This window comes from Nesoenas mayeri (assembly GCF_963082525.1).
Source record: "Nesoenas mayeri genome assembly, chromosome: 5".
In the NCBI taxonomy this organism is placed as follows: domain Eukaryota; kingdom Metazoa; phylum Chordata; class Aves; order Columbiformes; family Columbidae; genus Nesoenas; species Nesoenas mayeri.
The window spans coordinates 68,407,256-68,524,741 of NC_137548.1; the positions used below are offsets into that span (position 1 = coordinate 68,407,256).

The window sequence follows — 117,486 nt, forward strand, 5'->3', positions numbered from 1 at the left end:
GATTGTATTCTTGCCACTGTGTCCAGAAGACAGCACTAACTAGGCTGCTGAGCCTGGCTCACGCTACTGAGAGAGTATGGAGCAGGTCACTGTCCTCCCTGCTGTGTTGTGGGGTTGGTTTTTTCCTCACCTGTGTCAGCCCCTGAGCCTTCTTTCAGAGCTGTGGCTTTTCAAGGCATAGCAGGAGCTGAGGGTTTTTCACAGCAGAGCTGAAGAGCTGTGCCTGTGTGGGGAGAACAGGTATTAAAGTCTTTCCTCAGTCTGGACCAGGAACAGAGGGGTTAATGTGCCAGAAGGCCCTACACAGAGCTTAAAATAACCACGATCAGGATGATTTGGCTTTAAAAACCATCTGGGGTTTGATTCAGTGCTCATTAAAATTCATAGTAGCCTTATGATTGGCTTCTGGAAGAATTAAGCAGGGTGTTACACTTTATAATGAGCACTTTGGGCCTTGTCCAAGAAGGTACATAAGTGTATACAGTAATGTTAAAAATGAATTTATTTCCTATAACATCCGGTTTAGAATAAGAATCTGTCTAGCACTTGTGGAAGTCAGTGCAAAAACTCTTTGCAAGGAGTTTGGGTTGGATCAGAGGAACAGATGTTCCAGCTGACTCTGGGAAGAAGCCTCTCTGGGCAAGTCATCTTGGAGCGGTTCATGCTACAGCAAGCTGTCCAGTTTACGTACGCACATAATTAATCTGCAGAAATCAGAGCTCCTGAGTATGCAGTGAAAGGTGTGGAAAATCAGATTGGAAACCTAGATGCTGGATGGAATAATTGGGTCATAAAATGAAAAATGCATGCTGTGTTTATTTCATTAGAAACCTAAATGTATGCATATCACAAGTAGTGTAGATCTTGTACTACCTCATCAACCACGGGTGATGTTAGTAGGCAAGATGCTCTTGTTTGTGACTGCCACCGAGGAAACGCCCTGCTTTTTACACTTTCCTATAAAACAGGCGCTCCTTGGTGTTAAAGGCAAAGAAAATACTAATTCTACTGCTTGCTCTCAAATCAGGAGTTTGGGCTTTCATGTTCTCTTCCAAGTTCTAAATGTGTTCTCCTTAAGCTTCTGTAAAGTAGCAGCCTGAGTGGCATAAAGCTGAGCCGATCACTTATTTAAAGAACATTGCCATTTATTTCTGTGTCATTTAAAGGCAAGTTTTTAAAAGAGCATCTTAGATCTCTGGGTCACCTAAATTACATGAAGATTTCTCATTTGTGGTCTGTGATCACCTTCATAATGGTTTGTGGCTGTTCTTAGGCTGAGATTGCTATTTGTTGAAAGAAGGAAATGACAGAATTTTCCGGATAACTACCCACGTATTTCTGTAGGGAACCTGTGCTGAAGCACTTGGGCACAACTGTTAGCCAGGCTTTCGGTTTTCATCCAAGTTCTGCAGAACAAGAAAATGCTCGTTTCGAGTCCTAACAAGCGTTTGTTTTTAAAGGTCGCATGCAGAAATGAACTAAGTTAATACTACTTAAAAACTTGAACGCGTTTCTCTGAATTCATTTATTTATAGAATTCATTTGGTGCTCCAGAGAGCGCATGAGCACAAAATGTGTTTTTGAATTAGTAGTTTGATGAATGATGATTAAATAGATGGTTAACAGAATTTTTTCTCTTATTTTTATGATGCCGTCTTTAGAATCTCTAGATCTGCAGAACAGGAGACATACCATTTTATTTACAGCTTAAACGGCAATGTTTTATGTTGCTCCTTCTTTATTTATTATTAGTATTATTATTCAGAATCTGGATATTTCCTTCAATTATATGGATATGTATATGTATGAGTGGATTGGTTTCTGGTGTTATCTTGAAGAGGCTTCTGGTGGCTTCACTTGTCAGAGCAGCCCGCAGGACCCGGCCTGTTCAGAGGAGGGCGTTTGTGGTGCCTGCAGCCGGCCGCAGGCAGGTCCGTGTGCCCGGCCAGGCTGTTTGTGTGTGGTCGCTTTGGACTCCATTCATCACAGGGTAGACTTTTGGTATAAAAATATTGTTACAGTACCAGAAACAGCTGGCATGTTTCAACCCTTTGTAAGACACATTGCTTGACTGTGTGCACCCTTAAGCTTCTTATTATGGAACCTGACAGCATTAATAGTTGCACAAATGTTTTGGGTAGTTTTGACTATTTTTTTTAATGAAGATTGGCGGTTGGAAGCGTTATCGTGTGCCCAGCAGCTTGTGTTCTGCTGAAACAGCATGCCCAGACCAACCAGCATCTTATTCTCTCTTATGCGAGTATTTAGGCTATCATAAACTGCAGCCGGGATGAAGACTAGAGGAGAGAGCTGAGGGCGAAGAAAGTAAAACGCTTCTCTAACTACTGGCAGAAAAGACCAAAAACAACTCTTAGGGGAGGTAGCAATTACCAACTTTTTCCTCTGTTGTGGTGGTTAGTACACAAGACAAGGATGTCACAGCCAACGTATTTTTCTGCACCCTATAAATAACTAAGTGGTGATTATAACCATTAATCCAACCTGTGGACTGCAGTGCGCTCACAGCTCGTGCAGCCAGGGAGTGGAGGGCACAGCATGCTGACATGCCTGTTGCAGTGGCAAAACAAGAAGGCCCAGTTCCTGCATTGCAGGTCACTGGCTTCAGAGTTGTGGCGGTGTGACTGTTTGTGGGGCTGAGCTGTGTGCCAGGCTGCTCAAACTGCCTGAGTTTAAAAAGAAATGTTCAGAATAACAAACCAAACAGATTTAACCCTTTCCCTCCTATTTCCAGTAAACCCAAAAGCTTTTCAGTGCCAGTAGCTGTATTGATTATCTGCAGGAATGAGCTGCCGTACAGAAGTATGGTGAGAGGAAAGTAATTCCTCAGTCCAGCAACTGGAGGAGGCTGAGATAAATTCTGCATTGCAATGGGGATTCCTCTCAACCCCTGTTCAACTCAAACAGTTGCGCTCTGGCTCTACCAGCCTCCCCACAAAATAAGCTACCCATACAGCGCCGCAGTACAAAACACCCTCCTGCACTTGCCGTGGGGCAGCTGCTGCTGGGAGGGTGACAGTGACGTTGCCACCCGTTCCCTGACACAGGGCTCGGAGCGCAGCTCTCTGGGGCATGTTGCCTGCCCTGGCTGCTGACGGCTGCGCACTCTGCGGGGCAGCTGTTGCCTCCACATGGCAGCCAGCGGGATGGAGCCTCCTGGGCTGCACGGAGCCACGTGGCTGGATTCTGACAAGCTTCAGCTCTAGCTCTCAAATTATTCTGGGTTCTTGAGAGCTGGGTTTGAGTGTACCCAGAGGTAGAGAGCGCCCAGTAACAGCAAAAGGCGTTAGGCTATTGCTACTGTTATTTTAGCCACTAGGAATTCTCTGAATTCTGGTTAATACTTTTGCAATAGCTGACTGACCTAGTTATTCTGAACAGAAGCTGTGGTCTGTATTCCTCTTATGTCAGCCAGGGATTTCAATCTGCATTTCTATAGAATCTTTAAGGATTGCAGCATGCTTGAAAAAACAACAGATTAAGCCGCCTCTGTTCTGTGGGAGTTAAGCATTGTCACAGTCATTTTACCAGAGTGCAGAATGACTTTCCCAAAGTGAGCTGGCAGAGATGTGCGAGAGGCAGGGGACACGGGCCTGCTGCTGCAGTGCTGCCGTTGCAGGGCTCATCGGCCTGGCTTCTGTGGGAAGCAGCAGATACACCTTTGGTAGAGGGTGGCATAGACTTGTCTGGTGGAGTAGGACGTTACTTCTGTTATAACCTAGCAAGTCTGTGAATTTTTGTGAGTGAAAGATCTGGAAGAAGTGCGAGATGGCTGTGATCCCAGCTGTATTGATATTATCTGCAGGGAATGTCTACGAAGCCACAGGAATTTAACCAGTAGCAAAATAGCGTGTGCTGTATTCAGGTGATCCTCTTGAGCTTTAGTTTCAACTTCTCATCAGAGTGGGAGTTAAGATTTTTAAAGAGAGTCTGCTGGTTTCTTACTCTGTTTAAGCTTAATCTGCTTTCTTGCCTATGTTCTCAACTCTCGCTGCTCCAGCTGGGTGTTCGGTGTGGCAGTTTGCCGGTTCCCTTGCTGGCGATGCGTTGCTCCACCATTGGGGTTCCTGGTCCAGGACAGCCTGGCTGTGATTCTGCCCTGGTGCTGGCGAGAGCCTGGAGCAGCACAAATCTTGTTCAGTTGTACAGCTCTGCTGCATTTGTGGTTTGGTTTGAGTTGGGCCAAAAAAAGCCAGGAGGGTAACCCTAACACTAGAGCAAGCAACCCCAGTAGTGCTCTCTTGAAATTCTCTGCCCCCCTGTGAATGAGATAGCCTTGGGGAAAGGTAGTGAAGTGTAAGCACTTATTCAAAGTGAAACTGCCTCAGGATTGCTGCCTCCTTATCTCCAGTGCTGCCTAATGTCATGTGTTGATTATGAGACTTGCAGACTTGATTCCTATCTCGTGCTTCCTCCCTCCAGTTGATGCTGATGCTTTGTGAATTTGCAACACACCCTTTCTCCTAGTGACCCTTTTGTCCCAGCTGTGTATTTTTTCACTTCCCTGGCCAGCCTACTCTGGATTTCAAGAGCCATGAAAGAAGAGGGACCACACTTGGTTGGCAGTGCCTTTGTGCCTCCCAGCAAATCCTGAGCTCAGAGGAGCCTGCTAGAAGGTGTAGCTCTGAACCACAGCCTAGTTCTGTGGGTAGAACAGGCCTAGTTCTTACTGGGATTTCCTGAATGCATCAGATTTGGTGTGTCTTGGTATTAGGCTTTGCCTGGAAGCCTTGTTGAAGCAGGATAAATTTTTCTTAGCAGCTTTCCCATGTCCCACAAGCTCCAAACAGGTGGCCAGGTATATTTCTCCTGGCTGAGGTAGAAGAAAGCTGTTGTGTAAGGTAGAGTTGGCTTTGGTGTCTCTAACTTTTTGTTGTTGTTGTTTTTAAGATTAGAAGTGTGTGGTGTTGCCTGTTGGCATAGTAAAATGTTGAAAAGTTTTTCTTATCTCACAAAATTCTGCTCCAGTAGAGATGAAACGGGTTTAAATGGAATCTCTTGCAGCAACAGTGCAGGATGTGAGGTACTGGCACTTTCCTGAAGCAGTGACATGGATGGGCAGGGTGAGAAAAAAGGACAGATCAGCAATTTTGATCTGAAATGTGCTACACTTTGTGTCTGGGGAGGGACGTGAAGGACGGAATGGCCCTTGCTGTGTGGCTAACTGAGGCAGCCTGCGACGCGAGCCGCTGCTCAGGGTACGGGCAGCACTTGCCGGTTCCGGCTGCCGTGGTGGAGACAGACAGGACCTGAATGAGCAGCACGGAGCAGAGCAGCCGTAGGAGGAGTGGGGTGTGGATGCATGTGTTTATAGAAATGTCTAATTATTTATATTATCTTGTGCAATTCTCTAGCTAAGAAGGGAGCAGTGGGCAGAGAAGGAGCAGGGAAATGTTTAATAAAGGGACAGTTGCTAAAGGGGGAAATTAGAGATGCATCATTTTTACTGGGAAATTTTTCTTCAAAGTGTGTAGGACTGATGGGACCAAACTTGTGAACAGAAAGACTGGAAAGTGTCCGAATTATTCATTAAGATTGTAGGCAGCAGAAGTTCACACCAATTCAAAGCTGCCTTGGTTTCATCTAAGCATGTTTCTTGACAAGTAAAATCAGGCTCTTCCATTTATAAAGAACTTGTCTTGTTCTAAAGGACTGTCTTAGCATGTAAGCCCATAAAATATAATACTTATGCAAATCTGAAGCCAGTTCCAAGCCTGGGTGACTCCTTGTGGAATATAAATGATGTTTCTTTCTGACGCTCCCAAAGCTATCATTGTGTAGACGGCTCCTCACTGACTAACACATCAGCAAAGCACAGATGCAAGAGCTGGCAGTGCCATTTGCACTCGCTGTTGCATTTCCTCCACACCTAGCAGGACTATGTTCTGTTTCCTCATCTCCGATCCTCCGCTGTGCCACTTCTGCCTCGCAAGCTCCAGTCTTTTGGAGAAAGAATGCTGTCCCGTTGTCCTAATTGTAATTTGTTATTTACTACTATTAAAATGAACTTTTCTTTTTTTGATTACATCTGCGTATGGGGCCTGTCCTGTGGGAGGACACAAGCTAATCCCCAGACAGAAAGGGACCTGGCTCACTGTATTTCCTATACCTGAGGGACGCTGCCATCAGGTAACAGGCAGGAAATCTCCGTTGCTTTGGCAGGCTCTGGCAGGCAAGGACCTGCAGCGTGATGTGGAAGCAGTGACTGCGCTTTTGGGGAAGCAGCTTCCACAACTTAGTTAGCAGGTCTGGAAATGGGGATTATGAACCTTAGACCATCAGCTACAATGCCAGGATTTCCTTTACATTCTCTGTACAAACCTCATTTCTGTTCCTTCTCCATAATATTGCTGCAGATCTTGTGCATCTCAACTAGATCTGTGACTCTGTTGTACAAAAATACTGCAGCGTAGTTAGGTGGGATGAATAGGTAGGAAGGAAAATGGGAATAGGGGAATGTTGCTAAAAGGTCACCAGGCCGGCCTACTTCTGCTGGACAAGCCAATCCCAGCAGAAATGATGACAGCCTAATGACTATTTGTAGCATGTCATTTATTTATTTTAAGGGCAGTTCAACAAAACCAAGGTTAAAAAAACAATAAAAAGAATCATGGTGGTGGACTTTTAAGGCTTTTATCTCTGCTCTTTGGACTCAGAGTATCTTAAGGTTAAGCCAACATTGTTGGTGGTTTGGAGAGACCAAGAATCCTCCTTATCTGGAGTGGAGAAAGGGCAGCTGATGGGTTTGCTGACATGAACTCTGACCTGTCCTGGGCTGTAATCCTCAGAGTCTCCTCTAGTGATGGTTCCTTCCCGTATGGTGGAGCTGGTGTCCCGCTGAACACACGGCACTTGTGGAAACATCTATTTCCAGGAGCCAGGAAACCCTGAGGCATGGCACAGGGAGCGCAGCAGGATGCCAGGGTGATAGCAGACTGCAGACCTCGCAGCCCTGACTCATGCCCAGCGACAGGGGAAAAGTCAAAGCGCCAGGTCAGGTGCTGCTCATCTGCAATGCAAATAAATTGGCAAATGATTCTATAGCCAGCCATATAGCCAGCAATTAAAGCTTTCCTGACAGGAACGACTAGGAATTGGTGGCAGATCCTGAAATCTGCAGCCAGGCGACACAGGCGGAGATGTTGGAATTTGTTAGAAACTGCAGCAGCTCTAGGCCCTGAGGCTGTGGAGCCAAGAGAGAAGAGCTAACAAGCAAGTCAGAGCTTTAATAGGTCAGCGGTGAAGTGGGGGGGTGAAAAGGGTGGGGGGGAATGGGAGGTGATCTCCCCAAGGTTTCTGCCTGCAACCCAGCTAACCTCGGTGCCCAGGTGTGACTCTGAGCTCTTTCTCTCATCCCCTCTAGGCAGCAAAAGGAGAAGACAAGATTGTCCCAAGAGGTTCTGCTGTCGGTGTGTGTCATTGTCCTTGGAAGAGGAATTTGAGGCTTCTCTGCGCTGAGTGCTTCTGTGTCCCATCTGCTACCACACCCTGAAATCAAACTCGGCAGTTTAGGTGAACCAGGCACTGTACAAACATGTCAGACTTGCCTCCACCCCTTTTGCTTCTCCCGCTTTCTTCAGCCGTCTTTCTCTCTGAAGTTTATCGGCGTGTCAGTGGATTCCGGTGGCAGAGCATTCCCACGTCACCTCTGGTGACGGCACAATGAGGAGTCGAGGGTAAGCTCCTTCCCATAGATTTGGGGATCAACATTGACTTGCTCGCTTGCTTTAAACCACTAACAACACTGTCTTAATGGCTGCTGTTTTGTGCATTTGGCGATTTGTTTTCTCAGTGTACAGAGGATTGGGTTTGTCAGTTTAAACTAACGTCTTCACTCCCCAGTGGCTGTGCTGCCACAGCTTAACCCCTTCCCTTCGGAGCTAAGCCTTGCCACTGCCAAGAATTAGTGTAATGATCATGCATATGTTGGCAGTGCCAGCCTAGGGCAAAGAGGGGAATGGTTCAGAGGGTCATACAGTTTTTTCTCTCAAGGGATGGTTTTGGAAGGGAAGAAAAACCAGGAGCTGGATTCTCTTGGGAAGGAATTTACTTCATCTTTGCTCCTATAGCCCAGCAACACTGTCCTCCAATCGGCTTTGCTGCATGACAGTGGGAGAGTTTCCCTCCAGACCCTTCTTTCTCCTTTCACTTGGAATTGTCCTCTACCGGCATTGTTGCAGCAGGGTTGCCAGTAAGATCTTGTGTTTTTTTGCTTTCCAATGTCTTTTGGGTGGGCCAGTGTATGGGTCTGTGGTACCTGGGGTCTAGCAATTTAGCCTGTTGACACTCAAAATGATGGGGAATGTGGAGAGGAAAATGCGTTGTTGAATCTTGCAGGGTGATGCTCTTGAAACACTGGGGTGAAGAAAGGGTTAAAAATAACTCTGGATGATGCTTGAGAAAGCAGACAGCATGTCAGGAACATGCATGCTCATTGCGTTTACGCGAGACATTGCAACATCTCCTTTTAAGTCTCTTGTATCTGCAAGGACCCTTGCCATATCTTAGGAGGAGGTCTGACTGACTCACCAGTTAAAGCCCCTTGTGTCTCTGTTCCTGACCTGGCTGCTGTGCTGGCCAGGATCCTCTCAGCACACCTACTGAAGCCACGCTGTAGTACTCGTGTGTACGGATGTGTGAGTGTATTCTGGCTATACGAAAGCTGGCTAATCTCCTCCTATTTAAGTTACAATCTACAATTCTATTGGGTGTTTGTACTTAATTATTTTTGTCAAGGTGGTAACCAACATATACAGCCAGGCATTTACAGCTACAGAAAACAGTCCTGTCCATTAATGTTTGCTGATGCGTTTGCTTTCTTCTTTGCCAGGTCGTTAATGCTTTAATGTGTCTGGGGACAGAGTACTGAAAAAAACAGAAGAGAAGTTTGTGGCTGGTGAGTGCGAGTTCTCGGGTGAGGCTGGGGATGTACATGCAGTAAGAGAGATTTGCTGAGTCTTCCTCTGCTTTTCTGAGTTTTGTGACTGGGTAAAACCTGAGTCAGCTGTGCCCCTGCACAGCTGCTGGGGAAAGAAATGCTGTTGCAGGGCACTCTCTCGAGCCCTGTCCCACTGAGGAGTCTCATTTTTGACTGTGTGATGAAGCTGTGTATTGATTTTCATATTCCACTCTGCCTTGGTATGTGCATCCTGTGTGCTAGGTGTGAGCAATGGTTTATGGAAAGAGCTATAAGCAAATAGTTTGCTGGATTAGTGACTGTGCTTCCAGATGGACAGGGGTTATTTCTGTCCGGATAGGTGTGAGTATGTACGTACCTGGAAAGAATATCCTGGGTCCTGCTGCCGAGGCTTGCAGAACTGAGGAACACAACTCGTGCTTGGTTGTGAAATGGTTTTCATTCCCAAGGAGAAGCTCTATAAAAGTCTGGCTGTCCTACCTCCCATCAGAAAAAAAGAGCACCTTTTAACCTACTTCTCTAGTGTGCTTGGGGAAGTTCGCAAGCAGAAAAAAGAGCTAAATACTTCGTGCAAATTACTTAAAAGAGCTTGCAGTAGCCTACTCCAACTGCAAGTAAAAATTTGGCCAGGTTCTGAGTTCTGCATTGCACATCATGTTTTCCTGAGGGTACCAACAGAGGTGCCACGCTGCAGTTTCATCACATTCAAAGCTGCACATCGGTTCTGTACATGCACAGACACAAGCTCTGAAGTCGGCAGGAGCAGCTGAAGGGTAACCAGCGCGTTGGGCTGCATGGCACCGAGAGCCAGACACAGCACAGCAAACTTTCCCGTCTTGCCAGGGGAGCATCTGGACAGGGGGACTAGTTTCCTTGTCTGTTGTACTCACCCTGCTCCTGCACCAGTCCCATTGGCTTTGCAGTTCTCATTGGACAGACTCAGAGCAATGGAGGACAGAATCAGGACTTGGCTGATACAGGTCTCGTTTTTAAGGAACGTCTCAGGATGGTTTCTAAAGTTGCAGGATTACCATATGGCTTGAGGGCTAATGCACTGAGACTTGGTCATTAGTGATGTTGTTTTGAGACTTGATCTTCTGTTTATCTGGCATACGAGAGCAATGTGAATGTAGGGTGACAATAGACTAAAAGTTGAGATCCATTTCCCTCAAAAAACTCTCAGGAAATTACATTCACCCTAGGGCTGAGCCATTTTAACTTGTAGGAATTAGTAATTGGATTATTTTGTAATTAATTGATGAACAGAGGGTAGCTGTAGACAATAACAGTTATTTGTCTTTATTTGTGTTATGAGCGCACCTCAGGTTTTAACGTATGGAGTGCTGTGTGACCACTCCTAGTCATGATGTGTTTTTCCTTTCCAAACAGAACAGAAAAACTAATACTCTCTCGGAGAAGCCTTGGCTGCTGTGATGTAAAGTTCCGTACTGGCGTTGGCAGTAGCGAGCAGGAAGGCGGTCAGTCGGCAGGCTGTGGGCTTTGAGCTAACCTGTCTCTGCCACGTTTTGGGGCACACCACCTGGGCTGCAGTCTTCCCAACAGTCATCTCAAGGGGGTATAACCCAAGTGAACTGCCTTGAGGCTGCTGACAGCTATTAAATAGGTATGTACCTCACTTTGGGAGAACATGAAGATCATAAATAGGGACTAAGATTGTTTAGTGTTGTTTGGGAGGTAGTTTCACTCTTCCATCCCTATACTTGGATGATCTGGGGAGGCACTGTGGTGGCTCTGGCAGCCCTTCGCCATGCTGCTGCAGCGAGGATTGTGATCCGGGACGTGTGTGATCGCCGGTACCTCTGCTGGGCCAGGTCTGCTTGCGAGCAATTGGCCATGCTCATCGAGTGCACGGCTCTTCCTTGGCTCCTGCTCGGTGCTTCCCAGCAGTGAAGTCTGTATTCTGCACATTTGCAGCGCAGAGCTACAGCTTCCCTCTCGTAACCCAGAGTGCCAGAGGCAGCTGGATCTGTGACCCATGACGTGGCACAGAGGAGCTCGGAGAGGTTACCGTGCAGACAGAGCCGTGGGACGTGGCACTCGGTGTTTCGAAGAGCTGTGCTTGGAGGAGCGTGTTTCCCAGATGCAGCCGAGCGCCTTGGCTCCTTCGTGTGTCATGTGAGCTGGCGTGCCAGATGTGGCCCCTTCACTTGTCCCAACATAACCCCTTATCTGATATGTTAGCTGTTGCTATTCACATGAATTTTTTGAGGCAGAACCTTAAACGTTCTTAATCTAAGCTCAGTAGCATTTTTGTGCTCATTTGGAATGGGTCTGTCACACAAGGCAGTGGAGAGTGAAGCCCTGTATCCTGCCCTGTCTTGAAACTCTTTGGTATTCTGGGTTAACAGCAAAATACAGACTCCTGTTTTTAACCCTGATGCATCCTTCATGGCAAAATAATGCCAGTAAACCCATTTGAAACAATGTGGTTACTCTTTGGCAGTAAAGTGTGCATGTGTACAGCAGGTGTCAAAGGGATGCAGTGCTGTGTGGTTTTGTGTATCCAGAACAGTGGACAGTCCCACTGAGTATTTTAAAGGCTGGGAAAAAGGGTCATAGTTGGTACAGTCCTTATGTCTTTGCCTTTTGACTTGCAGCATGCATCTCACTGGCTTGGGGGGAAAAGCATGCGATGAGTTGCAGCTTTCCCTTGGTGCTGTGTGGTATTTGCTGCCTGTAATTCTCTCACAAACCTAACACAGATGGGAAAAGGCTAATCTTATAATGAAGGCATTGGATTGCAGCTGAGATTTGGGTGTGATTTCTGTCTGTGCAGCTGTTTCTGTCATGGCGTCCAGACCTACATGCTGGTGTCAAGATCAAACCTGTGGTCAGAGCTTGTCTTGGCTCCCACTGGGGCTGTGCACCCATGTTTTCTCTCCATGGAAGCCAGGGTGTGTTTGGCCTGAATCTGGTCTTGATGTGAAGTTAAAAAGCAGACAGGAGACATACCTGGAAGCTCTTTTAGGTTTGCTAATCTAGACATAGCTGGGAAGAAACGGAGCTAGTAATTTTTTTGTCTCGTCTGCAAATGAGGTTAATAATTCTTTTTCCTTAGCTTTTGTCTCTTTAGATGAACCCCATGGAGGGTGGGGCCTGACTTCAGAGACTGGCACTATGGGACAGTGACTTTAGTTGGGCTTTTTAGGGGACTGTAAATAAACTGGAAAACTTGACTACTTGTCAAGGGAAGAAGCCCATTAGCATTTGGGACATGCCTGTACTGCTGTCAGAAAGTTCAAGAGGTCTTTTCTTTGCAAGTGCTTTTGTATGTCCCAGAATGAATTTGGTCTAGTACAACTAAAACACACCTAAAAGTATGTTACTGCGTAGCATCCAAAACAAGCTCAGCACATAGGCGTTCACTGCGTTTCAGGTTTGAGTCCTAATTTATGAACCAGGAAACGGAGCAAGGGAACATGAGGCCGCACCAGAGCCTTTAGAACCCTGCTCAGCGGAGCCAGGGCTAGGACTGTCAAGCAGTTGTGTTCTTTTTCCCATTTGTCAAAAATAAATCCACAGATATAACAAATATGTCCCTCCCTGAGTTTATTTCTAATGTAATGTTAATCTGTGCACATGTGTATGTTGGGGCAGGATTTAGAGCATTCCAGCAGTTTGTGCTGCTACTTCACTCCATGTAGCTTTGCTATTGGGTGCTGGCGGGGGAGAGAGGAGTGGAAGGAAGAGACTTGAACTAGGGGAAGTGATAGCACAGCAGGCAAACATTCACTCTTCCCTTAGTGGGAGAAAAGTACCTGAAACCAGAATTGCAGATGAATGTGGAAGGAGTCATGGTGGTAATGCTCTGTGCTCTTAGATCCCATTTCAGGTTTCAGACCATTTTGCTTTTCTTTCCCCCCTTCCCTCACCCTTTGTTGTCGTTTCTCACTGTGTGAAGTCACATTTAGATTTGTAAGCTCCTCAGGGAAGTAACCTGTCATTTTTCTTTGTCTGCAAAATGCTCTGAACCTTTATGGCTTGTTATAAATAACCATCATGTCAGAAACCTCAGGAGGGCAAACGTTAGGATTCTAGAAGGTATGGGATGCAGTAAAATGCCATGTGTGCATATTCACATGTGCATATGCATGAACACATGCATCTATGGATACAACGTACGTCTAGAATGGCCTATTTAACTCGTGCTGCAGTTGAGATGTATTATATGACAGTGACCAGCATAGCAGAGTATGGAAATATGTATTTCCTTTTAACTGGTGACATCTCTGGGATCTTCTTCATCTTCCTCCTCCAAACTCAATCTGCATATTGCAGTTCCTCAGGTCCTGTAGGAAGAGTTCTCCTCCCTCCCCTCGCCTTGCAGCTGGCCAGAGTAGCCTGGGTGTGAGCTGAGGGAGAGCTTAGAAATGCTGGGGATGGCTTTCCTGAGCGTTATCTCTTGTCCAGGAGGAGGAATGTACCAACTGCGGCCAGCTCTGCGATAGCAGCGCAAGGAGCACGGAGGAGCCAGTTCGGCTGCTGCAGCAAGGAGGGGGAGGGAGAGCTTATTTTTAACTGGAAACTAGACAAGTGCGGCTGAAGTAGCTCTGTGCTGTCTTGCTATCACCAAGAGTACGTGTGAGTGAGCAAGCGTGCGAGCAGTTCCGTACAGGGCATGTGTAGTACTGGTGTGGGTAGCTGTGTGTGCACAGGGTGAGGCAAGGCAGCTGAAACGCCAGTGGGTGCTCGCTGCTTTGTCTGAGCGCTTGAACTCTTGTCGTGTAGCGAGCAATTCCTGATAACCTTTATCTACTGCTTTTTTCAGTGGGTGGATGCTTTTGTGCGTGCTGCTCCTCGCCTCTCTCCCAGCCATTCCTCCTTCCCTTCCCAACTCTGGTCCCCTTTCTCACCCTTCATCTTTCCACCCCTTCCTCTCCCGCAGCCTGACCCTTCTCTCTTCTTGCCCCTCCTTCCCAGCCGATCCCTCCCCCTCTCTGAGCTGCTGGCTGGGGGATTTGTTCTCATGCTCACTGGCAGATGTGACAGCTTTTGGAACTGTATCATCTAGGAACAGCTATATCTGGAGTTGAAAAACCTAACGTGGTTTCCCAGGCAGCAGGAATGGATCGCTGAGAGAATTTCCATCTCCGACTGCTTTTGTCTTGTGGTAGTGAATTTTCTTATTTGTGTTTGTGACATTTCTTATAGCACAGTTGTCAGCAATGAATGAAAGACTGAAGTCTAGTAGATTATTATAAAATCAGTGTCACAGTATTTGTATTATATTCAGGAGATGCTGTCTGCGTTTAAATACAGGTTTGGCTTGATTTACAAAATTTTATATGCGTAAAATGTTTTTATGAATTTCTTACTGAATTAGAAAAGGCCTGTTTTATGTATTTTATTTAAACGTTCTTTAGCTGGCTATTGGAAATACAAGTAAGTAGCTCTTGCATGAAAACCAGAAAGTGAAACGAGACTGGTTGAATACAGACATTCTCAATGAAACGCAAAACCTACACAGATTATTACAATCCACTGGATTTCAAATAACTATTTTTAGTGTATGAATTTCATTTGATCTTGATGCCGTGTGCCTTTAAACCACCTGTCTGATAGGGCAACGTCTTTATAATCGGAGATTGATGCTGACCATATAAAGCAAATGTCATTGGATACCCAGGGGTGCGTTGTGTTTGGAGTTGATGACATTTTGTTGTTTTAAGATGTCTGTAATAAGGCAATAAGGCAGGCGCAGGCCATGGCAGCTAGGCGCGATCACATTGACTGTGAACTTGGTAGTTGCCTCTTTGTGGCTTGAGGAAGCATGCCTGTGTGTGTAGGATCTAAGTGTGCTCCAGGTGTTGATTGACAGGCATGGTGATTTAATGTAAATATACAGATGTGCTGTTTATGCTGATGCAAACTGATGTGCTGGCATAGAACTACTGTTCTATTTGAAACCAAAATATCACCCAGACTTTACAAATTTGCATTTTGAAGTAGTTTAGCTAGAATCCTTCTCTTTATGGGGACATGACTGAAATATTTAGAAAACAGTTGATACTACAAGTGCTAATGTTTGTGGTGCCTGTGACACCACATTTTACAGAACCCCTTGCCACCTGAAGCAGGTAAAGAGAAAACTTAAAAGACGCTTTGTGCTGTGCCCTGAATATTTTCTTATTATGATGAGGAGTAGAATAGAGAATCGGAACAGGAGACAGAAAGGTGCTAGTTAAAATAGCGACATGGCTGTGTCTGGAAATGCCCCTGTTCTGGTGGGCCAAGCAGCTGTCACAACTGATGTGTAGTCAATGATTCCGAACTGAAGCACTTGATATAAACTACAGATACACTCTTTGCTTCCCTTGGAGGCTGTGAAAGCTTCTCTCTAGCACCAGCTGTTGGTTTGAACAGCACTAGCACCATGAGCTATTAGCATATCTTTCCTTTCTAGGACTGTCTGCACTTCTTTTTTTCCCTTAAAGAATTGCCCTATGACTTTAATCTTGATTATTAGTTAATATGCAGCACCTAAGGGGCCTTAGAGATGAATCACTGTGTGTGAGTAGCTGCAATACAGACCTGCAGCACAGATGCTCTTCCCATAAACTCTCCATTAAGATGTATTTGAGTTTTCATTGGAACACATTCTAAGCAATGATTATTTTGACTGCAGAACCTCTCCTAGGCAAAGCAGTTGCTTCCAGCCTCTTTTATAAGTGGTGTTTTAGTTGCCTAACCTTTTGCTTGCTTTATTAGCTGGGAGGTACCTTCAATAGGCTTCTGGACACAATATTGCGATAGGCATTGGCAGTGTGTGAAGCCTGTATTTCAGCAAGGGTTGCATGACTGGAGGGGTTAGGTGGTGCGAAGGTCCTTCTGTGACATACAAACGCTTTCCATCCCAGTGACTACAGGATCACGGTCACCACATTTTAAGCAAGCGTGTATGCATTTTCAGGACCTCTGTCTAGCACTGGGAAGCAAAGTCGTCATTTACCTGGTGTCTGCATTTTGATCCCTGAAAGAGTTCTAAGTGGAACAATGTGGGAAAAGTTTGACTGTGAGGGACAAAAAGCGTGAGGTGTGCTGGTGTTCGAGACTAGTGTCCTCTGTGTTCACGTCTGCACCACAACACGTTATCTCTCTATGTGTTCTGTGTCTTTGACCCTTGCAAATATTTATTCAGCACAAAAAGTTGGAAGCTGAGGTCCTGTTATGGGGAAGAGCGATCGAGGAAGATGCAGCCTTCATCACTTGAAGTGACGCTAGTGAGAGACAACCGGTACTATTAAAACTGTCAGTGGGAAGGGAAGAGCATATCATTTTTTTTTTCTATTGGTGGATGTAAATACCTGTACAGTGTTGGTTTGGTTGGTTGGTGGTGCTGGTGTGTGTTGTGGTTTTTTGTGTTTTGTCTTCCCCCTGCCCCCAGCTAGAGTTTTATTGCTGAACTACCTAAAAAGTTTTGACACTGGGTCTGAGCTTTGTCTCATCTCTCTTATGGCTCTTGCTGCTCAGTTCATCCCGTGCATTGACAGAAAGCATCTTGGAGATGAGATGATGAGCTCTGGAGCACACCAGTTCCATTGCATCCACATAATGGATCTGTGTGGATCTGCTCATTAGATGTGTTTCTTCATCAGCAAATAGGAAAATGTAACTTAAAATATTTGTAACTTCAGAGCCATCAAACCACTCAGTAGAATCATAGAACAACTCAGGAGAGAAGAGACCTTGAGATCTCTCCTGTCTTTTGTGAAGAGGCTGTGTCCATCTATTGCAGTCCTCCAGTTATTCAAGCTTTCCCACCTTTGACTGCGTGAGGAGCTCCAGTTCTTCCTTTTTCTTTGTATCTTCCCAGTTTCAAAAAGGTCTAAAACTTTTGTCTTTTTATCTATCTACATCTCTTTTTTTGGGGGGGCTATAAAGTCTAAATTGAGATTTTGAACATCTCTTTTGTTTGGGTATATTTAAGTGTTAGCTAGTTTTGGCTTGTTGCAACCGTGATGGCTGTTCACACAAACTGTCTCTCTCAGCCCCCAAGGGAAAAGAATCTTGGTTTTTAATTTTAGCTTCTTCAGCCACCTGCTGACAGTTTGATTTCCACCTTGCTTGCTCTTTCCACCTTTCCTTGCTCTCTCCCAAGCCACTAGAAAAAGCGAGATCCAAAATCAGTCTTGGGTAGCTCTCCCTTTGGCAACAACTCTGTCATCTTTAAATGGGAATGAAATGTTCGTTACTTACTTGGAGTAAGCAGTGAGAAGGCAGCCTGCGCCCTGTTCGTAACCAGCCTTCATTGCAGGCTTGCAGTGGAATCAGTGCTGTCTCGCTGGCTGGACTCCAAAGCCATTTAACCTGAGTACAAGCCTGTAAAATATAAATATGTATCTCATCTATATTTAAAATGTTTATGTTGAGCAATACGAATTTGTAGAAATAAAGGATATCAAGTGGTAGGAGCTCAGCTACAGATGTAGCAGGTGTCCTTTGGTCTGCTGAAACAGGAGCGCTGTGTCCCTAGAAATCCCAGCTCAGCCACCCACCTGCTCAGTGATCTTGAGCAAGTCATTGCTCTCGTTCCCTCCGTTTCCCCATCTGCAAAAAGCAGATGATTAACTCTGTTGTTAAAGTGCTTGTCACTGGAGAATGTTCTTAATACAATGTAATTAAATAGTATAATTGAGATGTGATATTACTGATGGTGCGTATCAGACGTAGACATGCAAGAGCACTGACAACATTGCCTTCTCTGATTCAGGCACCATGTTCCGCAAGAAGAAGAAGAAACGCCCGGAGATCTCGGCTCCACAGAACTTTGAGCACCGTGTCCACACTTCGTTTGATCCAAAAGAGGGCAAGTTTGTTGGCCTGCCACCTCAATGGCAGAACATTCTAGACACGCTGAGGCGCCCCAAGCCGGTGGTAGATCCTTCAAGGATCACGAGGATGCAACTCCAGCCCATGAAGGTAAGAGAGGAAGACTGCTCCTTGCTGTTCCTTGGGGGGCCCCCAAGGTGAGACAATGTTTCCATTGCCCCATATGTATTGAAGTGGGGCCAAGGGTGGGATCCGCAAGGAATTCTGGGAGCAGCAGGGTCTCGGTTTTTGTAACACCATCTTTTTGTTGTGGTGATAGTATCTTCATCAGCAATAAGGACAGTAGTATCCTTCACTGTTCCAATAACCAGCTGGCTGCCTGTCACTGAAAGCTCCGGTGGCAGCTGACAGAGCCTAGGATGTGTTGAGCCCTTGTGCAGGGAAGCAGAGAGGAGAATTTGTGGAGGGACCTGTTTTAGCAAGTTTGTCATTCTTGTGGGTGAGCAAATTTGGCTGGTAATTAAGTTGACAGGAAAGGCTGAGTGGGAGCGAGCGGGGTAGCACTCCCTTGCGGTTATGGATGGCTGAGTGACACAGGGAGCAGGACTAAACGAGGGCTTTTACAGCAGCAGTTTAAGAGAAAGTGGGACATAGTAAACAGGGAACAGCCTTAAAACAATTCCTTCAGTAAGGAGAAACAAGTTCCTGATGTTTGTAGGTGGGTGTGTTTAGATGGATGGATGGATGTTGATAACAGCATCTGGGGACTGTGTGCTCCTCAGTGACTGCAGAGACCTGCAGTGTGAAGAGGCAGATCCACGCTGAGCTCTTGGAGAAGGCAATGAGGGATGGTGACAGAACTGTTGTGTTTAAATTCTTTCTAGGGGCCTAAAAACTGAAAGGTAAATTGTAAGGTAGAGATGTTACTATTATACCTGGATTTTAGGAGGGACATAAAAGAAAATAGTTGTCTGTCTTGATGAATATGTTCAGCTTTTGTGTACAGATGCTTAAAACATGGGGACTAAATGGGACTACATTTTCATATAATGCAAGTATTAATGCAAAATGAAACCTGCACTTTAAAAGGTACATCAGGATCTTTGAGTAGAACGCTGATTTAGAAAGGAAGAACTTGCTCAGGAAGAACAAGTAAAAGAAAAAGGGAGGAGGTGTCTTCTATTTTATGGTGTCCTGAATGTGCTTTGCAGTCCAAAATATAGTAGGAGATAGGACCACAATCCAGAGAAGAGAGAAAAAGTGTAATAAAAGACCAACTTGGTTAGATCGGGAACTCTCTAATGAGCTTAAGCTGCAGGAGGATTGCTCAGAAGGGTGGAAAATGGGTCAAGTTATAAAGGGCAAATAGAAAAGAAATGTATGTAGGGATAAAACTGGAAGAGCAAGGCACAAAAAGAGATGTTGTTCTCAAAGAACACAAAGGGCACCAAGGAGACATCATCAGTACACCGAGGAGTAGAAGGATGAAGCAAAGAATTTGTTGGCTTCTCATTGTGGAAGGAAGTTAATAACAGATGACACTGAGAATTCTGAAGTGTTTAATGACTCTTCCTCAGTCTTCATTGAAAAGGTTAACTGTGATCAGTGGGCTAACACAATTAACCCAAGCATGAAGAGATAAGAATGCGGGCTAGAATAAGAACAGAACATGAACAGAAATGAGACTTCTTAGATAAGTTACATATTTTCAAGTCAGCTGGGCCTAATGAAATTCAAGGAATTGCGGATCAGTCAGACTAATTTCAATTCCCAGAAAGAGACTGGAACAAATAAGCAACTAATCTATTTGCGAGCACTTCCTAGGAGATAGCAGGGTAATAGGCAGCAGCCAGCATGGGTTTATCACAAACAAATCACGTCAGGCAACCCGACTTCTATCAATCCCAGGGTATCCCACTATGGCTCAGGGCAAACCGAGAGCTCTGGCCTCCGTCTGACCGCAGGCAGGCGCTGGGCACTGCGCCTGCGCCGTTCCTAGAGCCAACTGAGCAAGTTCGCAAGTTTTAGGAAAAGTATACTTAAAACAAGAACTTGGGTGTGGCTGTTGCGATACAATGTGAGCAGGAGGAGACCGTGGAGGGATCCTGCCAAGCACTCTGTGACGTGGGTGTGCGGGTTACAGCCGTCCCTGCTCAGCCTCGCTGGGGAACTGGTGCGTTCCTGAGGTGTGCTGGGACGTGTGACGTTTCTAATGGATGGGGTACAATGGACAGAAGGCTCTTCCCACCCCACTGACAGATATCAAAGACTGAGTTTCTGACCATTTACTTTTGGTATCTTTTTCCCCTATTGAGTTGGGTACAAAACTGATGGGGCCAGTTTGAGGCATTAGTGTCCTCAGCGGGTTGTTAATTAATACTGGCCAGCGGCCGGGGCTGTGGGGGAAGGTGCGTTTATGTGGGGGGGAGCTGTTTTGCTACAATAGGACCAAGAGCAGAATTTCCTGCTGCAAGTGATGATGTGTATGCAATGATAGGAGCCAGATTGTCCTTTCTTCACCTTGTTTGACAAAATCTTTCTTTTCTATCTTTCATACTTGGACACTGAGCAAACTGGGTGCTTGTTTTGTGTGCTGTGGTGGCATTCTGGCATACTGGAGCTGCTGTTTCGCACCAGCTAAATATTAGGCTTAGTGTAATTAAAATTCAGCATCTTTGGAAGATCCCTGGAGTTCCGCTAGCAAACAGGAGATTGCCGTCACTCCAGGGAAGGATTTTCCCCAGACAGAGATTCATGGAACTCTAGGAGTGATCCTGTGCTGTGAATTTCTGTGAAGAAATGCGACATTTTGGTTCCCGGCACTGAAAAAGCTTCTGTAAGAGCACTACAGAATACACAGCTTCGAGTGTCCTGCGTGTATAGTGCTGTTGCTCTTTTGGATGGGAGCCTTGTTCTTCCTTGTTTGCTTACAAGGCAGTTGGGAGCTGTTGTGACCCTTTGTTCATCGTTTTTAATTATAATAGCTTGGCAGAACAGAGGAGGGATGCAGTGTTGGAACAGTGTGGTCTTCACTGGTCAGAATTAAGATGCATTAGCAAAAATTGTAGAGAATCAGACTAAGGGAGGCTGATTAGAACACAATTGAAAGGGGTGCAGGGGAGAGATGAACCTTGACTTGGAATAGAAAGGTGATTTTTCCAGGTAGAGCTTGGGGCATGCTGCAACTACTGAGAAATGATACTTTCAGGAGCTTGTTGAGCCTAAGTTGGTGGTGTGGTGGAGCACAACTTGAGCACAAGAGAGTCAGGAGTGCTGAAAGCATCCCAGTTTTGCTAGAATGTCCTTCAGAATGTGAGTGCAGCAGAAGTCACTGTTCTGCCTGAAAGCACTGCTGCCTCCGCCAGAAGGATGGAACCCAGTGATTCCTTTTTTTTTGTCTTCAGTGAAGGACAATTAAAAAAAAGACAGAAATAAACATTTATCTTTTTTCCTAACTTTTCTCAGTAATCTTTGGCTAGACAAAGTCTAACCTTTGCAAGATAAACTGAGCCTTCATTTTTACAACTCCAACTTTTCCCCCCCTTCCTTTTGTTTGGCAGACGGTGGTGAGGGGCAGCACCATGGAAGTGGAAGGCTACATCTCCGGGATACTCAACGACATCCAGAAGCTTTCTGCCATCAGTTCCAACACTCTGAGGGGAAGGAGCCCCACTAGCAGGAGGAGAGCTCAGTCCCTGGGGCTCCTGGGGGAAGACAGACCCCCAGATATGTATCTCCAGAGCCCTGAAGCAGACTGGGCAGACAAATATGGAAACTACCTCAATTGCAACGGTGGGACCAAAGTGACCCGGAGGCAAACAATGTGGCCAGATTATAAACCCCGCTTGGAAGGACAGTCTCATCCCAACGGGATGGTAACGAAAGCACAATCCCTCGGGCCGTCAGAGTTCCAGGACGCTGATGGTAGCTGCCTCCAGCGTGTCTCTGGTTTGCAGCACATGCCAACTCTACCAGCGGATAGTGAGAAGACGGGATTAAAGAGCTCGGAAGAGTGCTGGCCTCAGCCTTGTCTCGCACGACAAGCAAACTCCAGGCCCTCAGGGGAGGGCAGCCCTAGCTCCAAATCAAGGGAAAACAGCTTGAAGAGGAAGCTGTTACGCAGCATGTTCCCTTCATCCAGCAGCTCAAACAAGTCAGGCCCTTCCCTGCAGATAAAGGTATAATTTATTCAGTATTTTTGTGAGTGCAGTGTTGACTTTGCAGTTCCAGAGGTTACTTACACAGCTGAACAAATTTAATTGCAAACATCATGCAACCATCTGTTATTATATGATTAATGCTGGAATCAAAATAGTCCTGGAAGGGGGATTGCGTACTCCGCCTAAGCTTCACAGAATGCACTGCTAGGCGGAGCTCAAAATGGCAGCCAGATCTACATGAGAAAGGCTTGTTAGAGGAGCTGTGCCTGCAGGAGTGCAGCTGGGAAGGAGGTAGGGGCCTTACTCGGTTTTGCCCTTCTATAGTAGTAGAGGCACAACTGACACTCCTTTCTCCAGCAAGAGTGTCTTTGCCAGGCCTCGGCGCTTTTGCAGAGAGGACAGTGGTTACCAGTCAAATGGTCCGTGTGCATGGATGTGCTTGAACTGGAGCTGCTTGAGACAGAGGAGTTGGAAAGACCTGGAGGTTATCCAGCCCATCTCTGCCATCGATGGCAGCTGTTTGTCTGAGCTGCTCTTAACGGTCTCCGATGAGTCAAAGCTTTGACTCCCTTACGAATGGAGATGATGATGTGTAGCTGTGATGTGTAAGAAACACACAATTGCAGATGAACTGCACAGGGGATATAATGGGCTGAGAACAGGGAGGCTGGGGACCTTGACAGGCTCCTGTAGTCACCATGGGAAGGTCGGGTGCTCTTTCAGCCTAATGTGAGGGCAGGAGTGGGAGAACCAGTGACATCTCCCAATGTCCAGAGACTGAAAACATGGAGAGAGAGGGGCTGCCAAATTACAGAAGCAGGAAATAATCCTTAAGCACGGCTAGACAAACATGTGTGAGCTTGCGTGCATCTTGTGTGCCCTTTTGCATGCTCTAGGTTATATAAGACTTTTTTTTTTTTTTCTTTCTCTTGAGACAAAACAAGAGTTGGGAAATAAATACTTGGTTGTCGTGAGCGTGTCTCTGCGGGAATGCAGGGGTGGAGCTGGTATATGAGGAGGAAGTGAGTTCTGACAGGCAGTTTGTGTTTGTGCCCTCCTGCACCCAGTGCCAGGAGCTGCTAAATCATCATTTCAGAGCTGCTGTGTGTCAAAATGAACTGTATGCGTGTAAGGCTTATGCAGATTTTACTGTTGACAAAAAATCTTTATTAAACTCTATACAATTACTTTCTGTCTGAGACAGAGAAAATGAGTGCTTTTTAAACATTTCTCTCTTGGCAGTTTTCAATTCCCATACTCATATTATTAACTTTATTAATAATGTGTCTGAATTGTGAGAGAGAAAATACTTGTTGCTTTGAAGTTTTTATTTTGCCCTATAACATAAATGATTGACTTGCTCTTTCTGAAGTTGCTACTTTGTTGGATCCACTATTGTTTTACATATAGCCAAGTATATAATGTATTTGATACCTAACCTGCTAGATGATGATGAATTTGAATTAGTCAGCTTCTCCTGGGTGAGTATTAGTACGCCAAGATTTATCCTTTTTGGGAGACCTATGTGTGGTGCGAGCATGGGAATTATGTATCCTGCAGCCACGTTGCCGCAGGCTGTGATCTTCCTGCATATCCTAAACCAAACTGGGTTGGGCTGCTTGGTACTTGAGTGGGAGGTCTCCAAAAGCCTCGAGTGTTTTGGGAAAGAGCAACTGCTAATTCAGATTGATCGTAGGTCAGTGTGGAGCCAGTCTGGAGGCTGGTGGCTCTGTGCAGCTGGGGTCTTGGCACAGCTGGCCCAGTCCAGGCTGCTTTTCCCCAAACAGAATGCGAATTCTGCATCTGACTGACAGGAAAGCTCCGCAGGTACCAGCGCAGAGTGCAGGGAGAGTTTTCAGTAGGCAGAGTGTAATTACCCAAAGGGAATTAGGCCAAGACATCAAAATGATTTATAGCTTTGGCATGAATCCTCTTTCCTTTTATATATAGGAAGATCAGAGGCACAGAGGGATAAAGGATTTTCAAATTCTCTGCAACACAGGTTGCCCCTGAGTTTTGGTGGCAAGGCTGGAATGCTTTTTAGCAGCTGTTTTTTTTTTCTGTGGGTTTTGGTGTTTGTAGAGTTTGTTGTTGTTGTTGTTGTTTTGAATTATTTTTAAAGCATGTGCTTTAAAAGGTCCTTTTTAAACTGCCTCCATTTGGGGGTCCTTAAAGCACAGCAGCCATCCTGTAACTGATTCTTGAAAATGTGCAGCCACGCCGCTTCTCCTCGTCATGCAGCACACGTCGGGCATAACGTGTAACTCCAGTCTGCTACAAAATGTACTAGACCAGAGTGGCATAACACGCAACTGATTCCCAGCACTTCTTTCTTCTTGTTAATCTAACCATCGCTTTTCCTTTCTTCCACTTTCACGTTTGTTCTTCCTGCAGCCGACTGCTTTCTTCAGGCCACAGCAGTGGGGTTCACCGTGCAGTCCTGCAGCCAAAGCCCAGTCTCTTCCACCAGACCAACCTGCATCCGATTTCCCCAGGATAATCTCAGAAGCTGAGACCCCCCAGAAGTCCCCAACAGTGGAGAAGGCGGCTGCAGTGCCACCGGGCAGGCCCTCACCCGCAGGGTCGCCCAGGAACCACCAGACTCAGACTAGTTCTAGCAACCTTCACCTTCCCCAGGACTCCTCTGTGAAAGGGCAGCTGGCCAGCGAGGACCCCGTGGTTGTGACCCATGAGCAGTTCAAAGCTGCCCTCAGGATGGTGGTGGATCAGGGGGATCCCCGGACATTGCTGGAGAATTATGTAAAGATTGGCGAAGGGTCCACAGGTATTGTCTGTATTGCTCGAGAGAAGCACTCGGGGCGGCAGGTGGCAGTGAAAATGATGGATCTGAGAAAGCAGCAGCGCCGGGAGCTCCTTTTTAATGAGGTGAGTAGAATGACAAGAGGTGGAGATCTGCTGTCCACTGAAAAGCTGTGGTAAAAATAAGGGAAGAGGAGGAGATGTTCCTTTTAATAGAATTCTGCTAGTACTAAGAAGAAAAATGCCTGGGGGGATGGAGGCTATTGCGTTGTGCTCACAGGGTTGTGCGTACTTGCTTTGTTGGATAAAATTGTCATTAGTGATTTTGTAGGGGTTGATTGTCCACTATGTTTTTACAGGTGGTGATAATGAGGGACTATCAACATGTCAATGTGGTGGAGATGTACAAGAGCTATCTGGTGGGAGAGGAGCTCTGGGTGCTGATGGAGTTCCTGCAGGGAGGAGCCCTCACAGACATCGTGTCTCAAATCAGGTACGAAGCAAAATCCAAAACGTTGATGCTTGTGTGCCCACCTGGCGGGCAGGAGCAATAGAGTGGAGATTTTGGGGAGGAATAGGTTCCCTCTGAGATCTTGTGACTGCAGTGCCCTGAAACTATTAGGTTTTATAACTATCATAAATTGGAAGCATGTGACAATACTTCCGATGTAGAAGTGAACTAATTTATAGTACTGATCCCTTTAGATACTCACTCTTCATCTGCTTGATGACCTTCCCTGTAAAACGCAGTACTCATGAAAAGTATTGTTTGCTGTATCTGTTGTATTCTGGCCAGGAAGCTCATTGAACAAGTATTAAAGAGCAGAAATAGTTTTCAGTGGTACAACCTTAGAGAGGTTGAATTTGTGGCTCATTCCTCCGAAGGAGCGCAGCAGAGCCTTGAGATCTGGACTCCTTCCCAAACTTCATTGCCTAAAGATAGCAACTATTGGACACTCTCCTAAATTTGTTTTCTTATCCACACCGCTTCATGTTCGCTAATGCCCAAAATGTTCTTGTAGGGCAAAGCGCTTATTCTGCAATGGCCTCTGGAGTCCCGCTCACAAGGTGTTCTGGTGACGCAGTTGTGCCCATCGTGTTGTACCCCTGACCCTGGGCCCCTTCTCCTGCCCAGCAGTCCTGCGAGGCTGGTGGCTGGTGCAGGGACCGCCAGTGAACCAACAAAGTCTGTAGGATGAGCTTTCCTTTTTTGAAGATTCAGAATTTTAATTGGATTACAATTAGGTAGTATTGCTAACACTAATTGTATTTACTTTTAAAAATTGCAATGTGATTTTAATTCACTTAAGTGCTTTGACTAGCCTTACTGATCCGTGGTGGATTTGAGGCACGTATCTCGCTCCGTTGGGTTCTCTGTTTTGCAAGCACGTCTGTGATGTGTTTGGGAGGCATAAAAGAGCACATTGTCCTTTGTAGCTTCTACAGCCCCTCATGTAAGGAGTTTCTTGGAGACACGTGGACAGGCAGGCCCTCTCGGCCCAGCTCAGGGGCACGTCCTGGGGCTGAGAACCCAGATTTCACTGCAACTCATGGATCTGCTCCTGGACAGGAGAAAGACCATTTAGTCTTACAGAGTGCTGAGTTACAGCGTTGCAGAGCCAGTGAAACTCTTGTAGGTCTTAGCTGGTGCTAGAACCAATGGAACTACAGATAAATCTCCTCAGAATACTTTTTTTTATGAAAGGTCTGTGTAGTTTAAATCCACCAGTGAGACTGACTGAGTTCTATGGTGGGACCTCAACCTAGGTTCGAGTTATTTTACAAAGCCTTCCTTTGAACTAATGGGTGCTTGTTTTCCCATGTAGTGGAAACAGGATCTGTTATAACATTTATCAAAAGTCAGCTGTGAGCCCTTATCAGATTTTCGCAGGAAGGAAAATACCCTCGTTCCACTCATGAAACATTTGCTGAAGGTGATAACTGATTTGCATCTCCAGGAGTGAGCTGATCCTCTAGTAATCTGTTTTAGACTGTGAAATCACTTGACTGAAGCCAAATTCCATGGGTGACAAGCTGAAAGCATAGCTCTCGGTAGAGCGCAGGGGTGGATCAGCTGTTCTTACAGCTCAGGCACTCTGCAATGGAAAGCACTGTTTCTGAATAGGTCAGGTTCTGTATCAGAGAAGTTCCTCTCCTGTTAGAGGTTAAATCAGCGGCAAAAGGAGCCCTCTGCTACCATTCAGATAGATATTCATGGCACGGTGCTGCCACAACATGTGGAGTCCTGGTCAGGTGCTCGGTTTGGTAGAGCGAGATATGGAAAGCCAAACAAGCAGTGGAAGGATAAATTTCTCAGCTGATGGTGCAACCTCCTTCATGAACATGTAGGAATTGCTCGTGTGCATTTAGAAGGTGCTGGTGCTCTCTTCCAAGCACGCTCTGCTCTTCAGTCTCACTTGCAGACCTGGGTTTGAGGAGATGTCATTTCCATGTTTCCAGCTGAGAGTGGTTTGAAACAACTGCTCGAGACAGGCTGAGAATCAAAAGTGCTCTAATTGGGCACTCGAGCTATTCTTTGAAATACTTAACTTCTCGCATTGCTCAGTATAAATGTGCAGAGAACACTGCTGCTGTCCCCAGTTACAGGAAACAGTTTGCATTTCTGCTGTTTTCACTTATACTTGACCATGAAGGATCTTGTGTTGGTGTTCCAAACAGAAAGAGCTTTTAACGGGAAGTTTCTTGGTGTTCCTGTTCAGCCAGTTGAAAGAGAGAGTGGTAAAATTCAGCAGTGTCTTCCCTCCTTTCTAACCTGTGCTACCTTTAGTTACATGTAAAACTATGGTGTCTAGCTGCATGAAACCTGTAGAGGATCCCTATGTTCCTTATCAAAGTACATATTTAGACACTTTCTGGATAAAGTTACACAATATGCCCTGTGCACAATAGCTTTACTGTATTTGCTTTTAAAAAAAGCTGTCTCAACAGTTCCTGTGGCACCTTGGCATGAAGAAGCACTCTTGTCTATCAGAATTGGCTTGAAACAGCATCTTGCAGAATGAATGTAGATTCAAGATTTAAAATGCAATTTCCCTGTATTAGACTTATGAAAACTTAAAATTGCTACCTATCAAAAGAAAAATATTTTCAACAGTAAAAGACAGTCATAGAAGAACAGTAAAAATTAACTAGTGATGGTTATAGGGAACCAAAATATGTATCTGCAGTTCAACACCAGAATTGCACTGTGCCTTTAAAGCAGACCTGTGAGTGAGCACCGTCCACTGCGCTTAAACTGCCGTGTCTTTAATTTCAGGCTAAATGAAGAGCAAATTGCAACAGTGTGTGAGTCAGTGCTGCAGGCTCTGTCCTATCTTCACTCTCAGGGGGTCATTCACCGGGACATTAAGAGCGACTCCATTCTGTTGACACTGGATGGAAGGGTACGCTTCTGAGACAAATTGTTTGCTGTCGTCTGCTGCTGCAGACTTATTCTGTCTCCTTATTTTCTTTCTGTTCACAATCTCATTTGTACCTCGTCCCCTTACTCCCTTTGTCTTCACCTTTGGTGTTTCCCTCCATGTTGTTTACAAATTATTTTTAAGGTTGGTTGCTTTTTTCTTTGTACAGGTCAAACTCTCAGATTTTGGCTTCTGTGCTCAGATCAGTAAAGATGTACCTAAAAGAAAGTCCCTAGTAGGTACGCCCTACTGGATGGCTCCGGAAGTTATTGCAAGGATACCGTACACCACCGAGGTAAGGACCCACTTCCCTAATATCAGAGAAGGTAGCAAATAATATTCTAATGTGTTCCAGGAAAATAACTACTGGCTAAGGCCTATTTAAAATATAAATGCAACTATGACTACAGATTTGATTGTGATTATATTAATACTTCCTAAACCAGTAGAAGACCAGGTTATTCTGCTTTCCGAGAGCAAGGTGTAAACTTAATCTATTCTTACAGCTGAAGCTTGGCATAGGCTTGGATCTGCTGTGGAGCAGACAGATGTTAGCAAGGAGCGGCCTGTGACATGATACGGATCAGTAAATCAGTCAGTGCCATGGAGGGAGGGGAAGAGAGGAGGGAAGGCACAGATGGGAGCTCTGAAATTAGGGGCAGGTGGCAGCAGACTGATTAGTTTTGTTTACCAACCAACCAGGTATAGCACAAGCAGTTACTTGCAGACCTTCGCATGTTGCAACACCGGTGTGGCTCAGCCCTAGGTGCAAAGCTGTCTTTGGAAAACTGCCGGATGGGTCCAATAGCACCCAGTGGGTTAATGTTTTACTGTCTCGGTAATGTTTGTCATGGGTGGGCTGTTGCAGTCTGTGTGAAAGCAGCAGAGCGAGGACCTGTTGCTCTGAACTGTGTGTATTGATGTGGTTGTTGGCTCCCACAGGTGGACATCTGGTCTCTGGGGATCATGGTGATAGAGATGGTGGATGGAGAACCGCCCTATTTTAGTGATTCTCCAGTCCAGGCAATGAAGAGGCTCCGTGACAGCCCTCCTCCCAAACTGAAAAACTTCCACAGGGTGAGCATATCGTCAAACACTCATAAACCTGGTGGTTATGCTGGGGAAACATCCATGTCAGCCGTTCCCAGTAAAGCTGGCTGGGACAGGGATCTTCCCAGGCCAGGTTTCCTGGGGAGCTCTTGGCCCTGGTGCCTCAGTGGCTGTGAGCTGCTGCCAACGGCTACTGCTGGGTTTGGGAAATAGCCCTCAAGATGTAGGGTCGCTGGGGCACACACCTGATAAAGCACATCACAGCTGCTTCAGGTGCACTCAACCGCCAGTATCTTGCTGATGTCGATAGAGTAGCTCATCTTTAGGGAAGTTTCTCGGAGGATCTTTGCTCTTGAGAGTTTCCAGCTTCACGGCTTTCAGGTCTGCAAAGACTGTGTCATGTTTGGAGCAGGAGTGCTCAGTACAGACAGTAGCTTCTGGAGACAATGCAGCTGCTTTGAAGATGAACTCGGCTTCATGGTTTCCTGTGACAAAGTAGCAGTGACATAAGAAATACTGTGATTATCTTTTAGTCCCCACTTAGAGCAGTCCTCCTTTCATTTCAGCCCAAGCCTCTGAGATCAAACAGTTCCTGAGTTATCCAGACTTTCCAATTAATCAGAATATCTGCAGCTGCTAAAGCTGAATTATTTAACAGAGTAGGCTGCTGAACTAACAGCATACACTCCAACATCAACAGCTGCTCTTTCCTCTTTGCCTTCACAACACTAATTAAAACGTCAATGGCACATCCTGGATCCAGTGCTTTTACTCGTGAGGTGGTGTAAAGCAAATTCTGCTCTGGACCGCACAGCTTGCTTGGTGAGACAACCCTGCCTGGTTTTCCCAGGCTGTGAAAGCCAGAGCTATTTATGGTCTTCTCTGCTTTGTACTGGGAAGCAAACCAGTTTCCAGCAGACCTCTAGATTGCAGAGCTCAGCACCAGCTCGGATCCAGTGCTCCATTCCAGCGACAATTAATAGTTTGCTGGGGTCACTTACTGGAGTGTGGGCTGCGCCAGGTTAAACAGACAGCGTCCGGGATCATCTCTGCTGTTTTTCTAAAGCACGATGAGGTTTATTGACCCAGAGTGATAAAGGCTGGATCTTGGCACTCGTACATAGCTGTCTTGTGCCTTCTTCCTTCAGCAATGACAGCGAAGGCATTCAGAGCATTCATGAAATAAGCAGTAGCTTGGTGCGAACAGTATTTTGTGATCTGCTTCTAAGTTAACCAGAGCTGGGAAAATGCCCCCAATCTAAAATGGATGTAATTAGCAGCGTTAAAATAAATAAATATATGCCAAGTTAATTTTTTATTCAGTTTTAACGATGCAGAGGATTACCACCAGCAAGAGATGTGCGGGGTCATTAAGTGCTTCTTGGGTCTGACTTCTCAACAGGCTTTTACGTATCCTTTAAAGGACAAACCTGCTGGGGACATTTAACTTTCCAGTATGCTGTTCTGCAGCTTCTCCATCTTCTTGTACTTGGCAGCATCAGGTTTCCAGACTCCCAAAACCCTTTGGGAATACTATTGAACTACTTTTTCCACAGTCTGTGGCCAGGAAAAAAATAAATTGATCAACCCTTCCCACCCAAGTGATGTTCCTTGGGTGGCAGGAATTCTCTTGAATTTTTGAGCTGTAATGCAGAAAAGATTAAATAACAAAACAGGAAGCAACATCGACTTAGATGGAAGGGCATGGCAGGCAGTCTTGTCTGAATTTGCTGTGCCCCACTAAAAAGAAAAGCACCTGTGTGTCAATGAATGTTGTGTTGTGACAGAAAGTTTTTACCCTGGCATAAGAAGCATGCTCTTGTGTTCCGTTTCTGTGCAAAAGCAGGGCTGCAGACTTGAAATGTGCAGGATCCCTTGTAACCAAACCTACGGCGGCAGCTGTTGTCGCATGCAGTGTTGCCTGGTTCCTTTGCAGGGTTGACTTGGTTGGTTGCTTTTTCACAGACCTCCCCGGTTCTGAGGGACTTCTTGGAAAGGATGTTGACTCGGGATCCGCTAGAAAGAGCAACGGCACAAGAACTTCTGGATCACCCCTTTTTGCTTCAGACAGGACTTCCAGAGTGCCTGGTCCCCCTTATCCAGCAATACAGGAAGCGTACATCCACCTGCTGATTTTACATGAGGGGAAATGCTAGGAAAAAATAATGTTTATTAAAAACAATATAATCATGAGACAAGGCAGTCTCATCCTGTGAATGGTGCTTGGAAATTGTCAGCAATCTTCTTAGAGGATGAATATGAATACTGTCCTTGCAGTCTCAGCCTTTGTGGCTTCTCTTTGCTGAAGACAATCAACATGTACTAGATCCAAATAAGAGCGAGTATGTCTCAAGAACAATGAGGTGTTTCATGACTTGCGGATCACTTCTTCTGAAAATGGCATTTTAAAGCAGAGTCTGAAGTTGTGTATCTGAATGTCTGCAGGTTCCTGCAAACCTTGGCTGCTGACTACTGAACTGGAACTGTATTTCCCAATTAGAAATGTGATCTTTGTTTCATTAGTCATACACTGGAGTCTTGAGCTGACTCAAATGTACATTTTGGGGCACAGACCCTTTTAAACTCTCAAATGATGCACAAAGACTTAACAATTTTTTCCTCTGAGACTTTTTCACAGATGATCTTTATTTCCTTCAGTTCAACATGGACCTAAAAAACTGCCTATATTTTCCCAGGGAGCAGATGTGATATGTATATATTTGTTTCTAAATGGCTTTCTTGCATCAACGTGCTTCTCTTTTGCTGAGGAATATGTACGGTTTAGTGGTCAATCTTGAATCCATTTCACGATCTTGAACTTTTGGAGGGGGAACCCTTGGATAAACGCCTCAAAACGGACTCTGGGAAGACACATCTTGTTGCCACCAGGATCTTACAGTTGAAACTTTGCAACATGCAACATCTCCCTTGCTGGCTGGAGCAGAGAGTCTGCGAGAGCTTGTTCCTGTATTCAGTTTCCAGGCACCTTTCTTTCCAAGTCCTTTCTCCCAGGAGAGGCTGAGAAATGCTGCCCTGAGACAGTTGTTGGGTGGCGCTTTAGAGATGCTCTGGGATGCTGAATGAAAAGGTTTCAGCTGTCCTGCACATCCCAGGAGAGGTTTTTGTGTTCGTGTGAAGCGGTTTGTTGAGCCTCCATCCCCACTACTTGTTGCTGCAGGATGTGGGGAGAAGATACACTTTTGATGTTTGTTTTGTTATTGGTATTCCCTTCCCCACCATCCCTTTGATACATTCCAGAGGTTCCTGGTTGTTTGAGCAGCTCTTTCAGTTATTTTAAATTGATTTAGATATTTTGTATGATACACTTTTTGATCAGTGAGATAGTCAAGGTAATTGGACTCTAGGTCAGGATGTAACATTGTACAGTGCTGGTGTGTATTGTTGTGAGGTCTCAAGAATTTAATCTTACATGTAAAACTGGGATCCTATTTTGAAACTTCAGATAGAAATTTATTGGAATTTAAGTTATTCTTGGGACAGTCCTACTGTCTCTGAAACTAAACTCATAGTTGCATTTTTTCAGAAGATGTGAATAATCTCTATCCTCTGCTATTTACTCAGTTACAGATCCTGCTTCAAAAGTGAAGCCACAGTTGATTACTTGAAGTAATTTGGGATGGAATGAATCTGCACTGCTGCCAGCCACCCAGATGGTGGGCACCCAGTGTGCGGGCGTGTGGGTGGGCTCTGCAGAGCAGGGTGAGACGAGCACCCCACGGGTGGTTCATCTCCGTTCTCTCGCTGATTGCCCTCTGACACCGCTCACCGCGGCCAGCGCGGGGATCGCCCGCACTGGGTGTCCAAGCGTGGGGCTGCTGAGGCTGGTTGAAATGAATTCATTTAGCTCCTCCTTAGCTGCACTGGAAAACTTTTGATGTAAAAAGTTTCTGTATTCCAGATTTATTGCTTTTTTTTTTTTTTTTTAAATGCGAAAGAGCAGGGCTTTGAAAAGATTTATAAATTGAAACAAAAGATCCTGCTCATCTGTAGCTGTGAATCCTTTGCACTTGTGTTTTAAATTAAAGTAGATCCTGATTTATTCATAATCCTCTTGCAGTGCTGAGATGCTTTAAAATGTCTGTTTCTTGGCGACAGAGGTAACAGGTTTAACATTTAACATCCTTTTATACTTTGGCCCAAGTGTGACTAAACACAGTGAGGGAAGGTCCTTGAAAGATTGCATTGAAGTATCTTACGAAATTTAAAAAACTCGTTACTCTATTTGTAAAGAATGCAGAAAGTATCCATCTTCCTGTCCAATACAGAATGAAATAGCTGATTCTTGTGTTTCTCTCTTTACAGTTTGTGCATGGCATATCACCAATTAGCTGCTCCATTATGTAGATGAGTATGGAATGAAATGTAAATCCTAAGGTAAACCCAGATTTGTTGGGAGACTGAAGCTCTGTCTCCAGGGCCAGGAGCTCCTCCCCAGGAAGGGGCAGCCAGGCTGCAGAACTGTAAGCAGAGCAGGTTTGTAATTTGCATTCGCGAGGGAGATTTTGTGTATGCTGAGTGATACCTGGGTACGTAACAAATTGTAACCTCTTCTCTGAAGAGCTCCTCGCCTACTCCCTGGGTAATTATGCTTTGAGATGTTGTTTTCTCTGAATATCTTTCTGTTTATGCTTTCAACAAGGTTACACTTATGTCTCAGGGTTTTTTCTTGTTTTGTGTCATGTTTCACCTGAATCCTTCCCTTTCATTTTTCCTTCCTGCCAGCATTGCTGGTATGGAGTCTCTTCCTGCTGCCACAGCCCTGGCAACCAGCATGCAGCAGGCCTTTGAAGATGCCAAGTTGAGTTTATGTGAACAATTTGCTGAATCAAACAGGGAGCCTGTGACTGCTGTCATCTCCCAGTTGCACTTGTTTATATGTAATGGCGCCTGTCCTCCTCAGACAGGGCTCTGCATTATCAAATGCAGTAGCGTATTGTCCCATTTATTTCAGAATGGGACAAACCTTTCTCTGGAGGCCCCTGTCTTTTAATCAGTGGTTACAGAAGGACCTTAGATCAAATGAGGCTCACGACTTTAAAGATTGTTCAGTCTAGTGAGGAATCCTACGCTTCCCCCTGTAGCCTGGAAAGCGTTTTGCTGTGCCCTTGGTCCTGGTCTATAAACGGAGATAATAATAAGTAGTGAATCTTGAGTGTGTGGGGCAGGGAGAGTGGCTTTAAAATACAGGAGCTGCTGTGCAGCACTTCCTTCTGGAGCAGAAACGGTCACGTCAGCACCAGATCTGTATTACCGAGGTAGAAGATAATTTTGGATCATTTAGTACAAAGTGAGGCTGAATGGTGGCTCTCAGCTGGGTGTGGTTTGTGGGAATGCCTAGAGAAGCTTGTGCTCCGCAGAGTGGTTACAAAATACTTGAATACAAAGTTTCTTTTAGTTGCAGGAAAGGGATCAGGGAGAACTACCTGGACACACTGTCCAGTCTGCAGTTAAAAATGAGGCACTGTAGCTGTGCAGACTGGAAGGAAATGCGTTACTGTTGCTTACAGGGGAGGAGAGGATGGTCAGAAGTGTGTGTGGAGCTGCAAGGAAACATCAAAGGCTTCTGGATCCCTGACTGCCCAGGGAATGGTGACAGGAATAAAGCCACAGCAACCAGCTTGGAGCATTTTCTGGCTATTTGCTGCTCAGGGTTTGGTTGACAGCATCATATTCCCAGGCATCTGTATCTATTCACAGCAAACTGATTTGCTTCAGCAATGACCTTCAGGCTCTTCCTGGTGTCTGTGAAGTGCTCTGAAAAACACCGGTGCTGAATTCTCATGAGGGCAGCTGCCTGCAAGGGCTTGGCCGAGAGAGGGGTTGGACTGCTGTGTATTTGTTAGTAATGCTCCTGTTTTCGAGTCCCTGAGCTTATCCTTCAGGTGCGATGTCTTGTATTTGTATCTCTTGGAGTGGTTCGAGTCCTCCTTTGCTTAGGGATCCTCATTATTTATTTTTTTAAGAATATAGTACAAAGTTTGGGTTCATTAAAATAAGTATTTAGGGTAGGAGAATGTAGTGGTAGAGAATGACATTCAGAATATGCCACATAAAAGATGAAAATGTGAGAAAAAAAAAATCTAAGATTATGCCTAGATCTACTGCTGTTTAGTGTCTGACCAGGCACTATTATCATCTTAATCACCATTGAATTTGGTTTCTGTAAGTAACAGACTCATTAGTGACCTATGTGATCCAAGTGCTGTGTGTTCTGTGGTCGGCGAGTATCCCCGGTGAAGTGCGAGCACAGGCAGGGCTCCCACAGCTAGTGCTGCAAATCAGAAAGTGGCGTTTCTCCCGAGTATGTCAGTAACCAGGTGATGTGACTGAGCCGCTGTGCGGCTGGAGGGCTGGAGACTACTCTATAAACCAACAAAGGTGATCCAACTTTTTAAGAAATGCAACATTTTATTTCTTTTTAGAAAATAAATAAGTCAGAAATGTACAATACATAATTCCAGTATGATGTGAACACCACAAGGGAAGTACGGTGTCTTCTTGGGTGTCAGACCAGGCTTGGAAGATCTCGTCTCTCATACCTACTTGAGCTGTTTCGGTTGTTCGACTGTCTTTATTTTTCTTTAATAGCAGCACTTCACACTGTGTTTGTCAATGCAGTTTCCGGGTGTAACTGTTCTCGTGTCCCAACCACTGCATGCTGTAGGTTGGCTGTGACTGAGCTCACTTTTTCAGAGAAGACAGAAACCCGAAGAACAAGCAGAGGGGTGAGTGGGGACTTTGGGGTCTCTCTGCTGGGTGGCACAGCTCTGGGGCAGCAGCGAGACATTGCTCCCGACAGGAACATGTCATCTCCTCTAGTACTGTCTCAAATTAAGGGCAAAGGTTTTCATAACAAGAGGATGGAAGAAGCTCCTTTTTCAGACCATAGTCTAACTGTTTTTTCTTCTATGTCTGGGTTTAAAGACACTTGACCCTCTGGGGATCTCTAAGGTAGCGGTAAAAGGGGCTCGAATGGCCAAATAAATACATGGAGGGTTTTGGCAGCATGGGGTTCTCTGGGCTGCAGGTGCTCAGACTTGCAGCAGTCACAGATCTGCTCAATTGCGGGTTGAGGTTTGGGGGCCCCATACCCCCCATTTCTCTTCAGCAGTGTTGGGGGGGGGGGTGTTGTTTGGGTTTTTGTTGTTTCCTTGAACAATTTGGCAAATTTGACCCACAGTAATTTATCTCTAGGATGAGCACTTGTAATGAAACAGTTGCAGTTCCCATTTTATTTTGTGTCCCTAAGTGTATCTTCTCCTTTAATTACATCTGGCATTTGCAGGTGTGTGACTGGAGAGGGTTGACTTTTTTGGGGGAGGGTGATGAGGGTCAGTTCCTCCCCCTCTGCTTGTGACATCTGGTGACCAGAAGCCCCAGTTTCCCAGGGTCCCGGTGACTGGTGCCAGTGTACTTTGGCAGGCTGAACTCCAGCTCTTGGGCTAATGTTATGTCAGCCATGATACAAGGAAGGGCAGGACGTGGCTGCTCTGTACTGAATTATTGCTATTTCCTGCTTTTTTAGGAGCCATAAGCAAGGTCTGTCTTAGAAGGTGCTAGGAAAAGAGCTGGACCATATGTTTCCAGTTCCTTCCTCCTGGATGAGCGAGCACTTGCTGTGTCAAAGCTGTTCAGTGCATGAGGTCAGAAAACAGGTGAGAGTATGTGTGGAGGCAGGGGATAGCAATGTAAGTTCTGTATTCACAAAATAAGGCTTTGCTGGCCTAGCAAGTGGAAGGGTAAAGACGGGGAAGAGGAACTGACCCTTTTTCTGTTGCAAGACAAGGCCAGCATGCTGGGAACCTGCCCTGTGAGTGTCTTCTGCTTTAGGTTTTGTGTAAGTGAAGACAGAGCAGCAAGTCTGCAGCAGGGCTGATAGAGGCCGAGCACCATTTGCTGTTCAAAGTCACAGGGCTGGGCAATTTCTGCTAGCGTGGGGCAGTGGAAGGAGACTGATGTGTTATGTCACCAAGTGGGGGGCTGCTCTTGGTTACAGATGCACGTGCTTCCTGAAGAAAGGGGAAGGGACGAAGGCTTTGAGGTAAGATGTGTCTGTGTTCCTGCAAACAGCAGTAGCATGTGTTCCTCCCCACAAGGTCCTCAGGAATATTTGGATATTTGGGGAGTGTGGTTTTCCCAGCAGCAAGGAACAGATTCTAGAGCTCACTGCTGAGCCCGCTGTTCTCATTAGATGGGATGGCAGCTTAGAAAAGCAGCTCCAGAGAACTGCTTACTGCTACCTGAATGGATAATTCCACGTGGTTTCTTATGAGCCATATTCAGCTTTGTGTATGAGGGAATCTTATGGGCAATATAACTGGCTGGTTCTTTATTTGTGCAACAAAATTATTTTCAAACTGTTTAGATATTTTAATTGTTGTCATCTAAGGCCATAATATGGAACTAATTTAGCTGTATGAAAAAAAGTGTTGGTGAAGCTCTAAAAATGTTAAACTGCTGTAGAAGAGAACTCTGCAAGTGTTTCTGTGGGAGCTGGAACAAATGATGAGGCTCTTACACTCATCATATGCCTTGTAATTGCCCAGGGAGCCTGCTCAAGGCTGGCAGGTCTTAGGGAGATGTGGATCCAGATCTGAGAACTTGCCCGAGGGCCTCTCAGAGTCAAAGGTAGAATCAGGAGTGAGAATCAGCCCCTGGGAATAAGAGGAGGTCAGAAAGAAAAGCTGTGATGCTGGTAATGCACATTTCCACAGAAGGAAATGCTGGTTTGTGTTGTGTGGATACCAATGTACTGAAAACTGTCCTCATCGGACTCTGGGGGGGTGGAACACACCACTTAAAACAGCCAACACAGGTGGTGCAAGGCAGTGGTGCAGTGACAAAACGGGTCTGGGGTTCTACCAAACTGACCTTTCCCCCTGGGAGCAGAGGCTGTGTCTGCCTTAGCAGGTAGTGTTGCCAGAAAAAATGGCACTTTAGAAAACAACAGTTTTTGCTGAGCACCTGCCACCCACACTGCCCTGCACTTCGGGAGGTCTATTCTGGGATGGCTCTCAGCTGCCTGGAGCGCACTGGGGTGACTGGAGAGGGTCTGGTAAATTCTGTTTGAAGCGATTGTGCTCTGATGTGAAGAGCTGTGTGTGACAAATGTATATGACAGACTTATTTACTTAATCTAAAAACTGAGGTCTGAATCCAGACTAAAATATGAATGTAGATGCTGCTGTGAATGCCAAGGCCAACTTGTCTTGAGGCGCAGGCTGTTGTGCTGCTGGAACACCGAGGGCCGAGGCTGTGGAAGGAGAGCGCGCAGCCCTCGGAAGGGCGAGGCCGTCAGCCCACGTCTGCTGTCAAGGATAATAAAGTAGTAAATTCCTGAAGGACTGCAGGAGTTCCCCGGAGTGGAAAGGGACTGTAGTAGTTTGTCAAGCCGGTCTTTAACTTCACACTCTACCTCCATAAACCTTCTTGAAGTGGAAATGCAAGGGAAGCATCTCTCAAAGTTTGCTTTCTTCAATCTCAACAGCTGTTTCGGCTCCTGGGGGCTCAGGCCAGGCTATCGTAAGCATTGATGCCTCTGCCACTGGCATCTTCCCTTCCAGTTGTTGTGCAGAGCCTTTTTCTCCCTCTAGAACGCTCTGAACTGCTTCCCCGTGTGTCTCCGTCTCTCCAGCACAGCCCGCTCGCACACAGTTCTTCACCATCTCCTGCACCTCTGCGTTCAGACTCTGCAGTTTCTCCTCATATTCTGCCAGCGCCTCCTGCAGGAGCTGCAAACAGAGACCTCGCATCATTCTCCAAACAGCGACGTCAGGCCAAGAATGGGATAAAAACCAGCTCTGAGAGAGACCAGCATGGTGACACGTCAGCTCTGCACAACCGCGGCCTCAACCCCCCGAGGAAGGACTTGTCTCCACCCCCACGCGCCTCTGTGCTTGCCTGACAATGGCAGCGGGGACAGTCTGTGAACGATGTTGTGCTGATTTACACTATGTCTGATGGTGCTTTTGCATCACACTGTGCATGAGAGGGGTTGGATGGGGGTGTTCAGTCCTCATTGTGCTCAGGAGGGGTGTCTGGGGTGTGTGGAGGGTGGTGCAGCGTTAATTACTGACCAATCCCCTCTGAGATTAGGGATTTACGGTACTGAGTAACAGCCCTGACCCTGAGCGCTGTCTGTGCTTTACCTGACTTTCCTTCTCCTTGATGGCTCTCAGATTCTCTGCCTGCTTCTCTTCCAGTTTCTGCTGGTACCTGGCTGTCTTTTCTGTCACCTTCAAAGAGAACAAATTGAAAAACCCCACATTTATGTTTATATAAACAAATGGTTTAGCCCTCCCGAGCCCAGAGGAGCAAGAGCCAGGGCTGGGCAGCCTCTCGGGCCCAGCTGGTCCTGCTGCCCCAGGATAATGGTGTCGAGTGGGAACCCCTGAGCTCCAGGTAAGGCCTGAGTGTGTGTGAACACAGACACATAGACACAGACAGACACATGGACACAAACAGACATATGGACATAGACACACGTGCACAGTCGCACAAAGACGCACACAGGTAGACAGAGATGTACACACACACAGAGACACAGGCACACAGACACCCAGATAAGGACATACATGCACAAAGACACAGACACATACACAGCCAGACATACAGACACAGACAGAAAAATGGACACACATAGATGGACAGACAAAGACTCAGAGAGGGACAGACATATGGACAAACAGAGACAAAGACAGACAAACAGACACAAAGAGAGACAAATGGACACACAGACAGACATATGCACAGACACACAGACAAATGGACACAGGACAGACAGAGGGAGAGACAGAAAAAAGGACACACCTATGGATGCAAAGACAGAGGGACAAATGAACACACAAATAGACACAGAACAAACAGACATAGACAGACAAATAGACACACAAACCGACATGGACATAGGACAGACGGACACAAAGACAGACAGAAATAGACAAACTGACACACCAATGGACACAGGACAAACGGACACCTGGACAGACAGACACAATGACAGACAAACACAGAAAAAGACACGGACAGACAAACTGACTAACCAATGGACACAGGACAGACATATGGACAGACAGACACAGGGACAGACGGACAGACAAATGGACACACAGACAGACAAAACAGACACAGGACAGACTTACGGACATAAAGACAGATGGAAAAAGGGCACACAAACCAACACACAGACATACTGACAGACAAAAGGACACACATACGGATAGACAGACAAAATAGACAGAGAGAAAAACAGACACACAGACAAACAGACATACAAATGGAGACAGGAGAGACATACCGACAGACAAATGGACAGACAAACGGACATACGGACACAAAGACAGACATACGGACACAAAGACAGACACACAGACAAACGGACAGACAGACATAGGAAACACAGACAGACAAACGGACAGACAAACAGACAAAATGGACAGACAGACAAACGGACATAGGGACAGACAAATGCACACAGGCACAGACATATGGACAGACACAAATGGACAGACAGATAAATGGACACACAGACTAACAGACAAAATGGACAGACAAATGGACACACAGACAAACGGACACAGGGACAGACAAATGCACACACAGACAGACATACGGACAGACAGACACAAATGGACAGACAGACAAACGGACACACAGACAGACATACAGACAAGGACAGACAAACGGACACACAGACAGACACACAGACAAAATGGACAAACAGACATACGGACAGACAAACGGACAGATATATGGATACAAGGACTGACACATGGACAAACAGACAGACGCAGGACAGACAAACGGACACATGGACAGACAAAAGGACAGATAAACGGACACACAGACATACGGACACAAGGACAGACAAACGGACACACAGACAGACAAACGGACACAAGGACAGACAAACGGACACACAGACGGACACAAGTACAGACATACGGACACAAGGACAGACAGATACACGGAGAGACAAATGGACGCAAGACAAGCGAACGGACACAAGGACAGACATACGGACAGACTGACAAAATGGACAGAAAGACAAACAGACAGATAAACGGACACACAGACAGACACACGGACACACAGACAAAATGGACAGACAGACAAATGGACAGACAGACAAATGGACACACAGCCAGACAAACGGACACATGGACAGACATACGGACAGACAAACGGACACACAGACAAACGGACACACGGACAGACAGACACAGAGACAAAATGGACAGACAGACAAACGTACACAGGACAGACATAGGGACACAAGGACAGACAGACACATGGAGAGACAAATGGACGCAAGACAGACAAACGGACACAAGGACAGACATACGGACAGAAAAATGGACAGACAGACAAACGGACAGACGGACACACGGACAGACAAACAGACAAAATGCACAGACAGAAAAACGGACACACGGACAGACAAATGGACACAAGGACACACAGACAAAATGGACAGACAGACAAACGGACACACAGCCAGACAAACGGACACATGGACAGACATACGGACACAGATACGGACACAAGGATGGACACACGGACAGACAAACGGACACACGGAGAGACAGACACAGAGACAAAATGGACAGACAGACAAACGTACACACAGACAGACATACAGACAGAAGGACAGACAAACGGACACACAGACAGACAAATGGACATAGGACAGACACACAGAGAGACAAATGAACACAAGACACACAAACGGACACAAGGACAGACATACAGACTGCGAGACAAAATGGACAGACGGACAAACGGACACATGGACAGACAGACACACAGACAAAATGGACAGACAGACATACGGACACACAGACAGACATACGGACACAAGGACAGACAAACAGAGAGACAAACGGACACACAGACAGAGAAATGGACACAGGACAGACATACGGACACAAGGACAGACAGACACACGGAGAGACAAACGGACACACGGACAGACATATGGACACGCGGACAGACAAACGGACACACGGACAGACAGACACACAGACAAAATGCACAGACAGAAAAACGGACACACAGACAGACAAACGGACACAAGGATAGACAAAAGGACAGACAGACAAACGGACACATAGACAAACAGACACATGGACAGACACACGGACAGACAAATGGACGCAAGACAAACAAACGGACACCAGGACAGACATATGGACAGACAGACAAATGGACACACACACGGACAGACAGACAGACAAAATGGACAGACAGAAAAACGGACATACAGACGGACACACGGACAGACAGACAAACGGACACAAGGACAGACAAACGGACACACAGACAGACATAGGGACAGCAGGACAGACAAACAGACAGATAAAATGGTCAGACAGACACACGGACAGACATACGGACACATGGACAGACAAACGGACACACGCACAGACAAATGGAAACACAGACGGACACGCGGACACAGGGACAGACAAACTGACACACGGACAGACATACGGACAGAGAGACAAAATGGACAGACAGACAAACGGACACACGGACAGACAGACACACAGACAAAATGGACAAACAGACACACAGACAAACATACGGCACAAGGACAGACAAACGGACACACAGACAGACAAACGGACACACAGACAGACATAGGGACACAAGGACAGACAGACAAAATGGGCAGACAGACGGACACACAGACAGACATACGGACACAAGGACAGACAAACGGACAGACAAAAAGGACAGACAGACGGACACATGGACAGACATACGGACACACAGACAGACATACGGACACAAGGACAGACAGAGAGACAAACGGACACACAGACAGACAAATGGACACAAGACAGACAAAGGGACACACGGACAGACAAAGGGACACACGGACAGACAGACACACAGACAAAATGCACAGAGAGACAAAAAGGACACACAGACAGACAAATGGACACAAGGACAGACAAACGGACACACAGACAGACATACGGACACAAGGACAGACATACGGACACACGGAGAGACAAAAGGACAGACAGACAAACGGACACACAGACAGACAAACGGACACAGGACAGACATACGGACACAAGGACAGACAGACACACGGAGAGACAAATGGACGCAAGACAGACAAACGGACACAAGGACAGACATAAGGACAGACAGAATGGACAGACAGACAAACGGACACACAGACAAACGGACACATACGGACACACGGACAGACAAACGGACACATGGACAGACAAACGTACACACGGACAGACATACAGACACACGGACAGACATACGGGCACACGGACAGACAGACACACAGACAAAATGGACAGACAGACAAACAGACACACAGACAGACAAACGGACACACGGACAGACAGACACACAGACAAAATTGACAGACGGACAAACGGACACACAGACAAACATACGGCACAAGGACAGACAAACGGACACACAGACAGACATACGGACACACGGACAGACAAACGGACAGAGAGACAAACAGACACGCAGACAAACGGACACTCAGACATACGGACACAAGAACAGACAGACAGACAAAATGGACAGACAGACAAACGGACACACGGACAGACATACGGACACATGGACATACAAACGGACACACGCACAGACAAACGGACACACAGACAGACATACGGACACAAGGACAGACAAACGGACACACGGACAGACAGACAAACAGACAAAATGGACAGACAGACAAACGGACACAAGGACAGACAAACGGACACACAAGGACAGACAGACGGACAGACAGACAAACAGACAAAATGGACAGACAGACAAACGGACATACAGACGGACACATGGACAGACAAACTGACACAAGGACAGACATACAGACACATGGACAGACAAACGGACAGACAGACAAACGGACACACAGACAGACAGACGGACAAAATGGACAGACAGACAAACGGACACACAGACAGACATACGGACAGAAGGACAGACAAACGGACACGCAGACAGACAAACGGACACACAGACAGACATAGGGACACAAGGACAGACAGACAGACAAAATGGGCAGGCATACGGACACATGGACAGACAGACACACAGACAAAATGCACACAGAGAAAAAATGACACACAGACAGACAAACGGACACAAGGACAGACATACGGACACAAGGACAGACACACGGACAGACAAACGGACATACAGACAGACAAACGGACACAGGACAGACATACGGACACAAGGACAGACAGACACACAGAGAGACAAATAGACGCAAGACAGAAAAACGGACACAAGGACAGACATACGGACAGACAGATAAAATGGACAGACAGACAAACGGACACACAGACAGACAAACGGACACATACGGACACACGGACAGACAAACGGACACAAGGACAGACATACAGACACATGGACAGACATACGGACACAGGGACAGACAGACAAAAGGACACATAGACAAACGGACACACGTACAGACAGACACACAGACAAAATGGACAGAGAGACAAACGGACACAAGGACAGACAAACGGACACACGGACAGACATATGGACACATGGACAGACAAACGGACAGAGAGACAAACGGACACGCAGACACAAACGGACACAAGGACAGACAAACAGACAAAATGGACAGACAGACAAACGGACACAAGGACAGACAAACGGACACACGGACAGACATACGGAGAAAATGGACAGACAGACAAACGGACATACAGACGGACACATGGACAGACAAACGGACACATGGACAGACAAACGGACACAAGGACAGACATACAGACACACGGATGGACAGACACACAGACAAAATGGACAGACAGACAAACGCACACACAGACAGACATACGGACACAAGGACAGACAAACGGACACACAGACAGACAAACGGACACATGGACAGACAGACAAACGGACACACAGACAGACATACGGACAGAAGGACAGACAAACGGGCACGCAGACAGACAAACGGACACACAGACAGACATAGGGACACAAGGACAGACAAACAGACAAAATGGGCAGACAGATGGACACACGGACAGACAAACGGACACACGGACAGACATATGGACGGACAGACATACGGACAGACAGACAAACGGACACACAGACAGACGGACAGACAGACACACAGATAAAATGGACAGACAGACAAACGGATGGACAGACATACGTACAGACAGACAGACAAAATGGACAGACAGACAAACGGACACACAGACAGACGGACAGACAGACACACAGACAAAATGGACAGACAGACAAACGGACACACAGACAGACATACGGCACAAGGACAGACAAACGGACACACAGACAGACATAGGGACACAAGGACAGACAGATAAAATGGGCAGACAGACGGACACACAGACAGATATACGGACACACGCACAGACAAACGGACACACGGACAGACATACGGGGACACGGACAGACAAACGGACAGAGAGACAAACAGACACACAGACAAACGGACACTCAGACAGACATACGGACACAAGGACAGACAAACAGACAGACAAAATGGACAGACAGACAAACGGACACATGGACAGACATACGGACACACGGACAGACAAACGGACACACGGACAGACAGACAAATGGACATACAGACGGACACATGGACAGACAAACGGACACATGGACAGGCAAACGGACACAAGGACAGACATACAGACACACGGACAGACAAATGGACAGAAAGAAACACAGACAAAATGGACAGACAGACAAACGGACACACAGACAGACATACGGACAGAAGGACAGACAAACGGACACGCAGACAGACAAACGGACACACAGACAGACATAGGGACACAAGGACAGACAGACAGACAAAATGGGCAGACAGATGGACACACGGACAGACATACGGACACACAGACACACAGACAAAATGCACAGAGAGACAAACGGACACACGGACAGACAAACAGACAAAATGGACAGACACACATACGGCACAAGGACAGACGAACGGACACACGGACAGATATACGGACACAAGGACGGACACACGGACAGACAGACGGACACATGGACAGACAAACAGACAAAATGGACAGACAGACAAACGGACATACAGACGGACACATGGACAGACAAACGGATACACGGACAGACAAACGGACACAAGGACAGACATACACACGGACAAACAGACACACAGACAAAATGGACAGACAGACAAACGCACACACAGACAGACATACGGACACAAGGACAGACAAACGGACACACAGACAGACAAACGGACACACGGACAGACAGACACACAGACAAAATGGACAGACACACAAACGGACACACAGACAGAAATACGGACACAACGACAGACAAACGGACACACGGACAGACAGACACACAGACAAAATGGACAGACACACAAACGGACACACAGACAGACATACGGACAGAAGGACAGACAAACGGACACGCAGACAGACAAACGGACACACAGACAGACATAGGGACACAAGGACAGACAGACAGACAAAATGGGCAGACAGACGGACACACGGACAGAGAAACGGACACACGGACAGACATACGGACACACGGACAGACATACGGACAGACAGACAAACGGACACATAGACAAACGGACACAGGACAGACATACGGACACAAGGACAGACAGACACACGGAGAGACAAATGGACGCAAGACAGACAAACGGACACATGGACAGACATACGGACAGACAGATAAAATAGACAGACAAACGGACACACATACGGACACACGGACAGACAGACAAACAGACAAAATGGACAGACAGACGTACGGACACACGGAAAGACAAACGAATACACGGACAGACAGACAAAGAGACAAAATGGACAGACAGACAAACGGACACATGGACAGACAAACGTACACACGGACAGACAAACGGACACACGGACAGACATACGGACACACGGACAGACAGACACACAGACAAAATGGACAGACAAGACAAACGGACAAACGGACAGACAAACGGACACATGGACAGACAGACACACAGACAAAATGGACAGACAGACAAACGGACACACAGACAGACATACGGACACAAGGACAGACAAACGGACACAGGACAGACATACGGACACAAGGACAGACAAACGGACACACGGACAGACATATGGACAGAGAGACAAACGGACACAGACAGACAAATGGAAACAGGACAGACATACGGACACAAGGACAGACAGACACACGGAGAGACAAATGGACACAAGAGAGAGAAACGGACAGACAAACGGACATACGGACAGACAGACACACAGACAAAATGCACAGACAGACAAACGCACACACAGACAGACATACGGACACAAGGACACGGACACGCAGACAGACAAACGGACACTCAGACAGACGTAGGGACACAAGGACAGACAAACAGACACACAAAATGGACAGACAGACAAACGGACACACGGACAGACATACAGACACATGTACAGACAAACGGACACAAGCACAGACAAACGGAAACACGCACAGACAAACGGAAACACAGACAGACATACGGACACAAGGACAGACAAACGGACACAGGACAGACATACGGACACAAGGACAGACAAACGGACACACGGACAGATATATGGACAGAGAGACAAAATGGACAGACAGACAAACGGACACACGGACAGACAGACACACAGACAAAATGGACAGACAGACATACGGACACACAGACAGACATACGGACAGAAGGACAGACAAACGGACACGCAGACAGACAAACGGACACACAGACAGACATAGGGACACAAGGACAGACAGACAGACAAAATGGGCAGACAGACGGACACACGGACAGAGAAACGGACAGACATACGGACACACGGACAGACAAAAGGACAGACAGACAAACGGACACATAGACAAACGGACACAGGACAGACATACGGACACAAGGACAGACAGACACACGGAGAGACAAATGGACGCAAGACAGACAAACGGACACATGGACAGACATACGGACAGACAGATAAAATAGACAGACAAACGGACACACATACGGACACACGGACAGACAGACAAACAGACAAAATGGACAGACAGACGTACGGACACACGGACAGACAAACGGATACACGGATAGACAGACAAAGAGACAAAATGGACAGACAGACAAACGGACACATGGACAGACAAACGTACACACGGACAGACAAACGGACACAAGGACAGACATACAGACACACGGACAGACATACGGACACACGGACAGACATACGGACACACGGACAGACAGACACACAGACAAAATGGACAGACAAGACAAACGGACAAACGGACACACGGACAGACAGACACACAGACAAAATGGACAGACAGACAAACGGACACACAGACAGACATACGGACACAAGGACAGACAAACGGACACAGGACAGACATACGGACACAAGGACAGACAAACGGACACACGGACAGACATACGGACACACGGACAGACATATGGACAGAGAGACAAACGGACACAGACAGACAAATGGAAACAGGACAGACATACGGACACAAGGACAGACAGACACACGGAGAGACAAATGGACACAAGAGAGAGAAACGGACAGACAAACGGACATACGGACACACGGACAGACAGACACACAGACAAAATGCACAGACAGACAAACGCACACACAGACAGACATACGGACACAAGGACACGGACACGCAGACAGACAAACGGACACTCAGACAGACGTAGGGACACAAGGACAGACAAACAGACACACAAAATGGACAGACAGACAAACGGACACACGGACAGACATACAGACACATGTACAGACAAACGGACACAAGCACAGACAAATGGAAACACGCACAGACAAACGGAAACACAGACAGACATACGGATACAAGGACAGACAAACGGACACAGGACAGACATACGGACACAAGGACAGACAAACGGACACACGGACAGATATATGGACAGAGAGACAAAATGGACAGACAGACACACAGACAAAATGGACAGACAGACATACGGACACACAGACAGCCACAAGGACACAGGACAGACGTACGGAAACAAGGACAGATAGAGACAGGGACAGACGAATGTACACAAGACAGACAAATGGACACAAGGACAGACATACGGACAGACAGATAAAATGGACAGACAGACAAACCGACACACAGACAGACAAATGGACACATACGGACACACGGACAGACAAACGGACACACGGACAGACAGACAAAATGTACAGACAGACAAACGGACACATGGACAGAAAAACGTACACACGGACAGACAAACGGACACAAGGACAGACATACGGACACACGGATAGACATACGGACACACGGACAGACAGACATACAGACAAAATGGACAGATAGACAAACGGACACACGGACAGACATATGGACAGAGAGACAAAATGGACAGACAGACAAACGGACACACGGACAGACAGACACACAGACAAAATGGACAGACAGACAAACGGACACACAGACAGACATACAGACACAAGGACAGACAAACAGACAGACAAAAAGGACAGACAGACATACGGACACATGGACAGACATATGGACACACGCACAGACAAACGGACACACAGACAGACATACGGACACAAGGACAGACAAACAGAGAGACAAACGGACACACAGACAGACAAATGGACACAAGACAGAGAAACGGACACACGGACAGACAGACACACAGACAAAATGCACAGAGAGACAAAAGGACACACAGACAGACAAACGGACACAAGGACAGACAAACGGACACACAGACAGACATACGGACACAAGGACAGACAAAAGGACAGACAGACAAACGGACACACAGACAGACAAACAGACACAGGACAGACATACGGACACAAGGACAGACAGACACACAGAGAGACAAATGGACGCAAGACAGACAAATGGACACAAGGACAGACATACGGACAGACAGATAAAATGGACAGACAGACAAACGGACACACAGACAGACAAACGGACACATACGGACACACAGACAGACAATCAGACACACGGACAGACAGACAAACAGACAAAATGGACAGACAGACAAACGGACACACGGACAGACAAACGGACACACGGACAGACAGACAAAGAGACAAAATGGAAAGACAGACAAACGGACACACAGACAGACATACGGACCCACGGACAGACAAACGGACACACAGACAGACAAACGGACAGAGAGACAAACGGACACGCAGACAGACAAACGGACACTCAGACAGACATATGGACACAAGGACAGACAAACAGACAGACAAAATGGACAGACAGACAAACGGACACACGGACAGACATACGGACACACGGACAGACAAACGGACAGAGAGAGAAATGGACACGCAGACAGACAAGCGGACACTCAGACAGACATACGGACACAAGGACAGACAAACAGACAGACAAAATGGACAGACAGACAAACGGACACATGGACAGACATATGGACACATGGACAGACAAATGGACAGAGAGACAAACGGACACGCAGACAGACAAACGGACACTCAGACAGACATACGGACACAAGGACAGACAAACAGACAGACAAAATGGACAGACAGACAAATGGACACAAGGACAGACATACGGACACATGGACAGACAAACGGACACACGCACAGATAAACGGACACACAGACAGACATATGGACACAAGGACAGACAAACGGACACAGGACAGACATACGGACACAAGGACAGACAGACACACGGAGAAACAAATGGACGCAAGACAGACAAACGGACGCTCGGACAGACAAAGGGACACAGGACAGACATACGGACACAAGGACAGCAGACACACAGAGAGACAAATGGTCAAAAGACAGACAAACGGACACAAGGACAGACATACAGACACAGGAACAGACAGACACACGAACAATGCACAGACAGACAAACGGACACACAGACAGACATATGGACACACGGACAGACAGACACACGAACAAAATGGTCAGACAGATAAACAGACACACAGACAGACATACGGACACAGGGACAGACAAAAGGACACACGGACAGACAGACAAAGAGACAAAATGGACAGACAGACATACGGACACACAGACAGACAAAAGGACACAGGACAGACGTATGGAAACAAGGACAGATAGAGACAGGGACAGACAAATGTACACAAGACAGACAAACGGACACAAGGACAGACATACGGACAGAGAGACAAAATGGACAGACAGACAAACGGACACACAGACAGACATACGGACACACAGACAGACAAACGGATACACGGACGGACAAAATGGACAGACAGACATACGGTCAGACAAATGGACAAAAGACAGACAAACGGACACAAGGACAGACATACGGACAGACAGACAGACAAAATGGACAGACAGACAAACGGACACACATCCGGACACACAGACAGACAAACGGACACACAGACGGACACACGGACAGACAAACGGACACATGGACAGACAGACAGACAGATAAAATGGACAGACAGACAAACGGACAGACGGACAGACAAATGGACACAAGGACAGACACACGGACACAAGGACAGACAGACACATAGACAAAATGGACAGACAGACAAACAGACACACAGACAGACATACGGACACACAAACAGACACAAGACAGACAAACGGACACACAGACAGACATATGGGCACACAGAACGACAAATGGACACACGGACAGACAAACGGACACACAGACAAACGGACACACGGACAGACAGACACACAGACAGAAGGGACAGACAGACATACGGACCCACGGACAGACAAAGGGACACACGGACAGACAAACGGACACAGGACAGACGTACGGACACAAGGACAGACAGAGACACGGACAGACAAATGGACACAAGACAGACAAACGGACACAAGGACAGACATACGGACAGACAGACAGACAAAATGGACAGACAGACAAACGGACACACGGACAGACAAACAAACATACAAACAGACAAACGGAGACACATACGGACACACGGACAGACAGACAAACAGACAAAATGGACAGACAGACAAACGGACACACAGACAGATAAACGGACACACGGACAGACAAACGGACACGCAAACATACAGACACACGGAAAGACAAACGGACACATGGACAGACAAACGGACACACAGACAGACAAACGGACACACCGACAGACAAACGGACATACAGACACACAGAGAGACAAACGGACACACAGACAGGAAAAACGATACAGGGACAGACAAACAGACACACGGACAGATATATGGACACAAGGAAAGACACACGGACACACAGACACACATACGGACACACAGAATGACAAACGGACACACGGACAGACAAACGGACATACGGACAGACATACGGGCACAAGGACAGACAGACTCACGGACATACAAATGGACACAAGACAGACAGACACAAGGACAGACATACGGACACACGAACTGACAAACGGACACACGAACTGACAAACGGACACACAGACAAACGGACAAAATGGACAGACAGACAAACGGACACAGAGACAAACATACGGACACTCCGAAAGACAAACGGACACACAGACAGACAAACGGAAACAGAGACAGACAAATGGACACACAGACAGACAAATGGAGACACAGACAAACGGACACACAGACAAACGGACACACGGACAGACAAACGGATACACGGACAGACAGAGAAACGGACACAGAGACAGACAAACGGACACATGGACAGACATACGGACACACAGACAGAGAAACGGACACACGGACAGATATACGGACACAAGGACAGACACACGGACACACAGACAGACAATCGGACACACAGACAGACATACGGACACACGGACAGACAAACGGACACACGGACAGAGAAACGGACACACAGACAGACAGACACACAGACAAAATGGACAGACAGAGAAACGGACACACAGACAGACATACAGACACACGGACAGACAAACGGACACACGGACAGATAGACACACAATCAATGGACAGACAGACAAATGGACACACAGACAGACATATGGACACAGGGACAGACAAACGGACACACCGACAGATATATGGACACAAGGACAGACACACGGACACATGGACAGACAGACGGACACACAGAACGACAAACGGACATACAGACAGACATACGGAGACAGGGACGGACAGACATACGGACAGACCAATGTACACAAGACAAACGGACACAAGGACAGACATACGGACACACGGACAGACAAACGGACACATAGACAGACAAACAGACACACGGAAAGAAAAACGGAGACACAGACAGTCAAATGGACACAGGGACAGACAGACACACAGACAAAATGGACAGACAGACAGACACACACACAGAGACCTACGGCCACACAGACAGACATGCAGATACACGGACAGACAAACGGACACACGGACAGACATACAGAGAGACAGACACACAGACAAAATGGAGAGACAGACAAACGGACACACAGACATACGGAGACACGGAAAGATAAACGGACACACGGACAGACAAACGGACAGAGAGACAAATGGACACACAGACAGACAAACGGATACACGGACAGACAAATAGACACGTGGACAGACAAACGGACACACAAATGGACATGGGACAGACATAGTTACAGACAGACAAATGGACACAAAGACAGATAAACGGAGACACAAATGGACACAGGACAGACATAGGGACAGACAGAAAGATACAAGGACAGACATACGGACACAGAGACAAACGGACACAGGCACAGACAAATGGACACTTGGAAAGACATTTGTACATAAGGACAGACAAATGGACACACCGACAAAACGGACACACAAACGGACACAGGACAGACACATGGACAGACATATGGACAGACAGACAAGCGGACACAAAGATAGACAAACGGATGGACAGACAGACAAACGGACGGACAGACAGACGTACTGACACATGCACAAATGGACAGACAGACAGACAAACGGACACATGGACAGACAAACGGACACACAAATGGACATAGGACAGACATACGGACAGACAAATGGACACATGCACAAGTGGACACACAGACAAGCGGACACAGGGACAGACAGACACAGAGACAGACAAATAGACACATGGACAGATAAACAGACATAAGGACAGACTTACGGACACACAAACCGACAGACAGATAAACGGATGGACAGATAGACAAACGGACACACAGACAGACATACGGACAGACAGACACAGAGACAGACAAATGGACATACAGACAAACGGACTCAGAAATGGACACAGCACAGACATACTGACAGACAGACAGACACAAAGACAGACAAACGGACACATGCACAAATGGACAGTCAGACAAACGGACACATGGACAGACAAATGGACACACAGAGAGACATACAGACACACAAACGGACAGACAGACAAATGGATACAAAGAGAGACAAACGGACACACAGACAGACAAACGGACATATGGACACACGGACAGACAATCGGACACACGGACAGACAAACAGACACACGGACAGACAAACAGACGCAAAGGTAGGCGAATGGACACACGGGCAAACAGACGGACAAATGGACACAGAGGCTAAAGGACACAAAGACAAACAGACACATGGACAAATGGACACATGGACAGACAGACAGACAGACATGGTCACAGGACAGACAAACAGATGGACAGACATATAAACGGAAACAGACACACGGACAGACAAACTGACAGACAAACGTACACACAGGCAGATGAACGTACACAAGGACAGACAAACGGATATAGAAAGACAAACGGACAAACAGACAAATGGACACATGGAGAGACAGACAGACACAGACAAATGGACACATGGACAAAAGGGACACACAAATGGACACAGGACAAACATCTGGACAGACAGACAAATGGACACACAGATAAACAGACACAAAGACAGATATACTGACACATGCACAGATGGACACACAGACACACAGACCCACAGATAGACAAATGGACACACAAATGAACACATAAATGAACACAGGACAGACATACGAACCCACGGACAGACAAATGGACACAGGACAGACATACGAACAGACAGACAAATGGACACATGGACAGCAATATGGACACAAAGACAAATGGACACAGACAGATGGATATAGACAGACAAACGGACACACAGACAAATGGACACAAAGACAAACGGACACACAGACAGACTAATAGACACAGGCAAACGGACACACAAAGACAGAGACATATGGATGGACAGACAGACAAATGGATACAAACAGATGCAGAGACATATGGACACACATGCAGACAAATGGACACATAGACAAGATATGGACAGACAGACGTGTGGACACACAGGCAGAAGCATTCAGACAGACACACATGCATAAACAGACAGACATATGGACACACAAACGCACACAGAGAGACAGACAGAAAAATGGACACGCAGATAGATGCACAGACACAGGCAGACATATGGACACACACACACACATGCGACCACACACACAGACATATGCACATAGACACATAGATACACAGACACACAGAGTCCTGCGCAGACGGACAGATGTGCGCACACAGAGACAGACACACATAGATACATGCGTGGACACACACAGACTGACATACGGACACACACACAGACACACGCACAGACAGACAAGTGGATACACAAATACACACAGACGCACAGACATACAGACGTGCACACACACACACAGGCAGAAGGGCACAGACACACACACGCGTACACAGACATGCACACAGATACAGACAGACGCACACACACAGATGGACACACACTCACCCAGACACACGCATACAGACAGACATGCACACACACAAACAGACACAGACACACATGAACAGACAGACACCCAGAGCTGCACACAGAGAGACATGGACAGACACATGCATGCAGGCACACACACAAAGACAGACATAAGGACACACGTAGACAACACACGCAGAAACTTTCACACACAGACACACACACACAGATGCAGACACAGGCGCACATGAACACAGACAAGCTGATGCATGCACAGACAGACATATGGACACACACATGGATATGCACGCAGGCACGTGCACAGGCGCAGACACACACACGTACATGCAGACACACAGACGGATGTACACACACAGACACAAAGAGACATGCACGCACAGACACACACTCTCGTACAGAGACATGCACAGACATGCACACACAGACACGTGCGCACACACGGAAACACACAGACACATGCATACAGGGACAGATGTATACAAAAGCGCACACACAGACATGGACACACACACAGACACACATGCAAACAGATGCACACAAAGAGACATACACACAGACACATGCACAGAGAGATGCGCACACTGACACACGCGCACACACAGATGAGCAGGTGCATGCAGACACACACACAGACTGCACAGACACGCACACCCTGACACACAGAGATGTGCACACGTAGACACACACACACGCTCACACAGGCACAGACCCACACAAGCACAGATGCTCACATATAGACACATACAGACACGCAGACAGAGACACATGCACACACAGACAGGCCTGCACAGAGACACACAGACAGACACACAAGCACAGATACACACAAGGCCACACACGTACAGATGCACAGGCATATGCACACGGGCACACACGTGCACACACAGTCACAGAGGTGGACAGACAGATACACACACACACACACACACAGAGACACAAGCAGAGACCCTTGGCCTGGCTGAATGACACAGCTGGAGCCCTTGGTGTGGCAGCACTTTAATGGATTTCCATGCCTGGGAGAACTGGCTCTGTGCGAGGTGCTGATGGGAACGCAACACCCTCGCGCTGCAGCGCCCGGCGCTGCTGGGGCAGCCTGTCGCAGGAGAACTTACCCGTTTGATTGTTTGCACCACCTCCTGAATGTGAGAGTTATTGATCTCTTTCTTCAACCTTTAAATAAAGGAAATGTATAAAAACCTGTAATACTTCTGTTATCTTTACATAAAACCTGTGGAACAATAGCAATGAAGTGCTGTACAGCACAACAGACAGCCAGGTGTGTGATATTCTCACTGCCTCCTCCCACACTGAGAGGTTGCTGTAATTTTAGGAAAGGCAAATAAACCACCATTCAAATTTGACTGAGACACAGGCCAAAGAATTACATGCAAAGTTCTACTTTTTCAGCTTAACAGACCGCAAAAGAACCTTGCTATGAGTGGGGAGCAAAGGAGGGAGCGTCCCCTGTTCTGTACCAACGTGTGAAGCTGTTACCCCGATTCACATGCTGCAGTAGGTGAATGCACAGCTCAGTACCAGAGTATCAGATTTAGAACAAGTGGGAAAGCTGCAGCCGTTACCTGAGTGAACACACCTCTGAGATGAGGCTGGGAAGACCTGCCGTTGATTCTAGGGGGAGATACATACGCACCAAAGCAGATTTGGAAGCACACCTGGGCTTCAACTGAAGTGACTGGAAGGTGCATCATCATGTCAGCAAGAACCTTCCGTGTCACCTTCCAGAGCCAAAGGGATGTGTGCCTGGGAGGCTTGTCCTCAACCTACAATTTCTCCACCTGCCATGGCCCCCCCTGCATTTTCCTGGGAGCTCCTGCGGCATTTCTAAGGCTCTGCTCCTCTCGGGCCAGTCAGAGGCTGGTAAGTGAAACCAAGTGCCTCACACAAAAGTACAAAGCTGCTGGAGAAAGCGCTGGAAGCCACTGTCAGCAGTGATGGCAGGAATGACACTATCGCTGCAGCTCGGGAGATGTGGGCAGCCCGCGCACACCTGTCTGGCTGCTCAAAAGGTTTCCCTGGAGCAGGACAGGGTGGGACAGCTGCCAATGACCAAGCCCAGGACCATCTACCCCAGTACCTCTCCTGAGCAGCCTTGTCACTCGTGTTCCTCAGCATGGTTTGGATCCGCTCCACTCGCTTTGCCTCCAGCCTCTTCTTGATGTCTTTAATATTGCTGTGGAGAGAAACAAGCATTGTGAGAGACAGGCCTGGCTACAAAGCCCTGAGAGCGAGGCAGCCCCTTGCATTTGCTCTCTGGAGCGCTCTGCTGCCCAGAAAAGCCATGCTGGAGACTGTGCAGCAGAAAGCCCGGAGTCTTAACAATAGTCCAGTCCTGCAACTTTTTTTTGTGGGGGGGAGTCATAACAAAGGGCCAGTAGACAATACATGTAATCAGGTATGTAATCAGGTTGCACTGTATACCTGCACTGGGTTCTGCTGGAGCACGAGATTGGCTGAAAGTACTTACACTGCTACATTAGAAAAAGAAAAAAAGGAAAAAAAAAAAGGAAAAGAAAAGAACGAACTACATGTTCATATTGCAAAGCTAAAAAGAAAACCCGAAGCAAGCACACAAACTATGGAACGTGACTTAAAAGCAAAACCCATAAACACTTAAAAGGCATGTCATCAAGCAGCAGGAAAGATGGACAGAACAAAGCCCAGAAAAAGCTGAGATGTGTGCCCCTGACTGAGGCACGTGTGGCCACCACAGCCACAAACTGCAGCTCGGAGAGCGTGCCCAGACAGTCAGGGGCTGTCAGGGCATGAGAAGCCGCTGACGCGCCACCAGTCCCGCCTCTGTCCCCTGGAGTTTAGCTCCACTTTTGGCCTTCATAGCTCCTGCCCTGAGAGGAGAACCCAGTTTATACCCTGTGTGACACAAGCGTCCTGAGAACTGCACTGGCTGCCCCACCTTTCTTCTCTTATGACAAACAATGAGCCATCACTTCCCCGTTCTTCTCCATCCCATTCATGATTTTACGTGCTTCTGTCACATCCCCCTCAGTCATCTGTTCTCCGAGATGAGTCCTATTTACTTTCTTTTCCTGCAGAAATGACTCCTCCCTGCTGCCTGTCCTTGCCGCCCCCGTCTCGCTCTTTCAAAGCGTTCTGTTCAAGATGGCACACTGACAAAGCGACCGCACTGCGGAGACAGATCTGATGGCATAATGCTGACTTGGAACCTCCTTTTTTCCATACAATTCCAGAAAACTCTATTTGCCACTTTGGCTGCTGCAGAGCAGCGAACAAGGAGCTGTTTCCCAGAAGGACCCGCAGCAGTGGCAGGTCTCCTTCCTGAGTGACAACAGCTCAGCCCTGTGTACAGTTGAGCTATGGTTAGTTTTCTTGCATCCGCATTATTTTGTATTTATCCATACTGAATTTTCCTGCCATTTTATTGCCCCTTGCTCAAGATCTTTAAATCGTTCTGGAGCTCCTCACGGGCAGCTGGAGATGTGACTGTACTAAACAGCAACGTGTTGTTCACAAACCGTTACCAAGCTACTCAACGTGTTTTTCTTAGTCTTGTCTAAGTCAGTCTCTCAGCTGAACAGCTGAGAGAAACAGAAAATCTCTCTTGATGGAGGACACGGAAAGAGGAAGTTTTGCCCGACTTAGCAACTAAAGGCTGAGAGAGGATTTAACAGGAAGGAGGAATGAGCGAGGATTTTAGCTTCAGGACAATGTTACTGCAGGAACAAACAGATAAATGCCTGGTTGGCAACGGGTGAATTGATTCTGCCAGTTTATTTAACTACTGGAGCCAAGATGCTCAATTTACTTACAAGACCGAGCCAATCAGTCCCTGGAGGGGATGATGTGATGTACTGACTACAGCAGATGGAAATGACACCCAGTGACCAGCAGCCTTATTTCTGATCTTTCTGAATCAGTCAGGACTCCTTACAGCAGCCTGAACGCCACTGCCCGAGCTGGTGCCACGTGGCAGGAACACTGCTCTAGAGATCACACCACTGCCCCTGTGTAAGACCCCGGGTCACATCCCTGTGCCTCAATTTCTCACCAAAGTAAAAGAAACGCTTCCCTTCCCCTGTGTTCACTTGCTCTCTGTAGTACTGTGCTTTGACACCTAGCAGAAGATGCTATCCCAGATGAGAGCTAGGCATTTGGACTTTGTTATTCAAACGCTGAGCTTACCTTTCCGACGACTCCTTCAGCGCCTTCAGCTCAGCTGTCTGCTTCTCTCTGGCCAGCTCTGTTATCTTGGTAACTTGCTGTTCAGGGCATGAAAACAAGAACAAAACCAAACCAAGATGAGACACAGCGTGCCACCCATATCTAATTACCGCCAGATTCAGCCTCATCCCTCCCTGTGCTGAATGCCAGGGCCAGCTAATCCCCGAGGTTTTGTGCAAACCCTGCACTACAGCGCCAAGTTCGGATGGGCACAGATTGCACCGTGCAGGCGGACTGACTCCCCCACGGCTGCACAGTCACATCACACACCTCCGGGTTATCTTTATGGATATGGGCTATGTGCTGCACAGTGAGAGCTTGGGTTTTGGTCTCCTTTTTGTAGCCTCGCTCACTAATTCCCACAGTCTTTGACAGAGTTGTGAGACAAGGATGTTTTATTCCTTTGGCTTCTCTCTCTGGTGATAGGCATGATTTCCGGGCAAAGCTAGTTCTCAAGCAGCAGGTTATTTTCCCCTCAGGGTTTGTACAGGTCAGAGCAGCCAGTCTTGTAGACAGCTTGCAAGGTGCCTGTCAAGGCAAAACGCACCAGCGAAACTAAGACTTAAGACACATGATGCAAACTCCTTTGGAAAATAATGATAGGAAAAGGCCCCCAAGCCCTGGAACCACCCTGCTTTCACTGCAACAGACGGTATATACTGTATTGTCACCACCACCTTGTGGACCGCGCTGTGTCTCCAGGCATCACTGTGTCTACTGCTGGCGTTTGCACAGGGTGGGGAGTCTGAGGTGTGGGAACACTGAGGCACGGGTGGGACTCACTGGCAACACGCTGTGTGGACACTTGCTTTGACTTGTGCTAAGTCAAACAGCAAAACACTTGCCCAGTGTCAAGAGGAATGAGCTCCAGCCCTGCTGTGGGTGCCACGGGCTGGTCCCGGGGGCCCTGTCCCTCACAGGCTCTCACGTGTTGGCACAGACATGGCACTGGCGAACACCCAGGGGGTCAGCGGGGCTATTCTTTTCCCACATGTCAAATTACAGACCTATAAAAATATTTCTGCTGGACTTTTATAGCTTCTAACAAATAAGCATCACTGTCTACATTCTCAATTATCTTGCATGGACCTGACAATTGCTCTGAGGGCTGTTTTCCATCCTGGGGCCGCATTTCCAAGCTAACGTTTTAGTGAAGAACTTGTTTTTTGGGGCTGTCCTTGCAGGGACTCTCCCAGGCTACATCCTGTGCTGACATTTGCGGTCCTTACCTCTGTGGCGTGCTGCTCTTTCTTCCTTCGAATCCCATCATGGTGCTCCTCCCCCAGGTGGATGAGGTCCATCTCCAGCCTCTCTCTCAGTTCCCAAACTCGGCTATCGATGCTTTCTGCCATGTCTACACGATTTGCACATGTACCAATGTCACCTGTTGTCACACTCCTGCAGAGCAGATAGAGCAGCTGATGCTGATACCATCCTGACCTTCCTGGCCGCCTAACCCAGGGCGATGTGGCTGCCTGCACCACTCGGTGCTTCCTTCCGAGCAGCTTTGGCTTGGGGAAGTGACTCACAGGCAGACCCTGTGCTGCACTTACCTCTTCTTCTGGGTTTTCCTAGTGGGTATCATCCTTTTCTTGCCTCCATAGCAGACGGGCTCCAAAAAGAGTACAGAGTATTTCTGCAGCAGCTCCTCCCTCCGTTTACTTCCCTTCCGCTCTAGCTCCCTCAGTTCCTTCTCCTGCTTCTTCAGCAGCTTCAGAAAGAGCTTCATCTGCTGCAGTTCCGCGAGGCTGGCTGTCTCAGGCTCTAAAATGCAAAATAAAGAGAGGTCATTTTCTCTCACCCAGCATTTCCCAACTGCTGTGATGCTTTTTGGGGTCAGACAGGTTTTTTCTGCACTTTTCCTCCCTCTTTTCAGCATTACGTGCAGCTCAGTTCACCATCTGGAGGGACGTGGCATGGTGATGGCCAGAAGAACTGCTGCCTTTTGGTATTTTGGCAGAGCAACACAGTGGTGGTGACGGGCCAGTCTGTCTGGCTCGTGCCTTGCACTCTTTTCCACAATTCTAAGTACCCCAAACACAGCATAATTGTTAAGCTGCTTGGCAGCTCTAACTATGAGGGAAAAAAAGCTCTGTTATTTCATTACTGGCTTTTTTCGCAAAACTAAATTGTAAGGACAAGTGCTTTCACCCCTTCCAGTTTTAATGCCTGGCATTTCTTCAGTTGTGTGGAATAAATGAAAGGGGTTTTGAGGCAGATGAAAATGAGAGGGGAAGGATGCCTGTGAACTGTTGGAGAACTTGATATCTGGCAGTAGCAAGTCAGGTGTTATCTGTGGCAAAAAGGACACAGGGAGTTCTCTTCTCAGGGGAAGTAACTATTTTCCTTGGGCTTGGAATGTGTAAAAACGAACAGAACTTGTGGGTGTGTCTGCAACACAATGCTGTGCAGGGCCAGTCCCTTCCCAAAGGCTCGGATTGAGAAAATTAAGCCTCACAGCTATTAATAAATGCAAATCTCTCAGTCAGCAAGCCCAGACTCTCAAGCCAGAGCCCTTTACACCTCCACAGTTTGTGATGCCTCTTTCCAGTGTACATCTTGAAAGTACCCACAGCCGGTGGGCTCAGAGAGCCAAAGCTGATGCAGTCTGAAGCTCTTCTGACTCACCGGTGCAGATGACAGTGGCCCAGCTTGTGCAAGGCGTACACCATGGAAACTTCAAGCCTCTTTTCTCCCCGAGACCTGCTGTGAGCTCTGTCCCAGCCACAGACCACAGCAGTGGTCAAAATGGGCAAGTGGTGCCACAGGCAGGAAAACCAGGTCCCCGAGCCCTAAGGTTCTTGGGGTTTGTCTTTAGTGCAGGCTCCAACATGCACGCTTGGGTCAGGTCGTTTTTAATTGGCAAACCAGGCTTCATCTCTATCCCAGCCAGGAACAGGGCAGAGAGGGAATAATGCAGGATGACTGGCAGGGCCTCAGCCCACGTGAACAGCACGAGCAGTTACCTGCAATCTGTGTCATTTCTGTCACGGTTTCATCCTTGGTGAAAGCTGCTGCTCCTGAAACCACAAAAGAAGTTCCTGTTTATGTTCTATCCTGGATCTTCAGATTAAAAACAGACAGTGGAGAGCTCATCAAGATTATGAAGGATGTTGGTGTGAATACAAAGGAGTTAATTAAGATGCTGAGATCCTTAAGTGCTTTGATTTCTATTAGAGCAAATCTACAACTTTTTTTTCAACTCATCTGACTGGCCAGAGTTAAGTAGGTTTTGCCCTTGTTACGTTAATGGGTCTCCATATAACCTAGCAGTCAAAACACAGGACCGTGCTTCACTCCCGCTCTTGCAGAATGCCAGATGCGGCATCTGTTCACTCTGAACTTGCAATGCATCTTATGAAGAGTCTGGTGTTCATCTCAGGTGATGAATAAAACCACTAATCTTTTAAAGCTTCTAGGTATTATACAACTGGAGACAGGTGCAAGTGCAGCTTCAAGAGATCGAGAGTTTTCAGGGGGATCTAAACATATTTAAAATGTCATAAATCAACAGTAATTTGCAGAAAGAGACCCTTGAAAGGAACAACAAAGAGATGTAGGGCAGTGAGATACAGGATAAAACCAAGCCAGATCTTAAAACCTTTATCTCACAAACATCCAGAATTTTCATGTCTTTGCTCGAAATCAATACCCAATCTCTAGTTTCACACTTCAGATGAGAGGCTACATCTCCACCACAGGCCACTTCTTCCCTGGACAGTGGTTCCCTCTTCACTCAGAGATCTCGCAGGGAACCCTGTGCTGACCCTGGAGAGCTGAGGTTCCTGCCTGAGCCCCAGCGAACAGCAGGGCAGCCAGCAAACTGCAGGGCTGCCCGACACCCCCGCCCTGCCTTGGAGGGGACAGACCACATTCAGACCAGCTGGATCAGCTGTTTCCTGGGGTTCTCAGGAGACATCTGAGACTACTCTTCTGCTGTGGAGTACAAGCACTATGCACCTCACACTTACGCCAGCCCGGGAATCAGGGGATAGCTACAAGTTTTGCCATTAATGACAAGCACAAGAATTTAAGTTGGTGACTTGGCCTGAGAGGTTCTGACCCAATTACCAAGGATCATCACCCCCAGCACTGTCTCACCCCGCAGCTTTACCTGCAGGCCCATTTGAAAGAGGAGTGCTGAATTTTCCAGTGGAGTCTGGCATCCCATTCGTCTCAGCAGGTGGGAAGTTCCTCTGTGTGCCAGGCCTCTAAAAAAGAGATCAGAAATAAATCAAAATTCTATTATTTCAGGCTGAATCCACACAGCATGTTTTAGAAACAATGCCAGAACCCGGGAAAGTTTACCTCCACCGAGCCATCTTTTAGCTTAACTGATCTCTTGTCTTGCAGACTGAAGAACTTAATGGGGTTGGAGAGAGCAATAGTCAGATCTGGAAACAAAGAGAAGGTCTTTGCTCAGATTATCAAATAACTCGTTGTACTCTGATTTTCCTCGCCTCCTGGTTTCCTTTCTGGCTTAGGACATGAAATTGTGGAGAAGGGATATTTTGTATTTTGCACTTGTAACAAGCTTCTCCCTGACAGCACAAAGCAAGGGGACTGTCTCCACCCCAGTCCCACTCTGAAGTGGGGCCCCTCTATGAAGCTGAAAAGAACATACTGCTCCCAAAAGCCCAAGCCAGGTTAAGACTTTCCTAACCTGCAAAGCTCCTGGACAAAGCCAGGGCTCCCACCACGGGCATCCTAACGCGTACTACCTGCCCAGGCATCAGGAACGTAGTCCTTTATCTCCAGGTACACGAACAGGGAAGGCATGGTGAGCGGCATGTTGCTTTCACTGCGGAGACAAATGTGGTGGTAGCCTGGAAACAGAGAGTAGAAGAGGATAAGCTGAGAGAATCTCTGTCCCTCCTTGTGTGCGTGCCCCAACACTAAAACAAAGTCTCTCTTTACGGAAGAGCATGGTGAATGTATTATGGAATTAAGCCAAGGCTATAACAGGATGAATTTGAAGGCTCCACTGCCTACAGGAAAGGAGATTAAGTTGCAAAATATGCAGATGTTCTTATCTTCTTTACAGCTTTCAATGGACAGGTCCCAAGGGCACAAAAGCCAAAGGAATTTCCACAGCATTTACCTGAGTGCAGTGCGATCACGGGAATGACGCGATGACCAATGAACTTCCCTCCTTCCTCCCAAGCTGCAATTTTGAGAGACGCCAACTCGGGCATCATGATCTAAGGAAAAAACAGAGTAAGGCACCCATGTCCTCACCTCTAACTCCTCACAGCATATTGGCATCACTAAGGAGAGCTTTACTCTCTCCTCCTTCCACCAGAACAATGCCATCTCTCCGTGGAAGCCACTGCCTCTTTCTGCATCTTGTCATTTAAGGCCACAGCTTATGACAGACGTAACTAAATTCACAAAAACGCCACAAAACAGGCTTCTCAGAGGAGAGACTGCACAGGATCATAGGAGGGCAGTTTACCTAAAGAAAAAATGGGGCAACAAACCCTCCAAACCACAACCTCTGTGAAGCAATTCACCAGGGTGGGGAATGAACCTGGAAGGATAATTTAGCATGCATGGTAACTTGGCCTCAAGGGCTCTTGTCTCTCTCCTCCCCCATTTTCTTCTGCCATGAAATGAATTAAGAATTATTCTGCCAGGACTGAAGCCTGAAAAATGTCTTCTTAAATGAGGATAATATTTATCTACCACATCCCAAGTACGCTGAAAATATCTGCTGCTTCACAGTGCGCTTGACAGAGATGAATTTTGTAACATGTATTTTGTAACTCACTGCAGAAAGGCCGAACATCACTATCACTGACTTAACTTCCCCGTACCCTGCAGCTGGATTAGTGACCACTGAATTCTTGTGGACAAACAGGGCAGTTTTCCCTCTTCCAGCACAACTGAAAACCTCCCACCGGTCCCACTACTTCTCCAGTTTGTCTGCTTCTCATTGAGAGTTTAACCACAGACATTCGGTTCCTTTCTGCTTCCTGATGCTTGAAGTTTTCAAAGCTGATTAGTCAATTCAGTCTGAAGTGCATCACAAATGGGAGACTTTTGATCCCTGTTGTTTCCAGAAATGTTCCCAGCTATCCCTTGTCTGTTCAGGGAAATAGTGATGGAGAGTTGTTTTGGATGTTGTTTGGATATTATCTGAGGTGCCTGGTGTGTCTACAGCCACACTGAGATCTCCAGAAGGGAGTCCCTTTGTTGTCCTGACCTCTCAAGAGGCAGTGCTTGTGGCCAACAGGATCTTTAAGGTTCCCCTGTTTGAATTACTACCAAATGTTATTACCTTTTCAAAAACAAAAGCCTCCTCCTTCCATACAGGGTTAATGGAATTGGCAGTGGAGGTCAGTTTGGTTCTGTATTTGCGTTTTGTGTCCCTTGGCAACCCAAACAGCTCTACTTCCACGTATGTCTTCACACTGCGGTCTGAGAGGAACTGACCAGAGAGTATCTACAAACAAGCAGAAACATAACTAGCAACTGCTGAAAAGAACGAAACAGAAGAACCCCCCAGGCCTTCACCCCAAAGTCATTCTCGCACCCCAAACATCTTTTCTGCTGCAGCTTCCAATCCACAATAGGCTTTTCTTTTACCTTTACCCAGGTTTCTTGCCTCAGCACTTCCTCCAACCTCCTCCCTCCCCATCACCACAGCCTTGGCTTCTTCCGTGTGGCAGATGCTAATTTTCCATTTTCATGCGATTATGATTAATTTAAAATAGCGAAAAGCCTGGGAGTTGCCATGGTAACACTCTCCCCCAGGACTCTCCGGGTTCGTTTGCCGCTAAGAACCCTACTGGTTAATGAATAGCAGGAACATAGATGCCAGTTCTAGCCGCGGTGCCAGGAACGGGCTGTGAGGGGAGGACCGGCACCGCGCTGGTACTTGCCGTGACAGACAGGGTACTCGCCACCACCACATCAATGCGGTCCACAGAGAAGGGGTCAAACTGCTTGTCTGGACGGCGCATGAATTCATGCTTGAGCAGGTAGCCACACTGGCCGTTGAACTCAAAGAGAGCCATGTTCTGCTGCATGGGGACGTCTGCCATACAGAGGAACACAATGAGACAGGTTGCTGTGGGACCTCATTGGGTGGCTCGCGTGCTGCGGGTGAGCTGAAAGATGCTGTTCTTTTACAGCGCCTGCCAGCCAGAGGCTCGCAAAACCATTCCAAAAACTAATTAAGCCTCTCAGCACCCTACAGGGAAAAATATTACAGCAGCTGTTGTAAGAAAGGTAAGTGGTTTACTTATGATTGCGCCATAAGTCTTGGGTAGAACTAAATTAAAACCTCCTTTAAGAAGTACCCGCTATTTTGAGGTGTGAAGTAAATAGTTGTCTGAATCCTTCCACTCCTTCTCCATTTCTTTTTGGGCCTCCTCTGAGTCCACCTTCTCCCCTGCCACTTCTCTTGAGAACACTGTCTTGGGGTTTCTGCACCCATCTGACATTCTCTTCATAACCCTCATCTCTCACTCCCTTTCAAAGTTGCTTCTTTTTTCCCCTCTCCTACTGACCCTACAGCTAGTCTCCTACACTCTCTATACGTAAGACACCCCTCTGAGGAAGGAAAAGGGGTAAAGAATAACATTTTCTGGAGGCTTTTCTCTACTTCTCATGCTGGTTATGGAGCAAGAAGGCCCTTCTTCCCTGTTCAGATCAAAATACTGGAAAATAAGAGCAATGACAGGCCAGTCCCGGAACCAGATGGAGCCCTGCCTGCTGCCTTGCAGAACAGGACACAACTCAGGGGGAGCAGGAGCTTCTGATGCATCCGTGCACGTTATCTAGTCTGACATCACGTTGCAGGGATGACAGCAAGTCTGTGTATGTGTGTAAGCACAAGTGTGTCAGACCAGAACCCTGGATACTGCATGCGAGGTCTGTGCAGGGCCTAGAGAAGTGCTTTTGGTCTGCGGGAGATGGAGGCAAAGCAGAACAGCGCTCCGGGAGAAGGCACACAGAATAATCACGCTCAGGGAGCCAGCACTGACGGAAGAGACAGCGAACACAAGCACACAGGCTCACCCGCTCGCAAGCTGGAGGACAATGTGACACTCACCCATGGTCTGGAAGTTGAGTGCCACCATCTGACAGCCGACGTTCCAGAACATCTGGGGCATGTAATTAGAGGAGTCCATCCGGGTGCCTTTGGGGTAAATCCGGCTCATCTGTCGCTTGTTGTATCTGCAGTTGCTCTATTGGAAACAAGTCTGGAGCATTCTTTGTGTACCCTGGGGCTAGCTCACAGATTCAGATTATGAAAATTGTTTAAGCTCTGCTATCAAATGCTCAGAGCCTTCCTGACAAGAAGTAAGTGAGGCCCTTGCAACAACAGGATTCTTCCCCATCCCCTTTTTACTGAAGGACAAGCATCTGGCAGCCCTGCATTCACTACAGCAGGATGCACCCTGTTGAGAATCTCTGTCAACAGCCCCCAAGCCGCCCCAGAAGATCCCATGGCCCATCTCCACACTATACATCTCTGATGGAATGTTTACCAGGTCCTGAAACCAGGAGCTGGCTGGCTATGGCTCTGTGACTCTATATACCTCTGCCTCACCCAGGCTCCAGGTTAGCTCCCAAACTCCATACAACCAACTCCATCAGACAAGGTTTGCCCAAAGGATACTCTACAAATTGCACAGGGAATTTGGTTAGTAGATCATAAGCCTTCAGCTCCGTGAAGGAAGAGATGACGTAACTCCGGTTCTTCTCTACAAGTAAGATAAAAAAGCATTTAGAAGAAAGGCATGACCAGCCCCTCTTCTGTGTGAGGACTGAAGGACCCAAGAAGCACTTGGCCTGTTTACCACTTTCTCCCAGGTACCATTTTCTATCAAGACAATTTACCTTTCTCTGGTCTCTTGAAAAGGGATGAAGAACAATACTCCATGAAAGGTGATTTATGTTTACCTGAGAGACAATGGTTGTGCACTACAAGACAGGAACTGCATGGAGAACAGACAGGACTGGCTTGCAAAGTTTAAATGGCAATAAGTTGGCCCATCTCTTTCTGGATTTCAGTGACTTTGAGAGAATAACCCCTGCCTAGAGTTTTAGTTCCAAGTGAATCCAAATATTCAAAGATCTTGCACAATTTTTAAAATTTTGTTGAGTTTCCTGTTTTTCACTCCCCCTTGATTTTTCTTTTCTTTCTTTCATCACTCAAACCAGCTCACTCAAAGTCAGACCCAAATGAGGGAACTCTTTAGAGGAACCTGTTGTGTATAAAGAAATCACGTGCATTTTCAGTGCTTCAGGTGTTTCTCTGTTCAGTCACCATGGAAGAGGAAGGCCAGTCACATACACTAAGAACAGCTGGGCTCAACCCTGCCCTGCAAAGCAGCAAATCAAGCCCACTGAGATGTCACTGGCCTCTGAGCTGTTTCTTTCCATCCTCACTTGTACAAATAGGAGCAGTATCTGACTTATCCCTCTCTTCTCCTTACCAATTCCTTACCACAGGGAGGAAGGCAGAAGGGAAGTGTTTGAGATCACACATATATTGTGGGAGAGAGAGAACACAACAGAAAATGGAGAACAGTCGCATCTGAAAGCACCGTACTCCTGGTCAAATGGAAGTACTTGGGATTCTGAAAGGAATCTGAGTTTGACTTACGGGCAGAGACTTCAAAGGAGTCAAATTTGATGGGCTGTATGTAATTAACCAGGCTGGACATTTCCTCGTACGCTGTCACTTCCAAACCAGCAGTGCCCTGAGCAGAAAACAAAACCCAAGACAAGATAAATGAAGAGTCTTTTCCTAGAGACAAAACAAAACACAGCTCGGCTTCACTATGGCAAAGCTCTGGTGGCTGCCTTGAGCAGAGCACACCAGTTTCTTGGACTTGCTGCTCCTACAGTTACACTGTGGGCAGCGCAGCCAGAGGCACAGTTTCTAGGTAGCTTGGCAAAAACTGAGGCACGCAGAGAGGCATCAGTGTGAAAGAAGCCCAGGACCTCCTTAACCTCTGAAAGCACAGTCTGGGACACACCCAGGACATTGTTTTCCCTCCTCTCTGAGTGACACTGAGGAGATGCAAATGGATTGATTTATTCAAGGGAATGCTGATCTCCTTCCCAATTCAGCAGCAGTACTTCATGTTTCAGCAACAACTTTTATCAGACTGAGGCTAAGCCTCTCCAAACCCCCTGAAGGCACAGAGTTATCATGCAGAATATCAGAGTCAGCAATAACCCTTCTGCCATATTCTCTAAGCCTGCCACATAATTTCTCTTATTCAGTTTCTCCTGCAAGAGTCTTGTTGCATGGGGGAAGGAAAGTCCCCGACTGGTCACAGCATGTTCATTCCCCTTGGCATTCTGGGTTCATCTCTATTCAATATGGTGAGGCCCCAGAGGAAATGGGAGGTCAGAAAAAACAAAACAAAAACCAGACAAGGAACAGAAACAACAGTGACAGCACCTCATCTGACTGCATCTTTTTAAGCTCCTCTTCATCCAGGTTTCCCAGAAGTTCATCTTCTTCCTCTGGTTCCTCTTCAGCCACATCACCTGCCCAAACTAAGCACACACAGGGGCACATATCAGCTGCACACCGAGACAAGCCGTTGCCAATTGTCAGCAATGAAGAGCTCTGCCAAACCTCACCATCAAGTCATGCAGGAGCACTAAGTGGCAGAATCATACCATTTTATTAGTCAAATCCAAATTTGAACTAGCACATAGCACACTCAAGAGGCCACAGGCTCCCATCACACCCCAAGAGTGCCAATCACAGTGCTGATTTCCCAAAGCTCACATACTTCTGTGGGAACAAATGTCCATTTCCAGGTGCTCTGTAGAGGCACTCACCTTGTCTTCATCTGCCTTCATGTGCTCCTACCATGACAGGGGCTAAAAATTCCCTGTTCTTCCCTGAGCCCAAGAGGTGACAGCCTTGAGACTGGAGGAGGGGAGGAGGGAGGGGCTGAAAGCTCTACAAACCTCCAAGAACCTCATGGCGAAGAACAAGGCCATCGTACATTTGTGGTTATCAGAGAGCTACAAGCAGTAAAAATTCCCCACCCTTGCATCAAAGCAATAGCCAGTGTGTATCAATGAATTACCAGCTCATGCTGCCGTACACCTCAGAGCAGGCAAAGAGCTGCTGATGGGCTTTTTTGGCTGAAATGAAGTGTTTGAAAATATTCTGAAGACTTAGTTTCTCTTCCAAGCTTCTACTGCTTCTGGAGATAACTGAGTTAATGACCAGTACCAGCTCGCCTCCAGCTAGTGTTGGGTGATTTGGAAGGCGTCCAGTGGGCCAGACTCGCTCATCTAGCTGTACTGGTCCCATTTCCCTTCAGACATACCAGTATCTTCAGCATCCAGAGGGCCTGGCTGCTCGACGATTTCTGGTTCCACATTCCTCCCTTTCTTCAAAGAGTTCTGCCTCTTCCCAGATACAGACTGCTTCTTTTTGTTCTTAATCAAGATCTTCCCTAAGAGATCCTTAGGACTTGGCAGAGGAACTCCTGGCTTCAGCTGCAACAAATAAACTTCATACTGAATTTTCATCGCAAAGACAGGATTCAAATACTCATCTCTCCTGTTCCTCCCAGTACCGTTCCTCTGGCCATTTGCTGGTACATGGACACAGCTCTCACCCACTGTCTACTTGAATTTCTCCATCTGCCACCATATCCCACTATATCCATGCCATTTTTTCTAAGACTTCACCTTCAGTTTCAGACCAGCATTTTGCACCTCTCAGCCCTCCCATGTTCTGCTGCCTGCACAGGTCGTGCTGTTCCCAGCCACCCATCCTGCAGCACAGCTACAAAAACATCTCCATGTCCTGAAGCCATCCACACACCCCTGGCTTTCACATTCCACCTACTCCCTCATTATCCCAGAGCCTCAGCTCCAGATCAGCACTCAGGCCACATTTAAACACTTTGCCTGCAGCAGATTTGAAAAAAAAAAAGACCCCAGGGTAGGCGTCTCAAGACCAGGATGTGTGACTCAGCCCGCGCTTCTCGACCTCCGCTCCCTGTACAGATAGCAACAGGCCTATTAGTAACACAGCCCCTCCTGTTTCTCCCTATTGCCTGGACAAGGACAAGGGTCTGGACAGTGGGCAACTGCTGATTTGCTCCCTGCTTCCTTTCAGCTCTTCTTGTGATCTCGGTGCTTGAAAACAGATACTTGGGCTGGGTGTCTCAGCTCCCCGCTCCACCACTGATCCCAAGGAACTGCCTCACGCTTTGTGGAACACAGACACTTCCTGTTAGTTGTCAATCAGCATCTGCTCAGAAGGCGGCGGGAGCAGCAGTGTGCCCGGGGATCACCAAAGCTGTCACTGTGTCCACAAAAACACAGGCTTGCACAAGGAAGCTGCTGACAAGGGTGAAGCGGATGGGGAGCTTTACTGAGCTCTCTGAGCACCACGCGATGCACGACACCGCCCTGCCCCTCTCTGCCTGGAAGGGACTATCCCCAGCCTGGCAGCAGGAATGGAGAAGCATTGCTAGGAAGAGCCTGAAGCGCTGCTAAGCTCTTGTTCCTGTTTCTTTCCAAATCCAGAGCTGGCAGACAGATCTGAAACGGTACTGTGTACAAAAATACACTGGCCCCTCTTGGTACAACTGGTATGCCTTTGTTACCCAGGGCTCAGCTTCCAAAGTCACCCAAGTCACAGAGCACTAAATAAGAGCAGACTCAGGCAAGGGCTTAGGAAAACCTCTGTGACTGAGAGGTAATCCATCCATTTGCTATGTTGCTCACCACTATGAACAGTCTTCTTTGTCACTGTCCTTGTAACTGCTGTGCCATCTCCTAGCACCAGAGCGACTGTTTTTCCACCAAGAGCTCTCCCCTAGCCTCCTTCCCCAGCTTCCGCTTACCGGGAATTTTTCCAGCGGCTCTGTCAGCAGCATATCTCCAAAAATGGTTCGGCAGTACTCGGCCATCTTCGCCTGCTGCTTGGGCCTAAGGAACAAAGAGATCAAGCAGGAGTGAACAGGAAAACACATGCCCAAATCTAGAGCTCGGCAAGTGCAACCATCTCAAGATTCCTGTACTCTACCCACCTCCTGCCGTCACTCAGACAGCTGTGCAGATCTTCAAGTCCCATCTCAGACTTATTCCCATCTGTTCATACTCTCCTATCCTGAGCTAAAAGGCTGCACCACCTGTGGTCACTCACACTGTGCAGCCTGTTGCTCACACTTCAGCTCTGACCCACCTCCCATTGCTTCAGAAATCTCAAGCGGTGTTTTGTTTCAGCTCCGGCACTCACTGAAAACCCAGTGGCCCTTTCTGCTCTGGACAACAGAGAACACGATTCTCCCAGTCACCAGATACTCACGAGTCCACGTGGTTCTCAAAGGACAGGATGACAGGGTAGAGGGATGTTTTAAAAGCACTTTCTGCAATGGCCTCAATGGCATCCTAAGGGAGAGGCAATGGACAGGGAAAAGGTCAGCGCTCATTAATTAATAACAGAGCCATGTGGCTGACCTCCCACTGAACCCACCCCAAGCTGGTCACTGTCGGGAGCTTCTCTTTGAAGGAACTAGCCTCCGCCCAGTCAGAAGGGAATAACTGCCTGATCTGTTTCATACCTGCCTGGATTTCCAGCTCCAGGGGATAAAACATGCAATTAAATTCAATAGCTTACATTAAAAATGATGCCAAAGTAAGAATATGAGGTTCTATGTGATTCTGTGATTCTTACATAGTTCAGTGTATACATGAATGAATGTGAAAGCATTTGCCAGAGAGGAAAGCCACTGCCACGAGCACTTTTAATTGGCAGAGAAAGGTGTGTGCAGCACCAGGTCAAACTGCTTGACCTCTGTTTCTACCTGCCTCTGAACCTGTCCAGTTTTCTGTCATTTCACCTGCTTACAAAATCCTTCTGTCTAGCAACAGAGAAAACCAAAATGTTCAGTAACCAGCAGTGCTGACATTTCAAATGCAAATACCATGGAAACGTTCTCAGCATTACTGATGTAAGAGAACATAATCATGTTTTTCCCAAGCCCCTGTTAAACTGCCACAAACTTTCCCCTATTTTCTTTTCTGGTGCTGCTAACTGACATGGTAAACGAGTGTCATTGACTCCTTTGCCATGACAGTCCCCTGCGCCCCCCAAATCCTGCTCCAGCCATGACCTTAGCATGAAGGAGGCTGCCAAAGCTGCTCCTGCACGGACCACTTGCACTTCCTATCACAGAAACACACAAGGTTCAGAGGAGCTGAAAAAACTACTAAAAGGCCACAGGCAATGGTAGAAAAGGGAGAGAGGTGTGGAGGGAAAGATCTACACATCATAGAAAACTAAAACCTGGGCACATGCTGTGTTAACAGGTTATAATTTCCTTGAGGTACAGTCACGTGCTTCAGGAGAACTCTGCAATTAGAGCAGCTACAGCCGGCATTATTTCTCCTGTCTGCAGTGAACCGCTGTGCAAAAGCAGCAGTGGTACTACAGGATTTGGGAAATCACTGACACCGGATATGACAATACCTCTCATCTTAAGGATTGCTTCCCCGCCCCCCCTGCCCCAAATATTTTAGTAATAGTGAAGTGTGGGAACTGGGAGGGAGATATGAAGAAGAATAAACAGCTTTAAATAGAATCTAAAGTGCCTCTGCCCGTTGGCAGCAGCTGTGTTAAAGAGTGCAGAAAAATGTAAGTGTGATGCATTGATTTGTAACCTGCAAGCTGTTTGTAACTTGTGCGGTTACGTGCCCTACATTTCCAAGGGAGAAACAGGCTTCGCACTGTGCTGCTGACGCCTGGGAGCTGAGTCCCTGGGCAGCTGCTGCCCAGTGAGCCACAGGGCAACTGCTCCACTCAACACATTCCACACACTCGTGTAATTACAAAGTAATTGAAAGCTGCTCCTCCACAGCTACAGCGCTTGAGGCTGTGAGCCACGGAAACCTGCTGCAGGCCAGTTAGAACATCAACTCAGTTTAGCCACTTGTTTTCCAAAAGCCATCTTATTTCTTTCTCTGACCTGCATCCATCCATAAATCCACCATTCTTGTGCACCTTCCTGCCCATATATCCATCTGCTGCACAGCCCCGTGTACGCAGGCACATCTACTCTATCATCTCTCCATCAGCTCTACCTGACTGTCCACATTTCCTTCATTCAGTCATCTTCCTCCAGCTAACAACCTCCCTTCTCGACCTCCCACTCCAAAAACGTACATAAATGCCAACCTATTGCAGATTTGTTCATCTTTCACACCATCTACACATTCATTCCCTTGTCATCTCACCATCAATCTTTTCTGCTCAAACACCTTTGCCCTCAGCCCATCCATCTGACGGTTCCCTCAGCCAGGCTCCTCAAACAGAGACCAGCCTAAAACTGAGCAGGGGAAAGCAAGTTTGGAGAAAACTCCTTCTTTTCGTACCTTGAAGAGGATCTCAGTTGTCATGGTGAACCCGTGAGTGATGATGGGCTCCTCATCTGGGGGACGGCCCTTCCAGCAGTCCAGCTCCACGCAGCGGCAGCCAGCCAGCAGCGTCTGCCGGTACATTTCGGGAGAGGAGATACCGGAGAACTGACCAGCTGCGGAAGAGCAAACAGAGGGAGGCTCAGCATCAGCTGTTCACACAAGACAGGAGCGACAGAACTCTCTGCCACCCTTGAGCAGGTGAATGTGGCAGACTGACAAGACGTTTTTGGTTACAGGGTCACATTTCTTCTTCCTACACAGCATTTAAGTGCCAAGCTCCTCGGGGTGAGTGCAGCCCTCGGCCCTCCGAACTTCAGGGCAGATGCACCTGCCCAACTGTAGGTTCATTCATCCCCCGGGTGGTGGTACACACGTGTTGGAACTGCCCCTACCTGTTAAATATGTGTTGTGTGATGAATTGATGAAGTAGTGTGAGAGCGGCTGGGTCATGTCCTGGTACAGCATCAGTTTGTCCAGTGCTATGACATTGTTCTCAGGGCCACAGAGAAACCAGACCATCCCCTCCGGAGACAACTGCCCTACACGGAAAACAAAGCTGTTAACGTAACAGTTCTGAAACAAAATGGTTCTGGCAGCTCTTTCCTGGTGCACTGGAATACAGTGACTTGGGAGATCTGGGCCAATTGCTCCAGAAGGTGCAAGAACCTCTGCCATTTTCATGCTAGCTATAGCAAGACCTTGGGCTGAACGAGACTCACCCCTTTGGATGTTGATCCCGCTGGGCTCATACTTCTCTATCAGGCTCTGTACCTGCTCAGGTTTGGCTGGCGGGAAAAGGATGTCATTGAGGCGAGAGTCCCGCTGCTTCTTGTTGATAAACTTTGCCAAGTGCTCCTTGGTCATGTAGGGCTTTGCTTTTAAATGGCTGAGGTGAGAGAATGACAGAGGAACAGGGGTAAGGCCTATGCATCACCCAGAACTGGATTTCAGACCACACTGAATTGCTTGCCCTGTGAAATCAAGCCCATTTAAGAAGTCGCAGATTTATCTACTTGTGAAAAAAAGGTCACTGGCTACGTGTGAGGATCTACGGTTCTCCCAGCGTACATGGCCTCGTTTGCCACAAGCAGCATCCCACTGGCATGATCCAGTGCTGACCTGGAATCAGCGCTCTGGATGGGGACAGTGAAGAGTCCCTGCAGCACAGTGAGGTCTCATCCTTTTTAATTCCTTTTTATTCAGGCAGTGAGTGAAAGCGTTAGGTGAACCGGCATTGCTTTGTGACCTGGCTTCCTGTTCTTCTAAGGCCTAAGACCAGATAAACCACATAGTGTAAAATCCCCTTGCCACTCTTTCTTGCCACAAGAGATCAAGTTCTCTGCTGCGGCTTGAGGGAAACTTACTGTGAGGTAAATATCTCATCAATCTCAGGCCGTGGACACAGATTCATGAGGAAAGTTTTATACACTGTCTCGGGGAAGTCCTCTGGGTTGATGGCATCATTCTGCGAATGCAACAAAGACATGACAACATCACAAACCCACTACAGCTTTCGCCTCTCCATCAACACCCACAGTTCAGCACTTCTTTGTGACAATGTAAGCGACTGGAACATCTGGTAAGGTGTCTAGGAAAGAGCAGAGGGAGTGGAGAGGCACCACGATGCCTTGTTTCAGGACAGACAGTTATTTAAACTGCTCCTTGGTGCCTCCTGTGCGATGGTATAAAGCTAACGCGCGATGCAGTGGCGGAAGCTGTCCGAGGCCTGTGCTGTGCTCAGCGGGTTGGCAGACGTGCCAACATTAACCGTCACATCTGCTGCTTCAAAGAGCAGACAGGGAGGCGGGTGGAAGGGAACCTGCTGCTTCTTGTGCCGCGGAGTGCAAGGGCTGAGCCGCAACCATTGCTGAAATACAAACAGTGAGGACTGATCTTAGCGGCCTTATGGTTAAGGTATAGCAGCTAGTGGTAAGGAAAAGGTTTCACAGTAACTGAGAGACTCTGGGCTGACGTTTTTTTTCATAGCCAAGGCCATCACAGCCAGGGTAGGTAAAAAGATTATTCTCAAACTAGTGAGACCTTTGGCTACCTAGCAAAAGCCTTACCTTGCCCTTTGGAAGATGACAAGCACTTAATGCTGCTTCCACCCTCTTTCTGTCTGCAGGAAACATCTGAAAAATACTGACCAGGCACAGAAAAAATAAATCACCGTAACATAAGAGGAGTGAAACTGGAAAGCCTGGGTTTGGGTGGCTGCTCTTTGCTATACTATGGAACAGTAACGATAAGTCGTCTCCCCAGCTTTCAGACTATCCCCGTCAGCAGCCAGGAGGTCTGCTCTGTGGAGAGATTTACAAGTCAGCTCTATTAACCTCCTGGCATCTCAGGTGCTCACAGCCAAAAACGGGGCACAAAAAGAGCCGAATGTTTTGACAGGTGGGAAAGCGGCCAGTGGGAGCTGCAGCAGCCGTATGCAAACTCGGTGCATATTGGCTCCCAAGTGCCCTTTGCAAGGCAAAAACTGCAGCACCCTTGTTCTGATTCAAAAGGGACTGAAATGTCTAAAGAGAAAGGCAGGTGCTCAGTGGAATTTTCAGAATTCAGACACAGAGTTTTGAAAGCCTTACATATACCTGGAGATACTGAATATTTTTATGAACCTGGCTCTTAATCTGGGCCATTTAATGGTCTAATGTTTTACACAATAAAGCATTTTTACCACTCTGCAAGAAAGACAGACCAGGGCATTAAAGAGAGTTACAGCCTGTACCAGATATTTTTTCTAGCTTATTTCAGAAGAACAAGCTGTTTTCTCTCTGTAGTAATGCTACCTTGCTTGCATTTTAAAGACCAATTCAAAGTACGCTTCCCTAGTGTGAGTTATTCATTAAAGACCTATACATTTTTTAAAGCCCTTTGATGAATACACTGGTTTCTGACAGAATGAAATTCTGCTGGTTGGTGGTTCAGAAAACAAATAACAAAAGATGTTTATTGTTGAACAATGATCAACCATCCAGGAGCGCATTTAGCCAGCATAGACTTAATCTAGAATTGTTATGCAATATACCACGCAGTAGGCAGCGTATTTATTACAGGTGATTAGCGCTTGCCTCTTGAGATGCTATAAACACAGCATAAACCTAGAAGCAGCGCGGTTCAAACCTTCCCAGTGAACACCCACAAGTGCACTATCTGCAGGTCCTTATTCTTAAAACAAAAGATAATTTAGGCAGCGAAAAGGGAATTCAACATGGCAGTGCAGCCTTTTGTCATTCCACGAGCTGAATCGGTATGGAGGAGCCATAGGATCAGCCACGGAGGGATTTTACTAGGTAAGACACTGACTGACACAAAATCAATTCTAGATTCATGCCATGCAGTGCAGGGGAGAAGTAACAGGCTGGTTTCTGCTTTGGCAAAGTAGCCTTGGCTTATTCAGGCAGCAGCCTTGGGGACAGCGAAGGGCAAATCTCCCCTGTTGTGTAAACACTGGCCCAGAGGTCTGGCCACAGAGCCTGCGTCCCTCTCACGCAAATCCAGCGCAAACACTGAGGATAGCGGAGGTACACCTGTGAGGAACGAGCAGAAGCTATGAACCCCTGCCTCAGGCTGGCCAGAGTCAAGCAAAAAGTTCTCCAAACACAGAACTCCGTATATGAAAGGTAAAATAGGTCCTACACCCACCTTTCAATTCAGGTTTGAAAACAATCTGTGATCAGAATTTTAGCAAAGTTGCTTGGTTTTGTTGATCATTTCTTGGCAACAGCCAGGAAGTGAAATCCATGGCTGTTGAAGGCAATTTCTTGCTGCAGATGAAGACCAGACTCAAATGATGTTCAGGCCCTTCCTTGGGAGGAACATAGGTGCAGCCTGAATCCTCAGAGAATGATCTCTGCCTCTTGGCTGCACAAGGAGCAGGCGGCTGGAGCCACTGGGCAGCCAAGCTCTTAGCAGCTGCTCTGCCTTTCCTCTGACTGAACCACGACACAACAAACAGCCATACTCACTTCCTGACGGGGATCTTTCCCTCTGCATTAAGCTGCATCTTGAGCTTCACCAGGCTGTCAAAAAAAGATTATGAAAATGCACTTGTACACTCTGAGGTCCTGTTAAGTAAGGGGAAAGAAAAAACAGGCAACTGGGAAAACAATCTAACAGTTAACTGAAAATCAGGGCCCTACAGACCATCAGCTTAACCTCAGACAGAACCTGTTCCTGTTCCTTGGCAAGGAGAAACAGGTAAATTACAAGATCTCCGATACCAGAAAGATTCCTCTGAAACATGATACATATGTAAGATAACGATATCCCCTATTATTTAGCATTCCTCAGTGATCCCAGGCTGCTGCCAACCAAACAGTATTACTGAGCCAAGAAAAAGAGGCAGCACTTTGTAGGGGTGAGTGCTGTGGGACACACTTGAGGCTCAGAATTGCAGTTTAATAGCACAGGTGTGTTTGGCTGGCTCAAGCACTTCTGTGCCACTCAGTCGTCGTGCAGCATATGGCCCAACTGCCAACCTCCTGCCCAGGAGCGGGCCCAAGACTTATTTCGGAGGCTGCCAAAGGACCAGGATGCCGAGATGCCTTTTCCTTCTAGTATAGACAGAAAGGGCAGGACATGAATGTTTCAGGGAACAAAGTCTGTCAGAAATCACTTACATTTTCTCTAGGAAGGTGTACCGAGAAGCGTTGTACGTGAGGGGATTCCGAACAATGGCCATAATATCCTCAGCCCAGCTCTGGGAACAAACACACAAGGCAGAGGCAGTTGGGCATTATGGAACTGCACAGAGTACACAGAACATCCTGTGTTCCCTGCCTTCCCCTCTTCTTTCCTGCTCCCCATTAGCACCCCAGCCCTTACTGTTCCTCAGTGCCTCCTCGCCCTCAGCACCCAATACCTTGCCAACATTCTCCTTGTAGGACACAAAGTTATGGAAAGTGAGGTCCACCATGTCAGGGCCAGACACAACAGTCAGAGTCTTAAGCAGGAAGGTGCTGTGAGGGTAATCCAAGTTAAAAACCTCCCGGAGCTTCTGGCACTGCAAAAGAAGCAGAACAGACAGGGATGAAGGAAGAATGAGGGAAACCACACCTAGAAAAGAGAGCACCCAACCCAAACATTGACCCAAATTCACAGCAAGCTTTTCAAGAGCTGCAAAATTGTTTAATGTGATCTTCCTTTTCTTGGCTTTCCTTATTTGTCATTGTTGTTCTGGAGCCTACATGACCCGGATCTTCCATGGACAAAAGCCTGGTGACTAACATCACTGCCCAAACATGCCATTTTGGTCTTTGGGCTGATCTTAAAGAAATTCCTTCTGAAACTTCAGCCTGAGCCTGCAGACAAGGAGGTGAGCATTCCGCCTGCTCACGCCACAGCTGCATAACAAGCTTATTGCATTTGTCAAAACATATACCAAGAAATTCTTTGTCTCTGTCTACTCTGCCGGAGGCTGTCCTGGGGAGACCTCTACCCCTGAGACCCCAGATGAAGCCAGGTCAATGGAGGAGTTTGCTTTAGTCAATGAGGACTGGGTTAGGGAGCAATTAAATAGTCTGGACATCCATAAATCCATGGGTCCAGATGGGATGCATCCACGGGTGCTGAGGGAGCTGGCTGAAGTCATTGCTGGACCGCTCTCCATCATCTTTGCCCAGTCTTGGGAAACGGGAGAGGTGCCTGAGGACTGGAGGAAAGCAAATGTCACTGCAGTCTTCAAAAAGGAGGACCTGGGTAATTATAGACCGGTCAGCCTCACCTCTGTCCCTGGGAAAGTAATGGAACAGCTTATCCTTGGTGCCATCTCAAGGCATATCAAGGATAAGAGGGTTATTAGGGGCAGTCAGCATGGCTTTACCAAGGGTAAGTCATGCTTGACCAACCTCATAGCCTTTTATGAGAATGTAACAAGGTGGATGGATGATGGCAGAGCGGTGGATGTGGTCTGCCTTGACTTCAGTAAAGCCTTTGACACAGTCTCCCACAGCATCCTCACAGTTGAGTTGAGGAGCTGTGCTCTAGACAATAGAGTAGTGAGGTGGGTTACAAACTGGCTTAAGGAGAGAAGCTGGAGAGTGGTAGTCAATGGTGCGGAGTCCAGTTGGAGGCCAGTATCTAGTGCAGTGCCTCAGGGGGCAGTACTGGGGCCAGTATTATTCAGTATATTCATTAACGATTTAGACGAGGGAATAGAGCGCACCATCAGCAAGTTTGCTGATGACACCAAGCTGGGAGGAGTGGCTGACACGCCAGAGGCTGTGCTGCCATCAGAGACCTGGACAGGCTGGAGAGTTGGGTGGGGAATAACCTGATGAAATTTAACAAGGGCAAGTGTAGAGTCCTGCATCTGGGCAGGAACAACCCCAGGTTCCAGTATAGGTTGGGAAATTACATATTAGAGAGCAGTGTAGGGGAAAGGGACCTGGGGGTCCTGGTGGACAGCAGGGTGACCATGAGCCAGCACTGGGCCCTTGTGGCCAGGAAGGCCAATGGTACCTGGGTTGTATTAGAAGGGGGGTGGTCAGTAGATCGAGAGAGGTTCTCCTTCCCCTCTACTCCACCCTGGTGAGACCACATCTGGAATATTGTGTCCAGTTCTGGGCCCCTCAGTTCCAGCAGGACAGGGAACTGCTGGAGAGGGTCCAGCGCAGGGCAACAAAGATGCTGAAGGGAGTGGAGCACCTCCCTTATGTGGAAAGGCTGAGGGAGCTGGGGCTCTTTAGTTTGGAGAAGAGGAGACTGAGGGGTGACCTTATTAATGTTTATAAATATATAAAGGGTGAGTGCCGCGAGGATGGAGCCAGGCTCTTCTTGGTGGCAAACAATGATAGGACAAGGGGTAATGGGATCAACCTGGAACACAAGAGGTTCCACTTAAATTTGAGAAGAAACTTCTTCTCAGTAAGGGTGACAGACACTGGCCCAGACTGCCCAGGGGGGTTGTGGAGTCTCCTTCTTTGGAGACATTCCAACCCGCCTGGACATGTTCCTGTGCGACCTCACCTGGGTGTTCCTGCTCCAGCAGGGGGATTGGACTGGATGATCTTTTGAGGTCCCTTCCAATCCCAAACATACTGTGATACTGTGATTATCACATACTGTGATACCTTTTGCTGTAACCTCCCTCCACCACAAGAAAGACATTGCTCAGGACACAGAAGGTCTACCAGCTTTAGAGCTGCTGACTGGCAGGATGGGCTCTCTCCCTTCAGTCACATTTTCTGCTAGTTGTCAGTTGCTAGAAGTGGTTTTTTCCATCGCAATTGCGGTATCCTACAGTGATGGCTCACCAGAGATTTGTTAAGTGTAAGGCTCATCCGATTAGTCATACTTGGATTTCATCACCATATGAAAGTATTTATAGAATCCCATTAAATTATTTAGCATTTTCTGCATTCCTACATAAGGCTTCACTAAGCCAAGGTAACCTGTAGTTGTACTGACAGTTGCTACTTATAATGAAAGGATAATATTCCCACGTCCTGGAATAAAGCACAGCAATTCATTATCTAAAGCGCAGGATAAATCCATATCAAAGCACGCGGGGAGGCTGCGAGAGCACCTGCTCCTTCACAAACTAAGGGCAAAATTCCTCCTCCGGGATTGTTGGCAGAGCAGGTCAGACTCCCAGTGGAACCTCAGAGCCGGAATCGGAGCCCTGGCTGGATGCACAAACCTACAGTTAGACACACGGCCGAGTTACAGCGTTTCAACAAGTTAAAACAGCAGTAACACCTTAACACAGTAGATATCATGTTAACTTCAGTAAAAGAAGTTTTGCCTAAATGACTCTATGTTTGCTATAAACTTTAAGAACGTACGAAGTCAGTCTCTGCAGTGCAGCTCGTGTTTGGTGACTTGTTAAGCTGCTACTAACTGGAGAATGTCTGAATCTGTGCTAGCTGAAGCAAGCAAAGCCCCCGATCTTAGACTTCCATAGACCTCAATTTAGCCCAAACCAACCAAAACCCCCTATATGCAACCATCTGTTTGCATCCTGTTGTGAGTCACATGGAAACAAAGTCATCTCTGCCCTGGAATTTTCTCTTTATGTTTGGACCGCAATAGCGGGAACCCCAAAGCAGCTGAGCCTCAGGCACTCTTACACATCTGCTCGGTGTCACATATAGGGCTGCGTATGTATTTTAGAAGGTACTCTGCAGACTTTTTCTACTGCATTTTTCCAAATTTCTGGAGCATTTGCAGTTTTGACACATCTGTAGCAAACAGGCATCTTTAGGAAAACCATGATGGGCTGGATCATAGCTCAGGATCACCTACACTGCTGTCTTTCACTTCACAAAAGCAGCTCTCCACAGCAGTAACTTTGAAACCTGCATAATCCAAGAGCATTTGGAGGGAAAGAAGGGGGAAGCCAGTCAGCCACCCACAAGATTTGCCTATTTTCTAACAGTTCAGGAATTTCCAAAATGCCTCATTTTTGCTTCAAGAACAATTGTCCTTGACAGAAGTGAGCAGCACCCACATACCCACACCTCCTTTCCAGGCTCAGAGCATCTTCTTGATGGAGCTTAACTTTTCATTGCAACTGTTAGGATTTGAACTTCAAATTTGAACTTCATCTTGCAAACCCACTGGCATTTGTTCAGCTTCCTTACCTCCAGTGTTGTAAATCAGACAAAGCTAAGACAATAGAGAACTTGTGGTTTATGCTGAACTCATTTCCTGTATTTGTTACAAAGGGGCTCCTCCCAGCCCTTCCTTCTCTGCAAGCTGGTGTCGCTGGGCTCTCCAGCAGCTGTTTCTGTTCAGGCCATGGCCCCCGCAAGCTGAAATCAGAGCATCTGCCAGATAAAGCTGCCACACGCTGTGCTCCGTAACGGCCTGATATCTGATCACCTTCTCAGGAGCTGCTCATGGTGAGCCATAGCCCATGCAGCTTGTCATATGCCATACCCTTGAGCAGCAGCAACTTCTGACACCTCCTCACACCTCGGTGAAGCTGACAGCTTCATCCTATGAGAGGGAAACTGCAGCAGGGAGAGGAATGGATGATCTCATTAGGGATCTAAATTGGGTCATATTTTCCCAGCGACTGACTTCCTGCCAGGCCGTAAGCAAGTCGCTCGCTCACTGCGTGCTGCCGACTTTACGTGGAGATTATCTCCCTCCCGGGATAAATGCAGCAATGTTGGCGTGACACTGAATGAAGATGGCAAGAGAGGCCCAGTGACGGCATCCAAAAGCACTGAACGTGATGCCACATCTTGGCTCTTTCATAACCTGTGCTCCTTTAGCACCTTGTACTGCAGTTTTGCTACGTCATTACTGAGTGTCACGTTGCAGGTGGCCGTAAAGGAAAAATAGGAATTGCTATGTGAAAAGCAGGACAACCACATTAGCCATGCAAATCAGAAGGGAAACATGCTTAGCAAATCCGCTTAAAAAAACCCCAAACAGAAAGCAATCCACCGGCAGAGCGGCTGAAATGGATCCAGCTTGCATTTCACTTCCCACCCTCCTCATTTCCCCAAAACCCTCATCTGTACAAACCACATTCATAGTCCAGAGAAAAGCAAATTCTCACGCAAATATAAACAAAGAGCCAGGCCTGATGCAAGAGACAGAGACAGCCTGTCCTTTCCCTACTTGAAATGGGACACGGCCCCAGGACAGCCAGGATTTGCCACAGCTGCACGCACGGACTGCACTCGGACAATTCTGCATCTCCATGAAACGTGCGTACTGATACAGAGCTTGGGGTATTAGATGACAGGAGTTGACAGCAAGTCTTGTCTTTAGAGAAGAAAGGTCTTGCTTCGTTGCCAGAAGGGAAAGGCAGCACCAAGGCCATTCAAATGCCTTTGGCTCTGCAGGTAACCCTTCTGTCCTCGTTAGCAGCACTGCTCCATCGTGGGATTCGGCAACAGGACCAGCCTGTCTCTGCCCAAGTATCTCAGCGAGGTGAGGCAGAAAAAATACACAGAGGAAGCACTCTCAGCTCTCCTCGCTGTCTGATCTAAAGGAACCAGAAAATGCAGCACTACACAGATTCATGTGTCACAGAATAACCCATAGCATTCTGGAACTGAGCAGGAACAGCCTGCGAGGGAGAGCTGCAGGCTGGGCACCCACAGTAACTGCTGTCCCTGTGCTCTAAGAACTCGTGCTGTAGAAAGATGGAAGAGGCAGAAGGGCCCAGCATGGCAAAAGGCCAATATTGAGATGTTACTGTTTACTTGCTAGGCCTCTGTTCCACTATTTATAAATCCTTTGCAAACCACAGGCTTCTACCCGCTCTTCTCTTGCATGCACACCTATCAGTTTGTCTCCATGCAGTCTCTTGTGATCATTCTTTTATTTGAACATCACCTTTGTTTAGTTCCATCCTGTGCCGGTGCACGTTGCTGAATCCACAGTGTAGGGCTGAGATGATGCTCAGTACCCCGAGCTGCCGCCATCCCCCTGCGGCGCAGAGCGACTGACCACGCACAACGTGTTCAGAGTGCACAGCTCCGCTCTGAGCACACTGTCTGTGCTCCCCGCATTGGCGGTGCCTCAACACTACTCGTCCCACTTCATCATCTCAACATACAACCTGTGGAATACCTTGATATATTCCTCTCCCTTGTGCATGTTCAGAGTCTGCATCTCTGGGTTCAGTAACAACAAAATGTGTGTGGAAGATGAAACTGTTTCACAATCGTGACAGTCAGAAAATACAACTTCTGTTTTTATGGAAAACTATGCTTGTTTCAAAGCCAATGCCTGCTGACACATCTAAACAAACCTGAGATGAAGCCAACAGCCCAGCAGTCTGGCCTAAAACATCATGTATTTTGGTCCTAATTATTTCATTTTCTAGGGTCTTGGTGGGTCAGAATAAAACAAAATGGAGCAGCCATTATTGTTCCTCGTTACTGAAAGGAAAACACAGAATTACATTGTAAATAACATCTTGATCTGCTTCGGCATGCTGCTGAACTACATTCAATAGCTTTTTATCTTGTCTCATTTACATTGAGTTCCTGCTAATTCTTATCTTTATTACTCTTGAACATGTGCCAAAGTTCATTCTGCCCTGTCTTTCCAAAAAGATTTCCATGGAGAAAAAACACTGCAGAACACTGAGTAGCTCTCAAAGAAAATAGAGCAAAGGGGATGAGAAGAGAAAATCTGCACGTGCATCAGAAAGGTCACAGGAGGACTGGAGGGTTGTGTGCGTTCTTATGTGTCAATAAGGCGCAGGGCAACAGCTCGGGAGGGAAGACGAGAGTCTCCGCTCAGCTCCAGGAATCGTTTCCTTCTGGGGCAAACTGCAGGGGCGCTTCTCGTTTGGAGGTGGCTCCTATGGCTGACAGCCCTTGGTGACACGTCCCTTTTTCAGTGCCACATGCGCTGGGCACTTGCCTATCTACTACCTAACACCGACAGTGCAGGAAGGGGGTTCCACCCATCCCTGCCTCCCCGCTGGCAGGGCCGAGCTGTGCCCTGCGCTGGCAAGGGAGCGCCTGTGACGGCAGGGCTTTCCACAAGCGGCTTTCTGCGTGGGCGCTTTGGTGTTATTCTTCTTGTAAAGAAAAACCCCAAACCGCTTGCCTAGCAGCGGTGAGAAAACATTACTGAAAGCGGGCAACTCCCAACATCCACAGTACAACCACCCACTAACAGGAGACTCGTTTCACCTCCATCGGTCGGAAAAACTCCGGGCACGTTCCACCCTCATGCAGCATAAGCCACAGCCAAAAAGTGCACAGCACCTTGCAGAGGGAAGCAGTAGTGCAGAACCTCCCAAAAAAGCACCTTTGACCTTGGAAACTCCTTCAGTCATATTCAGCGTGAAAAGCAGCTCCCAAGCTCTGCCTGACAGAGGCTGTGGATTGACCATGGGGTCACTCACAAAGAAGGGGAGACGAGCAAAAGGATGCTTGATTTGTTACTGGTCCTCTCCAAAGCTGCTTCACAGCTGAGATCTTGTTCACCTTGTGTTAAATATTATCCATTAGCCCCTTCTCCACTTTTAGCCAATGAAACAAGTACTTCTTTGTATTAATGTCAGCAGTTGTACCCCACAGCCCTTCCAAGGCTTTATTCTGTGAGAGGAGACTGCCCTTTTCATTCTTCCACCCTTCACCTCTAACAGATCTTCGTTTGCTATGTCACACAGTTTTGCACATTTCTACCCTTCTGTAACGATGCACCAGCCAGAGCTGCTCTATATGGAGGGCGTGGTGATTCAGGTTAAGAAATTCTCACTGCTTTCTGCTTTCCTTTGAGCAAATTCTGTTCCCAGGAGAGCCAGCTGACTGCATGAGTGAGGCCTGTAAGCCCTGCAGAAGCATCATGGACAGTTCCGACACGTGTGCATAAGAAATTTCCAGCACTGGTCAGTGCATCTCTTGCACCATTTCAGTTCAATGGCCATTTCAGTGCCCACAAGTCCTCCCATCAGCCCATAAGAGAAAGGTGGATAAGTAGCGAGCCTAGTGCATTTTACTATATGTTGTCATAGAAATGCCAGAAAAAAATCCCTGAAATAAAAGGACTTATTTAAAATGAGTGTGTGTGAAACACAGAATTCAGAAAGCACTTGGGATTTTCACAACAGAGGTTGTCATTGAGTGCATCACTTCTGCCTGTTGAGAACTTAGTAAATCACTTGGTGCTTGACCTTTGTTTCTTCATGTGTGAAGAGTGAGCTGTAGCCCATTCCCAGGGCTGTAAGATACCGTCTCTGGCCTATTCCAAGGGCCAGAACACAACAGCTACAAGGGGTCAGGCCCCAGATCCATCCAGATGCCTGGGGAAGGTATAAGAATAGGGCAAATGCAATGATACTTCCCTGACATATTTCTGCAGTTTCCAGCAATTTGTGATTCAGCAGCTTCCTAAACCAGAGGCATCCTCTTGCATTTGACAACCCTCAAAGGGCATTTCCTTCTTGTCCTGATTTGTTAAACTCCCCCAGGTTTCCATGACTGGTGGGGGAAGGCAGCCCACAGCACAGCAACGCAGAAACCAGCAGCACCTCCTTCTGCTTGTGCTGAACCTGCCTGCGGAAAATTCCACTTGATGTGCAGCTAGCACGCGAGGGGAACCACTGAGTAACTCCTCCTCTCACCTTCCCCATTCAACTCCTGATTTTACAGCACTCCACAGCACTGCTCATCTCCCCATCTTCATTTTTGCCAGCCCACAGCCCCTGCCTACGCAGCCACTCTTCCTACAGCAGCTGTTTAATTCTTTTATTAATGTCACTGCTCTTCTCTGCCTTTTCCAGTTCTTCATTGTCTCACCTGAGAGAAGGACACTAGAAATGCAGAGAAACATGGGTGCATTCAGGCTCTACACAGCAGCGTGATTTCCCAATTGTTTCCTTACTATTCCTAACACACAACTTGCTTTTTTGAGCAAATACTACTGAACACTGAGTTGATATTTTTTGATTTAACATATCCTCATGATCTTGTTTCTGACTAGCAAGAGTCCACTCAGAGCCCATTATTACAGAAGGTTGGGATTGTTGTGGGGTTTCTCCCCTGTGTGCACCACCTGATTTTTATCTGTACAAAATTTTACCACTTAATAGCTCAAGTTAATCAGCAATTCAAGGTCTTGCTAGAAATCAGCCCTCATTTTATTACCCCAAATAACCCAGTCCCATTAGCAAACGTGGTCTTCTCCCTGCACATCTCTTTTGCAGATCACGTACAAACACGTGGAGCATCACAGGCCCAAGCACCAATCGTGCTGGGAGTTTCTTGGTTCTCTCTTCTCTCAAGAGACCTTTATCTTATTCTCCAGCAGTAATTTTCCCATGCAAAGATATCTCTTACTCAGTTGTTTAAGAGCTTTTGATGAGAACCACATAGACCACGTTCCAATTTTGTTGGTAAGATTCAGAGCTAGTTATGGAGCATAGCCACTGCTGCCCCTCCTCTTCTGATTTCTACTGCCCTGGTATTGCTCAGAAATTTCCTCATTCTTTTCACACGCTTCTTTGTGCTTTTATTAAAAAAAAAAACTTAAAGAGAGTCCATTTTATTTTTTTCTGAATATGGAATGCGGTCATCCCAAATCCACACTGTGAGTTACTATTAAAAAACCTGGAGTTGGTCTTGTTTCCAGGGCAGTTCCTTGTCTGTGAGTAGGGGCTTGATGCTGCTTGAGTAGCAATTCCTGCTGTGTAGAGGCAACTCTGACACAGCACTTGTGGCAGCACATTTCTCCTGGCAGTGTGCGGTAAGTCTGCCTTCACTCATTGCTAACATCTGGGACCTTCTTCTCCAACCTGGCTGCCGCCACCAGCAGGATATCCACTTACGGCCCCAATACTCTCCCCATGTATCAAACCTGGATCAAAGCTGTACCATACCTCTAACCTTGGCTTTTTCCTTACTACATTCTGTCTGGAGTGTAGCACCTACCTCTACCAGCTCTCAAAGGAAAAACAAAGCCAAACAAAGCACACAAAAACCACACAGCCTTTTTTTTCCCCCCATACATTATTCCCACAAAACAAGTTGCAGACAGTTGTAGGCTTGTTGAAAACTCAGGTATATTTCATTCTAGTGAATTTCCAAGAAAAAAGTTTCTCCAGAGGAATGCTGATTTTTAAGAGCTGTGTAAGGTGGGTACAGTTCTTGAGCTCTTCTGTGCTTTTAGTACCCACCTCTTTATGGTCTTTTGAGAAACATCAGTCTCGGGAGCTCTGAGGAGCCATTTTCGGAGCAGTATTAAGCAAACAGCTGTACTACTTACACAAAGAGGCTGCTCGAGTCTCTCAGTATATCTTGCAAAATCTTCCTCTTCTGCATGAGACTGAGAATCACCTACATCACCACATGGAGCCATTATCTTTACTCCTTTGTTTCATTTGCACATTCTAGCTTTACTTCAATTTTCTCCTTGCCTTCTCCATACATGGAAAAGTTAAAACCAAACAAAAAACAGACCTAGAAAAAAGTCCTAACAAGGGCAACTTTGCCACAGGAAGGTTAAATTACATCTGAACCCAAGAACAAAGCCATAAGCACTGCTTCCACTGCTTCCCTGGGGCTGCCACCCTGCAAGCAGGCAAATTCTTTTTTTGTTTTTTTGGGTTTTTTTTGGGGTGGGGGCACAGGGGGCTGGGGAGACAGGGACATAGGACAACAAAACAAACACTAGTTTTCTAAAACTAGATTTCCCTTCAAAAGGAAAAAAATCCCACCACACACTGTGTTGGAATCTCACTGTAACTACATGTTTGTGGCTGCCTTGACTCAGCCTGTGTGTCTTTGCACAGGAGAGCGGCTCTGGTGACTCCACACAGAAGCATCACGAGTCCCCTGGGTGCAGCCCAGTGTCCGTGAAGGCCAGGCTGAGACCAAACACACACCACACCCACTGTGCACGCTGGAAAATGGCTCTTTTGGCACTTGGAAGGGGAATTGTTGTTTTTCAATCATTCTGGCGTATTCTTTCCCACAAGCTCACACACCATAGTCTGGAAATGCCTCTGTTTCGGGTGCACAGAGGGAGTTCAGGGACAAGAGTAAAGACGGCTTTTCTGTATGTATGTGGTTGTGATGTAAGGTCCTCTCCACCTTTTGTACCACAAAGCCAGGCCACACTGCCTCAGACGCCGAAGCCCCAGGCAGCCTTGCCTTTCCCACATGAACAACTGGCAGCAATGAAGCTATGCACTCACCTTGGGGATTTTGGCAAATCGCCCTACTCGGGTATCCCTGATGCTGGTTATATCCAAAATTTCCATTTCCTACAAAAGAATAAGGACAAGGAAGATTAGGAAAGACAAAGGAGAAATGAAAGAAATCCTCAGGCAGCACCCTTCCCTGGGTAAGAGCCCTTCCAGCAGGAACAACCCAGGCAGGGGAACATCTGCTGTTGACCAGCCCAGCTGGCCACACGGCCAGTGCAGCAGGGGCCAGCAGCCCCATCCTCTTCAGGGTGAGGCCAGAGGCTTGGTGTGGACTACCATGAGCGGGAGCATAGGACATGCATACAGTCCTGCAGGGGGAAACTCTACCCCAGTTTCAGTCTGTGTGTTAATACAGCCCTGAGGCTCCTGTCACGAGTGTTCTCAGCCCTTTTTTCCTCTGTGCGTTCAGCGCAGAGCAGCTGAGCTGGGAAGGAGGCAGCACCGCTTCTCCCCAGGTCACTCCCAGCAGACCTTCACCTAGTGTGGTGTGAAACTACTCCCATGGAGGACATTCCACAGCTTCCCCAGGCAGCCCACTCCATGTCCTCACTACTGGCTAGTTGTCAGGTTTATTTTGTTTGTTCTTTTAATATCCAACCTGAATTTCCTTCCTCTGTTACTAATTTGTCCGTTCACCATGGATCTGGAGAAGAAATTATATTTGTTGCAGCAGATAATATTATTTTCCAAGATCACAATAAGGAACAATGTGGATACCATGCCTTCTGGCTGTATCCACATTTTATTGTCAAGTGGGGTAGAAATTTTACTCCTAACCCCACTCCTTTCTGAATTCCTAGTGCAAAAGTGGTGCAGTTTTAATTCCATGCTCTCCATGACAAGCTGATCTGGAATCAGCGAAAGATTAATTAGCCACACAAGTTCCACAGACCATTGACCATACCACACCATGCTGTCTCAGCCCACCTCATGCCAGCCTGCACAGCACCTTCACAAGCCCAGCCCAGCTCTGTCTGCCAGCCAGCACTTGCCCACCACCCTTGCTCGTTCGCACTGTCTGCAGACTTCTTCAGAGAATAGGAAAGATGCCAGACAATGACTCCCCCAAGGACGTAAAACATGCTGCTGCTCCACTGCAGCTCTCAAATTTGTTTACAGTTTATTTTAGGTGCCAATCAGTGGCATCTTCCAGGTACATGAGAGCCCCTCCAGTCCAGATTTCCTCATGTCAGCTAATGCTTCCTTACCTGGCCCCTTTTCCCAGGAAATTAAGTTGCTCAGACCACAGACCCAATTAAATATCTCACTTTGGATGGGGGACAACAGCTCCTCTTGCCTTGTTTTTCTGCATCTCCTCCAGCACCACAACTTCTTCCTACTGTCTGCTAGAACCCTTACAGCAAAATTCTACCATCAGGAGTAGACCATGAAAGGGCAATGAGAGTGACAGAGACAGTTGAAAGGAGAGCACACCTTCTGGGGGATGTGCCAGTCCCCAGCCTTGCGACACTCCTCCCAGAGGGTACAGCTCTGCAGCAGCCCCTGCCCCGGCTGGCACTGGGGCACAGGTTGCTGGGAAGGCAGAGCTCACCAAGACATGACAGGTCTCTGGGCCAGGGGGCTGTGCAGGACTGGCTGTGTCTTTATCTACCATGCCTCTTCAGCATGTAGGTCACATGGAGGAAGTAGAGCCAAACCACAGCTCTGCTCTGGAAAGCAGAAGTAAGCCTTCCACCTCCAGCCAGCCAGAGCTCTCCACCCCTTGTTGCTACTTGTTGGCAAGGAACTGCATTCTCTTTCCTGTGTTGCCTCTCTCCTCCAGCAGCCAGCATCCCACGGTTTATCTCCAGCACTGTACACACACCATCGTGGCCTGAGAGGAGCACAACCCCCTCCCCAGACTGGGTGTAGTCTCTGCATCACTACAGTCACTACTTTTTTTTTAAATTAAAATCTCTAAAACTCCAATAAATCACAGAATCCCAGAATATCAGGGATGGAAGGGCCCTGGAAAGCTCATCCAGTGCAATCCCCCCATGGAGCAGGAACACCCAGATGAGGTTACACAGGAAGGTGTCCAGGCGGGTTGGAATGTCTGCACAGAAGGAGACTCCACACCCGCCCTGGGCAGCCTGGGCCAGGCTCTGCCACCCTCACCCCCAACAAGTTTCTTCTCATATTTAAGTGGAACCTCCTGTGCTCCAGTTTGCACCCACTGGCCCTTGTCTTACCATTCGTTGTCACTGAGAAGAGTCAGTTAATTGCAACACAGGCTGCACATGAGGTACATGTTCACTGAAGCTGCACACATCTAGCCATTTTCCTTCCAACCGCACCATTGCACTGGCTGGGATAATCTTTTAGCATGCTGGGTAACAGGGCTATCAACACTACTGTTCTCTGTGACGTACTTTGAAGTACATCTAATTAACTTCTCAGGTATAAGATGCCAGCACAACGAGCACAAAAAGGCCACACTCATCTCCCTGGCATGTTCACAGCTTAATTTCCTGCTCTTTTCTAGAACTCTGAAGACAGACAAATCTGCTCTTGAATAAGCATGAGACTCCCAGGTTTTTCAGGAGGGCTTCCTGTTAAGCTTGCTCCTGAATGCAAAACTCGAGTACTTATGGTGTTTTATCTCACACAAACCTGAACTAGCTATTTGGAGACCAAGCTCTCAAGTCTTAGCACTTACCTTATTCTGATAGGTCCAGTATAAGTAAAAGCCCTTTGGATCCACCCGAAGAATCACGGGAGAAGCACTTGCTGTTTCCTGACCAAAAGAAAAAAAGATAAACAGAAGGTTAGCACCTTATGTCCCATGATGGGTTCCATGGGTTCTCCGAGTCACATAAGGTTCCCAGTTCAAATACAGACCCAGTCAGGTGATTCATCATGTGATTTACAGAAATGAACGAGATTTTAGTACATCTCCAGAAGAGCAGTGTGAGGCTACAGAAACGGATCTCTGCTGAAGCCTGAGTCTCAGCTAAACTATACATTTAGCTCAAACAACTCTCGGAGTTTTCCATACAACAAATTAAGAGAAAGTGCCTGTCAGTGAGATTAATAGTTCTGTTTGAACTGCCTTCCCTCCGAGGCACCTGCTTCATCCTACAAGCTTCAGAAGTAGCCTAGTCCAAGCAGAGACAGCATTCATCCCTGGCATCTACCACCTAGGTGCTCACGGTGTTATCTGGGCTTTCTTTACAGAGAACAGACCTAGTCAGGAAGAGTCCAAGGAGGGGTCCACCTACTACAGCAGATGAGTGCTTTAGGTAGCGATTCTTAAACTCCATGGACAAGCTCTACACAGGCTACAAAAAGCAGCAGCTATTTAAACACCCACACTATCACAAAATCAAATTAAATTACTGAGGGCTGATTCTGAATCTCATACAAGAGGGAAGCCCTTCAGATCAGAACTGAGGCACATACTGCAAAGGAGTCAGGGGCTGCTCTGCGGTTGTGTGCTTAGCCTCCGAATAATGACACTGCTGCTGCATGTTCAGTTAAAGGCAACTTCACAGACATTTTCAAGACAACATCCTTTCCCATCTCACAGGCAAGCCTGTGCTAAGGGATGAATTAGCATGAGCTCTTTGGAGATGGAGACGAAGGACACTTGGTGCCTCTGCTTCAGTCCCAGCCCATTTATTCATTCAGTCTAGATGACTCCTCACCGCATTTGACCTCTGGTGCCACAGAAGATAGGATCAAAAGGCCTGTCAGCCATTTCTAGGAAGGCTTCAAATTCAGTTCAGGAAGCTGAAATACCCAGCTACTCAGATGAAACCAGTAATGAAATCTGAAAATCGTATTTGTCACTTGGTCTTGGGTTCTTCAGTTCATTACTGAACTCACACTTCAGTCCAGCGCATGTCTGTATTCCCAGGCACCTCCATTTCAACATTCAGTATTCTTCATTAGAATAAACTGCCCATGCCACAAAGTTGTATGTTTTCCTTTTGCTCCCTCTTGTATTTCTCACACTATACTAGGGACAGTGCTGATCTGCAGAGCATCGTGTCCATGTTCCTGGAGCTCTTGATTAGCTCCATGAACACAGGGCCACAAGGCACAAACTGCAGAACAGGCACTGTAGTACTACTACTGAGTACAGTGCCGCATTTCTAGATTAACCTTATCTCCTATGAAGCAGCCTTCTTGCAAGCAAGCTGAGGCTGCAATAAGGACTCCTGACCGGGGATGCGGACAGCTGCGGCGTGCAGGCAAACCCTCCTGCAGGGTGGCTCCTGACATCAAAGGAAATGGCCAGTTCTGCAGAAGATGGTCTGGCAGCCAAACTGGCAGCTGCTCACACTGTGGAGTTCAACTCTAGGGAAGAAAGCAAGCCTTGTCCGGTAAAATCCTGTAATCCATGATCTTCAATAGACAGAAGCATTTTTGCTTCCACTTCGAGGGCTAAGAGTCAGCACAGAGCCAAATCCACACGCATCTGCTCCGCTTAAGAGATCAGCTACTCCATTGTGCCCTACCTGGGGTTTTGAAAGAGTTCCTAAGTTGGTTCATGAAATAAACTGCACCCATGTGGTAGGACTTAACCTCTCTAGTCTGCCTGGCAGCCCCAGCTTGCTGCCTCCTAAACAAAGTGCAGCAGAGCTGCTCCTTACCTCAAGATGAGGCAGCTCACTCAGTGAGGCTGGTCAGAACAGTCCTGCCTGGCAGAGGTCCTGCTGCACACTCCCCTAGAGAACACGTTACGAACACTGGACAAGGTAAAGATACTATAGAACAAGTGTGGGCTTGCTTTTTTCAAGAAATGTCTGGTACAGTGAAAGCTCCAGTCCAGTCCCAAACTGTACAGAGTGACATAAGGAGCCAATCTGACCTACCTTCATTCCTTCACCACCAATATTGGGGAAGGAGTTCAAATTGTTACCAACAGCACAGCAACGTCAATTCAAAGACTGCGACAAAAAAATGCAGGCCCTTCACCACTGAAGAGCAGCAATCCTGCAGCCTGGAGCTCTTGCCAGCACCTTTCGCAGTCTGCTCTAACTGTGGAGTGGGAAAGCCTGAGGAGGTGGAGCATCACGACCTCGACAGCCCACTTGTGGAGACAGCATTCTTTACTGTTGGAGGTCAAGTCTGTAAACTACTTAGTAATTAGAACCAACCTTTCAGGAACACATATAAACCCTAGGGAAAAATCCACAAAGGACTTGAGTTCCCTAACTCATATGGTTACAGCAGCCCAACTTGACTCAGGTTCCAAGGGAGTCTAACTATGCCAGGAATTCCCTGTGAAGCACTTAACAGCTTCAGGTTTTTGGGAAAATGGTCCCCAAGGACTGACCATAGAAAGTCAGCAGCAATTTTAAACAAGTTTGGCTCCCGTTATTCTCCAAATCCCTGTTCAGTTTCAAAGAAGCCACCAGGCAGTGGTCCCACTGGAAAGGAAGAGAAGGCTCTGCTTTCCACCATACCCTGGTGTCATCCTCTGTTTATGTACAGTGAGCTGAATAACTACCAGTGATGTTCCAACTGTATTCCTCAGCATCCATCCTTTCTGCCAGCTGTACATTACACTGCTTTCTCACTTCTCCATGCTGCTGCTCTACCCCAGCTTATACCACACAAGTGATCTACCTCCCCCACACACACTGCCTTGGGACTTACAACTCTGTTCCAGCTTTACATCCACTGAAGTAAGCACTAATCCCTCGAGCACTGCTGCTGGAGGCTCCTTCTCATGCAGCTCATTTGCAACATCACATCAAATGCTTCTCCCCGATCTTGGTGAATAATCACAACCTGGCCTGCCCCTGTCTTATCAACATCCATGCTCAACAGCAGACAACTCCTACTCCAGGCCAAATGGACGGGCAGCTGCTGTCCTCTTGCTCAGGTATGTGGGTATTAGAGGAAATACTCTTTGGCCTCTTAGAAAGTGAGGGGACTTTTACATTCACATTAACTCTCTTCTGCTGTTCCACGCTTTCTTCCCATCACAACAAAATACAAACAAACTGCAAACCAAGCATTTTAAAGATACAAGAGGACACAGTTGGAGGGAGAAAAAGGTTTTTGCAGCACCCTCTAAGGCTCTGACACTGTTAAAGCACAGGCTGATCACTGATTAGCCGCTACACGCTTGGTAGCTAACAGACCCACAAGGCAGGCAGGCGTGGGAGGACACACTCCCCCTCTGATCCCCTCCAGCAACGGGGCCAGAAGAGGAAGAAACTTGGAGCCTGATTTCCCTTCTCTCTGCAAAGCACAGACTCTGCTCAGCTCTGAAGTCCTGCCCCTCATGCTCCTCCAGAGAAGTCCAAATGCAGTAGATGCCTCTTACCCCAAGGAGACCCCCAGCAGCAACTACCTTCCTGAGAGCTGGTTTACACACAGGCAGGACGCTAAGGTCCCACAGCAGAGAAGCCTCGCACACAGACCCAGTGGCACACTCCACTTCCTTCTAGCTGCCACAATAACCAGAGGTGCAGAAGCCACATCACCAACCCCTAACACACGTCCTTTGTTTTTAGCTCTCAGGTCTCCGGTTCTTCTCAGTTCACTCTCTCATTCAGACATCGCTGCTCTCAAATACAGCACACAGTGTCCCATCCCCCATGCGTCCAGGCTCCCCCAAAACTCAACACTGCATCTGACCTCCAGCGCACAGAACCCAGTGAAGGAAAAGCCCAGGTACTCACATCATCCCATTTGATGAAGCGCTCGCCCGTGGAGAGGTACTCCTTTACCTTCGGGGGCTGCAGGACAGGGGTAAGCATTGACATTCTGTCCCAAAGATGTGCTCCTCAGCTCCCAGAGGCAACAGCAGCTGCAGAGTTTGCTCCTCCTTGGCCCCCTCTCCTCTATCTCTGTCTCTCACATGGCAGGGCTCTCTGCCATTGCCACCCTTGGCATCAGACAGCCTCTTATATCACAGCCAAATTTAGGAGGGGCAGGCAGGCGAGGACCAATGAATCTGCATTGTAAATCAGCAGCTCCCCAAGCAAGCGGGAGAAGCTCAGCACAAGGTCACCTAGAGGAAAGTCCACAATGGCTGAGATGCTGTCTCTCCAGAAGGGACCTGGTCCTTAGAGCTGTACTTGTGAAGCGCACGGTTCATAGAACTTCCGCAACTGAACTTCCTTAAATGTTCTTTGACGAAGTGCAGGCATTGCCAGCCGACACTCAAACTATTTCAGCAGATGTGGTTACGGAACAGCTCAGGCTTTGGCTACAAGCAGACTGCCCCCTTCATGCAATGGGCCAAATATCACGTAAAATAAACTAACTCCTTGCTCTTTACAGACTCCACTTCTGAGGCCACATGCTGCACTGTCCAGCCTTTAACTTTTTCCCTTTCTCTTCTGGGTTCCACTGAATGTTAATCTGAAAAGTGAGACAGACCAGCAGAACAGATGTAAATTCCACAGACAGATGAAACAAAACATTCACAGGAGTCCCTAGGAACAGCAATATTCTCCAGATTCACTTGGGTCTAACTGCAGATGCTCTAGGAACACAGAACGGGAGAGATGTGTAAGGTGGGGATTATAATGATGAAGCTGCAGGGAAGTGACAGAAAGCAGAACAGAAAGTTAATGGCAAACAGGGCAAAAATGAGTCGCTGCTCCTGACCCTGGAACAACGGAATTGCATGTGAAGAGCAGAGGAGAAAAGGAGCTGCTGGTGGCAGAGAGGCGCTGGCTAACCAGGAGAGTGGCTTGTGAAAAGGACTGACATGGGCAAGGTTAGTTTTAGTCAAAAAGGCAGAGCCCCACAACAAATTAGAAGTGGACGTAACTGCTCAAGAGGGATAAGATACTATCAGAAGTAGCGCAGATTTTTTAAGAAGGGTGGACAAAAACTCCCGCTGTGCAAAGGGAGACAGCTGCATGGGTTTGGTGTTTCTTTCCCACCTCTGACTTACCCAGCTTGATGAGAAGGCCAGCACTTCAAACCATACTGGACAACCAGGGGAAGGCTGACTGAAGATATCCAAATGGCATTCTCAAATGTTAGTGGCACGAGGGAGGAGAGTAAGTGGATCTGAAGCAAGTGCTCTAGCTGTAAAACAGAGATGGCAGCAATTACCAGAGATGCCTGCTGCAGAGAGACAACCCTGAGCAAACTTAACACCCTTTGTACATTTCTTTCAAGGGTTTATCGACCCGATGAACTGGGAATGAGAGAACTACTTTTCCAACTATCACCAAGTTTCCTGCATTTACTAATGTATTTTGCAGGGCACCATGCTTTCCAAGAACTGGCTATCCAAGCTAAGGCCATTCGCTCTGTTTTATAAGGGCAAGGAACTGAGGTGGCTCACCCATGGCTGCAGTTGCTTGGTATCAGGGCTGACACCAGGGACACGGGAATCCAGCACCTCCGTTCTCATAACCAAGCCACACTCATGGTATTAAGCTTTCTTCGTGTGTGTGTCAAAGTGACACGTGGCTCTCAGGCAACCAGCTGATGGAGCATCATGGTACTCCAGGCCCAGCCAAAACAGCATCACTGCCCCACCATGCCCCAAGAACATGGTTACACCCAAGCAGCAGATGGATGACAGGGTCTGCCCAGAGCCCAAAGCCTGAGTTGGAAGCACTTAGGGACAGCAGCGACAGCCTGGGACTCGGCATAAATGCCAGTGAAACACCAGACACAGCTGGGTGAGTTTTGTTCTCTGTGTTCTTCTTGTAAGTGGCTTAGGAACAGACGCTGATGCCTGGTACGTATAGAGAAAGGCCACAGGAACACAGGAGGTGGCTGTGAGGAGCAGAAGCTTTCTGTGTTCACACCTGATCCCTTCTACAAGGCCAGAGCAGCTTCAGGGCTGCTAAACTTCAACTGAGAGCACAGTTGTGAAAAGGGCAGAGCATCAATCTTGCTCAGAACCGCTGCAGTCCTCCCACCCTCTGCACAGAAAGTACTACAGGAAGGTCTTAAAAGTCACAGCAGCAAGGGAGTGAAAGGGGGATGAGCTTTGCCACCCAGTACTGCCGAGAGCAGAGGGACTACAGGTGAGATCAGGTAGTCACAGCTACTGGTTCTAGTGGTCCATCTGGTATTTACCACAGTTATCATAACTTGGTGAGCCACGTCTGCTTCCTGCCAGAACTGGGCCTCACAGAAAGGCTGCTTCTGTCACACCTGGATATTCAACAGCTCTGTCGCATCAGCAGACCTAAGTAAGCAAGAATCACTTGCTTGTCACTCAAGGCCTGCTTTCGCTGGGGGATACACACACGCAAAAAAACAAACAGAAAAACCACACACACCCAGCACGATGAGCTGCAACCAAACTAGCAGCTGTATGGCACTGCACGTCAACTGTCAGGAGACCTGCTTGCATGAAGATGGTCAAAAAGCTGAAGCTCATCTCCTTCTGCATAACCCAGCCTCCTTATCTTTCATTTCACACTCCTTGCTCTATGTGGGAGCTTCTGTCCCTTGCGTGAAGAGATGGCTGATGGAACAGCAATAGAATAAAGCAAGTCCTGCCCTCTGCTGAAAGCTCTGATATCAGAGAACGCAGAAGCAGCAGCACTTTCAGCAGTATTTATTCCAACCACCCTTTATTTTCCTTTCTCCTGCAAGGTCCATCACCCAGCATATACTCATCCTACATCCCCTCTGCTCAGGGCATCATGCCTCCTTTCTTACACTAACTTCACCACTGTGCATCCCACCACTACAAGAGTTCTGATATGCAAAAATTCCCCACTTTTTTTTTTTTCTCTTGCAGAGTCTTCCTTAGCTCCCTGTCCTACCTATTCAGCACCACCTACCTCCCACAAAGAGCATGCAGAAGCAAGGTAGTCAGTATTGCCCTGCAGAGATTTTACAAGACAGGGTCTGTAGACAGCAATTTAAGCCACACCATCTATTAAACCACCTTGACTGGATGGCTCCCAGGTTTCAGCAAATTACTTTGCAACCTCAACCCCAACCTATTGCTAGCACACACACAATCTGTAACAATTCTCTTCCAGCATTGTTCCATTATAATTACAGCTTGCAATGTGTAATGCTGTCCTCTAGTGAACGGCTACGATATTGCACACACAGCCATTCGCATCCCCTGCAAATACCAGTACTGAAGTCACAGCTAAGCAAAGCACAGTTAATCCTGCTGCTCCTTTTTCTGTTCTGCCCTTTAAACCCTGGGGATCCTGAAAGGATTAATGGCACCAAGAGGACCACAAAGGACAATATTTTTCTCATCACTCCTGAAGACAAGAAGTGCTAATTGTGTCTGCCAGAGCATATTTTGTGTCCTCCTTTGAGCCCAAACCACAAAGGCCAAGGACCATCACAGCTCTCGGCTGACAGCAAGACTCTTCAGCTTCATCTGCAACACTCAGAGGGCAGTGGACTATGGCACAAAAAGACAAGTGGCAACAGATGCCACAATACAATAATAGCAGTGAGGTTTTGTGTAAAAAGATCTAAAGCAAAACAAACAACGACACCACTACAAAAAAAAAAACCAAACCACAAAACAAAAATACAAAAAACCCCCAAACAAACAAATCCAAAACAAACAAAAAAACCCAAATCAACCTGACCAACCACTGAGCCATTGTTGGACTGAAAATTAACTTCCACTGGGCAGGAACATGCAGCAGGAGTACATTATGCTTACAGCATACGCCTTCTGCATGTTTCCAAACTGCATAGCTGAGCAAGGCAAGCAGACTCACGCACTATTTAAACATCCTATCCGCTACTGCAATACCAACAGAACCACTCCACAGGGACAACTGAACCATGCAATTCCTAACTGCTAGCAAGAAACCAAAACTTTCTGAGATGGGTCACTAACAGAAGAGGAAGAAGGATGAAGAGCAGCAGCACACCAGATAGTGTCCATCTCCTGTTACTCTGCAGTAACAGAGCAGCAAGAACATAATCATACCTGAGCCTGCCCCCCATTTTATCAACATTCAATTCCATTCTGCAGGTCCCAGTCTGTGGTCTTTAAGATCCCGGTAAACACCGCGCAGTTGGTCCCCAGGCTCGCATGGGCTCCGCAGCATTTTTCAGCTGAAAGTGATGCATGCACCATAGTCTGCAGAAAATGGCAGAATAATACTGTACACAGACAGAAGTGCTTGGACACCTCTGCTGAGAAAGTACACATCCAGAAGAGTGGATGCTTAACCAACTACTGGATCTGTCAGAAATATTCTCCTGAGCAGAGTGACCAGTGACTTGTAATGTAAGATTTATTTGCAGACAACACAGCATTAATAATGAATCCCACTTAAGCTCATTGCAAACCAATCTTCCCCTTTTTCACAGGGGTACAACATAGCAGGACTGAATTTTCTGCTGACATCTTCCTTTCTTTCTGCTCCTGGAAGCATCAGAACAGCCTCTCTCACAGGACTTTACAGCTCCACTTCCATTTGCATCCTGAACCAGGGTGGCAGAATAGTGAAAACAATAAGGTGTAACAAGCAAGAATCAGCTCCAGTAGAACTGGGAGAGGTTTCCAGCTGCTACTTTAATTCAGTTAAACCTTGCATGGGGTTATCAACGTGAGTCCAGCACACCCTCCTTAGTCAACTACCAACGCCAAACACTTTCACTATCTTCCCCACCCACCCTATAACCTCTGCAGGTCACTTTCCAAGTCAGCACAAGACAGTGGGCTGTGCAAACTTGACTTACCACACTTAAGTCAGAAGCTGAAAGAACATACCCTCCCCCCATCTGTTACTGGATTAACAAGAGAGACAGCACCTTCTCACATAAAACAGAGAATATTTTGAAGTGTATGAGGAAAATGCCAGAGAAGAACAGAATCTGATTCCCTGTAGACTCCAAACAGGAGGCTGGAACAACAGTGTGAAATAAGGCATATTTCCTTTAGAAGAGCAGACAGCAGAGGCTGAGATGTTGTCCCCTGTCAAGAGCAGAGATGTTCACTAAGACAGAAGGCTCAAGCCTAATGAAGTATTTGCTCAAGGACTCCAGCAAAGAAACAGATTAATTTAAAAGTATCTATTCCTTCCTGTAATCATTAGGAGGCAGATAGAAAGACCTAATCCACCTCTTCCCTCCCCAGCTCACAAATGTGACCAAGGACACAAAACTTTAAAAGCAACACAGCCAATAAAACAGGAGTTACAATTCTTTATGAAGTCTATAATCTGCCTGTAGAAGTCACAGTGCCAGAGCAGACTTCATGAACAAAAATCAAGGCCAAATTCAGACAAGGGACTGTATAACATTGTGGTAGTAAGGTACCATTTTAGAGTTACACAAGCTAATCTACGTGGAGTGGTCAAGTCACACACCTCATGGAATTAGCTATCATTTGTAGGGTGCCAGTGTCACATCCTAACGACAGCACAGGATAGAAAGGCAGAATAGCTGCTTTTGCTGAACCACCAGCACAGGGGCACTGCACTGGGACTGTGGGAAGCCATCAGCCCATCCCTTGTCCCAGGGCAGGACCAGCTAGGACATTTATCTGCTTTGACAGAATTAGTTCAGAGCTTCAGGAGGCCTCTGGTAACAGCAAAGGCTCAACTACCTCCCCAAGGCAATCCAATCCAGTGTTCCACTACTCTCAGAAGCAAAGTCTGTACAGCACTAATATCCTGGGCCAATAATCTTCCCTTAATTAAGTCTTCTTTGTCCTGAAGCACTAGATAGTATCCACTGACTCTGAACATGGGGAAATCAATAATACAAGTTTATTTAGCTACATCCTTCAGGGGCCCTGGGAGAGCAAACAAACATCCCATTGCAACAGGTGGCAGCAGAATTCAAGCAATGCTGTTCAGTCAAAAGGTGAAACACCAAATCTTCAACAGTCTGTCTCAGAACTTGGGTTTTCAACTAAACACAGGTGTAGGGCATAAGTAGCAGGCTCATAAGCAAACAAGCTTCCTAGTGGACCCCCAGAGAAGTAAAAACAGAGCAGCTTATAAACACTCAGACCCCACAGAGTACATTGTATGGACTGTCAGGGGAGAAAGGCTGTGTGTCCAAGGGCTACCCAGCTCTCCTTCATTGGCAGCTCCAGTCCCAGGGTGCACCATGTGCCCTTGACTCTGTTTGTCTCGGGTGAACAATCTCTTTTGTGTTCTTAGGCAAAAATCTCAAGGGCTAATTTGCAAGCTTTGCCTAGTGCATGACACATTCACTGACTTTACAAGACCTTTGAGCTCTGCACCCCAGAGCTCTATTTCTGCACCATGGGAGCCTGCTCAATGCACAGCTTGGTATTTCTGCTAAAACCCAGAGGATAAAAAGAGTATCAATACTGCAGCTCTGGCTTCCTGGCTCTCATTTGCCTCTAGCTGTGGTTGTTAGCCAGGAACTCAAGCTTAGGAACAGAAAGCATACGCCTTCTGGCAGCTGCCTGCACTTAACAAAAGGACCTGGGGAGAAACTCACCCCCATTTATTTATTCACAGGAAAAAAAATCTTACACCTGACTTTGGCAACAAACAACAAGACTCGGTATTTAGAGAACAGAAGTCTTACTCAAGGTGAGACAGCAGAGGGCTTGGCAAAGAGGAGAAAGCCTTAGGAACACTGAATTTCTTTAATAATACCATAGAATTGTTGTGCCCTATGAAGGGTAAGTCTACACTGCAGGCACCAGGCACACTACAGCCTGAATAAGCAACGAATACGTGCCACGGGGAGAGGAAGACACTTGGCTGAAGGCAGAATGTCTTCAGAATGACACAGTTCAGTTTTGAGAAAACTACAGAGCTAGAGTCTTGAGCAGCAAAGGGGAACAAGAGAATTTGGAAGGCAGGGAGAAGTAACTCACACTGAATTGTCTGTTGCCTCATTTTCTAGCTGGAGCAGCTTTACTTCCTCCTGGAATCTACATTCAAGTGACACAAGGTGCAGCGGGATCTCAACTACACACCACATCCACTACCTTTGCTGGACTGCTGCTACAACCCCACCACATGTCCATGGTGCATGTGAGTGCTATTAATGGCTGGATTCAGAAACACAGTTTTGGTGAGCAGAAGAAAAAAAAGTAGCAGCACCAGTGAAAGAACAGCGATTATTTGCACAGATATTATGAAGGATTAGCTTCTTTCCCAAGAGAATGGAAACTAATTTTGGGGACATAAGACTAAGGTTTGCTGCTGTAACTGCTTTTTATTCTACCAACACCTACCAACTTCACTGTTACATTCTGTGCCTATTTCCTGTATCAACCTGCTGACTCTTTTAAACCTCTTCTATCAAAGTCAACACAATATGCATTTGAACACCTAGCAACACCGCAGCTCTCATTTTTGTCTACCAGCTTCTAGATACTACAACAGGGTCAAGTTAAGCAATAGAGGAGGATGTAGCATCTCTTGAGTACAGACTTAAAATGTGGGAAAACAACATGGATTAGACAAGCATCAGACAAAAACTGTCAAGGCCCCATTCAGCCGCAGAGGAACTGCCTGTACATGTCAATCGCCCAAAATTCCGCAACTGGTATTAAGGAAGAGCACAGGGAAAGGACTTGTGGGAGGCTGTAATTCATCATCCTTTCACCAGAGGCGACGACAAACTGTACCAGTGGCAACAGCAGAGATCACAGACAGCATAGGGGTTTGAAACAAACCCATTTCTGCACAGATCACTTGAAGAAGAACTGTGAGTGAACGCAGACAGCAGCTCAGTGAGGCTCTGCCCATCTTTGTAGCATTCAGCAGCAGGAACATAAAGGCCAACAAGAATGTGAGTACAGCTCAGCAGCTGAGAGGATGGATTAAAAAAAATAAACTGAAGATATAATAAATTACACTTGACAAAAAACTTCCACACCCAATCTTCAAATACTCTGCAGCACAGAAACTAAAGTCTCCAACTTCAAAATAGATAGCTCAGAGCAACCTACATAAAGCAGGGGAAAGGTGCTGTGGTCCTAATCGAGTTACAGAATTTTCCTTTTAAATGCAAAGAGAAGATGGAGCAGCAGAGAGCTGCTGAATGAAACAGAAGCAGCAAGGGAAAAGGGGCTGGAACAAACCCATCATCAAGATAACACAGCCCCAAAAGTTACTAGAAAATCCTTTTTGTAGGATCCAAATGTACCACTTAAACATACAGGCCACAGGAATGTGTATAAAATTGATGGAACATAGAAGATGCATTTCTGTAACTCAGAAATCCTTTGCCAGTAAGATGCCATCAGCTCATGCTATTGAGAGGTGTATGAAATTGGACTTCAAAAAACTCAGTCAGGTGTATTAAATCAGGGCAAGAAAAATAAGGAGGGGCGGCTGACACTACTCAGGTGTATGAAATTGACTTCAACAAGAAAAATGCGGTCAGGTGTAAGAAATCAGGGCAAGAGATAAGAAACCAAAGAAAAGTCATAATAGCTACTAACAAATGTTTCCTAAACATACTGGGCTACAGCAACATTCCATGAAATTACTTCAGGAGGATAGGGCATGTCATTAGCTGCAGTTTCACAGAATCGTTTGGGTTGCAAGGCAACTTTAAAACCCATCTGCTATGTGCAATAAACCCCCTCTGCCCTGAACAGGCAGCAAAACCGCTGCTACCCCTGTGAGAGCTGGCAAGGCTGCTGTGCTGGGATCCACTCACCCCTGTATCTACACTGTGTAGCCATGATGTAGATTATTAGAGACAAGACTTGTGGTGAGGCCAAAAGGCCGGGGATCTCCAAAGGCAGCACCACATCACACCTTTCAGCCCTCTAATCCAGGCAAGGGCAGCGTCTGGATACAGAATATCCCATGCCCAGTTAACCTGCGCTCTCCCAAAAAACAGCTGATTCCAAAATTCCTTTGGCCTTAGAAGAACAACCCAGAGCCCTCAGGCACCCCCTCTCTGAGGGGCTGCACAGCCCCTTCCAAAAGGCTCCCTCAGCTGCTGGGCACTGGGAGCTCCCTGCCATGCCCAGGTGAGGGGCAATGTGCACAGATCAGTACTGCAGTGCCACCCTCCTCACACATAAAGCAGCCCCAGAGCTTTTAGCCAACACAATCCATCATTTTTCCAAACATTACATTAATTTGGAAGTCACCTCATTGAATTCCACAACGTATTTTCTACCCTAGTAGTCCTCAGAGCTGCAAACTCTGTGCTTCTTCCCGCAAAATCTCATCCTCTCTCTTCTAACGCTCCACATTTTTGCTGTTATTGAGAGTAAAAATAAAATGCTGCTGTTAACTCAAAACTCAACCACTCACTTCCTCTGATGCCCTTCTGGGTGCCAGCTATTTCTCCAGCTGCTGTTGGCCTCTTTCAGAACGGCAGCTCCTGCTCAACATGGGTTTCTGCTGCAACACACCTGACTGGCCTAAGATTTAAGGGAAGAAGACAGTGATTGGAAAAGGAGAAACTAAATTATTCTCAAGAGTAAATATTTAGCACCATAAAGAAAAAATAGAAAGGCTAATCCATGCTTTAGAACAGCATTTCAGCTGTCTTCAGAGTAAGTCAATACAACCATTTTGTAAGAGACTAACATATGGGGGACAAGGTCAATTCAATCTTTGACAGCAATAGCAAAGTTTTATCTCTGTGGATTTGGTATCAGCCCAGCTTGAAGGGAATTAAATCAGCCTCTACCCAAAAGTCACTGCTTAGCCCTCAGGCTTCACAGCAGTTGCAGGCAGCATTACATACCTGCAGGTGGGGAGGCATCAAGGAACTTCCCTGGAAAACAGACAGCAGAGTGGAGATTCCTGACCTTCTCCCCAGCACCAGGCCTGGGCCAGGAGCCTCCCTCACGCTCAGCACTCCCTGTGCTCACAGAGCCCTAAGAACAAGCCTGACTTTGGGCCTGGCTCGGTGGGATACTGCCCGGAGAAGCGGGCAGAGCCCTAAGACGCCCTGGGCCGCGTCCCTGCCAACCGGCCCGAGCTGAGCCGGGCACGGCGGCAGCAGGCAGCGGGGCTCGGGGAGGAGAGTGGACCGCTCCGCCCTCCCCTCACAGACACCCGCCGTCCCCTCCTCACACACACTAAGGGTCCCTGAGCCGCCGTCCCCTCCTCACACACACTAAGGGTCCCTGAGCCGCCGTCCCCTCCTCACACACACTAAGGGTCCCTGAGCCGCCGTCCCCTCCTCACACACACTAAGGGTCCCTGAGCCGCCGTCCCCTCCTCACACACACTAAGGGTCCCTGAGCCGCCGTCCCCTCCTCACACACACTAAGGGTCCCTGAGCCGCCGTCCCCTCCTCACACACACTAAGGGTCCCTGAGCCGCCGTCCCCTCCTCACACACACTAAGGGTCCCTGAGCCGCCGTCCCCTCCTCACACACACTAAGGGTCCCTGAGCCGCCGTTCCCGCCTCACACGCACCAACTGCCGCCGCGCGTGCCCCCTCAGGAGCGCCCAACGGCAGCGCACGCGCAGCAACCACACCCCATCATCGCCGCTTTAAACACAACCCCGGCCCCGCCCACCAGCCGGGCGGTGTTGCCCCTTTAAGCCCCGCCCCTCGCCCCCGCCCGCGGCCGGCGGAGCCGCGGGAGCAGCGTGGGGCCGCGGGCAGCGGCGGGAGGCGGCGGTCCCGGTCCCGGCACCGGAGCGGAGCGGGCAGCACCAGCGCCGGAGCGGGCAGCGGCATGTCCTGAGGCGGCAGTGGCAGTGGCGGCGGCGCGGAGCCGGGCCCCACCACGGAGGGGTCGGTGGAGCAACGGGCCAAAGGCCGGGCCCCCATGAAGGAGAAGGAGGTGGGGGCGGAGCGGGGCAAGCCCGCCACTTACACCGGGGACAAGAAGGCGCGCATGGCGGCCAAGACCAACAAGAAGTGGGTGCGCCTGGCCACCGTGCTGGCCTACGTCCTGTCCGTCTCGCTGGCCGCCATCGTCCTCGCCGTCTACTACAGCCTCATCTGGCAGCCGGTGCGCGGCGGCGGCTCCGGCCCCGGCCCCGCCGCCGCCACCCCCTCGCAGCCCCGCGCGGCGCCGCCGGCCCCCGCGTTCAGCCGGCCCCCCGGCTCGCCGCCCGCCGGCCCCACGCAGGAGGCTCCGGCACCGCCGCGGACGGGCCCCGAGCCCGGCCTCGTCGAGACCGACCGCCCGGACGTGTCGCCGCCGCCGCCCGGGGCCGAGGCGGGCACGGCCGCGCTGCGCCGGGTGCGCGGGAGCCGCTGAGGCGGCCGGCGGCGCTCAGCCCCCGCCCGGGGGAGAAGACCGGCCCGGCGGACTGCGGGGGGCGGCCGCGGTCCAGCCCCGGCGCCGGGCGGAGCGGGATGCGGCGGCCGGGCCCGGCGGAGGACGGCGGGCGGAGCGGCTGCCCCCGCGGCGATCGCCCGCTCGTCGCTCCGCGCCGGCCGCAGGGGAGGCGGCACCGCGGGCCCCGGCGGCACCGCGGGCCCCGGCGGCACCGAGCCCCGAAGAGCTCGGGCTGGAGACTCACCCGGCGCGGGGGTCGGCGGCGGAAGGAAGCGTTTCCACTTGCTAGAACTGTGGTATCTTTTTTTCCTCCGTTTTCTCCTCAAAAGGGAATTTTGCGTCTTCGTTTTCTTCCTCACCAGGGCTAGCTTCTCCCTTTGAACCTGCATTGAATTCCTGCGCTATTTATGCCAGTCTATTACCTATAAAAGGATATCGGTGTCCAGAATTCCTCACTATTTACAGGATCAGCTGGGAACAATATGAATTTAGAGGCTGTAATCCATTGTTTAAGTAAAACCAGTTTTGTTTAAAAATGAGCATAAACTTATTTAAAAACATGTGAAAGGTAAATTGACTTGTTTACTATATTAAAATATTTTCCCAATATGAAAGTCTCTGTAATACAGTATGTTCTCTTTGGCAGAGGGAGGTGAATTTAGGCAGAATGTCAAACTGGAAGGACTCTAGCAAAAAATGGTTTGCCCACTGTGGCATATAATGTTGATTCATTTGTCATTGCTCTCCTTAGGTGAGGCTGGAGGAACCTCAGTACATGCTTAAGTCCAGCTAAATGTGGCATCAAAGCGTTGGTGAGGAGAGGAGGTTTGATGTTTGATGGCTGAAGCAGGTGGGGCTCTCAGGGTGGGCGCCGCGGTGCCATGAGGTGCTGCAGGGCTTGTGCTCCTCCCTGCCCGGGACGGCAGAGCCCACACAGCGGTACGGCACCTCGCTGGCACCCTGAGCCCGTGCCGTCGGGAGCCAGCGCTGTGCCAGCGATTTGTGACGTCCCTAGGCAGGCGTTCTGCACAGCTTGATGTTTCCCTGCCCCGTAGCCTTCAGAAGTGTTCCGTGCAGTCCTTTTCATCAGTGAGCCGTGCAAAAAAAAGTGCCTTTTAGTGACTGGAGGATGTGGGTATCAGCTGGGAGACTGTATGACCTGTGTTGTTCTGAGCAGCTGCTTTTCAGATTGATGGTTTTGGTTGAATGCCTTAACTGTGAGGCTGCCAGGCTGTTCCGTGTCCCTGTGGAATGATCCATGGAGTTCGCATTCCCTCTGCTGAGGGATAAAAACGTGCTCTAACATGGTGTATGTAGCTCAAGTTGTGCAAATCACGAGGATACTGTAAAATATGGCACTTGACTTTTTTAAAGTTGGGGGGGAAAATAGCTGTTTCGTACCTATATCAGTATGCTTTGGACTGGTGCTAGTGTTTCAAGCCTGCATCATCAGCTGGGCATTCCCTCACAGCATGTGTTAAAGGTAGAAACCAGAGCAGCGGGCTTCCAGAAAGAAATCAGGCAAAGGGAAGGAGTGGGTTGGGTATGATCTTCCACCCTCCTTTTCCATTTTCTGGAGAGCGTGCAGGGAGGTCTGTATGTTGTTAATGTGCTAAAAAAGAAAGGTGGCTGGTGGGAAGGAAGATCGCGCTTGGTGCTTGTAGCCAAAAGCACGTGTGTGACCAGTGTCACCTTCCTGCAGGGCAGGAGCCAAAAGGCCGAAGCTGGTGCTGCGGCAGACGGCTGTCCTGCCACCCGCTGCCCCCACAGCGGCTTCGGCACCCTCCTGTTCCCCCCGCGGTGGAGGGACGGGGGGTCCTGGCAGCAGCACCCGCTCGCAGCTTTGGCCACACGCTCAGCTGCGTTTGGCCCCGTGGGTGAACGCTCTGTAGCAGCTGGTGATTTTGTTCTCTTGGCGGTTCTGCCTGCAGCACGTTGGTACCTGTTTGGTACCTGACCTGCCTGAGGGGCTGCTGCATGCATGCTGTAGCTCTGGGCCGTGGTGAGAACGATGCGGTTTGCTCTCCTTGGCACCCAGCGCTGGGAGCGGGGGAGAGGCTGCGTGCAGCTCTCCGAGGGAGGAGTGAGGGAAAGAGAAACAAAACAGGCTCGTTGTTTGGTGCCAGTTGAGTTTAGTCTGTTTCTTGGCCCTGGTACTAAATGCAGAACCAGTTGGGAAGGGTCTCTGGGAGGGAGCTTGTGTTTAACATTTAAGCCTTTGAAGATAAATAAAAGCTGTGTTGAATTGCACAGAGGCTGGGATTTCTCTAACCCTGGTCTGCAGCTCTGAATCTATAGTAGTGAATCTATAGTGGGTTTGAACAGTGTAGCCGATGTACGCAGACTCCTGGCATTTTTCACTTTAAATGCAATTGCTCTCAGAAGACTAATAGAGCATGGCTGCGTAGAGCAGATGGAAGGGGAAGTGAATTGAATTAAATGTGCTGCGTGGCCCTCTTCCAACCTGTCATGTAACTGCCCAGAGATGCCTTGTATTCAGGAGCAGGAGCAACATAAAGCTCTTCACCTGGTTTGTGGTGGTGTTGGCAAAGGATCTTTGGAACGGTGACAGTGTTGAGATCTACTCCAGCAAAGGGAACAGACCCACTGCTGAAGATGCCTCCCTTTCTGGTGCTAAAAACAGGTGATGAGCCAGTACTAAGATGGTTGTGGCCGTCTTCATTCCTGGATGGAAGTGCAGGCTTGACGAGCTCCCAGACTGTGCTTTTTGCAGCTTTTCCTCTGCTGACAAATGGAGAGATTGAAGTGAAACACTTCTATTTCTGTGCCTGTTACAGCTGGCGGTGGAGCATCCCGGTACTTCACTTCTGTTGTGCTAAGTGTGCAAGGGGGGAAGCTTTGGCTTGCAAAGATGCAGAAGGATCGCGGACTGAGAGCTTTTGTGCTTTGAGCAGCCTTGTTTTCCAAAGCCCCTCTGGGCCTAAATCCTGCAGCTCAAACCTCATCCACATCCTTTTCGTAGCCACAGATCACCGTTCTCCGGAGGCAAACGTGTTCCCCTGGCCGCGCTGCCGCCAGCCTGCCCTGAGCCCGGCCCTGCGCTTGGCGCTCTCGTCATGGCAGACTGGCCAAGAAACCAACTGCACTTTGCAAATACTTCTAGTAATAAAAATGACTCGTCTGGACCGGTTTCTAGGTGAAAACTAACTTCTAAAAATCCAGGATACTAGGGATTTCTTAGGAAGTAGGTTGGCTGCAAAGGAAAACAGCTGGATTGACATCTAGGACTGTGGAATTTTGCATTATGTTGCCATCTTTGTACTGAGACAGTCATCTGCACCTGAACATGATTTATTTAGTGCCCTGAAATGGTGCAGTCACAAGTGCCAGGTAAACCTGAGGTTTCAAGGCTGCCTTGCTGTCCGTTGTATTACTGCAGCTCCAATTCAGGCTCTCCTTCACTGGCCCTCAAAACAATAAGATCAGTTCAGTTAGTGTGACTGTATCAGGTGAGATAAGGCACAGGCTTGTGTGTTGCTTCCTGGAAAGAAACCACTAACATCGTGATTTGTAATGTTATTTCCTTGGTATTGCTGGCGGGGGTTATTCCCTTCACACAAATGTTGTCCCGCGTGTTCCTCGCACACAGAACCGCGTCATATTTCCAGTGTGTGCAGATCTGTGATGAAGGGAGTTGTCTGAAAGTAGTTTGGATGAAGAAGGTGGTCAAACATGAGTAAAATGGCTTGGGCCCTTTGCTTTAGTGCTACGAGGAAGTTATCAAGAATCTGCGGACTCCTGAGTCTGGATGCTCCTGTGAAGCGTGATGGCTCTGACGGCTGCAATAGTGGCATCTGTGCTTCTGGCTTTTTTACTTCATTGTTTTCTTGATTCAACACGCTAATAATTTTCTGCAATGCCAACTTTTCTCCAAGCTTAAGAGTCTCTGTATCATTTAGGGCCCAAGTTCCAGATTTTCATCCTCAAAGAGCCTTTAACAAATTGTGGCACAGAGAAGTCACCGTGTGTTTGTGCTTCAGGTACAACTTAGTTCTGAAACGCAGCATTGTCAAGTGTCTAGGGAAGGAAAATGCTTTGATTTTCCAGTTCCTAATCACAGTAATCACTGAAGAGGATGGAGGGGAGCCAGGTCATGTTCTGCTTTGTCTTTCTGACTGGGAAGAGTCTCATGAGGCAGGAATGGGAGTTTTTGGGGGAAATTGCTGCTGCTGCTGCCTTGCCCCGCTGTGCCATGACAGCGGTGGCCCCGGGGGCTGGAACGCTGCCCCTGCACAGATCCTTCCTGCAGGCTTCCACCGCAGGCTCTGCCCAATGGAAGCACTCCCTGAAAGGACGAGTAATATGTGAAGAATTACTAATGATGTCCAAAGGTGCATCTAGATCAGAAGGTCTTTTTGGACCTCCTTGGTTCCTTCTCTGTGGATGCCTCTGGGCTTACACCTATTTATTGATATATGATCCTTGCCCTCTGCCTGTTAGGTGCTGGTCTTGTCCCATTGAGCTCAATTTGTTCAGGGAGAGTGCATTTGGTGTAACTCAAATGCAGGACCAGAAGGAAGGGAAATAGCTGGAACAAAAAGTTACTGGAGCATGTAATGTGCTCCAGCAGCTGGCTCCATTTTCATCTTCTAAAAGCGACCTTCTCCCCACGCACGTTCTCCTGGGGTCTCAGTGAAGTAACGCACGCCGTCTGAATTCCAGATTCCGGGACTGAGCTGTGGTTTTGTCAGGGAAGGTGGTGTTATTTGTACTCCAGATCCCAGCTTAAGCCATGAGCGCAGCTGAAAAGCAGCCCTGGGTGTTGTGCTGGTAACAAAACCAGTGGCTGCTTCTGGGCACTGGGGATCTTCAGAGATGCCAAAACTCATCTCAGCAGGTGCTCTGGACAGGGTGATGTGGGGGGGTGTTACCCATGGCTGTGAGTCCTGGAGGCGCTCAAGTGTGTGGAGAGGGTAAGGTGTAAGAAACGGTGGTAGCCAGGCTGGAGCAGCAAGCTGAGGAGGTGAAGCTCGACTTCTGGCCATTCTGCCTGCGTTCAGAGGCAGTTCTGGGAGAGCTGTGTCCCTGATCAGCTGTGGTGTCGCTGCCCTGAGCTGGCGGGATCAGGAAGGAGCCGTGGACGCCCCGGTCCGTTGGCTTTGCCCGGGGGGGTCTGTGAGCCGGTGAACTGCTCGAGCTGCTGAACCTTTCTGTGGGCAGCAGGCACGTTCCAACCTCCCAGCAGGGCTGTATCCTCCTCCTGCTCTGCAACTCTCATCGGCCTCAAAACAGCTTTCCATGTAACTTGAAGAGCACCAGCTACTGTATGATGCACTTCAAATACAAAAACTTCTGACTAAATGCCAGTTTAGCTTCAGGCTCCTACACCATTTGCACCTAATTTATCTGGAGGGGAGCTGGTCCAGAAAATCAGCCAATATTTCTGTTATTTCTGTGTCTAGACTCTGTACGGGGCTTCACTTGGTAGTAAGCTGTGCGGAACACTTCTGCTGGAGGTATTGGGCTCGCTGAGATAGGAATGGAGAGCTGGAACTGCTGTCAAGATTTGATGATGTTGCCTCCTGCAGTAATTGCCTTGGTAAAGATGTATTTTTGTCCTTGGCTTGGAGTTTTTTCAGTTGCTCTATTTATGCAAGAGTTAATTCACTAGTGTGAAATCAATTTTGATATGAGTTTTAGGTAGGTAGTTGCTGTGTTGAAACGGATGGTAAATTGTGCCGACGGGCAGAGTGTCTGGCAGCAAGCTGCTTTTTTGCTTTATGGAACAAGGTGCTGTGCCCGAGAGCCGCTGCCGCTTTCCCGGTGCCTGCAAGAGCCAGAATGGCTTGGACAAAGTCCCTGTGCTCCCAGCCGCTGCGGGGAGGGAACAGCGACCTCCGCAGCAGACGACTGTGATGGAGCGGCTTCCGTGTCTCTGAAACAGTCTTGAGCTCCAGCGCCAGTGGCCGGCGCTGCCGCCAGCTCCTCGGGTCACAGCCCACGAGCGAAGCGCTTTCCTAAGGGGTAAGCAATCTCAACTGGAACGCTTGCTCTAAAAAGCAGAGATTACTGATTCAGTTCGGAAAACTCTACATGTGGGACTGAGAAACACTGAGAAACTGGAGCTTTTCCCACATTGCAACTTTTATTTCATATAAATAATCCCTCTACATCAGATTTTTCAACTTTTCAGCCTTTGCTCTCACTGTAAAGAAGAAACAGCTAGCCAGAGTTTTCTGAAAAACTGCAATCCAGGCACCAACCCAAACGCATTCGAGTGAAGTGTTAATGAGCAGCAAAAAAGTTATGCTTAGAACAGGCACTATCAGTGTAGTCCCTTCCCTGGAGCTTGCTACAGACTCAGGCCTTCCTAGGCATCGCTAAGTGCAAAGTTACTTGGATTTGCAGGAGAAAACGGTGGGAATGGGGGAAAAGTGATGGTTCTCCTTTCCAGAACGAGTCTAGGGTGGTAAGGTACAGTGACAACGGCAGGGGTTTTCAATTGTTTATCTCCACGCATAAGTGCTGGAGCAGGGCAATGTAAAAGCTGCTGTGTGCCTGGCTGTGTTCTCCATGTTCTCCATGTGAGACTGTACCGTGCACGCACCACGAGCAACGCAGCTCTGCTGTGCTGGGAACGTTCCGGGCTGGCTGCGCCGACACTGAGCTCACACACCCCACACAATAAGAAATTAAAGAACAAAACAACTGTAAGCAGGTTTTTGAGCCAGTTAGATAATCAGCTTTTAGCAGTGATGGAGAATCTCCAGAACCTGGAGCAGTTTTATCATCTGGCTTTCATCTATCTGTTCTTTCAGCTGTTGGGTAAGTCCAAGTAAACCCAGTCTGGTTTTTGCTGGGGTGACGATGTTTCTATGGATAACACATGAAAGCTGCACACTCTGTTTCTTGATAATGCCTGGTCTGAGACCAAGAAATTCTCCTGAGCTTGGGATGTAGAGGAAATTCCCAGGTAGCCCATGAGATAGCTGCTTTTGGATCTAAGTTACGTGGAAAGCCAAAATGTTCATCTGTGCAAATATTAGTTTATTAGAACAGAGTACAGTATTTCAGTCCACACATGCCAACCGTCTCACCAAGGCAGTCTGCCGATTTGGTGAGCAAATGCATCTCGCAATGAAATCCAGCAAGTCTCCATGCATACGTGTCTGCATGTACCTTTGCTCCTGCATTAAGTTGTAGAGCAACGCTTCAAAATGAGCCTGATATCCTCTCTGCTCTGCCATTCACAAGTCGGAAATTCTGTTGTGTTCCTCCTTGTCCCTGCCTTCTCCTTACTCAGTAGCCCTGTTTCTGGTAGGTCCTGGTCTGCTGTGAGTCTCTTAGCTGCTGGAAATCCAAGCAGCTGCGATTCTTGCACATTTATGCTTGTAAGTGCTCATCCGGGTTCTTGATTTGGAAGGTTTCTTTTAAGGCCAAGTCAAAACGTCTGTATGGCAGCTTCCAGGGGAACTGCTGCCCTCTTATTCAAGCACAAGGCTATGAAAGGCACAACCAGGAAGGTGAAAGCATTTGATAGGAAGCCTGAGACCCTCAGCTCCCACTGGGCCTGGGTCCTGCTGCCAACTCCTTTGGGCAGGGCAGTGGAGAAGGAAGATTATTGCATTTGTGCTGTCCTCCCCCTTGCCTGGCTTGGCACACAGAGCTCCGAGTGTCTCCAGCTACTGTAGCCTTCCTGGCTTTACAAAGTGGGCGAGCGTTTTGCTGAGGTGCGTGCGTACCTGCTCAACCCAGCAGCCATGTTGCTTAGAAAAAAGCCCCCCTCCCGATGTGCTGGTTCAGCTGTTTGTGCCCTACCCCCCTAACCGGAGGAGGAGAGCGAGCTGTGTGTGCTGGAGGCGCCGGGCGGGATGCGAGCGCCTGCCCCCACAGCACACCTCAAGAATGCGCCGTCCCCCCGCGCCCCGCAGCCGCACAGCTGCCCTCCGCCTCTGCCAGCACCTCAACCCCTACAAACCTGCGCACAAGAGCTGCTCTGAACACTACTTATTCACCCTCCTACCCAACTACAACCTAACGCCTCTCACCCTGTCTCCTAAAGCTCTGTCGGTAGCGAGGGACAGCTCGCACGGCCACTGCCGTCCTCCGGCACAGCCGCTTCCCCGCCAGCCTCTGCGGGGGTGCCCAGAAACCTAAACCTTAACTTTAAACATAATTAGTTATTAAATAAAATAAAGTGCA

At 47.7% G+C, this 117,486-nt stretch overlaps 3 protein-coding genes across 4 annotated transcripts; 2 read left to right on the forward strand and 1 right to left on the reverse strand.

The window, feature by feature from the left end:
- Positions 1 to 8,121: 8,121 nt before the first annotated feature.
- PAK6 (p21 (RAC1) activated kinase 6) lies at positions 8,122 to 31,250 on the forward strand (the record flags this gene model as incomplete). 2 transcript variants are annotated; one of them, XM_080345128.1, is made up of 9 exons in its annotated part: positions 8,122 to 8,209; positions 17,667 to 17,875; positions 21,286 to 21,903; positions 24,280 to 24,771; positions 25,005 to 25,138; positions 27,923 to 28,049; positions 28,237 to 28,362; positions 29,010 to 29,144; positions 31,083 to 31,250. In XM_080345128.1, the coding sequence occupies 9 exons, from the start codon at positions 8,122 to 8,124 to the stop codon at positions 31,248 to 31,250; spliced, it is 2,097 nt and encodes a 698-aa protein (XP_080201254.1). The 2 variants fall into 2 exon arrangements, with proteins under 2 accessions (XP_080201254.1, XP_080201255.1); XM_080345129.1 differs by lacking the exons at positions 8,122 to 8,209; positions 29,010 to 29,144 and having other exon boundaries at positions 17,672 to 17,875.
- A 6,800-nt stretch (positions 31,251 to 38,050) lies between these two features.
- PLCB2 (phospholipase C beta 2) lies at positions 38,051 to 98,012 on the reverse strand. Its single transcript, XM_080345701.1, has 32 exons — positions 97,883 to 98,012; positions 93,901 to 93,978; positions 91,230 to 91,298; positions 80,475 to 80,615; positions 80,233 to 80,312; positions 79,579 to 79,632; positions 77,674 to 77,749; positions 76,972 to 77,072; positions 76,327 to 76,493; positions 76,000 to 76,146; positions 75,563 to 75,720; positions 73,497 to 73,579; positions 73,033 to 73,117; positions 71,500 to 71,671; positions 70,611 to 70,708; positions 69,804 to 69,900; positions 68,814 to 68,898; positions 68,244 to 68,368; positions 67,069 to 67,223; positions 66,465 to 66,629; positions 65,286 to 65,385; positions 64,906 to 65,010; positions 64,493 to 64,578; positions 64,299 to 64,395; positions 63,151 to 63,204; positions 61,738 to 61,948; positions 61,414 to 61,582; positions 60,146 to 60,222; positions 58,062 to 58,157; positions 57,079 to 57,136; positions 39,287 to 39,373; positions 38,051 to 38,869 (listed from the first exon to the last, which is right to left on the reverse strand). Exons 1-32 carry the CDS (start codon positions 97,964 to 97,966, stop codon positions 38,597 to 38,599), a joined length of 3,633 nt encoding a protein of 1,210 aa, XP_080201827.1. The 5' UTR covers positions 97,967 to 98,012; the 3' UTR covers positions 38,051 to 38,596.
- A 10,637-nt stretch (positions 98,013 to 108,649) lies between these two features.
- INAFM2 (InaF motif containing 2) lies at positions 108,650 to 109,931 on the forward strand. Its single transcript, XM_080346076.1, has one exon. It carries the CDS (start codon positions 108,865 to 108,867, stop codon positions 109,300 to 109,302), a length of 438 nt encoding a protein of 145 aa, XP_080202202.1. The 5' UTR covers positions 108,650 to 108,864; the 3' UTR covers positions 109,303 to 109,931.
- Positions 109,932 to 117,486: the final 7,555 nt, after the last annotated feature.

Bases quoted from the DNA above. Each gene is read 5' to 3' on its own strand.
- PLCB2 (XM_080345701.1), bottom strand. From the start codon at position 97,966: ATGTCAATGCTTACCCCTGTCCTGCAGCCCCCGAAGGTAAAGGAGTAC. The intron at 73,118-73,496 runs GTGAGTATCTGG...TTTGTTCCTTAG, and splicing joins TTTGAGAACCACGTGGACTC to GCCCAAGCAGCAGGCGAAGA. The intron at 68,369-68,813 runs GTATCCTTTGGG...GAGCAACTGCAG, and splicing joins TTCCCTGTGCAATTTGTAGA to ATACAACAAGCGACAGATGA.
- INAFM2 (XM_080346076.1), top strand. From the start codon at position 108,865: ATGAAGGAGAAGGAGGTGGGGGCGGAGCGGGGCAAGCCCGCCACTTAC.